This window comes from Tetrao urogallus, assembly GCF_951394365.1.
Source record: "Tetrao urogallus genome assembly, chromosome: 7".
Lineage (NCBI taxonomy): Eukaryota > Metazoa > Chordata > Aves > Galliformes > Phasianidae > Tetrao > Tetrao urogallus.
In genome coordinates this window covers 11860213-11968244 of record NC_136820.1, presented here as the reverse complement: position 1 = coordinate 11968244, position 108032 = coordinate 11860213, and the positions used below count along the sequence as shown (strand labels likewise).

Genomic DNA, 108032 nt, shown 5'->3' with positions numbered 1-108032 from the left:
ACTTCTTGTGGTGCATGGTTTCTGTGATTCTTATTGCTTTCTTTCACTAAGTGACTTAAAACAACACAGAACAGGAAACAGTTTGAATGCATAGAAGTCTACTTCTTGTGGATCAAGAAACCTGTGTTCACTCCAAGATAAATTGCTTCAACATGAATACAGAAGGTTATTCAAATCTTACTGTGATTGAAAAGACTGCAGAAGATTATGATAAACATATATGTGGATTAATTTTTATTTGGCACTAAGGGTGGTTGTTCACTGGTTCCCTTGCCAAGACTGACTTAGCCACAGTTTTTGGAAATCAGCACCCTGACTTCAGTTTGGATTGACATGGTAGGTATTTAAGGAAACAATCTCTTCTTTCCCATGGGAGAACAGGAAAGTGCTGTTTCTGACAGTAGCACCATTGCCTCTGGAGAATGCTGCTCGGATAGGTATTGGGCACCTTCCACAGGCTTTCGCCCATCTTGGCAATCCAAAGGAAAACAAGTGTTCAGTTGCACTCAGCATGAATGCAGCTGAGTGCACAGAGCTGTGGTGGCAGTGGGGAGATGCATCTGCTAAGGCTGGCCTTGGGGCTGAGCTTGTGGTGAAGAACAGGCTGTTTCAACGCTCTGCTGGAACCTTGCCCCTCTCTGTGCACTGCATACTCATCTCTATCTTTTTTTTTTTTTTCAGTCTACCTCTTGACTCTGTCCCTTGCTACTATTTGGGGGAGGGGAGGAGGGAACCTTTACAGGGAATTTCTTGCAGTCCAACCACCAGAGGATTTCTGGATGACACAGTCTGATCACCCAAAGAATCTGTTTTGTTGCACTTGTTTACACTGGATCAAGAGACAAAGTTCCCTTCTAGGTTATGTACCCATCAACAGGCATAAGATATGCCTGTAGCTTTTGTTGTTGAGACACTGCTGGGTTCATAGACCTACCAGAAGCTCTTAAAGCAGGATGCTTTTAGGCTGGAAAGCTGACATTTGCTGATATAACTTCCTCACTTCTCCCAGACTCTTGTGAAACGTGTCTATCACAAAATGCACAGCTTTTGATGATATCGAAACCTACTAGCAGAACTTTGAATGACAGCTGTCTGACAGATACTTTGGCACCTCACTACTGTACCTATGCCAGCAAAAGCATTTTAACTTTCCTTCAGTGTCAGCCTTGTTCTGAAAGCTCCATCTGTCTTTGACTTTGTCAAATATGAGATTCCAGCTGTTTTAAAAATAAACTATGTATGTTCGCTATTTGGATGATGTCATGGCTTTGATAATTGGGTTGTTTTCTTGCCCTTTTTTTTTTTTGCCTTTACTAGTGCAGTGATTTTCTGCCTGGGGAACATCAGGAAGCATTCGGGAGGATGAAAGATGTTATGAGCCCCAGAAAAAAACTATTCACCTTCCCTGGTGTGTAGATGTGCCATCTCTTGATTGTCCCCCACAGAAATGTCCATCCTCTTCAGTCCCAAGAAGAGTGTTGTTGTTCCTTTGAATCAACACAGGTAGATCTTGAGGCTCAGTTTTGCTGAAAATTGAATTTAAAAAGAAGAAAAAAAAAAAGAGAAGAAAATAAGTAACAAACTGATTCATAATGAAAAAAAAGAAAAAGTTGGTGTTTGACCTCTGGGGATTTGAGAAAAGCTAGAGATTGAATAGTGCCTTTGTGAGGTTAAGAACTGGGTAAGTGAGAAGGGGAAATGAAACTTCTACCAAAAAAAAAAAAAAAAAAGAGGAAGGATGGTTCTGAAAAGCTTGAGGAGCACAGTACTGGATGAAGACTGCAGGTTATGTGAGTGTTTTTTCTGTTGCCCTAAAATACTTGCATTTTGCATTGTGTCTACTGCAAGGGACTGGATTCTGTGCTTCTAAAGGGGATTTAGGAATACATCACTATGTGGGATATGAGACAACAGGATGTTGGGTCAAAAATGAATTAATTTCATGGTTTTAATGAAGGAGGGAATGCTGAGTGATGCTCCAGGAAAGAGGACTATGAGCTCATTAGGACAAAAAGGCACAGGGCACAAGGAGGAAAAAGCAGGTGCAAACATTAGTAGAAAGCTTACAAGGGAAGGATCTAATGTGAGCACATTAATTGCTGTCAGAGGAGCTGGCAGATATCAATCATGGCTACATCAGAGCTTAAACAGCAGACCTGCCTGTCTCTCTTCTCTGCTTTCCCACAGTATATGTATTACATACCTTTGTCTAGGAATTTCATGTTCTGCTACAGCTTAAGGAAGTTGCAATAAACGTGACCTAGAGGCTGAGGAAAATAGTGTCAAGTTGCCACATGTTTGGCCTTGTTTAACTTAAGACTGTTTTTCTTAGAGAAATGGAAAGTGAAGGGCTGTTGCGGTGCTGGAGGAGCTATGTGCTAGACTGGCCTCATGCACCCTTTGTGCTAGGGGTGCACACCTGCATTTGGACTTCTTCACCACAGAGATAAGGAAAGCTGCAGTTACGCATCACTGGGCCCGACTGCTGAGCCTAGCCCTGGGCTGGAGCCTTGGAGGTGCTCCTTGTAGTGTGAGAGAGAGAGAGGCCTGCAGGAGGCCAACCTGCCGTTATTTAAGCCCATGGAGCAGGAGAGTGCCCTCTCTGCAGAGTTCTGGGGTATTCTTGAGCAGGCTGTGTGCATCCCTCATGTTCAGGCTGTTTCATTTTCTGACTGCAGCACACGTGCAGGGTCTGTGCCCTTGGCTTACCTTTCTCTCCTTTGCAGATGCATAGGGCTACACTCTCACAGTTCCTGCTGGGAACACGCAGCTTACGGTTTTGGTCCCTGGGCCCAGGACTTGTTTAACTTCATGAAAGCAGGTCAGAAATTCACACTGTTGTCTTTCCCTCCTGGAGAAGGACGATTACTTTTTTTTTTCCAACATGAGACAGTAGCTGGAAAACAGGAAAAGCTGTTCCTTCCTACACACAGCCATTCTAGAGGTTGCTCATTACCTCCAGCTGGCCGTTCTGAAGTTTGTTTCTATTCTGCCTGTTCCTGAGCCCAGAGTCCAGCAGTCTCAGCCAGTCCCCTGTTCAGCACACCAGCCTCTTGCAGGCACACAGTAAGCATGTGCCGTTGTTTGTTGGTAGAAACTGACCGGTATGCAGTGGGTTCCCACCAGCTGGAGTCTGAATCCAAAGGAGAAGCCCATAAAATAGCTTTATGCTCTTTTTGACTGTCACCTTGTATCTGCACTGATTTACTGGGCTAATGACTTTACAATTTATTAACTACCAAACAAGCTCTCATCAGCTGCCAGGCCCAGCCACGGTGCAGCCCCAAGGAGTTTCCTCCCTCATGGGTGAAGTAGCTGCCAAGACAAGCTTTCAACTTTACAGTGAGGCAGAATTTAGATTCTGAAATCTCTGGTACTGTTCTGGCTATGGTGGTGTGAGAGCTGGGCTTTAGAAATACGGAGTAGCCACAGGTACGATACTGCAGCAGCTTGTTTTGTGCTGGCAAAAGCAACTGGGACAGCAGTGTGATAGGAAGGGTTAATAACAGTGAGGCAGAGAGCAACCATTTCCGTTTAGGGTGATGGTACTGGGGATTGAGGAGAGCAGAACTAGAAAAAAAAGTGCAAATGAAACCAAAATCAAAGTGACCCAACATTTCCCAAGAGAGCAGCTCAGAGCACCGCTGTTCTGCAGGTTAGTGATTTTTTATCACATCCTGAACACGGCCTCCAGCGGCTCCTGTTTGTTCCATAGTGCTGAACTGCAGCTTCGTGAAAAGGAGCATATGATAAATGTTTTCAAAAGCAGTTTTATCAGTGGGTGCATGCCTACTGCTCTCAGGTACAGCTTGTGTTTGAGCAGCAGAAGTCTTGCAGAGATTACCCAGTCAGGAAAGCCTTAGCTTTTGAAGCAGAAGAAAGGAAGTAGATAAACAGGCTGCTTTCAATTGAAATGCACTTCTTTGGATCCTGGCTTGAGCTGAGTTAAATTCAAAACGCCCCAGGTGTTGTGGATGTTTTATATTGATCTTTAGATGTTTATAGACCTAGAATAACAGCAGTGCACAAAGCAACCATTTGAAATGACTAAGCTGCAACCTAAGACATTAGCAAAAGCACAGCAGTCCTGCCCTCCTCCCTGTACGAGGGAATTCAGCCAGCAGCATGAACTAACACTGAGGCACAGTGTTAAGCACGGGTGTCCCATGCCAACACTCCCTGCTACAAAGTATACAGGTTGCTTTGGTTGGCCCTTAAACGGTGTTAGTCCTGTTCTGGTGCACAGAGGTACTGCCCTGTAAATCACGCTCAGAACTCCTCTTCCCTGAGACTGTAGAGACATGCCATACGGTTGGAACCCTACAAAGCTATACAACTGCTTAGCAAACCAAGCACCTGCAGAAGAGAGGGAAGTGCACAGAAGGAAAGCAATGAATCAAGTAACCTGTGTTCAGTGTGTGTGTGTTTCCAGGTGCAGAAAAAAGTAGGGGTTGGTGGTGAAGGAAACATCTGCATATTTCTGTGGCTGAGGAAGGGACTGCCAGAAAGACAAAAAATGCCCCAGCAACTGAAGTGGAGCTGGTGTGTGGATGACATAGTAGGCCAAGCAGAGTGGTGGGTCATTTATCTCTGCAGAGCAGAATATCACCAGACCACTAACAGAGTCAGCTGTAAATTCAGTGTGTCTGAAACACGTGTTCTGTTCTTAAATGTTTACACTTGTGCAGGAAGAGCAACAGCAGTCAAGTAGCCTTATGGCATAGAAGGAAGTGCAGCAAGGCTCTAGAAACCTGGAGGAAGAAAACAAAGGTGTAGCCTCAGAGGCACCTAACCCTAACAGAGACAGACTAGGAAATTACATCATCCTTGTTTTTCATAGCCCAATGAGAGTAAATAAACTTCATTCTGCCACAGACAAGCACTGTGTCTCTTGGAGGCTATTTGCTTAGGACTGGCCTTAATACTTAAGCCATTCTTCCTTGTGCACTCAATGAAGAGGAGAGCAGAGATGATTCACAGCAGCACAGTGACTCAGGAACATATGTTACCCTTTTGCTAATTCTTGATGTGCCTCTTCCTCCATCAGCTACCAGGTGGAGTGGGACATCTCAGGGTAGGGCTGGAGTAGATTTGCTTTGCCATGTGGAGCTGCAGCAGCACATACCTCTTAACTCCAGCACGTGCCTTGGCTAGTAACAGAGCTCATGCAATAGCTGGGTGGATGTGAAGAGAGTAAGCTAGGAGCTGTGTATCACTATCTACAATACTATGACCTCAAAGCTTGTAGCTAACTAAAAGCATCAGTTTAAGTTTTGATTTCTTCCCTCCCAACCCTCCCCATAGTACAGTCCTGCAGCACACACAATTACAGAGCACAGTTTTTTTTTTTTTCTTTTTTTTTTTCTGAGATCACTGGGGCTTATACCAAGGTAGACTAGTGCTGATGGCTTCCCTGACATGGGTGTGAATCACAGCTCTGCTGGTATAATAGCTCCTTGTATATCAGAAGTGCTTTGTCCATCTAGCACAATCTACTGTTATTTCTATGTCTGTAAATCACTCTTAACATGAAACTTAATGAGCTGCATACCCATACCCCTTTTTCATGAGCCCCAGCCAAACAAGAGCACAGCACTGCAGCTGTAGCTATTAAGCTATGGTGGCGGCAAAGCACTCCATTAATACCTCATGCTCAGCAGTTTGATGCGTGAGAGCTGAATAATTATGCCCTTGTTACCCTCAAATGAGAGGCGCCACTGCCAGAAACAAGAGTTAACAATTAAAAAACTGTACCAAGTCAAGGACAACATTTATTCATTCATAAAACAAGCCTTTCTGGGCAAGAGAACTGTGAGACAGAAAACAGGCAGACTTACATTAACTAGACTGGTTTCTAATGCTGCATTGTACCCCCTCAGCTAGACCTCCACAGTCACTTCATCTCAGCCGCTTTGAGAAACCAGCAGAGATGCAGCTAAAGCTAAAGCTCTTGGCACTATAAAGCTGCAGTTCCAAGTCTTAGGTTAGCTGTGTAGAGACTACAAAGTGGCTAAGTAACCACTCTTCGCTTACGTACAGATCAGTGGGTGTGGGGATTTCAGAATAGTGGCTGCACTGAGATGTTTGGAAGAAGAATGACAGCCAGTGCAAAGGAAGCGGTTAGAAGGAAGGCTGTAAGGAAGACAGTCAGATGGGTTATTTTGAGCAACACTTTACCTAGTAATTCTCTAAGCAAGTGTAGAGTATATAATAATAAAAAACTTGTAATGCTTACATTGTACAATATTATGACTTCAGTAAGTCTTATGACAAACACAAGTGATGGCTAAAGGGAGTTGTGAAGTAGTCTCCAAACTTGGCACTGCAGATGGCAACATGCTTTTGTGCAGAATATCTAGCAACAGATACCTGACTGGATATGCTTGTTGTGTGTTGTCCTCATCAAGCTGCAAATGAGTTGTGCTACAGAAGAATGTGTTTATGCTGACACCTCCTTGTGAAGCCCTGACTCTCACCTCAGGACGTGCCAACTTCAAAACAGCCCAGGCTGTTTTATTTCTCGTCTTGTTCTAATATTCAGCCAAGAGATAATAGGTCATATGAAATAAATTGAATGAGTGATCAGGACATGCAAGTGGCTCAAAGCAAGTTTTGCTGTGGTGCCTGTGGAGGAGTGGAAATGCGAGCAACCCTGTCAGGCACGCTTTACAGCTATGTGTGCCAACATTTCTGTTCGTGGACCCTGACATTTTTCCAGCATGCATCATTTGCATTTCTTTTGATAATAAGCTTCTCTCATTTAGCCTCCCCAGAGTCTAAGAAATGCACAGGTATTCCCTATTCCTTTCTTCTGCCTCCTCACCTACCCAGAATCAACAGGCCTGTCAACCAAAAGCCAGAGCGTAATACAGAGCACAAAGGTCTTCAAAGCTGCAATACTGCATTATAGGTACAGAGTCATCATGTAGCTGAAGCTTGACTTCATAATGAAAATAAGGAAAACTTAAAGAGATCTCTTGACAGGTTACAAAACAAAAGGAATAGAACCAAAACCTTTACTGTTCCAAACTGCTTAGCTGAAGTATTGCATTGAAACAGAATTCATCTACTACCAGAAATCCACCAAGCTACATTTTAAGAAGTGACTGTAAAAATGATCACTAAAATACTCTGTTCAACTTATAGTCACACTGACAAAAACAGAGGGCAAATGGGCTTCGGCTCCAATGAAAATACAGGTCGGAAGAGAACAGAGTGCTTCGGACCAGATCATTTCAATTACCCGACCGTCTTTGCCCTCTTGTGGGCAAACTTTTCTCCTGCACTTTCTCAGCAGATGCAGACAGCAGTATGTGAACAGCTGCACCGTGTGGGTAAGCACCAACAGAATGCAAAAACATTACTCGACTTCCTTGTGCTCCCTTTAAGCAAGCAAAGAATAGCTGTTCTGAATTCAAAGGGAAGTCAAAACCACAACCCAGCCAAGGAGGTTCCTGCACAGCCACACGAAGGAGGCTGTGCAATAAGGCAGGTGGTCAGCACACAACAGCAATCAGGAGGTGCCTGTGCCACTCACAAAGAAAAGATGCAGATTACCAATCTGTGTTCAGCCCTACTCTGCCATTCTGGTAATTTACAGTAAATTAATTTGGATTGCACTGCTGAGAAAGGAGTTGTCACAGTTCTAGCAGTAACAGGACAAACTGTGGTTATGCTTCTAATTATTAAATCTTAATCAAGTTTCTTAGAACTCGCTCTGTAAATCCACCACTGCAATTCCGCCTTACTACATTTTGCCTTTATTGTATTGTATATTGCACCTAGTTTTCAAATTTAATTTAGTCTATGGTATTAGAGGCCTTTTCCTCTCTTGAACTCGTACATTTACATTCATCTCTGGCAAATTCATCATAGGGAATTTCACATTTAATAAATAATATAAAGAAAAATATAGTACATTACTCCAATTTCAATGTAGAAGATAAAAAAAGTGCAATTCTCCTCCTGGTCCCAAGATGAATAGGCAAGAAGCAACCTGATTATAAAACAAAAAAAGTTACCCTGCCAGAAAGCATGCAAGTTTATTATTTCCTTTTCCATACCCCAGCCACCAACAATCAGACAAACATTTCTAAAGGATCCAGTGACTCCTCCTCAACCTGGTAGCTCAATCACCTGCATTTTTCTATACCAAAAGATAGAATTTGCTCATGACACCTTATGTTTATTTGTGCTCCTTCCTTTAACAAGTTTACCACTTCATTTCTCATCTCCAACTAATCAAGACAGTAGGAAACCAGCACTTGAATTACACTTGTTGCAGTAACTCTTAGGCCATAGTAGGTGTGAAGTCTGTCATTGACTAGCTTGTTTGGACCCTGTGACATGGGACAATACTGACCTTATTGGACCTTTCTTCCTGAAAGCTTCCACTGAAAACATCCAGCTTTGCAGGTTTGCAAGTTAGACACTCTTCCCCAGTAACAGGCAAACACAATGCAAGCTCCTTCCTCCAAACCAGGAACAAAGAATGATGTTATTTCCTGTGGTTTGTTCTGGGAGAACTACATACTGATACCGAATCATTAGCAGTAGAAACAAGAAACTTATTTACTAATATTTTATTTTAAAAATGATTACAAAACATCTTTAAGGACCAGAAAGAACATAATACATTAAAAAGATGACAGATTTAGAATGGAAAAATAATTAAACATTTCACAATTATTTTAATGGAAGTTCAAGGCAACACCGCATACGAAACTATATGCTTTTTTTATTAATATATATAAAACAATTGCATTATCATTCTGATTTAATAATCATTAAAAGGCACTTAAGTTCTCAAAGGTATGAAAGTGATAGTTCTGAACAGTATAAAATTTAATCTAGATATCTCCCGCTGCTTACAGCAATAAAATAAAACAAAGATGAATTTCCATCTGAAAGGCACTACCAGCATATTAATTCATTACAACTTCATACAACCCCTCAAATATCTCACAAAATGTTTCCCTTCAGTGTAGTAAGCTTGGTATTTTTATTGCACAGATTTGAACAGAGTGAGGATTACCACATTGGCCATTATGCAAAAACATCTTGTGCTGAGCTCTTAGCCTTGCATGAAACAGTTCACTGCATTTTAAAGTTGGTGGGTGCAATGGTAGAACCGAACGGTACAGGACCACAACCCTGCCCTGCTGTTTGCAAGCACAGAGTACAAGCTGTAGGGCACAATTCCTTCAAATACTTGAATCCAAAGGGCATTGCTAGCATTATGATTTTAATATGAGCTTAACGCTTTAAAAATTCACACTCTACATAACGTACATGTGGCTTTTCAGAGCAAAAACTCACAGTTCAGCTTTTTAACAGCAAGTCTTCACATGTCCTGGAGAACCCTCTGCACTGATTCTCACAGCACCATAAGCATAAGAGATGCCTGAGAGTCAGTGTGGAGCCTTCAAATATTTTTGGATGTGCTCGACTGGAGAAGGCTTTGAATATGCTGAGCAGGCTCACAGCCCCACTGCCAAGCACAGTGTTGAAGAAGGTGAAGACAGAAGGTGAAGAAGCTTGATGTACCGTGCCGACTGCTCCTCTCCACAGGTTTTACTATCAGTTAAGACTGTACAATTGTGGCTGCTTTGCAATCAGGAAAAGAAATTTAAGATAGTTTCTCATAACTGCCCTCCTGCTAAAGCTCCCACCATTCTCCTGAATAACCCTAATCCACTTCAGTCAAATTCAGCCAACTTCGTTTAGCAATGTAAATAGCTAATTTAAAGAAAGCAGGATTGTTTAATCAGGAACAGGCTGGGAAACTTGCAAATCACTTTGCTGACAGTGCACGAGTGTAGGAGACATACAGCCAGAAAGAGCTCCTGCAAAAACTGATGTTTAATCCAGTGCCATCCTTTGGGATCAGCCTAATGGGAGGAAAGACACTCAAAGCCTACAACTGACACCGGGAGCATGACAGGAGCACATCAGGACAGCAGGAGACCACTCTGCTTGGCTGTGGTAGTAAGGAAGTCTCTCATCCTACCTGGCCTGGAGGATTGCAGAGACACACATCTGCCCTTGTACCCTGGGGAGCTGACAAAGCAAGTTAAGCAGCAGCAGAGAACTGCATAGATACAAACAAGCCTCATTCCCAACTATTTTCCCAACTATTTCTAAACAACAGAAAACCAGCTACACCCTACCCTCAAGCTTAAAAGCCTAGGACTGACAGTACAACCATACAGAAACTGCTTTGTTAACAAACAGCTGTTTTGGTAGCAACAGTTTAGCAATTACCTCAAACTCATAGCCCCTGTGTGGTATTTAACTACTGTACTATATGACAGATGAATGCCAGTTAAACAGAATCTGGGATGGAGCACTACGTATTGTTTTAAAGAATTTCACGTCTCCCATTAGGAAAATCCTATGACAAGGGAAAACAGATCTAACCAGTTTCCAGAAAACTACCTGCTCATTTTCATTAGCTGGTGGCAATGCTTTCATCCCTTTCAGTCAACAGAATTTGGTTCTCAAATCCATACACAGATCAGTCAGTTAGTGAGAGAATGTGTAAACGCTAACTGCTTGGAACAGCTACAAGGAAAATGAGTGTATGTTAAAAAATCCTCACTCTTAACAACCTGAAATACTCCAGGGATGCCAGCGTGTACGTAGCAAGAGAATCCATCAAACTATTCTGCAAAGATTGGCAATATTTCTGTTTCAGAAGGTCTGACACAGGTCGTGGGAGTCAGAACTCAGTTCCAGTCACTTCTGACACCAGATGCTTGTGGCACCTTTTTGTAAAAATAACTTCTGTATTCCAATTTGTCTGTAAAGAATCAGTGGTAGATACCAGATAGGATAGGGAGGCCCAAGGCAGAGAAATGGTTTCATGGATCCCTCTCAGTACCTACATCTCCAATTCAGGAATGCATGCCAATAGCAAATCACTTAGGCAGAGAAAAGTCGATAGAGAAGGTAATCAAAACCCATAACTCTCTTCATATATTTTAAGCTAAGAAAAAAAAAAAAAAAAGAAAAAAAAAAGGAAAGATTATTCCAAGATGAAAATTTTGTCATAGTCCTGCATTGTTAAATAATATCAGCAGCACCTTGTTAATTTTACACTCTATAGCATCAAGATTAAGAAACAACAGAAATCTCAATGTTGAAAAAATTCATAAGAATCTTGGGCAATAAACTAAAAAGGAAACAAATACAAACACACAAAAAACTCACACCAACCTAAAATGCTAATCACCACTGTGAACATATACGCCAAAGTCAGACACTGCGAATTGCAGCAGAGATATTTCTCCCTATGACCAGTTTCCTATTGCCTATTGTAAACAAACACATCTCTAATCTACCCAGTTTTCAGACACAGCTACAATAAGCTCTGTACACCTACACTGAGATCAGGTTAGTGCAAATGGATTCTAATAAATACAAGAAAATAAATGACAGTCCAAATAACATTTCATCTTCAAGGCAAGAAATTCCATACAAGGAAATATGTATTTTACGCATGGCTCTGAAACCAAGACACAGCTTAAACTTGGTGCTTCACACCAGCTGTCAAAATGTTACATTCCCCAAGCAAAATGTAGTGTTAAAGTTAAGGCACAGAGGTTAGGGAGAGAACATCACAAACTCATGTTCATCTGAAAGTAACAGTACTAGGAAAAAAAAGTTGACCTTTTACACCGCTTTCTCTTACACTGGCTTCCTCATCCCTTTCCAAATACAGCCCTCATACACAATTTCTGGAGGGCTTAGTCTCAGCACTGCCACAGCAGGTTACAGGACTATAAACTTGTCAGACAAGAATATTGATAAATGGTGTTAATGCCTGGAAGACGTTACAGATGTCATGAGAACTCAAACAACAACTGTTTTTGCATAATCAGCTTTTTTTTTTCTCACGTGCTCTGGTATTTTTGGAACATCTCTTGGCTTATGGCATGTTGCCCTATTTTTGAGGGCATCCCTTTACATGTCTAGCAATTTTGCTTCTACCTCAGACATCTAAAAAAATGCCTTTTTTCCATTTTATTTATACCCATCAGCACCCAGCCTGATATGTCCATCACTGGTCTGATACATGCTGCATCAGCAGTATGGCCTGTTGCTTTAGGGTACAAGTACTTATTTACCTGCTCACCAGCTGAGCCAGCCAGTCCATAGTGCACTAGAGCAAAGAAAATGACATGGTCCACAACAATTCCAGTAAAGCTACCATTAACTGTGCATAGACAAGTTGTGTATGCGATTAACCTTGCAAATCATATTCACCTGGATAGTACCAGCGTGAAGTAATGTTTTTCCCATTGATGTTCAAATTGCTAATTTAGGGTTACTTTGTGAAAATCCTTATTCTTCAATTTTTCCTCTCACAGCCAGCTTTTCTTTATTCCTGCAAATTTTCTTGGTTTTGAAACAATCTGAAAAAACATTCTGTCATCCAAGTGTGAACACCGATGAGCACGATGTGCAAAGCTCTCTCCTTAATAAACAACTACATTACCCCCTGCATAAAAACTCCTTGCTTTCATTAAACTGATCTCACAGGCAGAACTGAAGAAAGAGATTGAATAGTAAAAACAAAATCCCACACTCTTACATACGGATAAGCATTTTTGTAAGGCTGCAGTTAGATGTCTCTTACATTCACTGTTTGACCAATAAGAATGAATTCTGCTCTTCTAATTTGGAACTTGTAAGAGAAGTGTCTGGTCCAAGTTATATAGGAAATGTCTTCAGAGCATAACTAAGAATTTCTGCATCACATATTTCCCTTTATTAGTCACTTCTACCAAAATCAATCAGCACACTACTGTCCTTCAGTTATTCTATTTGCACTTTTTTTAAAAATGTATGCCACCTAAATAGGTGGCAGGACCAATTGCTTAGAAAATTAAATAAACCACAATGTCAAGATGTCACTACTTGCCTGCAGATCTTTAAATTTTTGTGACAAATAAAACTGATTAGAAGGAAGGGACAGAAGTTATTACCTACAGAGCATTTAAACTTTGTTTTAGCTTGCTCCACTCAAAAAAAAAAAAAACAACTAATTTCAGAAAGTTTAGCTTGGCTTATTCAGTGGCTGATCTTCTGTGGCACCTTGAGTGTGGCCTGGATTTTCAGAGCGTTCTTCAGTGCTTTGTTTCCGACTGCACCAAAGTTCCCATATAAATTCAGCTAAAAATGCCCCACTTGCAAAAAATCCAAACACCTATGAAAGTGAAAGGAATACAGGAATTAAAAATGTACAAACACTGGCAGTATTCTAAGTGTCTGGAGAGATCTGTTAATAATGCTCATATATTAAATCATTAGTTCCATTTAAATTGGCAATGGGTTGGAAGTCATACTGTAGCATATAAAATGTAAAAGGTTTTACAGTTCTCATTCTCTTAACCAGCTGTGGATATTAGAATATTTTCTAAATATTTTTTAAATATTTTTAAAATATTTTCTAAATAGATCTTAATAGTGAAAGTATATTCTTTTTTTTCCCAGTAAAACTAGTGAAGAAGTATAGCATTGATGGTGTAGCAGAACAGTTATACAACAGATGCATGCAGTTTAGAAGGACCAAGCAAAGAAGAGTAACAGATGGAAGGTGAAGAGATAAAGCAGCAGAAGCTCAGCAAGGCCTTGCTGGGTCAGCAAGTAAGGATGACAAGTTTCATTGTTATTCATAGCAGAAGGGTGGTAAGCAGGTTGGTTTTAGCATCTTCTTTCAAGCAAGGAATCAAATGTACGCATTTACACTCATTTTGACTGAATTTAAGCAGCTGTTTTTCCCCAAAGCAATTAGACACTAGTAAGTCTTAAATCACAATTACTTTGTTTTTCCAGTTTAAAAGAAAAAAAAAAAAAAGAAAAAAATGGGGAGCCTTTATATTTCAACCATTAGGTATAAGTACATTAGCAGCAAAACAGAGCACCACACGAAAATGTGCGTATCCAATAGCTCATCCTGCCTATGGAGTGGAAGTATTTTGCTTTCCTTTCTAATCCATTTTTAATTCATTCAAGAATAAAAATCAAAATTTGATCTTTTAAACTCACATATTCACAATTTCGAGGTTATTTTAAAAGAGTGCCAAATAAGTGAGGATCTATGCCACAAAGTCTCTACAGTGCATTGCTCTGAGCCTTTTCATTGTTCCCGGGAGATGCATGCCCTGTTGTTCTATTTCTGTCACTGAGGAAACTGTGATTCTTATCACAGCCTTTACAAGCCAGCATTCTCTACATATGTTTTATAATGCCTGACAAAAGATATGGTTGCTTGCTGACTTTACAACTGGAGGATATTATGGAAATGCAGCTGATCTGCTTTTCAGAGAGGACATTATCAGGGAGCGGTGAGAGAAGGCGGTGTTGTCAATAGTGACAGAGGACAGGGAAGAACACGGAGCCAAGGGAGCAAAATTAAGCGAGGAATGAAGATGCCAGGGAGCTCAAGAGTACACAGAGCTTTCCAGAAGTCCTAAGGAATGCCTGCTTTCCAGCTTGTAGAAGCTCCAAATTAGCTCTCTCTTCCTGAAACAACGTAATGCACCGAAGTCTGTTCCCTGCCCAGCTTCTTGCCTGCAAACTGAGTGAGATTTCAAGAGCAGAGAAATTAAGATACAATTTAAATGTAAAGTAAATGATACAATTATAAGACTTACACAAGCAGCTTTTTCAAAAGCAGACCCAGAGCTGGTTGCAGCAAGCACTATTGAAGCTATTAGAAAGAAGGCACCTATAATTAGCATGGTCCAAAAATTCTGCAAATAAAAGAAATGAATGTTACACAAGCGTAGATATGCTACCTGAAAACAAACAAACAAACATCCTAACAGCAACCAAGTTAATCTGACAATGAATTTACTATTTGAAACACTGAAGTTCGTGGGAGAGTCAGGAAACTGATTTCACTACCAACCAACATCCAATATCATTAACTATTTTTAAAAGTCAACTTTATAAAATCCTTTTTCTTTTTTAATCTTCTTTCAGTATTTCTCTCATTACATTTAACCTTTTTCACAGTCAAATTCAAGCGCAGGTCAGTCATGTTAGCATTATTCCATCTGGGAAACTAGAAACCTGTAAGTGAAGGTGCTCATTCAGATCTCTGACTACACTCCCTTATCTGTACCTTCACATGATATTGTTACTGCTTGCACTGAAAGGACAGTCCAAAAACAACAGCCTTCCTGACTTCACAGGGTGACACTGTGCCAACAGTGCACCTTGTGAAACATAAAAGCATGAGCAGTAACCAGTACAGTCATTATCAGAAAGGAGGTAGGCTACACTCAGTAGAAAAACAGATGCCACAGACAGGCAGATTTCAAGTACCATGCTGGCAGAAAGCCATATCATACATATGAAGGCTGCTCTGAAAGTAATGCCTCCTAATTTATTATGATGGCCCACAAGGTCAGAAGCAGGCAGATGTTGATGGATGGCAGCAAAGGTTGAACCTTCCCAACCAATATCCCATTACGTGTTGTTGCTATGTGACAGATGGCATCAAAGGGGCAGTCTGACAGAATGGTGTCTGACATGGGAGTGCATCTGAAGCAATGGGGTGGAACTGAATTCCACCATGTGGAAAAAACAGCACCCACTGACATCCATTGGCACTTGCTGAATGTTTATGGAGACCAAACAGTAAATGTTGACACAATGAGGTTGTGAATGGTGCATTTCAGCAGTGGTGACAGCAACAGTGGGTCACCTCCACTGGTGCAATTTCTTTTTTTTTTTTTACAAGCACAACATACAGGCTTTTGTTCATCTCTGGTGAAAATGCACAGATGACAGTAGTGACTGTGATGACAAATGGCATTTTCTAGCTGTGAATTTGCTCTATCTCACAGTGTTACTGAACTCTTTGTATCTGTTGTAGTTTCCATGGAAATAAATAGGAGGCATTGCTTTTGGAGTGATCTATTATAACAGTGTAATAGTGGGAGCCTTTATGAAAGACTTTCACACAAGTCTTAATGTCCTGCATGTAGGACAATTTTGAAAAACTGTCAATATTAAGAAGACTCTTAAAGTTGAAAAAGTCAAAGTAATATAACCTCCTTTAATCTACTTTTTAAATGGAAAATAATAGGAGATTCACTCTGCACAGCCTTTTGATTCCACAGCAGTTTTGAAGAGCTTACATTAAATGGTTTATTTAAAACAAATGAAATTCCTTACCATTTTGTTTACTTTATCTTTCCCAAACGTTTCATATGCAATAGTGCAATACACACACAGGATCAGGAGGCTCAAAAGAAAAGCACTGCAGCTTACAAATTCAAAGAAGTACAGCCCATGACAGTTGATACAATCCTCCACAATTTCTTCAAAAATAACAGCCAGAAAAGAGAGGACCTGCAAACAAATAGCATACTTCAATCGTACCAAGTCTCATCAATATCTTCAACAAATGAAAGTCTGAATGCCTCTGATGTCAATATTAATGAAAACAGCTGTAAGAAAACACTGGATCTTAAAAGAACCCCATAAAATTCTGTACTATTTTATTACATGCAGAAATATAGGGATGCAGTTTTGCCTTGATGTTAAAGTCAGGCAGTGAACGACGCTCGGTTAAGCTGAGCACATGCTGCCAAACTCACTTTTTGGTTAGAAAGTAAAGACTCTTGATTTGTGATGCTGTGCAGAAGGCAGCAGGAAGCAAACCAGACAGATGAGAAGCACAAACACTGCTGCTTACCACTTATAGCTGCATTTAATTTTAAATGCACTTCGGTTTGGGGCAGGGGAGAAATCAAACACATTGATCCAGCCAGCTGCCTCTCTTGATCAACTTCAGAGAAAGCGTAGCTTGTATACTTAGAACCCTGTAACAACAGCAGCTCAACTGCAGGAACCAGAAAGTTTAAGCTACGTTTAAGCTACGCTGGACAGTGTTTAATCTGTGCAGAAGCTTATGCCAGCCTTCCTGCAACTGTCCTTTTTTGAGGACGCAGCATGAATTAATTCCCAAACAGCTGTCATGCATCTGCTGCTGGATTTTCTGCTACCTTTTTGTGCAGGAAGGAATATTGCTGTATTTAAATAATCCCTCCTTGTGGCCACTTCTCACTGGCTTTCTTCCTCCTGTAAAGATGACACAGGATATAGATCTGTGCAGTAAGGAGTTCAGCAGATTAGAGCAAAGCAGTGATTAGGAACGAGAGTTGGTCATAAAATCAAGACTGATGTGAGGATGATCGTATTATTAATAACAGCATGTGGGAGGGTGACAGTTCTATGAAAAACACCAAATTCTAGAATTTAGAATTGTCATTTTCCAGATATGGCATGTAAAAGCAGCTGCAGGTGCTTTATCTGCATCTTATTTTGGAAAATAATTATCTGTCCTCGGTTTTGGCTTTCTGACAGCAAAAATAAGAACAGCGACTTAGCACATGAGAACCACACCTTCCACCAACTAAGCCAGACCTCAGAAGGGCACTACAAAACATTGTATTTTGAATACACAATCATGTATGAAGTAAACAGGATCTCAGAAAAGGAAAGAACTGGAGGTGAGAAACTGCATATTACAATCAGGCCTCAGCATACTTCCTTTCCCTCATGCAGCTGCTGGCAAAGGCACATTGCTCAGGAACACACACCTAAATCAGTGGTTACAATGGATGCCCAAGGAATGTATTAAGCTCTGAATTTCCAATTTCTAGAGAGGTTTTTTAAAAAATAATCAAAAGATTACTTACACAGCTTACAATTGTGTCCAATGACTAATTCACATGTTTTGCAAAGTGAGCTAAAATAGGAGGTATGTTTTTGTTTTTCTTCCCCTCTCTTCTGTGATTTAGATTTCCAACCCTTTATATATCACCACTCTTTATATCAGCCATCACTTTCACCGGAAACAAAACAGACCAGAAGGAAAGCAAAAGCCTTTCTGTTAACCTGCCCTCAGAAGACTTCAGTAGCCCAGATAACCGTAACTGAGAAAAAAAAACCCAGCAACCTCTTGGCTGAGTGTACAAGCGAGAGAAAATCACATTCAAAGAGTACTTAAAGGAGTTCCATGTCAAAATAAAAATTAAAATTAAAGGATTGATCAACTGGAGTCTATTATGGGACTTGTCCTTTGCTTTAGTTTCACATTTGTCTTCTCCACACTGCGCCTATGGAGACTTCCAAGCAGTAAGTGGACAGAATATCAACAACTGTTTTCCTCTGAGCTGTCAGCAATGAGTGGAGAGGGCAGCTCAGCTAAACCTGTGGGACAGAGCTTCCTTCACACTGAAGACCAAGGTCACACCTGAAGACACATGCAGTCAGCTTCCACCTTCCCTCCCTCTCCTACAGAAAATAAATATCTTCCTCTGGCCTTTGCCAGCGAGGAAGTTTTTCATCAACAGTGACATTACTGCTACTGCAAGTTTCTGCAGGTGGGTTTAATAAAGAAAAGGCTACAAAGAAATGCTGCAAATATAAAGTAAATCAATGAACTTGCCAGCAGGCAAGCAGCAGTGGTATTCCCAGCACAAACCTTCCAGTTTAGATGAGCACATACGTTAGTTCTGTACTGCTCCAAAGTGAGGGCTACTATAGGAAGCAAACAATTCAGGACAAATAGAAGATTGAGGCTGAATTACAGTTTTCCGTTCTGGTTAAGGTATTTTTTTTGAAGTAAAATAACTGCTAATGAGAAATACTACTGCTTTAGATGAGAACTCATTTCTACCTCAAGCATGGCACAGTAGGCACCATGACATTTAACTTAGTGCTGAATTTGAACCAGTCATGGAGTAATAAACAACAAAACAATCCAGCTGTAGTAAAACAAAACAGTAATCTAGAAACCCACGCAATTAAGATGCCTAGAAAGAAGTTTTCTGCAGGCAATTTCACGGTATTTTATAAAATACTTGATCTTCTTGTTCAGTGGACAAAGAACTGGCTGCAGAATCAAGCCCAGAGAATGGTAGTCAATGACACAATGTCTGAACGGAGATCTGTGACAAGTGGTATCCCCTAGGGGTCACTGCAGGGACTGATGCTCTTTAATACTTCATCAATGACATTGATAGTGTGGTTGAGTGCACCCTCAGCAAGTTTGTGGATGACACCAAGCTGTGGGGTGCAGTCGACAAACCAGAGGGACAGGAGGACAGGATGCCATTCAGAGGGATCTAGAATGGCATTGAGCATTGGGCCCAGGTGAACCTCATGAGGTTCAACAAATCCAAGTGCAAGGTCTTGCACCTGGGTCAAGGCAACCCCTATTACCAATGCAAGATGGGAGACGAAAGGATTGAGTGCAGCTCAGCTGAAAAGGACCCGGGGGTATTGGTGGATGGGAAGCTGGACACGAACCAGCAATGTGCCCCTGCAGTCCAGAAAGCCAGTCATATCCTGGGCTGCATCAAAACAAGTGTGGGCAGCAGGGGGAGGGAGGTGATCCTGCCCCTCTGCTCTGTGCTGGTGAGGCCTCACCTGGAATACTGCACCCAAATGTGGAGTGCTCACTACAGGAGAGACATGGATCATTTTTGTTGCCCTCCTCTGGATGCACTCCAACAGCTCCAAGTAATGGAACACCTGCCCTGTAAGGATAGGCTGAGAGCTGGGGCTGTTCAGCCTGGAGAAGAGGAGACTTCAAAGTGACCTGAGAGCAGCCTTTCAGTACCTAAAGAGGAGCTACAGGAAAGAAGGGGACAGACTCTTTAGATGGGTCTGTGGTAATAGAATGAAGGGAAATGGTTTCATGCTTAAAGAGAGAAGATCTAGGTTAGATATAAGGAAAAAGTCTTCTACAGTGAGGGTGGTGAGGCACAGGAACAGGTTACCCAGTGATGTGATGGAAACTTTCAAGGCCGGGCTGGGTCAGGCCCTGAGCACCCCGACCTAGCTGTGGCGTCCCTGTTCATGGCAGCGGAGCTGGACTAGGTGATCTTTGAAAGTCTCTTAAAAGTCTGAGGGTTCTATTATTCTATTCTGTAACAAAGACGGGTGATTTTTGAAACCAACACCCTATTTAGCAGTCCACCCCAGTGACAATCAGTGTGTAATCCCCAAAATAACAAAGAATCCCTATTTTAACAGACAGCTAATAGATGCTAATATTAGCTAAATCACAGTGATTTCCAAAAATCCTTCCTAAAACATTTCTCTTACTGGAGATACTGAGGATTCCATCCTCAGTAATTTCTGGTGTTTCTTTTAAATACTTTGACCAAGAACTCCAGAACAGTGCATTTTGGTAAATGGAAACAAAAGGAAGGAGAAAATTTGTCAGAAATCAGGAGAGTGAATGATTATAATTCAGTTTTCTTTTTCCTCTCGTTGTAGGACAAGTATAGACCACCAACTGTTTTTGAAACCTATCGAGCAGCTACCCATGATGATTAGGACAGGCCCCTCATAACTTCTCTTTCTCCTACCTGGAAAGCTTTCTAAGCAATGCTTCTGCTCAGGTAACAAATTGAAGACTTTGCTACACTGGTGAAGTTGCACATGTAATATTTCATTCTATTCCATCAGACTACTGATACAAATGATCTGCTTGTTTGGCAGCCACAGCCAGCAGATCTTACTTGATCAATCAATCTCTAGGTGACAAAGTAAAAGCTTACATCCTGTTACATTTATTTAAAGTATTCTCGGACATGATGTTTTTAAAACGCTATTAAGAAAACATTGCTTTTGGCAGCACTTAGTCTTACCTTTACCTTTCTTTTCCTTTTGACTCTGTGTGAGCTAAAGTTTAAAAACAGAATGTCCTCTTTTTCTGCGCAGTGAGCACACGAGAGTGTTGGAAATCACCTATGATTCCTCTGAGCATGAGACATCTGACTGAACAGCCACTTCGCCGGAAAACAGGCACCGACACACTTAGAGTCAGCAGCCAGTCCCACTGCCCCCCTGTGAGTACTTCCCCTCTCTGTTCCTTGCACCGTTACCAGCACCGCCGGACAGACAGCAGCACGAATCGGGCGCCCACGTGCTGAAGGCACTCAGAATATGACAACAAGCAGGCAAAAGGGGAGCCTGCATTTTCCGGTGCGCGCAGGACCGCCCGGTGAGAAGCAGCGTCTCAGCCGTCCGGACGGGTTACCATCACTGTGCGTGGTGCTCTGCAGGAGGCAGGAAAGGCGCTGCCGGGGCGTGCGAGGAGCGGCCAAGTCCACAGCCGTACCCCGAGCTTCAGAGCAGGGTTTCCACCTCCTCTTTCACCCCCGTAGCTCTCTGCAGAAAGCGCTGCCCCTCAGATTCTGAGCCTCGGCACCGAGCAGCACAGCCGTGCTGGCGGCGGCCTTTCGCCTCAGCCGTGACACGACAAAGGAGCGCGCCCCGTTCCGCCCCGCCGCGCCCGGAGGCACTCACCGGCTGGAGGGCTTTGTGCACCAGCCGCCAGCCCCGCAGGTGCCGCAGGGTGCAGCCGCAGCGGCGGCGGAGGGGCGGCTTGGCCCGCGGCTCGGTGGTCTCGTTGTAGACGCCGCCGTTCTCCATGGCCGCGCTGCCGAGCCGGCGAGAAGCGAAAGCAAAAGGGCGGCGGCTGGAGCGGCGCGGCAGGGAACGAGAACGGGAAGGCGGAGGCAGCGCCCCGCCCGCCGACGCTGAAACAAAAGCGCTTCCTGCGAGCCCCTCTGGTGCCGGCATGTGCCGTCCTTTGCACGGGAGCTGGGACGCGTCCCTGTGAACTTTCACCGGACGGCGGTGGGCGCGACCACGGGAGCTCAAGGAGTGTTTGGACGGCGCTCCTAGACGTTGGGTTTGGATTCTGGATAGCGCTGCGTGGAGCCGGGGTCGGACTCGATGGTCTTCGTGGGTCCCTTCCAACTCTGTTCTGTGATTCCAGTGTGCTGCTGTACCTCTGCCCGCACCTAATTTCATAGGCAGCTACAGCTCGTGCTGCCATGAGGAAATGGATGAAGACTTTTGTGTATAAGCAAAAGTGTACCACATTGACTTTAATTAGCGTATTATCCACAGAGCTATTATGGTCCTTCACAGTCAAATTCAGATATACTTTGCTAAGTATGATCTACTGATAGAAAAGCAGCGGTTTGCTTTCTTGGCCTTAGTTCTACTCGTGCTTTGTTTAAGCACAGTCTGTGCTGAGGGAGCCAAGTGAATGGTCACACTGCCCATCTCAGCCCAGCAGTGCAGGACGTGTGTGCAGCACCGAGAGATCAGGCCCCATCTGTGCCTGCTGGGAGCCCGCCGTGCCTGGACAGCTAAGGCAGAGCAGGTAAAGGCACTTGGGGCCTGGACAGCTAAGGCAGAGCAGGTAAAGGCACTTGGGGCGTGCTCTGGGCTACTGTTTGCCAGCAGGCTGTAAATGGCACCACTCCCTGTAGGAAAACACAACCCAGAGGAACAGTGTGGGAGCCCTGGGCTGGGTGGTGCGGGTGCGTTTGTGCCAGTAACAGTGCCTGTTGCAGGAGCTGGCTTTAGAGGCAAGTGAGCCGGCAAACCTTGTGATTCCTCAAGCACAGGAGTTCCCAGTGAAATGAGGAAGGTATTGCTGTGAGTGCACCACAGCTTCTGCCGGGGGTTGGGACGTGTCTAATGCAGTTTTGCATCCCAGGAGTGCAGGGCTGAGCAGGTAGGTGTAGTGAATGATATTTACTGTTATGGATCCAGAGTACTGCTGTGCCTTCATTGCTGGTTTTTACATTAGTAGGGTGTAAGGAAGGCTGTATTACAGAGGCCTTTTCTAAAGGAATTTCCTATTTTGTTTTATTTTGTGTTTATGTTTCAAAATTGGCTGAATGACCACAACATGTCCTATGTAGTGAGACTACTCTTGTCTGAGGGAGACAAGGCTTAAGCAGATAGAAGCAGTTGTGAGTTCTCCTTAATAAGTCTTCAGTACCATCTAAGGATACCTGCAGCTGTTCCCAGTCTTGTTACCCATGCCCTAAGGCAGCCTTACAAAAGGATGAATGCAGATGTTACTGCTGAGGACAACTCTTGAAAGGAGCTGCTTCTCAAGGACCAATAGAGAAACTACACAAAGTTGACTGAAGATAAAATATATTGTAACCTTTTTCTACTTACTGCTGTTTCCTCAGATTTGTTTTTCCTGCTCAGGCCTTCAGCAGGAAGTGTAAAAGCTGGTTTGCCATTTAAATCCTAGATTATTTAGGCTGCTTTCTTTATTTGTAAGGCAACACATGGAAAGCAAAACAACCACAAAGATCCGTAGCAGAGAGGGAATGAAAACCAGACAGCGTAGGACAAAATACCTTAAAAACAGTTGCAGCGTTTTGTTAAAAAATGCAAATGCTGCAGTGCACACAAACTGGAGCTGTTCCTTACCTTTTCACTAGAACTGTCTTTCAAGTACAGCTTTAAAGTTCACTCCCCTTTAAAGAGGGAATGCAGATCAAAACAGTAGTTGTGATACATAATGTCTGTTTAATGTAAACGACTGCAATTAGCCTGCTGTGATGTAATAGAAATCCCATTGCAGATAGGCACCATCAAGAAATCTTACTCAATTTCTTCTCTTTATGCATTGACAGAGTTTTCAAAAATTAAAGTCTGTCTCACTCATGCAACCTCTACCAGAATGGCAAAGGCTGAGCTTAAAGCAGGACACTGCAGCAGAAAGCAGTCCCGGATTTAGGTTGTAAACTGCCACAATGTCTCCACTCAGCCAAGGAGTAGGAGGTTGGTGGGAGCAGATTAGTGATGAGTGACCTACTTTTCTCCCGCATTACATCTTCTCCAAAGATAACCACCACAGTGTCCATAAATCAGTACCTATTAAATGGAGAAACCTACGTCATTAGGGGAGATTACAGCATAGCTTTATAACACGGACATCAGTCCTCACTGCATTGAAAAAATTTACAAAAGAAGTGTGACTGGAGTGACAAAACAGTTGAATAAATTTCAGCCCCTGGGATATGGTGAATACAGGCCAGGTATCATCCCAGTTTTCACGAAGTGAAGCCCCAGTAAACCTTTGGAACTAGCTTCGTTCTGTATTACAGAATTACCGATTAAGCTGAAACATAAATCCTTCACTCCCTTGACCTGACTTCTCACAAATGAATTCTCATTTTCCCATGTTCAGAAATACGATTCTGTCCTTTTATTTTCCTTTGAGGAGAGGAGACTTTCTTTTCAAAAGAGAAAGAAGTATAAGAATAGGAAAGCAATTTAAAAGCCCAAACCACCAAAGGACGCAGGCTCCGTTTCATTTGAAGAGTGGTGAGGCAGATCACCACAGAACAAGTTGGGAAACTCCACAGAAACTCCACAGTCATAGGCATGGCTCCCTCCTGGCTTTGGTTCCCATGCAGGCATCTAACAGCATCCTTTCACACAAGTTCTCTGCATGAGATGATCCGCTAGCCATGGGAATCATAGAGCAAGGTCTGTAACAAGCAGACAAACTCAGACAAGACTTGCACACGTTGCATCTCCTGACTCTTGCTCAGCTCCAAAGGCCCTATGTCTGGGCTCAGTGTTGCAGCTGAACTTCACAAAGCCTGAGCACCATGCTAACTAGCCCCAAGGTGGGATTTTTAAACAGCCGAAGATCAGGAATCGGTATTTCTAACAGCTATTTCTGAATAGCCTTCATGGCACCAAAACAAATAAAATGCTCAACTCTCTCCATGTTTCCCAAATGCTGGGCTAAGATAATTCTTGTTACTGGTTTTCTGCAATGCATCTGCATAAAAAGAATTCTAAAGCCATGAGGTATTTGACAGCCAATGGTTCTACAACTGCAAATTAAGTAGTATTATTTCAAAATACAAGAATCTTGTTTGTTATATTTTAGTTTGATTAAGGGACAGCATACTTTCTCATTATAGGGTTAACCATACTTAATACAATTCATTCAGAATACTGAATAGTGGACTGGCACGTAGGGACCGCTTACCATTAATCGATTGTTCCAACTGCAGAACTTACAATTCTGCCTATGGTGGTGATTCAGCAAAGGTGGCACATGGAGAAATGCATGACCTGCTGATGAATAACTGCATGGAGGGAACTGACCTGGAAGGTGTGGCGGGAGAAGCTTCCCATCAGGGATGCAGGGCATGCATCACCATCAGAACACTGGGAAAGCTCGACAATATATTAGAAGCCATCAAACTAGATGGTTTTTCTTGATTTTAGATGGCCTTTTATTCTTCTTCTGTGGAGGCAGGGACTGGGGAAAACCTTACTAATGACTCATTGGAATTTCACTTCATAAAAAGAAGTTCTAGAAACAAAAAGTCACTTCTGTGTATTTAAAACTTCTAAATATGTTCCTTCCCTAACCACTGCTAGCTGTTTGGTTCTTAAAGATTTTTATTACTATTATTTTTTACAAAAAGGCTAAGAAAGAACTTTCTCTACCTGGCCTTTCTGTTCAACAGCATCAAAGTCGTTAGCCTTCCTACTTCAAGTTTAAGTTCTCTTTAGGCTGCCATCACTATCTACAGCCTGTTTATGCTGGTTGGACAGCTTCAACAACAGCAGATGGAGAAAGTGGAATTTACCAGAAGCAGTGTGCAAAGCAAGGCTTTGTGAAAGGGCTGTTTCCACTTCTTTCAGGCACCAAAGCCACCCATTGGTCAAAACAATGAAAGGATACTTGGAAAGGACACCTCTTCCTTATTCATTATTGTTCACTGGTGCCCTAAACTGTAGGCCTGTGAGATTTGCAATGATCTCAGTTCTACAAGGAATAACAGCACCAGTAACATCAAGTGCATTTCTAATCATTCCTGTATGCCTTTAATACCTTTGGTGTTACTTAGTACAAGGCTCTGGCCTAGCACACAAGAAGAGCAGATGATGATTTTTCATAAAGTAGCATTTCAAAGTGTTTTGCAGTGCGAATACTGCAAAACCACTACACAATAAAGAAGTTACTTTGCACTTTCAGAGCTAAGCCTGTGTAGTTAAGGAACCAGCTACCAATAAAATAAATTCTTTTAGGGGATTTCCTTTCCTCTACATCCTTATATAATTTCTTTTATTAGAGTGGTTGTAATAAACCTGCTCTGCAAATTTTAACCTGAAAATTTGGGGTAAAAGATCACTATTTCCTGGCAGTTCTCACATTTCAGCTGAAAACATGGCAGTCTCTGAAATGTGTATATGACTTCTCAGCTATATAGACACACTAGCTACTGTACCAACTTGAAATTTCTACTTATACACCTGAAATGTAGTTACCAGTCTGTTGGGTTGCAGCCTTTTTCACTGGGAGCGAACCTAAATTGGAATCTAATACGACTAGCATCACATTCAAAATACAGAAGATGTACTCCTTCATCAGGAGCCTTTAGAAGTTTCCTAAATAAGCTGGAGAAAGTAAGGCTTTATTTAAAAAATCCAAAACAAATAACAAAACAAACAAACAAATGAAAAAAACAACCACAAAACCCTAAACTCATTGAAGTTACTTGGTAATTATTAGATTGGGATATACTTTTTACACTTAGTATTCTGTGGCTATCAGTAGGAAAAGCCCACAAGCTTGAAACAGAACAGTGAAGGGATGCTCAGTGTTTGTGTACTGAAAGCTGAAGCCCTGACCTTGGTCAGCTATCTAATACAACACTTGATAATCTTTATGGTCCTTTTCAACCCAGGCCATTCTAACATGCTGGAGTTGTCAGCAGGATTCTTGGTGTGCTTGCAGCAGAACCCACACAAGTCTGAGAAGCAAGTTTTACTGCCAGCAACAAACACAGCAGACTTTTATCCAGTTCCTCCCAGAAACAGTGCTGTAAGGAAGTTTAAATCTCTACCAGTGATACTATTCAGAGAGAGGTACAAGATAAAGTGTAATTTAAGATGTTTTACATCCCATCCTCAAATTTAGCTGTAAACAAAGAACGCCATGGCTTCAATGAAAGTTACTTAAATTTGAATGCAGAGAACACTTTATTAACTGATTACAGTTTTGATGACCAATCTTAAACCATAATTAATATGGGAAACATAGTGGGGAACATTAAGGCTGAGCCATATATATATAGACAAATCTGGATACTGATAATCTGTACATTTAACCTCTGCTTTTTCTTTATACATCTTTTATTCAGTGTCTGAAATTAATCAAAGAAAACAACCAAAAAACTGGCCACTAATTTAAGATCTTAGTCTGGAATGAAATTTTTGCATGGGTTTTTGAATGCAATATAGATCTCGGGGGATTTCAAACAAACAGATTTGCAAACATGTTCCAAATCAAGCATTCAAGTATACTTGGAGTTTGTCATTACAGGTTTGTGCAAGTGATTTTATTTTCCAACAACTAGTAGTAGTTCTCTCCTTTAGAAGTTTACGCTCTACTTAGGAGGGTATTAAAATCAACTAATAAGTTGGGAAATCAATATAAATTAAGTGCCTGTGGTGTGCATCCTGCTCTAAGCAACCTTTATCTGTAAGTGGACATAATTGTCAGTTTCACAGAATTACACTGACTTATCAACAAAATCCAGAAATTTATCTACTATTCTTGCACTGTGAACAGTAGTCCTACATGATGTGATACCATTTTTCACCTGTACAGCTCCCTTTTGTAAAGTTGGGCAACACATGAAAGACAGACAGACAAACTGTTTGTGTTCTGAAACAACGTTTCAGTTCTTTAGTTCCAGTCACTGAAGGAAGAGGCAGAGGCAAGTTTGAATTACCCCAGAAAACTGAATAATTGGTTTTATTTGGTGTCTTCAAGATGCTTCACCTTCTGTGGGAGACGTAGGTGATGTAGGAGAAACCATTTCAGGTTTTCGTGAAATTCTGTCCAATTCTGCCTGAACATCTGTTAAAACTGGCTTCTGACCTACAAAAGAAATGCACATCACTCAGTGATGTTAATGAAACCATTCTGGGAAAGACTTTGTATTTTCAATTCTCAAGAAGCATCTGCAAATCTGCCAAACAAAAAAAGGAAAAGGAAAAAACAACCTGTTATTGCTTCAGGCAAATCCTAGAAACGTTACTCTGTAACCTAAAGCATGCAGTAAATGCCTAAGGCCAAAAATCAGCAGCAAAGGAACAGAAGAAATATAGTCACATCATCTATTTCAGATTTTTCAAAGTAACTTCCATAACTGTATATAAAGCTATGGGCATATGAAGAGTTAATGTAAAGTCTAGAAAATACACTGCTCTGTATCCTGTAAATTCTGAATACTTCTGAATGATTTGCTGTATCAGCTGTATTTTGAAGTAATTCTGAATAGAAATCAGGAGTTTTGCCACAGGCCAGAGTCTGTTCCACAAACTTGGTCAGCTGAAGTTGACACTGCTGCTCGAGGTGCATGCACACCTGCAGGTGGCAAATCCCTCACTCTCCTCACCTGCTTACCTCCCCCATAACTTGGGATAGCACAAACATTTATACACTCGCAATTAAACTTGACCCTAGCTTGCAATACACCTTTTTTTCCTCCTCACCCAAGTCACTCATAACTCTTATTCCCCAGTCTTCCATGCATCTAGCTTTAAAGGAATCACTGTCAGACATTTCGGATGAATACTAAACATGCTGTCAGAAAAAAATACTAAATTGATTGACTGCTGAAGTCACTCAGTCAAAACCTTCATCAAATCAGAGCTACAGCACTGGCAAAAGGAAGTTCAAAAAGTATTAAGAAGTTAAAAAGTATTGAAGTCATTTTAACATCGATGATAAAAATACACATCACTTTGAAATGAAGTCCCAATGTATCTGAATAATATTATTTATGGCATAAGCTGCTCACACAGCTACAAGAGAAGGTTTTCTTTGATTCTCTGAGCCTTAAGAAGGGCAGGCAATACTGAATCACTGTGACAATAAGAAGCCATACCCAACAAAACATGCAGTTAAAAGTAGTAGTGTTCATACTTCTGATAGACTACACTGAATGATGCACAGATCAGTCTGAATTGTAAGCTGATCTTTTTAGCATACCTGACTTTTTTGCTGATGGTGGTAGATTGCTGCCAGTACCTCCTGTGCTGCCACCTCCGGGACTGCCACCAACACCACCAGGGCCACCAGGGGAACCAGTTTTCTTACTCAACAGACTGTTGAAGAAGTTTGCCAGGACTCCCTCACTGGTAGCTCCTGCTGCAAGGAGACAGGAGTGAGTGGTAGGAAAGACAAAAAACATCCAAACATTGTCCAGATAAATAGCAATTCAATATTTTGGTTATGCTAAATAAGCATATTAAAGAAAGGTACTTCCCCAAATTAATTCTTGTTCCTGAAAAGAAAAAGGTACCTTTCATGTTGGGATCAATTTTTTTGGATCCAGCAGGGATAGGTGTAACACTGGCAACATTGGATGTTACAGATCTATTTGGTGTCCTAGGAGATCCTCCAGGAACTCTCGGTGAGGCATCCTGTGGAAAGAAAGAGGAGAAAATTAAAAAGTCTTCCAGAGAATCAAATCATGCACTGTAATTACATGTGAAACTAAGCACCTGCTTCTCAGTTCTACTTCTTTTTTAATAATGTCGTTCCCCTCACAACTGAAATGAGGCAAGATTAAATTTTACGTGGTTTTTCTTTTTTTTCTCCACACTTATGACATTATTACAAATATTTAACTTCAGTGCAACTGAAGCACTGCTGAAGCTTCCCTCCAGGCACCTCAATGAGAAAAATGAAGCTGTTATTTTATAGTTCCTCTGATCACAGTGAAAACTCCACCGATGAGATTGCAGAGGACCTAAAATCAGCTTCTTGGGAAGATAACACCACGTGCCACCAATTCCACCACGTGGAAAGGACTGAAGGCAGTCCAAGGAAAAAAGTGAACAAGAAAGCTCCAAACAAAATAACCCCCCCAAAACATTACTCAGTTCTTCAACGATAACAGATGTTTTTGTAAAATTGCAGTTCATCTAAAAAAAGTTGAAGTAATCTCTAAAAATTTACATGCTCTCTATTAAACTTCTTACTTTCTAGTTATTTTGAATTTAGACATCATAACCCTCACTTAACCATATATATATATTTTTCCCCCAGAGTTTCAATATTCCTAGAATGACAGTGCCAAATTTTGGATATAAAACTCACCAAAGCAATTCAGCTGACATACAGTTTGCTCCCTGGCACACTCTTGGGATGGAAAGGGTAGGCAAGTAACTGCTTAGATGCACTCTAACATTTGAAAAGTAAAGCCACAGCATTTAGCCCTTGCTGCCAATACAAGTTGTCATGCCTAGCTGAGAAGAAGTGTCATCATTTTAGAGCAGTGTAAGAAATAGGCTTTAAACACTACATAGTTTACACAAATAAATTGATCAAAGCTATTTGAACGCGCAGTTAAGAGACAAACAGCCCTCAAATACAGGTGATGGTATTGGAAGTACTTTGTTACTACTAACCACTGGCCTTCCTGCAGCAGTAGGAGGCTGTTTCGCCAATTGAGACTGCAAGAAAGAAAAACAAACAACCAATAAACCCATGTATTATTAGATATTACAAAACTTTTTTTCTTTTCCTGAAGAACCTTGTTAGATGAAACATCAGCTGTTTGTTTTATAAACAGAACATTACCTGCTGCTTCATGAGAAACACTTGGTCATCTTCTGCAACAATTTCTTTCTCATGAACAAACTGCAACACAAAAGAAAAAAAAACAAAACACTAATACCAGGATCTGCAAGAATACAACATAAAGCATAGGATACACAGTATCTGTTCACAGATGCACGCTCTGAGGCATGTTGTTACCTTATCCTGGCCTGAGCTTGGCATTACTTTCAGTGACTTTTGCACTAGCATGAAGTGGCATAAGAAATAGAAACATCTTAGATCCAGGTCTACACAGCAAGTCACCAAAGACAGGCTTTGCCAAAGCAAGCAAAGCAAATACCAAAATTTATAATCTACAGCATATAATCATGCAGAAAGTTTGCCAGTTACATTTCCCTTGGATTCTTGGTACTCAACACATTGCTGCATGTCTTGGTTTCTCCCCCAAAGCTTATAGAAGGACACAGCATTAAGTTTTCTCAGCTGAAATAATCGACACTTGGAAAATGATCACTCCCAAACTCTTAACTTTACTAGAAAGAAAGCAAATATTTCTGTGACTCAATAACTTCTACATATACATGGGGTCCTCTTTGCTGGCATTTTGTTTAATCCCTCCATATTTTCCATACAGTTCAGCCTTTTTTCTTAAACGGTATGAGAGAGGAAAAAAGTTCTGAACATACTGTGTAAGCTGGAGAAGAGCTATACAAAACACCAAGAAAACACTGAGAACAAAATGAAAAGACAAAATAAGCAAAAATAAGTTTATCGTATTCTTGGAAGCAAAGCTCTGAAAGCTAACAGGGAGATAGGCTGCCAAAAGCACTAGCAAAATATATTCCATTTTTAAAACCTCTCATTTTACCTTTCTGACCGGCGGTTTTCTTATGGTGTCTTCAAAACTGTCTTCTGCTTTTAGTGTTTGAAAGTTCTCATGCAAGATGCCAATCTTCTTGTCATTATCCCAACCTGCAGGACTAGAAGGAAGAATCATTTGGCTTCAAATTCCATCATTACTTCAGGTTATTCTTGAACGCAGTTCTCATCTACATGGAACTGAAAGCCCAGAAAGTTGTCATTTCCTTTCTTCTGTGCAAGGGGGTTATTGACCAGTACAGGTAACTACAGACAGGGACTGGTTCACCATAACAGAAAGGAAATGCCTCTTGGTTTATCATTTCTCTTTGAGGAAGTGAGTATTTGTTGTCTGAGCCAACTTCCCTCTCCAAATCCCCCAGCTCAGCAGACTGTTACACTCATCTTTCAAAAACATAGGACAAAAAAGGCTCTGCAGTCCTGTACAAATGTATGTTGTAGTCATATACACACAACAGTGCACGTAACTTACATAAATACTGCATCTTTTTCCACAACAACAGCTGGAACGTTGAAAGGAAACCCATACAACTTCTGGACTATATATTTATAGACTAAATCAATGTTTTTGTTCTCCTTTACCGAGGTGTAAATAAGCGCGGCCCCATCTGAGTACACTTGTTAAAGAAAACTCCATTTTAGAGGTTAGTAAGCAATAGGAAAATGGCCCATTTTTGTTGTTCTAAAGGCTATCTCCTCTGAAACATTTAAGAGGAATACAAAAATCAAATAGGTCAAGCAACTTCCAATGCTATTTTTTGAAATAAGCTATTGAAGAATTTAAGTCTCTCTTCCTGCATATATTTTAGGGCAACTCATCCGTTGGTTTTTGAGTAAAGGCTCTTCTCACGTTCAAAGCCCACAGTACCAATGGCTTCACTATGTTGTCTTCAATTATTATTATTATTTTTTTTTTTTTTTGCTTTCAGCAAGTGAAAACTTTCATGCCATATCCTTATCTCATCATTCTCCCATCCTGCAGGACTACACAGAGATGTGACACAGATACTACAGCATTAACATCAATAGCTCCAAGAATACAAAAGGTCTTTCACTTTCCCAGCTGGGTTTTTAAACTTGGGACCAAGCTCTTACATTACAGAGCGATCTCCTTTGAAAGGAAGGTAAATGAGTTGTGCTCTACGTTAGTACTAAAATGAGTGATTATTATTCTCATACGGTTCAGTATCAAAGGAAGATTATTTACACACAGGATTAATAAAAGCAACAAGGGAAGTTTCAAGTAGTTGTCACTTTGATATTATAAAAATGCCCCAAAACCTAACCAGTTTCTACATAGATGAAATTCAAATTCTGAAAGAGGTAAGTAATCTAACAAGATCTGATTCCCATTCAGTGACGTTCAGAATACAGTACTGAGCTGCATATGGCAATTGCATGGACTAATTCCTACTAATGTTTCATATTCCTTTTCTTCATCTACAGAACTTACTGCAATTATCTGTAACTCCATTTTGAAAAACTAGATCCAAAGGAGGTGCCATCACAGTACTTCAGTAGGATCTCAGGGTTTTGAACTACCTTTCCATCTGTTAATTTTTGTCTCTCCAGTAGTATTTAGACCCCCACTTCCTACAGCACATATTATGATGACACAATGAAGGCACATTATTGGCATCTAAAATCTAGATCTGAGCACACCTAGCTACCTAAATAGCATTTTATACATAGCATAGTGACAATTTACATATGTTGTGCCTACTAATAGGAAAGCCAGGGGATCTTTCCCACATCAATTTTTATTTCCTTTCTTCTCTCATCACCTTACCTGTGGGATTACTGAACCCTGAAGACACCACATATTCAGTCAAAAAGATATGGGCATCTGAAATGATTTCATGCTAAAATGAATTATCTTCTTTTTATTTTAGGGAGCTTGTTGGTTAAGATTTGCTGATTTAGGAACTGATTCTTCAGTATGGAAATGGCAAGGAAAGAAATTCAAAGTAAGGGAACATGCCAGACTCTTGCATATCTGTAATGAATTAATTCAATTCATTTCAATCAATTCAATTAAAAAAATTATTCAACTGAATAAGGAAATATTTAACTCAGCATTGTATGTAGGGAATAACCAAAGCAGACGTCCAGCAACAAAGAAGGAGTTGTGCACAGTTTTGGTAGAGATGCAAATATTCTTTTAAGCTGGTCACAATTAATGCAAAGCTTTGAGTCCTTATCATCTTCATGATGTGTTCAAGGATACACTGTAAGCAAAACCGTCTGATATGTGACTGAATGAAGTCAAAGTGTTCATCTCTGTAGTCATGCTCTTTTTCCAGAACACCGATGGCATCGCACTGTTAAAATAAGCACAGAATTAATGTGCCACTTCCAGCCAGCTGTTGAAATAGCAGTGCTGCTGCACCTCCTTCACAACTCTGAGCCATAGGGGGGCAAAGCAAAAAAACAAAAACCTCCTGAGATTGTTTTGAAACATAATTTTTTTTAATATATATGTATTTTTAAATCTGCATCTTAGCATGCATATGGTAGCATGGGCTGCCTTAAATTGGGAGTTAAAGTGTTTGCCATTTTCCATTCTCTTCCCAACTGCAACCACATTATGCAATAAATCAACATCTCTATTGAACACCAATCCATTGAATACAAGCATTTTCTGCACAGTGCTTTTACAATGCTGTGCTATCACAAGGCATAGTCTTTTCGACTGGCTACTTGGTCACCCTTTGCAAAGGTACGCCAAAGCAAGAAGCGTAGAGATGAGAAGAAAAAAAATAGTGGTTGTGGTGAGGGAAGAATAACGGAGACCCAGGAGGTGAAAACAAACAAACAAACAAACAACAAAATACAGGTGCTTTTCAAATGAGAGAGTCAGCCTTCTCTAGAAGTAACAGCATATGCATCAAAAGGTTTATTCTTTCTCTTTGGGCCAGCAGAGGCTGCAGATGCAGTATGTTTAATGCCAATGAGAACTGAAAAGCCACGGGGGAATAAAACAAAACATGAGAACCACACTACTTTCTCTCTAGACTAAAAGTGTGAGGTATTTAATAGAAATCAAATCAGGTCACAGAAACACCCTAAGAACTGAGCAATGTTAGCAGAGCAGCACTCTACTAGCTAGCACCCTGAAACCTTTTCCTTCACATAAAAAAAAAAAAAAAAAAAAAAGCAGAAGTATTTAAAAATCCAAACCATCGTTTACAGAATAAAGAATGGCTGTGTAAATTAAAGGGAGTTTTAGTTGCTTACTGACTAGCTCACTTCTGAGAGCAAAACCAGGTCTGAGGTATTTCTCAATTCCCTGAAAACTGGTAATACCACAGGAAATACTACATCCAAATTAACATACAAACAGGGCTTCCAGAAGATTCCCAACCTTCAACATAAAACCTATTTATAAGAATTCTTATCCAACGTATTCAGAATGAATTTAGAACCAAGAGTTTCCCACCCCAAATCCACAATTTAAAGCACCCCCTTAATAAAACATACAAAAAACCTAAAATGTGAAACAAACCTTTGTACAAACTACTACTACTGGAATGCCTAAGTTACATGTTAGTGTATCTGCACCCAGGGGTAAAATCACACTGTCATCTTTGTCTTCCTGTAATGAAGTGTTTCTTCTCTGTGGAGAAGCTGGAAAATCCTCGCCTGGTTCTACATATTCCTGGAAGTCTCTTACCACTGAAAATAAAAAAAAAGTTATATGAAAAGATCATCTACTTTAGTATTTCAACATTGATTTCCACTGCCATTGATCTCTAGTACTGCTGACAGTACAGTGCTTCCGTAGGTTGAAAGAACTGAACATGCAGCAAATGCCACCACTCATTTATTTGGCTAGGCAGAAGAACATGGCCAGTTTCAAGTGTCCATGAGGACAGCATTAACCCATTTTGACTTTTAGCACTGTGGAAGAACCACTGGGCAGTTGCTATCATTGCTTGATAAATCTATAGAACCAAGGTCCCCTGCATTGTTCTTGGTGAAATTAGCAAAAATCTGTTAGCATAAACAGCAGCAAGCCTTGTACAGATCATTTAGTTGGTTTGACCTAAAAGTCCCTCACCCACAGTTTTCTGTACCATGAATCTATACTAGTAACAAACAAACAAAAAAATTAGTCAATAACTAGATTATTAAGTAGCAGCATGTTAAACATTTGGCATGACTTTACAACAGATCAGATACTACTTTAAAGTTTAGCAAGGAAGGCAAGTCAGAATCCAACAAGAATTAGAAGGAAATAAAAAAAAGGCAAGGTTATAAGTGTAACTCTTGTCAGTTCTGATGCAAATGCCCAAGCTCTAATTACAAGGTCACTTAATGTGCATCCCACCAGGGATGCAGCATCAGGCATCAGACGTTTGTACCTTTCGCATCAAGTGTCTGATTTCACCCAGCAGAAAAAGGATTCTATCCCAAACCACTTCCATTACTTTTCCACGGGTAGCACTGCCTGAATCAGCCAAAAATCCAGGCAGCAAGATGGTTTAGCAGAATCACAGATGAATCACACACACCAGCACCAGCACTCTAGTACTTTCTCACTGCTTTGTCCTGATTTGCCTTCATCCATCCCTACCTTTTCTAAAATGACTGAAGGCCTGAGTTCCTACCTAGAAAAGCATCGGGTGATTTAACAGAACACGGAGTTATCCAGCATCCAGGATAAAAGTGCATTGGGCTGAAGTTATTCAGCTCTTCTACCCGAAATTCAGAACAAAAAGAAGCATATGTACAGATCATCATCTCTACTTCAGCAGTTGATTGAGGCTCTCATTAAAGCAACGCTGCCCCTTCAGTCTGGTCTGAGAGCCTCCCAGACTGATTATGTTTATAATCCAGAGCTCTCACCAGGATATGCCAGCATCTCAAGGGAAGAAAAAAGATTAATGTACCGTATCAACTCAGAGACGTTGGAATATTTTTTTCTGGATTCTGTAAAATTTTCTATTCTGTTCAGTCAGTCGGTAAAGAAGCAATGCTACCATCTGCACAGTTTTGATAGCAAAGATATTGCATCCCTACTTTCATCCAGTAAAACCATATCCTGAAACAGTTGGTAATTTTAATACACAGCCTTCCCACCAACAAAACAAAACGACCAACGCTCAAAAGCACTCTTCTCCCTCTCTTAATTTTTCACAATAAGAATTTAAGATGACTCCCAGGAATGACACTCCCTTAGCATAATCTTTTAAAAGAAAAGTAAGCTGTTGCCTTACTGCCCATTTAATCACAGCACAGCTACAACTTGGATGTCAAAAAAAAAAAAAAGCAAAAAAAAAAGCTATCCAACAGGTGCTTAAGAACATAATCATTCTAGAGACAAATTTCAGACTTCAATAAATACAGTTGTAATCACAGTATTTGATCACACACAGCCTTCCCAAATGCTTGCTTCCTGTAGTAATTCAGAGAGGTGAAGGGGCAAGGTTCATGATTTAGTACCACAAGTGAAATATGATGGCTGCCCAAAACTAGTAGGTGCTATGACACTAGCAAGCTCAGTCAGATCAAGGAATTCTCCAATAACCTTGTGTTCTGCATATTTAAGTTAAAAAGACATGAAAGTGATAGAGCATATTCATGGAAAAAAAAAAAAAAAAAAAAAAAAACCACACAAAAAAACCCAAACCAAAGCATACATAGCTGCATTTGTGTCAAGAGTAACTCCTCAAGCATAAAGGGCCCAAACATTACTGTGCATGAAATAATCCTGAATGCTTTCAACATTTACGTTTTTGTTAAACAGAGAAAAGACCCAAAATTATCTAGCCTGACTGATTACGGGAAGAAGTAAAAGACTAATGCAGTATAAAAGATGAAAATCCACCTTTAAAATAATTAAATATAAAACAGAAAGCCATTACGTTTTTTTCATTTGATAAATCTTATCTTGTTTCTCCAGGAAATAAGACAATTCAACCTGGAACTCCTGATCTGAAGCCACTTTTACAATAGAGAAAAAGACTGCAAAGGAGAGATTAAGTTGTACAGAAAGCATTAAGCATACTTGACTTAAGAGGAATCCTAAATATCTACAGAATACTCACATTTTTGTTCCATTTCTTTCATTTCTTCAGGAGGAATTTTTAATTTGTCAATGTGTTCTCTTACAACACTTGCCCATTTTTGTAAAGAATCCATTGCAGTCCAAGGCCTGGACATGTCTACTACCAACATAACTAGAGTGTCCTTTAGTGAATTTGACTCCATTGCAAATTTAAGGAGACCCTTGTGATACAGGTCACCATCCAAAATCCGTACATTGCATCTTGTTTGGTCTATAACAAAAGAAAAAACATTTTGAGATTCACTTGCAACAGTCCACTTCATAATAACTATTACATTTTCATTAGGTATATAAAATATAAGTCAAGAAAATTAAAAAACATGTTTTAATCAGTCAGCTTAACACACACACACACACACACACACACACACACACACACACACACCAGCAACTGCAGCTTGCGGAGAGCCTTTGCCCCTCAGAGACACTGAAGTTTGAAGAATTCAGCTTAATGGCCATAACTGAAGATCTTGAACAGAGTACCTGAAGATGAAAACTCAGAGAAAAAATTGAGTATTTTCAATGTTAATCTTCACCATTTGAGAAGGAAAATGGTTCTCTTGAAAGGGGGAGCTTTGAAGGGGAGATGGCAGTCAGCTGAGCAGACGGGCTGAAAAGGGATGGCTGAATTCATTCAATGTGATGTGCATGTATAACTGTATCTTGGCCATCAGAAAACTGAAGCAGAACTGCAAGTTTCTGTCATAAGCTTTAATGATTTAGATGGAGAGTGAACAGGCAAGAAAGTTATTCTTCAGATCTGCAGAAGGACAATCACAGTGCAGACAGGCCATCTTACTGCTTCTTCCACCAAAACAGTGTACTCCTACCCTCAGAAACACTTAACTTCTGAAGTGAATGAAGTGCTAGTAATTCAAAATCAGATAGCATGATATAATTACATTTTGCCTTCAGGTAAATTTTCACAGCTTGATACAGAAGCTCTGAGGAAAACATTCAGAACCAGTTCTTAACTTTGTGATGTCAAGTCATCTTTGAGACCAATAGCCAGAGGTGGAAGTCAAGAAAGGAGGTGATTTCAGAAGGTAGAAGGAACTAACTTCTGTTTCTCCTTCAACCTGCATTTGTTTTCATAGCACGGAGAAGTCATTTTTACCCACGAGTACTTTTGTATTCTTATTCACACTCAGCTGCTTCTAAGCATTGCCTGTAGATAATTCATTACACTTCATCAGCTAGTGGTGAGACCCCACCTGCAGAACTGTGTTCAACCCTGCACCTCAAAATAGGAAGTATCTGGATCAGGTAGAGCACGTGCAGAGGAGGCCACAAGGCTGGAGCATCTCTCCCTACGGAGAGAGGCTGAGAGAGCTGGGGTTGTTCAGCCTGAAGAAGAGAAGGCTGTAGGGAAACCTTATAGTGACATTCCAGTACCTAAAGGGTCCCTACAGGAAAGGCGGGGAGGGACTTTTTATACAGGCATGCAGTGACAGGACAAGGAGGAATGGCTTTAAACCGAAAAAGAGATTTAGGTTACATGTTAGAAAGAAATTCCTCACTCAGAGCGCGATGAGGCAATGGAAGAGGTTGCCCAGAGAAGCTGGGGATGCCCCATCCCTGGAGGTGTTCAAGGCCAGGCTGGATGGGGCTTTGTGCAAACTGGTCTAGTGGGAGGCATCCCTGATCATAGCAGGGGGGTTGGAACTCACTGGTATTTAAAGGTCCCTTCCAACCCAAACTATTCTATAATGCAGTGCATAAACAGGCTACAGCCTCCTTCCCTCACCCTCTCCCCCTCAATTTAAGCATCAGGGTGGAATTAAGCATTCCACAGATAAACAGATATCTATAGTGTGAGTCTTATACACCTTTTCCTCTAGGTTTGACGAGCGCACTTTTGCCTACCACCCATTCAGAATGTTACAAAAGACTGCTTTTCTCCTGGCCTTTTCAGCCTTTTAACTGGCTCCTCTCCTCCTCATGCCTGGTCATTCATGATATATGTAAAGGAGATTAGAATGAGAAACCTCATCATAACAAATTGCCTGTGGACTGAACTGACCTTCTACTGAGAAAGAAAACCATCCCGTTCTCATTCTAAACATCACAATACTGAACCACTACTTTGGTTTAAGATATTGTAAGAAACTTACCATCTCGATCTTCATCATGCACATTTAAATACAAATACTCCATGCCTCTTCCTTTTTTGTATTCCTCGATTCCTTGAATTTTTCCTATTAAGCTAGTTTTACCTGCTCCATCTTCACCTGGAGAGACAGAAATTAGATAACACTCAATATTAAAACTCAGCTACATTTAAAAATCATTTGTGACAAGAAGGAAATGTTCTTTAACAAGATAACTGAGCTCATTAAATTTTCAAAATATAGAGGGCTTTGCCCAACTCATCCATTTGTTTAAAGTGCGTGCTTCATCTTCAAGTCTCATCTCTAATTAGTTATAAAGGCAGTTATGACAGTACCTATCCTTTTTGAATAAAGTTTTCATACGTATTTTACAAGCTAACTTAACACTTTAAACAACTCCAGTCTTTCACTTGTAACCAAAGTCTTTCTGAAGTAGAGGTGCAAGTGAGAGTAAGTTCATCACACATCAGAAGAATGCCACTGACAATTCTCCCCAGTCAAACAGGGCAGAACAGCAGGCTGAATAGGGCAAAACTGTTTTCTTATAATTTTATAAGTTGATTTCTCTGAATCTTTTCTACAGTTCTGAAGAAGCTTTAAAGGAGGTGGAAAACAGAAAACTTTTGTCATACATTCTGACACAGCCTACAGATCCATTGATCCCACTCTTAATACCCACTTATTTCCTCCCCTCCAAAGGGACCTCAGATTGCCAGTGAACCTTACACCATAAGTACACAACTGCTCAACTGCTGCCAAAGACTCATTCTGAAGATCTTCTTAGTACATGTCCTAGAGCTGGAAAACTTCATGCACCATTTTTCAAGTCCGAAAGAGTAACCTAAGGACACCTGGATGTAGATCAGGGGTTTTGCTTCTCTAATTTGATACAGTGATGAGCACATTTGACAGGCTGAGAGCTGGGGCTGTTCAGCCTGGAGAAGAGGAGATTTTAAAGTGACCTGAGAGCAACCTTTCAGTACCTAAAGAGGAGCTACAGGAAAGAAGGGGACAGACTCTTTAGATGGGTCTGTAATGATAGGGCAAGAGGAAATGGTTTCAAGCTTAAAGAGGGGAGATTTAGGTTAGATATAAGGAAAGAGTCTTTTACCATTGGGCGGTGAGGCACAGGAACAGGCTGCCAGTGATGTGGAGGATGCCCTGTCCCTGTTGACTTTCAAGGTGAGGCTGGATCAACCTTGGGCAACCTGATCCAGCTGTGGTGTCCCTGTTCATTGCAGGGGAGTTGGGATAGATGGCCTTTAAAGATCCCTTCCGACTCTAAGGATTCTGATTTCATGACAAGGGTTAGTGAAGATGGAGATTAGTAACTTCCCAGAGCTCACTCACAGGTTACAAAATCAAAATTAATAACAGGTTCCTAGGTACCTTATCCACTTCATGCCAAAAAGAACATTTTTTCAAGTCTCAACAATACAGTGAAAGTGTAAGCACTACATAAAAAAGAAAAAAGTGCAAGGGCAATAATTTTCATTGTTATATATAAGGATGAATTTTCCCTTTAGAGAAACTTGGTCATCATCCTCTAGATGCATACTACACCTAGATATAATAAGACCACAGAAACAGCCACAGAAGACAGCAGAAAAATCATACTGATAGACTGGTGTTGAATTTTCCCAACACAGAATGCCCAAGGTTGCTGTAAGGAAATACTCAGTGTGGAGTTCAGCTTCAGATTTGACAATAGTCTGGAAGCTACCAGAAAGCATAATGCTATTTACTCTAAGTAACCCAAAAAACTGGGTTACTTAGAGTAAAAACTGAAAAGTAAAAACTGAAAAAAATGAAATTATATCAGCTAAACTTTAAATTTGTTTGGAAAATTAGTCTGCGAGGTCCTTAACTTTATGAAGTCTGGGCACACCTAAGAAAACACAATTACAGGTAATTTTAACTAAATGCTGGAAAGCACAGCAAGTTTCTATTCACACAAGTTTTTCCTCTTCTTGTATGAATATTCTCTTAAACAAGAAATTCTGCCTGAAAGGTGAACAGTTGAAGCCTCTTCACCCCAGATGAATGACAGTTCTTCCCTTGCCTTCACCAAAGTACTCCAACTTCTTGAACTCGTCATCTACAAGTAACTGTGGAGATTTTATTGAGCTGCTGCACTGGCAGGGTACGCTGCAAGAAGGTGCTGTTACTATTGCTGAAGTTTTCTACAGGTTTTACCAGACTTAAATTAAAAAGAAAAAAAAAAAAAAAGAAAAAAAGAAAAAAAGAAAAAATCCCATAAAACTCGGTAGCTTTGGTTCCAAACGCTCTAAAGATAAAACAATCCTTATTCCTTTCAAAGAGGATTGCAGTTTGCCACTTCCCAGGTTGCTCACACTAGCTACCTCCAGCTAAGTTCTCTTACATTCTACCTTGTTTCACATAGGTGGTAACAAAGTTTACAACTTGTTTGCATTGGGAAAGCTTAGCACCTTCAGCAAAGTTCATCTGCCAGTTCTCAATAAAACTGCCTGCAACCTGACTAAGAAACACCTGTGGTCACGAAAAGTTCCAACATCGCAAAAGAAACCCTTAATTTCATTAATTAGTCAGGTAAATGAAGAGAATAGTGAGATGTGCAGCTGACACAAAGGAAGCCAAAGGATGCATGAAGAAAAGTATTAGAAAGAACACTGGCAAGTGGCCCAAAACAAGCAACTCATGAACTAAGCAGCGTACAAACACAACTGCTCACAAGAGTGCAAGATGGCCGCATAGCCAGATGTGCCCCAACCCACAGGTGATCCTGGGCTCCCAAAAGATTCATAAGCCAAATTAGAGTCAATGTCTGGAAAAAGCTGTCAGAAAGTAAAAACTGGGACATGGTGTATGACATCAGTACTTCTTCCTCCTTGCCCACACCATTCATTGGAAGTAAGAAAAGATTACCTTTAACAAGAGAGCAAAGTCTTGATGCTCTGTTCTGCCTCTATTTCTTAAGTAATAAGTATTCTTAAGTATGTTGGACTTACCTTTTATAACTGTGATAGCTGCAAATACATTTGATCCCTGCTATTCACCTATTTTTTTCTCATCCTAAAGCCTTCAAAACTCCAAGAAGTCAACCAATTTTGAACATACCCAAGTTACACTGGGAAATAGCAGCAGTATAGTTCTGCTTTCTAATTACTTTTTAGCAAATTCTACCTGCATGCAATGCTAATGTCTAAGGCATCCCAAAACCCAAATCTTCTATTGTAATGCTTTTAGTATATACTGAAGCTTTCCTCCACCAAATGACAAGGAAATGGAAGTCTGTTGGTTATTTTAAGTTTGAGGGGTAACAGACAGCACCATAACACAATTAGTGCAGGTACTGCCAGGCACATACATCAAAGTGTGCATATACTCTTTATTTCTAAATAAGAACACGTGGATACACACACATCTGTAGCATTTGACATTCTGAACCCTAGCATACTTCAGAATATTTTTTGTCACTGTCTCTGGGTAACCCTGAAGTACAGAAAACAGCAGTGGTACTTAGTTTCAAACAAAAGGGACAGGTCCTGTCCCCAAGTCTTAAACTTTACTGCCTGTTCAAGTTACGAAATAAGGTGCTTCATTTTATCTGAAGCTCTACTGAAACACCATGCAAGACAGAGTGCTATCATGCACCTCCAGGATCATCATACCCCTCTTTCTTCCAAAATTTTGAGACAGAAAATCCTTTGGCGGCTTCTTTATTTCAAAAGATAGGATAATAAAATTTCTACATGTAAGCTCACAGAGCAAAACATTCCTGACATGCAATTCTTGCTCTAGAGCTGCAAGGCAGAATAAAACTGAAGACGCACATGTAAGATTTTGCATCCTGCTTTCATAAGTAACCAAAACCCCTCCTTTTCTAAGATAAATCTTAAAGAACTAGAACTCTCCACTACATCAAGCTGCACTTGTACATTAATCATACAGTGAGGAAACAGAAGCAATGCTTCCCAGCAAGCAGTGCTGCACACTAAAGCTGAATACAAACATGAGAGACAATAGATTTAATTTTTCCGGAAGCTGAGCTAGGAAGCAGTCACAGCAATCTGCTTACACAGTATTTCACCATCTTGTTAAGCAAAAGGAGAGCCTTGCATTCAGCTGAACAAAAGCCATCTCACTTCCATACCCATGCTGCTCCTTCACTCCCTGACAAGCCACTCAAGCACTCCTGGCCAGGAGCACCAAGGCAGCATGCTACAAAACCCGGCCCTGCTCCCTGCTGTTGGGTGCTGGCCAGCCCCAAAGCCGGAGGAAATTTAGGTTACAGAACTTCTGTTCCATTAAATATTGATAATTATCAACATCTACTACTCACACTTCCACTTCTCTTCCAGTTTAGGAAACGAAAGCAGAAGCAGATTATCACTTGTCTTAGAACAAGGCAAACATCTATTAAATTCTTACTGCACATAGAACCATCCTGAGTATCATTCATTGTCACCACGACAGACATTAGTTTCCACTTATGTAAATCTTCTCCACTGTAAAATACCAAATGTGTTCACAATATGTGAAATCAACAAAGCAGAATGCAAAATGTTTCTTTTATTGGTACCTCTTCTATGAGGGGCTCTGATTCTTTTCCCCAGCAATAGTTTGAAAAGCTCTGGACTTGCTGAAAAGCTGTGCATGTAAGCATAATGCCAAAGGTTCCCTGATGAAACTTGAAACTGAGTTATCAAGGGCAAAGCAGCTTTCCCAGAATCTCAGTGATCTCTATTCTATGCAGTGCGGAACCTCCCAGCCCTAATCCAGCAGAGTGGAGACACAACAGCCTTCACACTGCAGATAAGGACATGTGCACTATAGCTATTTTCCAGATAAAACACTTCTCTCAAGCACAGGCTAGTAGCTGCCTTTTCCTCATCCTCATATCAATCAGTGACAGAGATTTGCTTACACATACCATACTAATTGAAGAATGCCTTCTGTGGAGCAAGACCAAAATAATCAGGGTAAGCCAAGTTTAGCTTGCTTTCAGAGTGTGGAGGAACAAAATTAATTATGCTGACGAGATTCTTCTCCACAATTCCTCAAAACAATGCGCAAGTTTGCAGTCAGTAGGTCGTATCAAGTCTTGGAATAACTCACCATCAAATTAGACTTCACTTGTTAGACAAAAAGCTTTGTTTTACCCCACTGAAAACGTTTTTCTTCTCACACATCATTTGCTTGGTTTTACAGTGGCACTGAAAAAATCAAACAGCTTTTCTGAGGGGCACAGAAACTGTACTTCTGCATAATAGCAGAATATAAAACAGAGCATAAACAACTGTTCCAGCATCCCTTTGTGAAGTCCTGCAACACGAGAATAGATGGGCTGACCATGGAAACAGGTAGAGCAGTAGCAGTATTACTTATTCCTGCAGTGAATATAAGCAGCACATCTCTAAGGCAAGCACTAAGTCCCTGTACCACAGCAGTAAGCCATCTACTGCATTTTAACCCAGGTTCACTATCAAAAGAGAATAATCCTGCGCTACTATCAAAGGGATGCCTTTATTAGCATTCCTGTCACTAGCCTACCTGGAGAGTACAGAAACACAATTCCTTCCACATTATCACCTTCAAAGCTATTTCTGAGATAGATGCACACATCAGCAACACCACTGGCAAAGCAGAGACAAATTAAATAAACGCAGTTCAAGAATTCCACAGTTTGCCATGCTGTTACGATTAAATATGGCTTACTACACAACTTTCATTTAATTCTGGCCTCTTGGAAAACGAGTTAGAACAAGAAGAACATTCCCAAAAGCACACCTTCATTCTGAAACAGTAACCTAGTTGTTCTGCTGCTACATTATCTCGGTAAACATCCCATCAAAACAACTGATACTTTTAGCACTGTAACTCTGTTGACTGAAAGAGAACATGGCTTGCATTTGGAAGGCTCTTACTGCACAGAATGTGAAAAAGTTCAGATTTGGATTTGAAGAGGAAGAAAAGAAATTATCTGGCAACTCTTGCAAGACTAGAGAATTACAAATCATTTAAGATGAACAAAGGATACAATCAACAAGCAACATTTCATCAGCTGAAATGATGAAATGATCATGGAAATGCTGCCAGGCATTTGAATAGGAAAAAAAAAAAAAAAAAAAAAAAAAAAAAAAAGCATATGGACAACTAAAGTTGTCTTCAATGCTAAAAATTAAGTAAAAAGATTTCATATTATTTTTTGTAGTCTCTGTACAAATCTGCTGTCTCAAAACGTAATGCTGGAGCTCGCTATAGTTCAAGGATCCACTAAAGGAAAGCAACAAGCTGAAACAACTCCTTGGGATATACCCATTCCCTGCAGTAAGTCAACCCAAAACATGCACACGCAGAAAAGCGCACCTGCAAATTAGCTGTATAGGCTGTGGGAACTTCTTCTCAGCACCCTGACAGCCAATAGGCAGGAGCAGAGCTCAAAGATTCAAACAGACAGGTCTGGCCCTGCAAAGCGAGAAAATGTGCACACGAGGCAGCTGAGTGCTGACTGCCCACTCTGCTCAGAGCCTTTATTACAGAGCGGAGTAAAGCACAGAGAAAGCCAAAATACTAATGATTCAACAGCAGTGAAAGTGTGCAACACAAGACATTTACAGTCGGGTTCACGTGTCATTGGATGGTTTGACATCCTGAGAACTGCAGGCAAAGAACTGTGCTATGCTTCAGAGATCGGAATGCACGAAACACAAAGCCTGCTAGAAAGCAGCTATTCAGTTGGTTTGCAAGCTAGGGAGCCTGTTTTCTCATGCATCATGGAATGACTTTGCACATTACTGCTTGAATACATGCTGCAATTTATTGAATAAATGATTAGTTCAGGCCTCTGAATTCAGGCCTTCACACATCCTGTGCTGCTATGGATTCCATCCATAACCCACAGTGGTGACATTTCATTGCACCATCTATCCCACTTGCTAGTTCAGGTTTAATTATTGCAGGAAGGAAAGAACAAGAGGGCTCTCAGTAAGCATCAGCTTTATCATTGCACTCAACAAAAAGCACGAGTCTCTTCTGCTCAGCACCTTTACAGTACAAGAGAGCAGAAGTTTGGGGGGAAAAAAAGAATGAAAAATGCCAACAACAAGAATCATAGAATCATAGAATCATAGAATCACTAAGGTTGGAAAAGACCTAAAAGATCACCCAGTCCAACCGTTCACCTATTCCCAATAGCTCCTACTAAACCATGTCCCTCAACGCAACATCCAGTCTTTCCTTGAACACCCCCAGGGTCGGTGATTCCACCACCTCCCTGGGCAGTCCATTCCAGTGCCTGACCACCCTTTCTGAAAAGTAATACTTCCTCATGTCCAGCCTGAATTTCCCCTGGCGCAGCTTGAAACCATTCCCCCTGGTCCTATCACTAATGACACGAGAGAAGAGGCCGACCCCCAGCTCACTACAACCTCCCTTCAGGAAGTTATAGAGAGCAATAAGGTCTCCCCTGAGCCTCCTCTTCTCCAGGCTGAACATTCCCAGCTCCTTCAGCCTCTCCTCATATGGCCTGTGTTCCAGACCCCTCACCAGCTTCGTTGCCCTTCTTTGAACACGTTCCAGGGCCTCAATATCTTTCTTGCAGTGAGGGGCCCAAAACTGGACACAGTACTCGAGGTGCGGCCAAAAAAAGAGCTACATACTTCCAGCTGTCTTCAAAATAGTACCTAGAATTGGCAGCAAGACAAGCCCAATACCTTAAGAAAACAGGAATGGCATGTTTTCTATTGCTATGATGTGCTAAATGAGATGGCTAAGGCTGCTCTGACAGAACTGCTTAGGGATCAGAGCATATTTGCTGTACAGAATTGTTTAGGAAAGCTTGTATTTCTATCATTAGTTCATACAATCATAGAAGAATGCTTTTGTACTGCATGCAGTGCCAATCAAAGTTTGAACTCTTCACATTAAGACTGAAACAATTCTAGAGAAATGAAACTATAAATTAGTCTGGATTTTGCCAGTTTTGAGTAAAGAATTACCAGCATTATATGCTAATCTTCATTTCACAAAACAGTGCATCATATTCAGAAACTGGCATCTGGTATCCCACTTTTCTTGAGTTATTTCTATGGTGTTTTGAAATGTGTTCTAGGTTCTTAAAAATGAGATGTTAACACAGTTAAAAATAAATGCTGAAATAGCAGAATTAACATGCCAATATTATAACTGCTCTAGCACAAAGTACGTGAAAATGTACTTTACAACTCCTGCTTAAAAGCGTTCTAAGAGCAAAGAAATCAGAAACAGTCATGGCAAGAAGTGATCCTTATGAACAACAAAAAGCCAGTATAAAAACTACTTAAAGGAAGAAAGCTTAAAAACAGAGGAAACAAACAACAACAACAAAAAAAAGGCATCAACTAAAAAGTAGAGCTGCATTTAGGAGGTGTTGAAGAACCACGTGGATGTGGCACTGAGGGACGTGGTCAGTGGGCATGGTGATGGTGGGAGTGGGTTGGTGGTTGGACTAGATGGTCTTAGTGGTCTTTTCCATCCTTAATGGTTCTATGATTTAGTCATCCTACGAGCTCTACATAAAGAAATAAACAGCATCTCTCTATACAAGAGATAAACAAACAGAATAGACAGAATGAGTGTTTGAAACCATTCTACGATGCCCTCAAGCTCTGAAGGAAACAGACTCACACTGCTGATCACTGAAGATTAGCAGTATCCCATACACCACGCTACAAAGAGAGAAAGACAGCGTAATCTTCTTGGCAAGGATCACTACTGGAAGGAAGAAACCTTCCAACTCCACCAAGAACAGCTATCCAATCTAATTTCAAAGGATCACATAAAATGCTCTCAATTACTACGCAATCTTTCTTTAACATCAGCAGAACCTCCAATCTCAAAAGCCTACTCAGTTACATCACGTAACAAGCAACAAATCAGAGGGCAAGAAGTTCTGTAACAGGTTCAGCAGGCAGCCCCATAATCCCCATACAGCATTCTCCTCGCTGGGAAGTTCTAAGGCACCACTCGGAGCAGGAAGGGTCGCAGCCACAGACAGCTCTAGGATGAGAGAAAACACACGGGAGAAAAGCCCTCAAGAAAGGGATGACCACGTGGCTACAAAGAGCCACAGCGCTCCAAGAGACCACGCGACTCCCCCGGGCTTCGGCCACGCTCCCACACGCCGACACGCAGCTCTCGGAGAGAGGAGGGCTGGCCGAGCGGGAAGCAGCAGCGAGCCCGCAGATCCACCCGCCCGCAGGCGTGCAGTTCCTCGCGGCGGTGCGCCCGGGAGGGCCGCGGTGCTCACCCAGCAGCAGGACGCTCTTCCCCGAGGGCAGCTTGGAGCGGGAGCGCGTGGACACCTCGCTGAGGATGCAGGACCTGCGGCGGAGAGAGGCGCGGCTGAGCCGGGGCTGCGGGGCCGCCGCCCAGCGCCCCCCTTCTCTTCTCCTCGCTTCCCTTCCTTCCCGCCCGCAGCGCGGCCCCCGCCTCCCCACCCTCGGGGCCGGCAGCCACCGCCCGGCCGGCCGTGTCGGCCCGCAGCCCGGCGGCGGGGCGGGGCGGGCGATTACCAGAGGTTCTGCCCGTCGTCCTCCTCGCCGCCCGCCCGCAGCTCCGCGCCGGCGTTGTTCGCGGCGCCGGATGCCGAGGAGGAACCGAAGGAACCGGCTCTCCCCACCGCCGCCATCTTCGCCGCCTCCTCCCTTCCCCGCCCCGCCGCCTCCCCGAAACGCGGAGCGGGCGGCGGCGCGGCGGCGGTTGACAGGAACCCGGATGTGGGGAGCCGGGGGCGGAGCGGAGGGAGGCGCGCCGCGCCCCGCTGAGGCCGAGCGGGCGTCCCCGAGCCGGGCGCCGGCGGGGAGCGGCCCGAGGGCCGAGAGGGGCGTGGGGAGCGTGTCCTGCGTGTCCTGCGGGCGCAGATCTGCGGCTGGGAGAGGGAGCCGCGTTCCGCTGCCCGCCCGCTCTCACGGGGATCGGTGTTGCCGGCTGGTAAACGCGCAACGGTGGTTGCGAATGTGCTAAAGCCTATTCAGCGTGATGGGAGCCCTCCTTCCCTCAGCCATTCCCACTTCGAGGCGGCTTTCCCTGTCTCCTTCTGCAGTCGTGGAGGGTTCAGCTGCGTGCCTTTGCACGAGATGGGAGAGGTGTGCAGTCCGAACTCCCGGAGGACTCTCGTACCAACAGGTGGGCACCTGACGCCTCTGGTGATGCTGCGTATCCAATGCCTTCACCAGAAGCCGTCCCTCCCTCCTCTCCGCTTCGTCGCTCTCTCAGGCAGTGCGGAGAATCACAGAATCACAAGGAAGTGCTTGGTCATCGCGCTGTCCTAGCTTAGTCTGGGGGATAAAACAGCGAGGTTGAAGCCTGTATGTTAGAATTGAGCCTTCACCAGCTATGCAGTGTGCTGGCACGCATGTTGCTAACAGGCAAGGCTGCTGTACGGTGAACATTACTCAGCTGCGCTTGTGATGGAGGAGGAAGTTCAGAAAAGCCTGTAGTGAAGATGGAGCAACCATAGAAAAGAATGAAAATCTATAAAACGTTATTTCCTTTCCCCCTCTGTAAGGTAATCTTCTGTCTGGCAGACAGTCATGGGGATGTATGGGAACTGCTGTTCCATGCAGCCTGTACCCAACGGGCACTGTAAACAGGGGCTGCTGGTAATGGAATGGCACCCAGCAAATGTGCAGGCCTCCTTTCCTGCTGCCTTACCTAACCTGTAGTGATTTAGTCAAGCACATTAAATAGAAGGGCTTTCCACACTGCGAAACTGTAAAATTAAACTTACACATTTCAAATGTGCTTTCTTAAAATATTGTGCTGTCAATATATCCACTACAAAACTACTGTACTGTTCTGGTACCTAGGCACCATTATGCTTGCAGGGGTAGATCTGTTGTATGAGGTGTACAACAGTAATGAAGAATTAGGTCCCTCAGTTATGATGACAAATAACTTCATCTGTGCTGTTGATTGTTAGCAACAATTCTAACTTGAAAAAGGGGTGTCCATGGTTTAAGGACCTCTCTGAGGTACCCTGAGGCAGCCAGTCCTGGAGCAACCAGTCATGCTGGCAGCAGGCAAAGGCACTTCCTGGGTGCAGAGGTTGTTGACTGCAGGAGTGGAGTGTTGGCTTCCCCAGTGTTCTGAGCCTTCCCTGTCTCTGACAGGCCTGGATCATTCTGTATTCATCTGCAGGGCTCCTTGTTGGTTGTCAGTCTTCACCTAAAAATTTTTGTCTGAATTAACATTGCATGAAATCCAAGAAGTAATAGTCCAGCTTCTCTGCCTACATGTATTGTCAGTGGCCAAATACTGTAAAATTGGTTGCAAATCTAGAAGGCATTTTGTTCCTGTGGCCTATGGAAATGAATTATTATAGTTCAATTACATTTAAAAGATCCATTTTAGATTGTTGGAGAGATTTTACCTTTAAGGCAAAGCTGTTCTTCTCAGTATTGTTGACCTTGTTGCTGAAACCAAAATCAAAAAGGTCGCAGTGCTCTATACGTGCTGTGGTTCACTGTGCAGAAAGCATCTCTCTGAAGAGGCAGCAGTGGAAAAGCTGAGTAAGTAGAATTTCCGCAAGGTATTTTGTTGCCTTTGGCTACAGTTTATTAAAAGCTACAAAGCTATACTTTGAAAAGAAAGACAAGTGCGATTTGTCGTTATTTGTTGATGTGAATTTGTACTCAGGTAATATTCAGAGAGTGCTCATGAAAACATTAATGATTTTTGAAAGTGATTTTTTTTGGTAGTTTTAGCTGCAGTTCATCTGAAGTGAATCTTGAAAGTGAATCGCTGATTATTTGCTTGTTTACAATGCTCTGTTTTTCTTTCAGGAAACAAAAAATATTGTTTGACTGGGCTGAATAACTGACAGTAGTGTGAATTGTGAAGGGACGACATCAACACAGATTGAATATTCAGGCTGGATGCTGACATTTCTTAAAGTATGCATAATAGTTGTGAAGAACAAGCACGTCTCCAGAGGCTTGCTGGGATGAATCTGTAAGAACTGTTACACTATAACCAGGTAATGTCTTACCTATTCCTGTTTTTCTTTCGACCAAGTGCAGGTTGCATTATCCATTCTCTGATGTTTTTTGTTGGTTGTTGATAGCTGCTTCTGCAGAGATGTGCAGCAATGTGAGCACTGAATTCTGCATTTATTTACTACATATTCATTGCAAGTTTTTAAATATGTGCAGGGCTAAATGTAATTTTACAAAGCAGAGTATTACGGTCTCCTACAAAGGAGACAAAGGAGTTTCCTTTCACAGAGACAGTTTTATTTCTTTAATCTGAAGTGGTTAGCTTCCTGCAGCTAATGTAGCAGAGCATCTTCAATATATGTTTAAGTACACCCCTAAATTTACTCTGAACCAATAGAATTTAAGGTGTGGTATACTTGTCTGATTGGCAAATCATAGAATGGCTTGGGTTGGAAGACACCTTTCAAGATCATTGAGCTCCAACCCCCTGCCATGGGCAGGGCTGCCACCCAACCAGATCAGGCTGCCCAGGGCCCCATCCAACCTGGCCTTGAGCACCTCCAGGGGTGGGGCACCACAGCTTCTCTGGAGTGCTGTGCCAGTGCCTCACTGCTCTCTGAATAAAGAATTTCTGCCAAACATCTAATCTAAATCTTCCCTCTTTTAGTTTAAAGCCATTCTCCCTTGTTCTATCACTAGCAGAACATGTGAAAAATCAGTCCCTCTTATATTTATAAGCTCCCTTCAAGTACTGGAAGGACACAGTGCTATCTCCCCAAGGCCTTCTCTTCTCCAGCCTGGACAAGCCCAGCTCCCTCAACCTTTCTTCATAGGAAAGGTACTCCAGACCTTAATATCCACTGTGTGTGTGCAGAAGGCTAGTGTGCAGGGTCTAAAGGAAAGGAGCTGGATGGCAGGTATGTCGCCCTCAGGGCATGCTCAGCTCTCTGAGGGACATGTGGTATGAGCATGTTTGTTCCTTTGGTTTGAGCAGGATTGTTCCTTCAAGGAAAGAAATATCTCAGTCATATTTTATTCTGGATAAAGACTATTGCACATAAATATATATAATTTCTCAGCCTGGTTTAGAGATGGTCAGCAGCAGCACTTCCTTCTGTATCACTCACAGTTCTGCTCTACCTTCAACTGGCCCTTTACCCAGAGCAGCTGGGCGACTGCTTCTCAAGTAGGTGGTTTGCTTTATGCTGGCTGCTTGATTCTCAGGCAGCATGGCTGCAGGTGAGTTCCTTCCTTCCATAAAGCAAGGAAGTATATTTCTGAGTGATGTCATAGCTAGATTGTGCATGTTGTCTTTAGGTATCTCTGAAGACGTTTGTATTTGCTCTATCTTGAGTGGGAATAAGGTAAGATACGTTCCATTTACTGCAGAATAAGAATGTTCATAGAGACAGTAACCTCACAATAGCTAAAAGTGTAAACTGTACTCTGACTACCTTGCAATAATGAATTCAGACATACTTTTCTAAGTAAAGGCTGCCAGTTGTCATCCCATTGCTCCATTGAGTGCTCTGAGAGTCTTTCACCGTCAGGACTCGGTGCCTGTTCAGTCTTCAGCCTCTGTCTGGTTCCAGCCCTTAGCTGGGATTTCCACAACCGCTCCACGCTGGAAAATCCTTAGCCCTCCTTAGGAGATAATGGGCTCCATTTTAGCTGCCATCAGAGCAAGCATTCCACACCACTTACCTTGGAAAGAAATATTCCAGTTATGTGAGCATTGTATTAAACACTCCGTTTATGTTTTCATCATCTCACTGGCTTAATGACCTCAGACCTAGTACCATTATATCCTACCTCTTTTCAGGAAGCTCTATTTTGTTACTTTCTCCAAGGCAGCTCTATTTTCAGTTTGATATGCCTTCAAAAGCAAAAATTTTGGAATGTATTTCTTTTATTTATGCAAACTTCTGCAATTCCTTCCATTTTTCCCTTTAAAAGCCTAGTCACTGGAGGTCTACAGAGCTCAGAAATATCCATCCACCTATGTTCCTGGGTGATGGGCTGCTATTAAAGCTGAGCAGTGTGTTCTGTGTTGGAGGAAGATACTGTTTTCTGTACTTCTCTTTCTGTGAATCGTGAATGATATCTTCAGTGAAGATGATGTGTCCTTTTCAATAGAACTGCCTGTGAAAGTCCTCATCCTCTGAAATGCATAAAAGGATTACTTTGGTTAATATGAGCACATGGACTGTAATCTGATAACCAACAGAAAAATAGGGCTCAGATAGAAAATAAAAATACTCCATATGGGGAAGAAAATAATACTTGTCTTAGAATTGCCTCACAGTTCTAAGGATTTTTTTTAAAGTTTTTAGTATGATGTGAGGAGTAGCAGTAATAGTTCTCACTTGAAAGCAAAACCCCTCTCCCCCCCCCCCCCAAAAAAAAGAATATTTTCAGTAAGCAGAACTATATTTCCAATTCTTCAGAGTGGAAGGAGGCTGGGGGTTTATTTAAATCCTGAATAAATGTATTAGGTTGTATTGAGGGATGCTATGTCTAAACAGATTAGCAGAATTACACTGAGACTACCAAGAAGATGTATCATCCAGGCACATTTTGATATATATGGTAACACAAAGGAAGAGGGAAAAAAACCGACCACGAATGGAAAAAATCCTGTCTCAGTGGGAGGCGTTTGTAGCCATCTCTGAGAGGAACAGAATGATGGGACAGAGCCATGTGATGGCCCTCTGCATGGCTGGCTAAAAATAAGCAGTGTGCACACTTCATATGCATCTCTCCCTGTAGCGGGTGGGAGGGCTGGAAAATCTACACAGGAGCAGATGCTCCACCCTTGTGCATTTCACAGCACCTGCCAGCTTCTTCTCCCTGCCCTTCTCTGAGGGAAGCTACACTTGAGAGGAAGGCTGTGTTTGGTTCTTAACCCCTGTATGATGGCAGCAAATCTGGGGGCGGAGCTGAGAATTAGTGGATCTTCTAAAATGATGTTATTTATCAGCATTTAATTGTTTTTAAGGGTAATTGATTCAGGCTTTAATGTCAAACATTGCATTCTCAAAAAAACAACACAGCCTCAAACAAGAATATTCTGCGGATTTATTCACGCAGTAAAATAAGACATCTGGTATCGTGTGGCTTATTAAAGTAATTTCTCACATTTTCTCAAGAATCTTGCCAAGATGGAGAAAACCTTCCTTCCTTTCACCCCCACCACTATTTCCCCCCTTTCTTTCCTTTTCCTTCCTCTGGTCAAAGAGTATCTACTGATAGTTGTCCCACTGAATGTTGCTGAGTTTGGTTAATTTTTTTCCCCCACTTGTTTGCAAACAATGTCATTTGCCTATGAGGTGATGAACTGCAGTGAAAACTTGCTGACCCATCACTGTAGGAATACAGTAGAAGTATTTTAGCTACATGCTCTGAAGCAAATATTTTGCCTTTGAACAAACATTTGAAATGCAAGTCAGGAACATTAGGGGTTTATGCATTGGTGGGTGGATTCAGTGACCTTGAGATATGTTGTGAGGTTGATTCTTCTCCTGAGCTAAATCAAGCGAAACCCCTCTGATGGTAGACATATTGTAGCAATGCAAAATAAGCATGAAAGTAGGACTTTCTGCAGGCTGTTTCCTCTTACTCAGTCACTTCTTCAATGTGTGAGGGACACAGACGGCAGGTGCAGTGCCAGTAGGACATCTGTCATGACAGTAGAAAGGGAAGCAGGGAAGGATCGCTCTGGGCATTTGCTCTGCCCAGCAAATGCAGATCTCTGGGTACGTGGACTTATTCCAGGTATGCATTATAGATTTCCAAAGTATATTAATTGTATGATTAATTAATTTATATTAATTAATTATATATATTAAAGGCTATAAGTTGTAGCCATAATAAACATTTTTAAATAAAATTTAGAAATACACATTTTGTAGGCTATGTAGTGGTGAATACATGTAGTCTGCCTGTGGGACATCAATAATTTTTTAACTTGCTTCCATAGTAACAATCATTAATATACAGTCTTGTTATGTGGTTATATTCAAGAACTAAAATGAAATTTATGCAGAAGGTCACCATTTTTTAAAATTCTCTTCTCCATTTTAATTTTTTCAGTATATCCTTTCTTCAAATCCATTCTGTCTTTCATAACCTTTTCTTCTCATCATTCTTATCCGTCTATAAAACACGTGGAAGTCCCTAATTTTCTCATCCACAAAGTCACTGAGCTGGTGACATCCTGGATTTCTCATACCATCTTTGCATTGTGATAAGGTTCTTCCTGTTTCTCTGTGTTTTGGAGCCCTTTTCTGCCCTCAAATCCTCTTAACATTTGTGCAGATTGCCATTGTGCTGCTCTTCCCTTCATGCTTGTGTCGGATGGAGTCTACTGTCCAAGAAATTGCTCTCATTCCCACTCTGAGACCACTGTCCTTCCTAATTTTGAAGGAATCCTTAACTAATAAGAAAGGAAAGCACTCATTCAGATGAGTGCTAGGCTTCCCAGAGCCTCTGTGCAGTACCTGTTAGTGAGAATGACTCACAGTAACAAATCTGCATTGTGGAACAGAGCCAGAGACAGAAAGATGTCCTGGCTAGCATGGCAAAGTGGACTGTATGGGGAAAGATAGACTGTTTTGTGGTGGTGGTGGTGATGTTTTTTTCAAATAACATTTAGAAAAGATAGAACCGTTGTCAGGTGGTGAGCCAGTCTTCATTTCCCATTGCTTTAATTGCATTTCTTCTCTCATTTGACATCTCTTAGGAATGATGTGATGATGATAACACTGTCTGCCATTGCTATACTAAGGTGTTTCTTCCAAAATGATAAGAAGTGATGTCATTCCCATAATAAAATCGTCACTGAGCTTTAGAATTGTTTTGGTGACTCAGAGCAAAGCATTCCAGCAAAGCTGTCAGCTCATACTCAGCAAAGACAATCTTTTCAGTTCATGTGCCAGAGATTAATATAGAAACATGAAGAATTTGAAATATACGAATAAATCAGGATCTGTTCTGTGGAAATTCTGCATTCCAGAGGGACAAATCAGAATAGGGGCAGTGAGGAGGAAGGCAGTGTGATGATCCACAGGACTGGAGAAGTGTGGCACAGGGTGAGGAGTGTAGATATGCCACACGCTGAAATATGGTACAGAAATGATTGAGCTAACTGCCACTGAGCTGCTCCAAAAGTGAATCAGTACAGTGACGATAGCTTGGTGTTGAATGTTGAGGAAAACTGGCTGCCTTGGTGACAGGGCTTATCAGCTTGAGAGGAACGCTGCCTAGTCCCAGGAGCATGCTGGCAGGCTGTCCCAGTCTTCTTGGACTTCTTCACATTGTCTACAGTGCTGTAAAACAGGTGTGCCATAATAGAGTTCAACTTGATCAGCCAGGCAGAATGGATATTAACAGAATGAACGATTTCTTTCTTTCAATATAGCGGTAGTGAGATAAAAGCTCTGTTTAATCTAAGGAACAGTTCTGGTAAAAGATCATGAGTGATACAGTGACTAGGAATGCACTGAGCCTAGAAATCAGAAATAATTTTCTACAAGGGCAGGGGACTGCCATCTGACTGAGTAGCTATTAAAGGGGATTTGGTTCACTTCTGAAAAGGGCTAAGTGTTATGACTGCATGCATTAGAGTGCATCATCGCAGTGGTTCTGGAGTTCGTTCTGTCCCTATGTCCCTGAATTCCACAGTGCTGTTCAAGTGGCAGTCAACAATAAATTCAACCAGATGAAAAGTTGATCTAACCTAGTATCCTGTTTGAATAAGTGGATTCTTATTTTGTAAAATGAGTTAAAATTGTTAGGAGGCCATTGTGCTTGCAGTGATTTTTTTCCATCATGTTCTAGCACTGAAGTCAAGAGTTTCTTGATTCACGTGTGGTTTGTCCTTCACAGTATCTAATGAAAATGAGCTCAGTTTATTATTACAACCAAATATTCATGCCTTCCAATGTTTTTACTGTGAAAGCTAGAGAATAATTGTTCCCAGCTCACCTTTTCCAGGAAATCCATGGTATAATACATCTTTGTTACGTTCCTTCTGAGATATTTTTCTAATTCTACGATAGCTTTTGTGATAATGGAAGGGCCCAAACTGCATATATTATTTATAACGAGGCTGTAGCCTCTTCTTTTTAATAATTCCTAAATTGCTGTTTGCCTTTTTAAGCACTGAAACATTTCTGGGTTTCTTTTCTGGTGATGCTGACTAACACCACATGTATATGCATATAACTGTGTTTTCCCCTCCTCCCTTCTTGTGTTATAGTTATTGACACTGAATGGCCTCTGGCATTTTATCACCATTCAGTATTGAACCATCCTCTGAAATGTTTCACAGCCAGCTTTAGGTTTCCTCAGCCTGAAAATTTTGTGTCATCTGAATTGGTCTTTTTTTTATCTGTCTACTTTTAATTTATGAATGCATTTAAGAGCCCACACCTCTCACAGCGTCAGTGAATCTTGATGCTTTCCTAATGTGAAAATTTCTCTGTGAAGAAAGAAGTACAAGCAATTTAAAATCTGACCTATTACAATTGGTCTCTTCCTTTTTTAGTTCTTCTCAAAATAATTTTTTGCTGTTTTAGTTTCTTTTCTTATTTATTGCATAAGTAGATGCCTTTTAAATTCCTTTTCAGGGTGTAGTTCTGCTTTTCAAAGGACACACAGGGTAATGGGAAAAGAAGACAACAGAAATTCACTAGTATTTGATGATTTAATTATCATATGTTGAGTTTAATGTCTCTAATTAACATTTTTATTTTCATCTCAGTATGAGATTCTGGCACATACAGACAGTTGAGAGTGATTGTCAGGCACGAGTATATAAAAAACTTAATTTATTTGAATGCTGGCATGTAAAGTTCTCTTTGGTTGTCTGGCTACAATCTCCTATTGGCTTAATCCAGTATGCTTACTTATTAAGCTATGAATACCTGCAAATCCTTTAAAGGATTAACTGCATCTGGATGCTAAGCTTTCAAGGCAGTTAAAAATAACTTCAAACTGATGCTACTGACACACTAAAAATTGGACCTACTCTACACTTTACGCTGTGTTTGCTGCTGCTTTGCCAGATGAAATACTGTCTGGAGCTGCTTATAACTTCTAGGGAGCTTTGAGTTGACCAAGTACTCTTGAAACCCTCTCTGCAACTAGCAGTTGCTTTCTGTTACAGCCTGCAGAGAAGCTGTATTTTCTTGCCTCATGAAAAATGCCAGTGGGCAAGGACATACAAGGCAAAAAAAGAAATTCGGTTTTATACCCATGCATGAAACAAAGGTGCCCTGCTCTGTAGGAAAGGCCAGGACTTGCTCAAGGTGATCTAACAAATTACTGCAGTGCAGTCTTTTGTCTATAATGTGACTTTTGCTAGTTGCTATCACTGCCCTCAGATCTGGACCTTTTTCATATTTGTAGTTACTGTCATATTCTAATGCAGTATGAGTGTATTCTGGATGCTGCTAGGTGTTAGGAATGGAGCTAAGCAGACAGAATCCACTAAAGTGGAAGACTTGCAAGGAATGCAGAGTTTCTCTTGGTACTCCAGAGAGTGCATGGCAAAGCGGTACGTTGCAGTGTGTACAGTCTGCCTCTATGTCCTGTTATTCCCATGGATCATCAGGGAGGAGGAGTTGGCCATCGCCTTCTTCACAAATCAGAAATGTTAAACTGTGAAATATATGACTATGGAAACTTTGAGACAAGGCTTTCCAGGAAAGTGTTAGAAGAAAGCAATGTTTGTGCCAGTTCTGTTTCCCTGGGTAGCTGCTTGAGGCCTAGTTTCAGGTCATCAGATATCCTTTTCTTCATCCCCTGGAACCACTGTGAAACAACAGAGACACATAAGCCAAACAGCTCCTCAACTTGACTTGGTATGTATACACCAACAAAATAAAAGGCTGCTTTTCACAGAAGGTGAGATTTCTCTATTTCAAAAATGTTGAACTCAAACTGTTAAAAGTTTTAACTCAGATAGGAGTGGAAGCACCTTTAGTTGCCAAAATGAAATAAGACATGCTCATCTGTGGTGAGAGATAGAACTTGCTCTTGAAAAAATTGCCAGCCTGCTATCTGCTTAAGTTTAAGCATTCCTACCAAAGAGAGAGTGAGTCACGTTCTTAAACCAAGACACTTTCTCCATTGTGCTAACATTAGATCCCTAAGATCTCTTGCCATTACAGTATGGCTCACATCATTGTCTTTTGTCACATATTTTCCCTCTGATGTCTTGTACTGCTACAAGGATCTAGCTCAGACTCAATAAGCAGTATAAACCCATAAAAATTAGTATATGTTTCTTCTTGTCTAAAATACTTCTGGAGACTCAATAAAGTTTGTATTGAGGCAACTTCACACTAAACTGAGTCAGATCATATTCTTTCAACTCCTTCTAGCAGAGTGATATCAACAAAGCTTGGGAGAGTGATAATGAGAATGAGAAGTAATGGTTTCAAGTTGCACCAGAGGAGGTTCAGGTTGGATATGAGGAAGAATTTCTTCTGAGAAAGAGCAGTGAGGCAGTGGCACAGGCTGCCCAGGGAGGTGGAGCAGTCACCAACTCTGGAGGTGTTGAAGAACCGTGTGGATGTGGCACTGAGGGACGTGGTCAGCAGGCATGGGGGGGTGGGTTGGCAGTTGGACTACGTGATCTGAGAGGGCTTTTCCAAACTTAATGAGTCTATGATAACATTTTTAGTCAATTTTTGCTGTCATTGTCTGCCAATGGCCTTTGCCTTCCTGCAGAAGTGCCATGGTAAGCAAATACTTTGCTTGTGGGATTTTGTCAGTGTCTCTTCAGAGTAGCTGCAGAATTGCTACAGTGCTCACTACTGCACTATACAGGCAACAGCTGTCAACAACTGAGCTATCAGGTAGATTGTGTGGTTCTACCTATTTCGATGCCAGTTTTTCTAATTAGGTTTTTGTTCCTTAATACGTATTTTTATTTGAACTTGATTAAATTTTACTCAGTGTGGAGCGAGAAAATTGACTTTTATAGAATGCACTTGCTAATATAATTATTTGGTACTGTAGTATGAATAGAAACACTCATTTCCATGGTTTAAATAAGAAACGCTGTGGAACCCAAGCCTGTCAGACTTCCATCAGAAGCTTACTGGTTCCCTGCCAACTTCCTGCCCATCTGCCTGGCAGGCTGTCTGTCCTCCCAAACACTGCAGCTGCCTCCATGCCAGGGACAGCAGCACTGCCAGGCTGCGGCTGCGTGGCAGGAGGCCAGAGGGACTGCCTCCCACCCAGAGTACCACCCAAAGGGCCCCCAAAGGATGATGTGATGTGCTGTTCTGCACACACAGCCTCCAGGCACGCTGCTGGGCCAAGGAGCTTTCAAATCTGGAAATGTCTTACCTTGTGCCAGCTTCTAGTAGTTTTCTGAGAAATTCTTTTATCAGCGGACATCCCTTTCTCAGTCAGGATGATTTTTGTATTTGAAAGAACAGGATAATTTAATAGTACAGCACAGTGCTAGGGAAATTGGGGCTGTACCTCTTCATGCTTGTATAAAAGCACTAACCATTGCTACACCAGGATTGTAATAAAATGACACAGAACAGTTTTGCTTTCTTTTTTTTCTATTTTTCCTTTAATGGCTTGCTACATTGAAGTGTTAGAAAGTATGCCTTTCTTAAAAGAGCTTGCTCCACAAGTAGATTAATTCCATAGTAGTAGGGCTGGTTGGAGAAGAACTTTCTTCTGCTCCAGATAATATGTGTAGAGTGCTACCAGATGCCATATAAATATAAAAGCCTCTCCATTGTATTGAATCTAAACAATGATATTGAAAGAGACACAAAATTAATGTTGCAAAGCAAGTGTGATAAAGAAAATATTTTTAAAGATCGTTGTCTGGAGGCGATAAATATTTTATAATTACCCTCAAAGAAATGTAATAAAGAATTTTGATTAACATAATATACTAGACCATAAGATAAGTGATGCTTCATATAATTAATCTGTGAAGTAGAAATAATGATACTCCAGTTTGGTAATAATTTACTTCTTGGCTTGTCCTTAGAGTTAGCATATCTCCTTTCCTGAAGTTAGTCATCAGGTAGAATAATGGGTTTGGGATGTAGGTGAATAATCTTTTTGCTTTTACAATGTTATCCACATTAAAGAGCTGAAGAATCAAAGCCTGCCTTCACAGGCTGGGCCAATGGCTAATCCTATATAAGCAATACAGTATGAAGGTTGGAAGCACTGTAATTTGAAAAAGATATTATTAGCCCTTCTGTTTCTCAGCTAATGTAATATGGTGGATTGGAGAGGGCTGACCTTGTTATGCACTTAGCAGATGCTTTCAAACCAAATTCAATTGATTTGTATCTGTGCTATGCCAGCCTTATGTGTATTGGAAACATTGGAGCTATGCTAATAACAAAATCAGAACAAAGTAAAGATAAATCATGCTAGCTGATTCTTACTGAATGAACAAGCTGCTTCTTATCGATCTAGTTCATTTTGCACTCATCAGTATCAAAATGTTGCTAATATGTTTCTCACAAACCTACATGCCTCTAACATTTACAGACTAAAAGTAGTTGTATGGTTGCTCTCTGCCTGCAGACTAAATAATGTAGCAGATTATCATGACAGTTGTATTTTCAGCTACACGCCGGCATAGCTCCAACTGCATAGCTGTTGACTTTGCAAAGATTGAGATACAAACTTAAAGTTAAGCATGGGCGTAAGTGCTTCTTTAGTTTGTCTCTCTCTCTTCTTGCTCTTGATATCATGTACGTACCCATATGTATTTATCCATTCTCAAAGGCAACGTATACAACCTCTCACTAGCCAAAATGTCTATAATCAGATGGACTGCATTTCAGAATAAATACTTCCTAGTGAATCTTCCCCCAGTTTCATGATGTTTGTGATAGATATAAATGAGGTCCTCTTTGTCTGGGCTTTTGTTTTCAGTCCTGCGTGTTTATTGCAGTTATGGATGCCTGCTTTTCATTATGCTTTAAGAAGTTTACAGTAAATATTGCTAGGTGTAATAAAGGTTTTTAAAGTGAATTACATAAGAGCTGTTTTATAGCCTGAGACTAAGTGTCATCTCCTATACAAAGCATAAATGTTGTTGCACAAAGAAAGAAATACTAAAATTATGACTGTAGGCTGTGACTTTAATAAACAGTATAGGTTTGCTTCATACTTAATAAATTAAGAGAAATTACTGAAAGTATAATGTCATATTCCTGTGATATATTTGTCTTCTGCAAAATAGCATTAATTGACAGTAATACTTATTTGGGCATTCATGCCTGACCAAATGAACAAGTGTGTTATTAGGCTGTCTAGAGAGTCATGGATGTATTCATAAATGCTCTAATTATCTTGACAAATCAGAGAACTAATTGGAAATATTAGGAAGGATTAGAATAAAATACAAATTTTAATCATATTTCCTAATTTTTTTTTCCTAAGAAGGCTTGTGGCATGTCCATATGTCTCTTCTGTACGCCTTTATTTTTGTATCTGTACACTTCTAGTATTCACTAGATGTACTGTGGTTCCTCCTGACGTATTGTGTCCTGTAAGGCGAGGGACAACAGAATCAAGAAATAAACATCTGACCATGTCACAAATCCAATTAGCTCTGACAAGGCCAGTAAAGTCAAGTCAGTAAGAAGTCTGGAAGCAGCTTTGTATTTCAGATTGTACTGGAGATGGTAGGACACCAGCTGGACAGAGCAAAACCACTCCAGGCACCTGAATTTTCTGCATCCAAGAGGACCAACTTATAGCCTGGCGAGATCACAAGCACTGTAGCATTTTCAAGTGTCAGATCTCATCTCTTCAGTGTTTCTAAGTAGCATTCCCCTCACTGAATATAAAATGTGTGCTAATGTCATTGCAAGGCAATGCAGTGAAGCAGAAACCATAGCAAACATCACACAGCCTCTCCTTGCTGCCACCACATGTCTGGCAGTACCCTCGTTTTGGTGCAGCAATCTTCCGGCAGAAATTCTGGTGAAATTCTGGCAACTGTCTAATCCCAGAGTCTATGCACGTTAAATGCAGCTTTCCTTATTCTAGCTGTTGTAATTTTGTCACATTTAGTGAAACTGAGCCACTGATCCGCTGTAGTCATTCCTGGCTGAGATTTAAAAACATCAGTGAATTTTTCATCTTGACTGTAGCAGTGTCAGTCTGGTGATACTCCTTTGATGCTGGCCAGATTCCTTTGGATTTTATCTGAGACAAGAATCCATTCCCTGACTTCCTTCATTGTTTCTGCATAGAAGTAAACTACATAGAGCATTTAATTCCTTTATGTAAATCAGTTAATGCTGTATTACACTTGGAAGTTCTGCAGCTTTCTCACTCAAACCTAATTCATAGTCACGTAGCATGCTCAACTAAAATGCTCTTTTCCCATATACAATTGAGTAATGTAACAAATAATGAAGACCCATCAAGTATAATGAAACATTCACTATTATTACTGTTGACTGTTGATATTTGCAGCGCATCATAACCTAGTTTTGCAGTTGCCAGAATAGTCAAACATATGGTTCATCAGCAACAATACGGGCCCTAAAACTGTCACACAGAGCTACTTCAACTTTGGGATGTCAGAAGGGATCTTTCTTTTGGAAGCAGTGTGCTAACCAGGGTTAGCTCACATCTTGCAGCCACTCTGCAGCTGAGTTGCACTGGAAATTTCCCACCATTTTTCTTATATTTCTATTTGATTGAAATTTAAATTACATTCATTTCAGCAATTTTTTTTTCCAAAGGAAGATTTTTCAGACTTAAAATGGGATTTCTGGTCTGGAAATAAGAAACAATACAGCAACGCAGTGATTAGGTTATTATATTAGATTTGGAATAGGAAGCTGAAATTGTTTTCCCTGTGTCCTAATTCTGTGTTTCTTGCCCATAGGGTACATGTTTTGTATGCACTGCATCTTTTGAATGTTTTCCTCTGAGTTTTATTCCCGCATAGAGGCCAAAAAGAGTCAACACCTCCCATATTCTGCAGCACTGTAGTGCCTGATTCCTAATTCCTGGCTAATTATGCTGTTGGTCCCATCTTCCCTGACACTGAGAATTTAACATGGGGTGAAATGGGTACATTTGTTTTAGTGGTCAGGATTGTCTCAGAGGTCTCAAAAAAGAGCAAGGAAAAAAAATCATGCTCAAAATGGCTTCTACAGATAATTAAAAATCAAACATTTTGTCATGCTTTGACATTTTCCTAGTTGCATTGAAACCTGATCTTCTTGCTACAACTTTGGACACAAATAAAATTTAGCAAAAATAAAATTTAGTCTGGATACAGACTGTATGTGCAATGCAGGCATATGCTGACATACGACTTCCATATGTCAGTCCACAGAGATTCCCCAGCTCCTGAGACTGTTTTGTTCTTTAAATAGCTTTCCATCCTTTTAACATTTTGGACCATTTTTCCATTCTCATTATGTTCTTTCTTCCTTCCTTTAACGCCACATTCATTTGAAGTGACTTGGATTTGGCAGAAAGGACTGAGTGGAAGAAGGTAAAACAGTTTTCAGAGATTTCTACTATAGACAAATATATCTGGAACCCAAAAGACTGATGTGAACTGTTGAAATAAAATAAAACTTGCATTAATCTTAATAAGTAAATAAATAATTATATGGACTGAGACTTTAGTCCTGAATTTATTCAGGGTCCTATACAATATTTTACTTGGAAGCTAAATTTAATCCATTTTTGATTATTCATTGTTAATTAATTTACTCAGCAAGTTAAAATCTAATCTGAAAAATATAAAGCCTTTGTATTTAATAGCATATCATCAAATCCCAAAGTTTCATTTTGAACTGGAAGCAGCCTGAGCCTTACTGTCTTACAGAGAGTTTAATCAGAGGACCAGGGGAGCTGCCAACAGTGTGTTTCCTGTTGGTTTTCACGACAAAAAAATGGGTATCTTCATTCATGTGATGTGCAGATGTGCAGTAGGAAAGCACCGAGATGTGAGTTGCACAGAGACCTGCTATTTTAGGCAAAGAATGGATAAACAAACCTTGTATTGTCTCTTCAAAAGATAAATCCACCGAAGCAGTCCAAGATCCTTAGGAAAACTATGTGAATATGAAGTATACTCAGCCTTACATTCTTCAGTTTATAAAAGCTTTGGAAGATAAAAATACTTCACATTAACTTAAATCCCGGAAAACTTTAAAATAAAAGGAAGCACAATGAGAACATACACAAAGGATTACTGCACTATGTCAATGTACAAGAACTGTATTGAACCCATTCTTTGCTTTTTCAACAAATCATAGTGTTAATCAGCAAAATGCTTCGTTTGTACCTTTAAAGAGAAAAAGAACTGCCTGGAATGTCTCAGGAAAGAAACCATCACTTCCTGCTATCTGGAGAAATGCTGAGAATAATAACTATGAAAAACATGCAATTAGTAAGAATTTACATATCTTTTCTGATGTATAGATTTTTTTCTGCTTGGACACATAACAATTTCTCACCAAACACCAGCTTCCTAATGTTTGCAATACAAGGGCATTGAGTGTTGGGCTTCCTGCAGTCCGTATGTTAGCTTATGCTGGCATAGGATGAGTGCTTAAGGCTGGACTGAAGAGCCAATGTTTGCTCCAAGCCTCAGAGTCAACACAGAGCATATTTTCTTTCTACATCTTGAGGTCAAAGTGCTCTGTGATGTGGAAGGGCATAGAGCAGTGCTAGATGTGTTGGACCTAAACACATACGTCAAGCAGACATCTTACTGTGGTGAACAAATCAGTTTGGTTCAGAATCCTTCTGTTGAAATAAAGTCTCTTCTGTCAATTTGAGGCTTGAAGTGGACATCAAACTTTCACCAGCTCTAGGCTAGCCTTCTCTACAGGAAAGTGAAGAACCCAGAATGCAGGGTGATCTCTTCACAGTTTCCCTTCCTTGACCACATTGATTTTTAGAGAATTCTAACTGGATGCACAGATTTCTTCTGGATGACACCAGAAAGGGGAAAAGTTGTGGAATTCTATAAAAATATGTGTTCTTTATCACAGAAAAGTCAGAGAACGTAACACAGTTCAGCTGGTCCCAAGATTTAAATCCATTAATAGAAAAAGACTGTGAAGCTATCATGAAAGACAGGTGGAGAGAAAACATGTAACAGTACCATAAGCAAGCAGAATCAGAGCAGATATATATGAAGTAGAGGAGTTAGGTGATGCCACAGGGGAATTAATTACCGGGTGCTGTATGCTTTGAAGGAAAAAAAATGAGAACATCTTTTCAAAAGGGGAATCACGGAAGTGTATTGAAGCTGTGGTGGCACCAGCTCTCTAACTGCCTCCAATTCCATTGATCTGTTTCCCCATGGTATCCTGGCTCCCAGGAGCTCTGTACCCCCTGCTCCATCACAGCCCCAGCAATGGTGAAGCCCCATCTGCCTCAGCTCATCTCCCAGGCCCTTCATCCACATGGTAAATGTTGCTGGAAAGATGTCCTGCCTCTCCTTGTGTCTGTTGAAGAAGGTGTCGGAAGGCCTTGCTCGAGGTGTTTGTCTTGCACTGCTGCTGTGGCTGCAGGCTGAATCCACCATTCCTCCCTCACAGCACCACCATTGCAAGTTCCAGTGTCAGCAAGGAGCAGAAGCAGAAATAATACCCTGGTGTCTGTCACAGATAGCAGGAGTGAAAAAAGTTAGCTGGCTTCTACCTGCGAGAACATTGGAGCCTGGTGTGGAACAGACCTGCGTGAGGCAGATCCGAGCAGAACATGCTGCTTCCCAGCAGTCCCACAGCTGGGGATGTCTGGTGTGAGGACTTTGCCCCACGAAGTTCCAAAATGTGTAATGGTACTGGGCCAGTTCCCACCTGGCCTAAACCAACATGTGTGAGTGTGCCAGGGGTGTGAAGGACCTCAGCACAGCTTCTTACAGCCATCAAGCCTGCTCCTGTTGCTCCAAGTGAGTTGCTAAAGTAGACACAGCCCATCCTGGTTTGTTACATGCCTGCAGACAGAATAAAAATGGCAAGTCTGCAGTACACCATCATTTTCCAGGTAAATATATTCCATAGTACTCTGAAGGTGCAAATACTGTATTGAAAAAAGATATATTTTATTGGCTTTGATGGACAAATTCAGAAAAAGAGGATTACCAAGCTGAGACTAATAACTGCATTCAATGTACTTACATTTACACACTTTACATTTTAAATAAGAACTCCATCTGCAGGGGGAAATGCAGTCCTGGAACATGCTTTGTTTTATTGCATAGTGCCACCTAGGGGTTGGACGCCTCTAAGGTTTAGAGGGGCAAGAGATACGAAGTCCTATTAGTAGCAGGACAGGTGTTAACCCAATCACCTGTAATTTGGAACTTGGCAAGACAAATAAAATGCTGCCAAGATTTCTATACTGTTGTATATGGCCAAAGAACTGTAGTTTTTACAGTTCCCTTTGGAGCTGGCTCTACTCTTACCTTTCTTTGAAGCCTGGCAGTGATGGAGGATGTTGTAGATCCTGATTTTCTCCCCTGTGAGCCAGGTTTTGCTTGTATGTGATCAGCAGGGATGTTATCTGCTGCTGCAAGGCTGGGGACAGGATTGCAGTCTTACTGGTTTTGAGTATGCAAGGACTTAAAGAAAGCCTTGAATGAACTGTGATTATTTCTTTCCTGAAAAATGAAAACTCCAAAATGGGAGTTTTAAATATATATATATACATATAAAATATAATATATATATATTATATATATATCACATATATATAATATTATATATGTATATATCATATATATATCATAAATATATATATAATTATTTTTAACACACTTTTTATTCTCTCAAAGGACATTTGATCTTATTCTGTATCTTCTTCAGCAGGTGGCGTACCTGCCTTGCTGGAACCAGATGCATGTTCTACTGTCTGCTCACTTGCCGAGATCCTCAGGCAGAATAATGCAAACTGTACATCTGTGTACTCAAGAACTTCTCTCCCTCATCCTTGGAGGAAGGTACTGATGTTATTGCTATATTAATTTTTCAAGAAAAAATATCAACAACATTTTTGATCGCATGACTGTATGCTTGGACTGCACAAAGGGCAGGCCTCTTCATAAGATTTGATTAGTAATAAGAAGGAGGAAAAAAAAAATTATTCATGACAAGTTCCTGTTTTTAAATAATCCATACTGGAGGGAAAAAAAAAAAAAACCAACAAATGGGGGGGGGGGAGAGAGGGGGAAAGGGGGAAACTAGACAAGAAAGGGGATAAACATTTTCATTTTGGAAACATAAGCCACAGACGTGACAAACGATTGCTGTATGTATCCCTCGAGATGCTGTAAGTATCCTGCAGTACATTGACAGCATGAGGGATGAAGTAAACTACATGACTGTCCTCCTGATGTCATGATGGAGAAGAGATGCAAAGCTGGGTACCGGTGCTGCCATACTTCAGGCTGAATGAGCTCTGACAGGACTGTCAAAGCAAAAGTATAGCAGGGAGCAGTAAATTCACAGTGGTGCCTCTCTGTGTCAGTGCAAAACGCTCTGTAACTACCAGGCTGTTTTAGCACTGGCAAAAACACTGTACCCAATCTAAAGAGAGGCTGGAGCCTCTCTCCACATCAGACATTCCTGCTGTTGGTGTGGATTTGGGGCAGCTTTATGGCTTCGGTAAAAGACAGTCAGAATACAGTTATACTGGCAAGCAAAGTGCTTTTACTTTTATAGGCTCTATTGCTTATCAAACATACCAGCATAAATCATTAATAACACTAGTAAATACATACACACATTAGGAGGGCTGGCTGTTACAACTTTATTGGCAGATGTTCTTAACAAAAACATGGGCTGACAGCCTGGGCCAGCAGCTGTTTCTCACAAAAGAAATACAACAAATTCAGAGGCTTGAAATAAAGTATTTGTGTTTAAGGACTGTAGGATTTTCTCACATATATGCATATATGTCCAAAAGAAAGCCTGACAATCCAGGTAAACTGAAGAGGAACTGTAGGTGTTGTCATTAATAGAAGTCATTAAGCACAGGTTGGAGTATTCAGAATTATAAAAAGAAAATCACTGTACTCTTGAAATTCTTCAACTAGTGTTGTCAAAAATGTGTCATTTTACACAGGCTCATAAAAAGCTCTCATGGTTTGAAGGCATTCAGAGCCCCTGGAGTTGTATGCACGTTAAATTCTTTCTAACTCTATCCCTTTGTTAAACAAAGTATCACTTTTCCTTACAAACCTCCCTCTGCATTGTGTCAGAGAGTAGCATTAGGGAAAACAGAGCAGCTGGATGCCTGTGTCAGGAATAGAGCAGCTGGTGAGCTGGTGAGGCTGCACCTTGAATGCTGTGTTCAGTTTTGGGTCCCTCACTGCAAGAAGGACATCAAGGCCCTGGAGTGTGTCCAGAGATGGGCAACAAAGCTGTGAGGGATCTGGAGCACAAGTCTTATGGGGAGCAGCTGAGGGAGCTGGGATTGTTCAGTCTGGAGGAGGTTCAGGAGAGACCTGATCGCTCTTTACAGCTGCCTGAAAGGAGGCTGTGGTGAGGTGGGGGTCGGCCTCTGCTCCCAAGTAACAGCAATAGGATGAGTGGGAACGGCCTCAGGTTGTGGCATTGATGGATGTGGTCAGTGGGCATGGCAGGGATGGGCTGGCACTTGCACTAGCTGATCTTAGTGGTCTGTCCAATGTTAGTGATTCTGTGATTCTGGCAGGAAATTCTTCCACTAAACTGGTTCTGTTGTCCACTCCCCCAAGGATAAATTTCATCCTGAAATCCTTATTGAATGTTCAACAGGCACGTAAGAGGTGGTTTGCTTTAGACTGCCTGCTCTGTCTTAGCAAATGTTGACAGCTGGCAACAATGTCAAAATCATATATGGTAGAATCTAGTGATCAGAATTGGGTATATCTGCACTTATAGTTACGAGCAGTAAAGTGACTCAATGTAAATGAGGAAGGAGGGGAAGTCCTGGAGAACCAGACCCGGATACACAACACAAAAAAGTATTGCTATGTTAACAGACGGCAAAGTCCTAAAGGCAACATCTGACAGGAAGTGCAGTGTGATGGAACTGCGGTGTGATGGTGCCGCACGGGGAGCCCACTGACGGGAACTCACATTCTCAGAAGGGAACCGACGCCAACTGCCCTCGGCAGCCAGGCTCCTCAGGCCCTCTTCCAGGCTGCGGTCAGGACTGCTGAGCCTACAATGGTCCTAGCAAAGTCGAGCGGTTCGATACCGGCTTCTGAAGGGAAAATCCCCTTCCAGCGCGAGATCCCCGCCAGCCCGGCACTCCCAGGCGCCGGGTGAGCCCAGCAACATGGCAGCCCGGGGACGCGGCGAGGCGGCGAGGCGCATGCGCACGGCGCCCCTCCCGGGGGGGAGCGCGGCGGCGTCATGACGTCAGACGCGGTCCCCAGCAACGGCCGCACGTCGGCGGGCGCCGGCAACCCGGAAGCGGCGAGCGAATAGGGACGGAGCGGCGCGGAGGAGACTGGCGGAAAAGTAGTCCCGCAGGCGGCGCGGCACTCGGTGGAGGAGCGGGTGGCGCTCGGCGGAGCAGGAGAGGGCCTCGTCCCGCTTGGCGCGCTCGGATCGCACGGCGACGGCGGCAGAGATGGCGGCGGACAAGGCTGCGGGTGAGCGGGGAGAACGGCCGCGGGCCCGGGCGGAGGGATACGCTCTCGCGCTGGGGCGGTGAGTGCCGGCACGGAAGGCGAGGGGCGTGCTGCTGCCGCGTGTCCTTCCGCCGAGGAAGTAGCGCCCGGCGGGCGGGCGGCCGTGCGACCGGCTGAGCCCGCGGTCTGCCCGCCTCGGTCCCGTCCCCTTCGGCCTGGCCGGAAGGGGCGAGCGGCGGCTGCCGGAGCCGTGTGGGAGGCTCTTCTCCGTCCCAGAAGCGATTATCCCCTGCTTCGGGAAATAAAGTGCTCCGCAGATGTGTGCAGTGAAATGCTCAGTAGCACGGCTTGTGCGGGATGTACAGGGCCTGGGAACGAGAGGGCCTGGGGGCTGCGGCCCATGAAGGTGCAGCTAACAGGTGTGAGGAGAATAGCTGCGGCGCTCCGGGCATCAACCGGCCTGCGAGTGTGGGAGAGGTGCCAGCTGGTGCTGCAGCAGCAGGCCGGCGGGCAGGCCGTCTCCCTTCCCAGGCTGCAATCCTGTGCTCTCCCTGCCTTCCACTCCAACCGCTCTCCCACACATCCTGTTGTCCAGCACGCTGCAGCTGCTCTGGTGGGAACGGCTGCCTGCTTGCACACTGCAGAACAGAAAGCCTCCGTGATGTACATGGTGTTTCTCCTGGACTGTCCCTACGTTGCCAGCCATGGAAATAACGTTACGACCTGCTGCTTTTATTGCTAACTCATCTGCCTTCTCCAGATGAAATTCCAAGCTGGTTTTAAGGGGTTTCCTGGGTTGACCTGTTTGCCCCGCAGTCAAGAGAGCAGGAGTGCTTTCCTCCTCCCAGTTCAAGTGGGTGCTTCCAGCATCTGGCACCGGGCAGCTCTTAGGTAGCTGGTTGGTGAGATGTCTCAGTCATGAAGACCAGCTGAAGTCCTCCTTTAAGCACGAGTGTTAGGATTGCTGTATGTTAGAGGGACATTCAGCTCTTCAACAGGTTTCAAGCATATTTGGGCAAAGGGATTGAAGAGCAGCCAAAGTGATTTTGTTGCAGGAAGGAGCTGTGCTGTCAGCTATTTTAGCTGGACTTTGGGTTTGTTCTTAAGAGCTTCCAGTTCATATTTACAAATTCGCTGTCTCTGGTAATTTGTAGAGTAGATGCAACTCTTCAGTTTACATCCATAAAAGTGACTTTGTAGGAGAAAGAACAGCCCTGCATTGTTTAAAACAGTCCCAGGTTTCATTTTTGTCTTTAAACATATGGTATAGAGGCATAGTGAAGTCTGTAGACCTGCCTTGATGCTTCCCTACGAAATATGCCATGCAGGGTGTAAGTGGCATGTTTCCTAGACAGCTAACAGTCTCTTTCATTGATTGTTTGCTTAACTGAAGACATTACTTTGAGATTCACGAGCACCAAATTGCTTGTTTGATCTGCTTGCAGACAGAGGCAGTACCCAGTACTGTAGCTTTAGCTGGCCCTACACAAAGCTCAACCTGTGTATGTGGGCAGCTCCTGGCCAGGCTGAACATTAGAAATTTCCCGAGGTTTGGATTCTCACATCTCTGCATTGTTGTTCCTTGTGCTGGTGTAATCTTGAAGGCCCGGTGAGCAAGTAAAGCAGATAACTTATCTGTTAGCATGATAGTTGGAGGGAAAATGTATTTATTTCTTCACTGCTGTTAAAAAGGTCCTTGAAAGTCAGTGGGTTCTGTACCATAAATATTAAGGAGTCAGATCTATTATGTGTTTAGCATGAGGAGAGATGCTTCTTGTTCCTTTCCTTTCTCTCTGTGAGAAAACTGTGGCATGTCAAAGCTTTCTGAACTTTTTTGATGCTTGTTTTCTCTCTCATTATGGAAAAGGTTCCACTGCTGAATGCATTATGTGCAGTCAGATTTCATAGTAGGTGTGTGTAGTCCTGTAGCACCCTAAGGGTCCAGCCCTCCCGAGTGCTGGATTGCTGAGTTTTGTCCAAATCACAGCTGTTGCTGTGGTTGAGATTTAGCATCTCAACTTCACGGGCATCCTGATGCAGGATGAAAGCCTCAAGCAACAAATATAGTCTTGCTGAAATGTATGATTGCACAGGATGGTGGTTTTCCCTGCAGGAAGTACAGCCCAGGAACTGGTTAGTGACTCTGTTCTGATCCTGCCATGGATGTTACCCCAGGAATGTCCCTAGGCCTGGTTATTATTGCTGTCCGTCTTCATAAATAAATTTTATGTGTTTGTAGCCAGGGAGTAGCGGATGATTCAGGAATGTTGGTGCTGATGGGGAGTGGGTTTTGTGGTGGAGTTCATAGAGGGGTGTTTTCATTCGTTTGGTGTGAAAACAAAGTTAGCAGAGTTTGCGTTACATCCTTTAATTCTGGGAAGAGAAAGACATTGAATATGCAATGCCCACCGTACCCATTAACATGGCAAAATGTGGGCTCAAGCAAAGCCTCTGTTGTGATAATTAGTTATCTGCAGCAGTGGAAACCATTGCATGTGTGTAATCTTTGTTTCAAAAACACTATATGAGCATAAGAGCTGATGTTTCCAGATACAAGCTGGGCTGGTGCGATGCTGGTTGTTCTGGTTTTGAATTTTCAGTGTATCAAAGAAATTGAAGACAAGCAAAATCTTGTTAGATTACTGTATAAGTGCTCAAACCATCAAAAAACAAAAAGAACCAAAAAAACAACCAAACAAACAAAAAACCAAAAAGCCCTACATGCTGTACTGGTCTTCATCTAGAAGGGAACATAGAGAAAATACTGCAACTGTAGTTATACTGTATTTTTCATGTTGTTCCCTAAAAGCGTCTGTTGCTTGCTGCTCAGGAAGCAGCATATAGGATGCATGGGTTTTAATCCAGTGCAGTGGGATACTTACTCATCTTATGATAGGTGGTCTTCACTATAAGTTTATAAAGTCTATTCCTGCTGTCTGATGCAGCTTTAAAGAGAAATCTAAAACGTATTCATTTTCAGCACAGTAGGGTTGTTGGGTAGCTGGAAATATTGTTGTGTAATAGAGCAACAGTGTTACAGTTACGTGGGAAGCTACTCCTGCTGGCAGGAGGGTCCTGAGAACTGGCACAATGCTTTTTGAGCTGAATTACTTCTGTTGTGTTTACTTTTCTCTCATCCTTTGTCAGACCAAGGTGCTGAGAAGCATGATGGAGCGGGTACTTCAGGGATCACTGATCAGGAGAAGGAGCTGTCGAGCAGTGCATTGCAAGCCTTTCTGGTAAGATGCAGCCAAACCCATACTTCTCATCTACCACATAACTGCTAAACTAGCTTATAGCATTTTTTTTTCTGGTTTTCTTAGCATGGCTGAGAATATATTAGCAAGTTATGATACTAAAATCAATGCTTGCGTTACAAAGCCGGCGTGTACATTTTCGTAGAATCATAGAATTGTATCGTAGAATGGCTTGGGTTGGATGGGACCTCAAGGATCACCAATTTCCAACCTTCCTGCCACGTGCAGAGTTGCCAGCTGCTAGATCAAGTACCAGATCAGGTTGCCCAGGGCTCCATCCAGCCTGGCTTTGAGCACCTCCAGGGACAGGGCATTCACAGCCTCTCTGGGCAGCTTGTTCCAGCACCTCACCACCCTCAGTGAAAAACTTTCCCCAGACATCTAATCTAAATCTCCCCTCTATTACTTTAAATCCATTCCTCCTTGTCCTGTCTACCTCTGTAGAAAGTTAATTTCCCTCATGTTTATGAATTTCCTTTAAATATTGGAAAGCTGCCCCACAGTCTTTTCCAGGCTGAACAAGCCCAGTTCCTTCAGCCTGTCCTCACAGGTGTTCGACAGCCCTCTGATCATCTTCATGGTCCTTCTTTGGGCCCTCCCCTAAAGATCCACATCTTTCCTGTGCTGGGGATCCCAGACCTGGACACAGTACTCCAGATGGGGCCTCACAAGGGCAGAGCAGAGGGGAACAATCACCTTTCTCACCCCATTGGCCATCCCTCTTCTGATGGAACCCAGATACTGTTTTCTGTTACAGTGTTTGTTTGAACAAAGTGTTTAAGAGCACATTTACTCTTGATTCTCAAAATCAGTAGCTATAAAAGCAGTGTGATGAGTTAATTAAAAATGGGCTGGTACTCTGAGTCAACTTTGGAAAAGCCTGATCTCTCTAAAGAATCAATTGCTAAAAGCTAGTAACGTTGTGATAAAGGATTTAAAGGAGCTGTATGAGTCCCTGTGCTTCTATATCTTCTCAGTAATCATCTAATAGAGTTGTGGAAATGTAGCAGGACAACAACATGCAGTATCTTTCCACAAACTCCACAACTCTGCTTTCAAAGCAGAGTGAAATGTCTGGGATGGTTCTATTGAGAGTAGCCACAGAATGGCTGCTTTGTTAGGGAAGCAGAGGATTGGGTTTCTGCTGAAGGACCACAGAATGTTTCTTTGCTGCAGTGCTTTTCTCAAACAGGAGTTCAAGAGAACCGCAGTGGAACAGCGCCTTAGAAAAGGAGTAGAGAGTGGGGAGCGATGGTGGTACTCAGGAGAATGGCTTTAGCTTGTGAAATGTTGATGTGTGGAAATGATTCTACATGTGTAAATGGAAACTGCCCTGATCTGGCAGAGGTGAAGATGATTATTCGTGTAAATGAGTTGAACAGTAGAAAGCAAAGAATGATTTAAGGCTTCACTTAGTTGAGACGGTCTAGAGTTCTTTCATTACTCAATGCTACTAAATTCCTCCTGCACAAACACAGGAAAGACAAAAACTGAAAGAGAAGAGATATTTTGAAGTCCTTAAAATTAATTTTCTTGTTTCTGTGGTCAAAGAAAGGGATTTCTTCATTAAATCACTTTTCAGAGGAGCACTGTACTTTGGCCGTGTTTTTAATTAGTCAGGTGCAGTATTCTTGAATAATTCATTCAGCAGCACAAATTAAGCCTATCTTGGGAAAGTTAGGAAAGGAGTGTAACCCCTCCTTCTGCCAAGCTGTGTTAAGCAGACATCCAGGGGCTAAACTGTAACTCAGTCTCTCAAGATGAAGTGAGAGATGAACATAAAGATGGGCCAGGAATTAGACAAGCAGCTGCTCAATGTACATTTGATGGAGACAGATTATGAAAACTGAGGAAATAAAGAATCTTGAAGCTTGATATGATTGAAACCATCAGAATAACAGTTTTCATAGAAACATGTTTGTAGTAGTTAACTATTCCATTTGTTCTTCCTCCACCAAATTCTTTTTCAATTTCAATTAGGACCTCAACTTTCTGACTTGCTTCTCATACATATCAGTCTGCATAACAAATGAAGTTTTATGTGGAGCTGTTTATCCCTGTTGGCCGGGGAAATCCTACATTGCTTTCTAGACTCAGAGAGAGGAGGAGAATGCCATTAAAAATTGTTGACTTTTTAAAAGATACAAAGTTTAAACTAATCCCTTTCTGATACATGCTGTTTCCAGGCTGGAAATTATGATGCCTGTTTGCAACACTTAAATAACCTTCAAGACATAAACAAAGATGACTACAAAATAACTTTGAATACTGCAGTTGCGGAGTTCTGTAAAAGTAACCAGACCACAACAGACAATTTGAGACAAACCCTGAACCAGCTGAAGAACCAGGTAATGCAATCACTGCATGGAATGTTGATATTTAAGCACTGCTAATGGTAATGGGATCTTCCAATGAAATAGGAAGACAAGGTTTGCCTCTTCCCTTTACTAGCTTATATCTGTTACTGCCCTATCTTTAGGCTAATTAGTACCTGTGGGTTATTTTTCTAAAATAAACATTTGATGCTTTAAAATCAGAAGTATGGAAAGCTTAAGGATAAACAAGATTCTGTTCTGTGTTGTTTGTTTTTTTTTCAGGTTCACTCTGCTGTAGAAGAAATGGATGGTTTAGATGATGTTGAGAACAGTATGCTTTACTACAATCAAGCTGTTATTTTGTATCATCTGCGTCAGTATACTGAAGCTATATCAGTTGGAGAGAAGCTGTACCAGTTTATAGAGCCTTTCGGTGTGTAGGCAGAAGGGTTTTGTTTGTGCAGTAATGAGGCAGAGTAAATGATCTTCCTCTGCTTGTCAGAAAAGTGATTTGTAAATGTACATAATAATAATAAAAAAAGACAGGCTTAGGAATGATGAGTAATCTTTACTTACAAGGACAACATTTGAATTTGGTGGGAAGTGCTTCAGAGACATTTAGTAGATGAGTATAACAAAACCAAAGCAGATATTTGACAACTTTCAAGAGGTGTTTATGAAGCGACAGGGATGAAGTTTGTGTGGGGGGTCCCAACAAATCCCATAAGTGTAATGCTGTTTCTCTCTCAGTTCTCAGAATGCTTATGTGGAGCTTACTCTGTGAAACCAGCCATGCAGAGATGTGTTTGTATGGAATCCTTAAGTTCTGTGAGATTCTGTGTAGGCATTTGGCCCACACTGGATGTTTGGTGCTGATGTTCTTAGACCAGTTCTCAGAATCAATCAATGTGAAGTGCATTTTAAGCTGTCTCTGGCCTTTGCTTTCAAATGACATCAGTATGAAGGAATTACCTCTTTGTGTTAAAATATTCATCTGTGTGATAGGGGTGTCTGCATCTTTGTCTTTTTTCTTATGTCATATTCTGATTTTTCTCACGATGTTTTGTATATGCACTTTTCTTAAATAGTTTTTCTATTTATTTATTTTTTTGTCCTGTGGTTGTGTTTGGATGGATTGGTATCAGAACAGTAAGATCTTTTCTACTTCTTTTATTTGATACAGAAGAGAAGTTTGCCCAGGCTGTGTGCTTCTTGCTTGTGGACTTGTACCTGCTGACTTACCAGGCTGAGAAGGCCTTGCATCTCCTTGCTGTTCTGGAAAAAATGATTTCACAGGGAAACAATAACAGCAAGAATGGGAAAAATGAGGTAAGCTTAAAGTCATACGAATGCAGCTGTCTTTACTAAAGGTATGTTTTTATTAAATCCAAAAGTAGTCTTTTAAAACACTTCAGAATTTAAAAACTGTTAGAATGTCTGTAACTTCAGACAACTGATACATTTTAGCAACCAAATGAATTGTGTACAGTAGCTGTATGTATGTTCTCTCCATTCCACCCTTTTTCTGTCAGGGAACTAAGAAGTGTCTCAAGTCAGAGACTTGCATTAGAAAGTCAGTTGTCTTCAGTGCCAGATATACTTGGTTTTCCTTATGTGATGACTGATGATACTCCATGTGTGAAATGTCATTGTCAGAGAGGAAGTACAGCTAGTGCCACAGTCATCATCCAAGACTGTTTGAGAAATCAAACATTCCTTTAAGTTAGTGCCTGGAAGTATGAGGCAGACTTTCAAATGCAATTTTCAATATATACATTTTGGAAACTACAATAGAATGAGTAGTGGCTTGGAAGTAAAAAGTGGACACTTTTCCAGTTGATGTAACATCACACTTACAATAAAACTTTGAGCATGTAATAGTTCTACTGGAGAAAATACGGAAAAGATAATCACGAGCGTGCAAATTATCTTTCTGGATAAGAGCATTCTTAAAATTGCTCAGTGCTAGAGCAGATTAGAGTAACACTACCTTCATACAGAGCTCTGCACTTTGTAGGCTGATGTGCTCATTCTTTGGTTTTGATTGCAAACCTCAAGTCCCAGTTTTTGTGTGGAACATATGGATGTTTTTGTGGTGTTTTTTTTTTAACATTATTGAATACTGATTTTCTTCCTTAAAAGAGATTATTTTTACCAATCATCTTTTAAATTCAGTTTACAGTTTTCTTCTTACGCTATTAACACTTCTCTTTTGTTCTTTCTTGGTTGTTGTTTTGTTTTGTTTTGTTTTGTTTTGTTTGACAGTCAGGTAATAATACAAATAAAGATTCCTCCAATCAAAAAGCTGAAAGTGGAGCTTTAATAGAAGTTGCTAAATCTAAGATACATCAGGTGGGTGTATGTATGTGATTTATATAAGAATATCCATTCAGTCCTTCTTAAAACTGAGTGCCACCTGCCTCAAACCTAGCTCAGTATAAATTGTGATATTGTCACCTTAAATTTCATTTTGTAGATCAGAAAAATGGATTTAACTGACCTTTTCCTCTTTTAAGATTCATGTCCAGGAGAAACTGACCTAAAAAAATTCCAATTTCAGTCCCCATGTCTTAAAATAATTGTGTTAAATTGCATTTAGTTCTGATAATCTTGCGTCTGTTTGACTGCAAGACAGTTTAAATCACTGAGGTTTTATTTCCCAGTACTGCTCTTTGGGTGAAGAAACAAAATGCTTCACTATCACCTTTCACTTACTGGTGTTGTCAGTTGAACAGGTAAATGTCTGGAATTCACACGTTAAATTAATTTAGTTAATTTGTTGTTTTATGTGCTGATGTTTTGGCATTTGAATGTAGAGCTGTTGAATGTCGGCCATTGAACAAAATGGACATTTGCCTCTTGTAAATATGAACTCTATGAATTTGTTGCTGATACTCTGAATAGAAATTCTTCCTTAGGAGGACTTTTTGATCAGCTTTTTACTACCTATTTTACAATGTAGGAAATTTTATCATAAATCTCTAGGCATGGTCCATCTTGCAAACCTGCACAAGTTACTGTTTCTAATATAACAAATTTAATTTTAAACAGTATAAGGTGAGAGCCTATATCCAGATGAAGTCACTAAAAGCATGCAAAAGGGAGATCAAGTCTGTTATGAATACAGCTGGAAATGTAAGTATTCTTAAAGCTATTGTTTTTGTAATCTAGGTCTGTTCCCTATCTTAAAACTGGATTTGGTAACTTACTTTACAAGGAAAGGTCTTCCTGAGGATGGATGTCTGAAATAGTGCTGTATGCAATCAGTTGGGTTTGTAATCTCTTTTCTCTAAGTGTATTTAATATAGGGCTTTAAATTGCTCAGGAAGTTGCACATTGTTGTTAACAGTATAAAAAAAAAACCAAACAATGAAATGCTGTGTACAGTAAACTGGTTAAATACAGTTTATAATTTGAGCAGTGCAAAGCAAGTTATAGTTGCTAGTTCCCAGAGCATAAATGCTCTGGGAAATAAAATTTTCTGATGTCACTGCTGAGTAAAACCACTTTAGCAAGATTAATTTGGGGGTTTTCAATATTTGGGGGTTTTGTGTGTTGTCTTTTTTCTTTTGTAATTGTTGAAGTTGTTTTGGAGGCTTATCTCTTGCTAGAAAGCAGTTTCTTCTTTTGCATAGGAGTTCTCAACTCAGCATTGTGTCCACCATGCCATGTATGTTCTGCATTAACTGAGGATCAGGTAGCAGGAGGAGAGCACTTGCATTTTGTTGCCAGTCTCAACAGGTGCTGGTTTGATAGAAGTCTTTCTGGGTCATGATGTGTCTTTTGGCAGGCCAGGAGAATCACAGCTCAGGAGGAAGTTGTTGAGCTCCACAGGGAGGGAAGTATGGAGGGGAGTGTATTAGAAGGCAGGTTGGAGAAAGAGCCTCTTAAAGCAAAAGGGAGATCCTCTGTACTTTGCCACTGCTGTGACGGAGCTCTTGAGCATCATATTTGGTTTTGCAGCAGAAACCAAACAAAAAAAACTAGTCTGCATTTCAGGAAAGGTTGAGTATTCGAAGAAATGTTACTTCATGAAATCATTGGAGGCTAAGCCCGTGTATTCTTTAAAATGGCAGCAGGGGCAAGCTGATCTAGCATGAGCAATCATTAAAAAGAAAAAAAAAAGATAATTAACTGTTGTTTTCTTCTTTACAGTCAGCTCCTTCTCTCTTTCTTAAGAGCAATTTTGAATATTTGAGGGGCAATTACCGTAAAGCAGTCAAACTTTTAAACAGTGCAAACATTGCTGAACATCCAGGCTTCATGAAAACAGGTAAAATAAAATAGAAAGCTTTCATCCTGCGAGTACTTATGTATGTGGTACAAACAGGACTACTCATTGATACTAACTTTAAAGACATAAAGGATTACTTAAAGCAGCAGGCCATAAGCATCATGGATTTATATCGAGTACGTGTTCTGCTTTATTGCTGCACTCCTTCAATTAACAATGCTGTGGCTTTCACTGAATGGTCATTTAGACAGCATAGTGACTGAGAAAATGGATTCCTGAAAGTCCTTCTGTGCCATTCATAAAAAGTTTTATTTTCAAATTGCATTTTTTTACACAAGCGACAGTAGAATGTTCACTTAGTTGTCTTCCCAGGTTATGATTAAAATAACATCAGGCTAATTTGTTCAAAAATGTTCTGGTTTTTGGTTGCCTTGATATATTTTTTATTTATTTTTTTTTTTTTTTTAGTGCTATGATTTTATTGGTGATTATTTTTTAAATAGTGGTAACTCGGTAAAGCTTCAGTTATCAGCAGATAAGTCAAACACTTGTTTTTTTTGCCATTGTGTGGAAGAAGCTTCTTCCAGTGTTAGTCTGAACATGATATATTTCTGAAGGAGAGTATGTTTCCTCCTTGAATGGTGAGGTTAACAAGTTTGTTTATTTTATAAAACTGAGGTAGATAATGTCATTAAAGAATTTCCTTTTTACAAGAGCCATCTGTTGGAAAAAGAGAAATGTTTATATACTCTAAATACTATGAAAAATTACAGATAAACTTGCTTCAAGTTGCAGTATGTCAAATTAGCTTTCTACCTGGGTGTCTTGGAACATGGTGCATAAGATCTGAAAGTCTTTGGTCTTTACCCATGGATCACTTTGGGCAAAGTGTCCAGGAGAAACAGAATGATAAACAGAAAGGCAGGTTGTTAAAATACTGGAGGCAGTGATGTAACTTCATTATCCTTGAACATCTTGCTGACCCATGAGAGTGGTGGGAATGTTTTGTCAACTCTGACTTTTTTCAGTTTATAAAAGTAGTCTTTTCTGTTCCCTCAGGTGAATGCTTACGGTGCATGTTTTGGAACAATCTTGGCTGCATCCACTTTGCAATGGGAAAGCACAATTTAGGAATTTTTTACTTCAAAAAAGCCTTACAAGAAAATGATAACGCATGTGCACAGCTAGGAACAGGTAGCTCAGATCCAGGTAAGACTTGTGTTCTATGTCAACTCCGTGACAACTTGTAAGAGATTAAAATAGGTGGTAGAAAAGGGGTGGGCAAATAAAGAAAATAAATCTTGTAGACTTTTAGTAATTACCAGTGAAATTCCTGTTCCGTTTGTTTTGAAATGTGTTCCTATTTTATATACATTATAAAAAGTTTTCTTGTTTTGAGTAGAAACACTCAAGTTTTTTTTCTCTCCGAAATGATTTAATGGTGAAATAATAATTTGTTTGTTTCTTATTTTCTTTAAAAACTAGTTCTTATCACACATTTTGTTATTTTTGCTGTTTCTCCTTGCTTTTGTAGTCCTATTTACTAGTGTTAGGGCAGAAAATGTTTTCTACTTCTTAACAGCAAAGTAGATTTCTTCTGGAATTTCCAAGACTGAAAAAGATGCACGTTCTCATAAATCTGGAATTCAGTGTTATTACATGACACTTAACTCAGGTGACAAAGTACATAAGTGGTTAACATTTAGTTTACTTCAACCTTTATTGCAAACACAGTGAATTTATCTTGAGTATCAGCTTTAGTGAGGGATGAATTTGCTTACAGAAGGAGTTTAGCTGATTTCTATAACGAAAGTCAGTTTTTGTTTTTTGGTTTGGTTGCTATTTAATTTATGGAGGTTTCCCACAGCTCCTTCCTGCTTCTGCTCTTGCCGCCTTACCCTACTATTTGTTCAGCTCTCCCAAGCTGCACATGCAATATGATGTATCCTTTTGTGCAGGTAAGAAATTTTCAGGGAGACCCATGTGTACACTGCTGACTAACAAACGGTATGAGTTGCTCTACAATTGTGGAATTCAGCTCCTGCACATTGGGAGGCCCTTAGCTGCCTTTGAATGCCTGATTGAGGCCGTCCAGGTTTATCACTCGAACCCTCGTCTTTGGCTGAGAATAGCAGAATGTTGCATTGCTGCCAATAAAGGGGTGAGTAGATCTGCACATTCTTTCTGTTGATTGGCATTATGAAATGCCTGTGACCACAGAGAGTAAGAAATAATATATAGCCCAAGTCAAGGTATTTTAAAGGCCTGAGCTTGCAATGCCTCTAGGTCCAGATGAATTCTTCTTATACATGCGTGTGCTTGTGTGTTTAACCTGAAGCTGCAACAGATGGAAGAAAACCAATGTCTGTATATTCTGTAGGAACAGTGCCTTGAGACCCAGGGTTAAATCGACTTTTCTGAGATCATAAACATTTGAGTGGACTGTTATAAAGGTTGCATGAGATAAAACAGACATGTGTAGGTGCATACTATAGCTCTTCTTCAGTAATGCTACAAGACTTTTGCTGGAGAAGTTGGATAAGTACTATTTTTCTGACCCCTAAGACATTCCAACTCATAATCCGAAAGAGTAATCCTGAATTGATTTGAAGCACTTCGGATTTCTCCAGGTCATCTGTTGATTTCTCTTACTCTGTCTTAAGTAATTTTGGAAATAAAAACAAAGATATTATTTGGTGATAAACTTATGCTATTATTAGTGAGGCACCCCTTTCTAATGGGAAGTGATGCACCCTTTCTGTAGAGAATGCTATCTACTTAGTATGTAGATACTAGCACTAATAGTTTAACTTAATGCTGCTGAATATCTTCTAATGCCTGAGCTTCCTACACTCATTTCATATAGGTAGCAAAATCCATATGCATTGATTTATATAAATATGTAAATATAAATCTCACAACTAAATTTTCTCTTTGCATGCACAGAAGAATTAAATTTGTACAAGATCTTTTCCTTGGTACTCAATTTGTACTTGCAAGGATTTCTGTTCCTGGACTGCAGAGATAGCAAGATGAAATTGGAGTCAGTGGCCAGTTTGAGCAGTATCCAAAGAAAGCAAGCCTGGCTGCTTGCAGGTTTGATGTTTGTTTTGAGGTCTGATGAACAAAAACAACTGCAATAGCTTCTGTTACTGCTGCTTTGACAAAGAAAGGTTGTTTTTCTTCTTCAGTTCTTATTTCTGACTGTAATACCTCGGATTTTTGTATTTAATCTCTAGGAATTGTTACAGCTTCTGAGGTGATGCTTATGTTCTAGCTTAAATTTTAACTGAAGTAGTAGGAGAAAACATAATACTATCCTGTAAGCATCCTCTGTCTCTAGCATAGGGCTGTTTTCTAGAGTGTAAGCTGTGATTAAGTATGGCGCTGCTGTTCTAGCAAGCGAATAAGGTTAGCTTTGATGTTTTCGTGAGTATGGTTACTGGATCAGAATGACAAATGTCTTATTTAAAAATAGAGTATAGCACTGTGTCCTGGAACTTCATTGAAATTTGCAAAAACTCTTGAAGAGAACCACTTAGCATCTGATTCAGGAGCTGTGTTCCTGGGATATTTTAAATTATTGATAGCCTTGTAGATGTATAAATAATGAAAGCTCTTTAAATGCTTTTTAATTCTGTCAACTATAAATCCACTTCCCAAATTCAGATATGATGTCATTTTATAGGGCTACTCTGGATTTGGGTAATAAATTCTCTGACTTCCACTGATATCTTTACATGGAATCTTCCTTTTCATGCTGGCAAAACTCTAAACTTCCGTTATTTCCTTACTCCGTTTCTGCTGGAGATTGAAAGGGATGAGACTAGTGTGATCAGTCTAGAAGTTCACGGCCACTGGGAACCTGAATCCCTAATTGCTGAGACTTGTCATTCCTTTGCTAGTGAAGCTTGTGGAAATCTGCCAACAGCAGATGTGTTGCATGCCCATTGGACGTGTTGGCTTCAACCTGTTGATCCCTGTCTATTTAGGATAAACATGTACCATAGAACCATAGGGTATCCTGCGTTGGAAGGGAATTGCAAGGATTATGGAATTCATGTCCTGGCTCCACGCAGCACCACCCAAAACCCAAACCCAATGTCAGAGCGCTGTCCAAAGGCTCCCTGAGCTCCGGCACTCAGGTCCATGCTCACTGCCCTGGGCAGGCTGCTCCATGCCCACCACCCTCTGCCTCAGACCCTGTCCCTAACTCCCAACCTGACCTTCCTCTGACACAGCTCCATGCAGTTACAGTTCACAGGGGTGGGGTACAGTGGTCACTTCTTCTGAACAGGAAACTGCCCCAAAATAGTAAGCCTGTGAAATTGAGATAACATCATTGATTCCCGTGTGTGTGATGACATAATCTGTAATTATGTGATCTCATGCATTTATTTGCACGGTACACCCATTTCCTTTAGAACAAAGGATGGCTCTCATGCATTGGACAGCAACATTCACTCTTTTTCGTCCTGAATTCTGTTTTTCCTCTGTGCCTTTATTTATCGTATCCTATCCAAATCCTTCTAAATACAAAATTCATAAGATTTGCTTGGAATTTGCAGCATTGCTCATTATTTTGGTATCTCACTTTCCAATGCTAGAAAAAAGCAATTCACAATAGCTTTATAGATGAGGTTTTCTTATGCCCCCACTTCACAGGCTCAAAATTGAATTTTCAAGAATTTTAGGTCAGAAATGCACTGATTGCAGTTGTATGTAGGTTGCTCTGAAAGTAATGTCTCCTATTTATTTCCATGGAAGCTACAACAGGTATGAAGAGTACAATATTGTGATGTAACAAAACAAATAGCTACAAAATATTATTCTTTAACATAGCCACTGCCATTAGCTATGCATTTTCATGATGAACTGCATGTCATGCTGGTAAAAAAAAAAAAATAATAATAATAATAATCTGCACCAGTGGAGGTAAACTGCTGTCACCACTGCTGAATTGCACCATCCACCACCTCACTGTGCTCACATCCATTATTTGGTCTCTGTAGACATTTTAGCAATGGACGAATGTGAATGGGCACCGTTTTTTCCACATGGAAGAATTCAGTTCTACCCTTTTGCTTCTGATGCACTTCCATGTCAGGTGCCACTCTGTCAGACTGCCCCTCTGCTGCCATCTGTCACACAGCAACAACATGTAATGGAATACTGCTGGGAAGGTTCAGCATCTACTGCCGTACCACCAGCATCTGCATCTGACGTGGGCCAACATAATAAAGCAGGAGGCATTACTTTTGGAGCAGCCCTCATATATGTATGTTTGATGTTATTCTATAGTTCTGGGTGCTCAGTTTTATAAAGCAGGGTGACTGCAGGAAGAACAGCTTTCTTCACAGTAATTGTCTAATTATCTGTGTCTATCGCACTGATAACAAAGAATATACCACTGATCATCTCTAGTGGAAAACTGCATGGGAGGCTTGCTGAGCATAGATTTTGTGGCAAAGAAAAAATAAAGCTAGGGTTCCATTTACAAGGACAGTGTTTAGGAGTCTGAGAGAGAAAGACAGAAGTGGTGCATTTCCTTGTTAACCGCAAACCAGCTAAAGCCAGCTGATCGTGTCAGGTTCCAGAAAAGTAATTCCACTATATTCACATTTGTTTTAGTATTTTAGTTTATGAGGTACAGGTGGAAGATAGTGTAATTTTTTTCTTTCCATTGCAATTCTTCACTGACTGTACTTAGCAGTTTTGTTGGTAAGTACAGATGGCTTATGGTGGTGGGCTGTGTTGTTGTTGCTAGTGAATATGGTGCAGATAGAAGTCTTGGGACTGATGATTAGCATGCATTGTTTGATCCCCAGAAAACCTGCATGCACAACACTACATTTAACAAGTAAATTTAGTGTAACTTTGCATTCATTGTAGTTCAGCTTTGTGTTCCCCTTAGAACACCTTGAGATCAGTTTTTCAGAGAACATCTTGAATTCTGTGTAAGCAGGGAGAGAAGATGGAAGCTAAAATGACATTTGTGATACTGTTTGGCAGACCATATAATTTATTTTCTTGATAACCTAGCAGTTCTTTTAATATGACTTGATTGTTCCTCTGCTTTCCAAACAAAGGAGAAACTAGGTCAGTGGGCTATCAGACAAGCTGTCAGAAGGGATCTGTGAGAGCACTGTGTGCAGTAAAGTCCCTGTGCAACACAAAGACAATAGGAGGTATCTGATCCTTCATGGTACTTAAACTTAAAACTGTATCCGTACAAACCATTAACATCGACATTGTAGCTGGATGTGAAGACTTCAGTTCTCACTTACCTTGCAAGGCTCTCAACAGTTTAACTGCTTTGGTATTTTAGTCCTCCTTCCTTTTTTCCTTTTTTTTTTTCTTCCCCAGACATCAGAACAAGAGACTAAAGGTCTTCCCAGCAAGAAGGGGATTGTGCAATCTATAGTAGGTCAAGGCTACCACCGCAAAATAGTCCTAGCATCCCAGTCAATACAGAACGTTGTTTATAAGTAAGTATGTTTTCCATGGACCTTTATTTTGTTATCATAACTTTGTTAAGGGTGCATGTTTGTTTACTGAGAGTCTTTTAAGCTGTCATGGAATTCCCATGTTCATTTTGGAATACTCATGTAATTAGAGAGATGTGTTTTAAAATGCCTGAGTCCTACCTAATCATTTGGGTGCCTCCTCTGTAGTGGCCAGCAGAGGGCTTAATTGTGTGCTGTTGTAACTAAGAGAACTATTAAAGCTTGAAATTTACTTACCTATCTGAAACTTGTGTTTCCAGATAGCGAAATCAATCCTCTTTCTCTCATGTTAAAATACGTATTTTTTGTAATCCACTCTATAAAATTGCAGGTAGAATCTAGTTACTCTGACCTGCACCCAGGTCTTTCTGGATCTCTGCTTTTCAAGTTGATAGGATTGGTACTCATCAGCTAACTCTGCATCTCTTCCAGTGACGGGCAGTCCTCAGCAATACCTGTAGCCAGCATGGAGTTTGCAGCCATTTGTCTAAGAAATGCCTTGCTGTTACTTCCAGAAGACCAGCAGGAGCCAAAGCAGGAAAATGGATCTAAACCTAATAATCAGCTGGGGGGAAATACGGAAAACAGTGAAAGCAGTGAAGCATGCAGGTAATCAGAATATTATAATTTTAATTGCCTGTAAACCTTTCTTTTTGTCCAAAGTAGCTCTAGGCTGGCAATCTGTGCCTGCTACCTGTCCTGTTTTGGCCAGCAGAAGAGATAATGTGTATAAACTCTCTTAGCAGTTGGGGTATCCAAGGAAGCAGTTGAGCTGCCTGTTGTTTTAATTGCTGCTATGCTAATTTAAAAACAAAATCCAGAGTTGATTCCTGTCATGAAACCACTTTAATGAATGACAGGAGGCATTCTTTTTTCACTGACCATCTTTTTTTTTTTTTCTTTGCTGCAAATGTTTTGTTTTCCCACACACCCCTGCAGTGCCTATTGATATTTCTCTAATTGTAAGTGAAGTTTCACATTACAGTGATTTTGTGTACGTGCACACGTGTGCCATGTACAATTTAATATACAGATGTCTAGCAGCTTAGCTATAAAGATTTGTCTGTGATAAGATTTGGCATTCATCAGTCCTATATGCCTTTCCTCCCAAGGACAGTCTTTCCTGTCAGGTGATCAAATGATCTATAAATCTGGGCTGCTCCTGTAGGCCCAGGCTGGTGTGTAATTTGTTTACTCAGTTGTTTTTTTTTCATTGGTTGGTGTTTTTGTTTGTCAAGGGTGGACATTGTGAGCTGCCCAGCTTCTCTGGGTGAGCTGTATGCAGCTTTCTGGGATGAAGCTCCTCTGATTTAAGTGAGACTTAAGTTAAGCTTATGGGGCCCAGTAAGAGGCAGCAACGAAGACAAAATGGTGGCCCTTACTCAGCTGAGACCAACTTGCTTGTGTTGTTTCACTTTAGGGGTGAGGAAAGGAAATCATGTCCTGTACAGGGAAGTCCTTTAATACCTTCTGCTTTAAAACCAGAAGCTTCTTCAGTGTGAAAAGTCTCTGATATTTCCATGGCCATTCATCTCTTCAGAATACCCAGGAATGAGGCAGGCTGTTCTTGAATTTGCATGTTGCATTCTGAAAGGCTCTAACAGGATTTGTTCCCTCTGACAAGGGACCCTCTGTGAGAGAGCAGTAAAAGATAGAGGGCATTTGAAGAAAATCACACTAATTGAACAGGGTGATTTTGAAGCAAATCCCACTAATTGAATAGGCTGACTCTTGGGCATTTCCTTTGTTATTCACTGGAAAACTATGAATACTTTCAGTGGTTATGGTATTTTTAAATATTCTATCTGGCAAAGGCATGAGGTATCTGCACTGCAGTGGTGCTGCATACCAGTGGGAAGGTTCTGTGCTTGGTACATGGATGGAACTTAGTTTCAGTTCAGATTTTTTTTGTTATCTCTTTGTAAACTACAGTGTCTCTCTGCCAAGGTGCAGCTGTTAACTTCTCTTCCTGTCTCTTCCTTTGGAAGGAGGTTTTCTTTCCACTTACTGGAGAGTGAAGTTGCCAATGATTTAAAATAGAGTTGAGTTTTTTTGTTTGGTTGGTTGGTTTTTGTTTTTTTGTTTTTTGTTTTTTCATTGGGATGCAGGGCAGTCATTTTAAAGTAATAAAAATAAAGGACAGCTATAAATCTAAAAAGGCTGTAGCACTTTGTAGGTTTTATCACTTATAAAATATATGTGTAATTACTGGGAGGAGCTGTTTTGCTGCTTTTCTTAGTGGCTGAGGGAAAAAAGGCTACAAACAGAGATTTCTGGAGTTTGAACTTCTTATACCACATGGAACTTCAAAAATAGCTCCAGGCTGTGGGAAGTGGCATGGTTTGTTTGGTCTGTCAGTCAGATCCTTCCCAGCAAATGCCCCCATTCTTCTTTGTCAACCAGGGTTAGTTAGGGTAAGAGCATTTGCCTCAATTTTTGCTTAGCTTCATATCCCTCATTTCTAGGCTATTGAGTTTTTTGCAGACTTTTTAAATGGGATGAGTAAATATTGATGCTTATTTTACTGTGAATTTTTGTAGTATTTATAGTCATTTGTAATAATTAATATAATGCTTTTATTCTAGCAATAAAAGTCACGAAGGGGATAAATTCATTGCAGCTCCACCTTCTTCGCCTCTGAAGAAACAGGAATTAGAAAACTTAAGGCAAGTGAAAAACAAAATAGTGACAAATTCATGAGTCAATAACCCCCCTCTTAAGCTGTGCTGTGATTCTGGAGTCGTACGAGCTTTTTTTTTTTTTTTAATGCTATAGCACTTGCAGTGTTGCATTATAACTGTATGTGTAAGGATGACTTCATTCCTATGAGCTCCTTCTCCTCAAGGATTTGAGTAAGAACATCTATAAACCCTCCAGAATTTCAATTGAGATGATAGATTAGTCTGTGTATGATCCTGCTGTAGCAGGCCTGGCATTATTTATTTGGCAAAACAAAAAAATCAAGACCTGTAAATGGCAAGGCTAAAAACCTGACAATGGCTTACACGATTGGTGGAAGAGAAGGAAGTTACAGTATGGTACCTTTACTTCTTAAATCCTTGCTAAGGCTGGTTTGGAACTCAGCTGGCACTATTACATTCTTGCTGGGTTTCAAATAGAGCAGTGCTCACAAAGAAACTGATTCAAAATCTGACTTGTCATAGTTAAAATGACTGTGATATTAAACAAAAATATGCATTTCATTGAAGATAGGTTTAACTAAGATCTACTAAAATAATCCAGTTGGTCACTGTTTGTTTTTTCCTGTGCTACTTCAGATAAGGTAGGATTTCCACAGTCTTGTTTAGAGGGCTTATGTGTGATGGCCTGAGTGTGTGGGGAGATGTGGGTATGTTTGTGGTGTTTTTTTTATCTTCTACTCAGCTCTCATCTGGACACAACCTTTAATAATCTGCACTGTCCATTAGTTTATTCCTTTATTTCCTTCTTTCTATCATGTCCTAAAAGTTTTGCTTTTTTTTTTTTTTTTTTTTTAATTAATTTCCCATTATCACTTTTTCTTATATTACTTAGCTATTCAGGTAATAAGGACTCTAGGAATACTTCACTACCATTATTTAATGAATAATAAGTGTAGGTATTTTGACTCTAAATAGTTTTTCCATGATCAATAATGACAACCTGCTAGAAATACATTGTTTGTTTAACCTCCTATGTTCTTTCTCTCTGTATCAGTTCTGAGTTTGCTTTTCCAAAGGGGCATTTAAGAGAGCAAGGAAGTTTGCACTAAGTATGTTGAAGTTTAAAGACAAATGTGAGGGTGCCAACTTATTACAGCACTAATTAGACAACACAAATCTAAGCTGATGTGCTTGGCTTTGCATTGATTGCGCCTCTGAGCCTTAATTTTCTTAGCATTGTAGTAATGCAAACATCCATTATATCACGTAACATTCACATTTAAGCTGTTGTTTCATGTTATGTGTAATATCTGTACGAGGTGATGGCAAAACAGAAAAATGCCTTTTGGTGGTTAGCTTTTCCACCTGCAACGAATCCACAGTTTGCATACAGTAGCAGGATCACCCTTGTCCTGCCGTTTGACTTCTGCACCACAGAAGAACATAAATAAAATTTGACTGCAATGCTTCTGTGTTCCCAGAGATCTTTAAGCTATTTGTTCAGCAGTCTAAGTGCCCTCCAAGTAGAGTAACTCCCATGTTATCCGAATGAGTACAGTGTTATCTGGGACCTGTTTTCCCCAACAAGATTACTGTATATAAACAATGCTAATTATTACAAGAGGCTGCTAACTTGTTAAAAATTTCTTATAATGCTTGCACCACCTCTTAAACACTTTTGTTGTTTGTTTGGTCGTTTTTTTGTTTTTTCTTTTAAGTTTTCTGTATGGACAAAGCATACACTAATTCCCCACTTAAATGCTTGGGTTAAACATTGTTCCAGCCTAACCACAGGTAACCTATGTTTTGTAATGGCCAGCTCAACCTTTACTTTACTGCACTGTGTGTAGCAAATCTACTTGGGGTTGTTTCAAAGCAATTTAGCAGTAACCTGTGAAGAAACTGAGACCTTCAATATTTATTCTGAAGTGGTTTGAGAGTTATTGGAAACAGAGGGCACTGGATTAAAAACAGTGTACATACTAATCTATAACAGTACTGAGTTGCTCACTGAGGAGCTGAGTGAGGAAGCTGAAATCCTTGTCCGTTTGGGGAAAGTTAAACTACTGCATGTTGGTAAGGATTGTCCTGAGGAATTGGTGTCTGTATACTTCAGTTTCTCCCCTCTGCTAACAGTCACTGGATTGAAAAATCTCCATTGTTTCTTATATTGACATGGGGAACTTAAATATTTAATTTTTTTAACGTAATTTTGTACATCCTAATGAGAGTTTGAAAGACTGATTTTGCTTATAACTGGTTCTTTAAAAATGTCCTCTGTACAAGACCTCAGTGTCACGTGTGTTGTTTGGTAGTTGTGTACAACTCGGTTCAACCGACTTTTCTCATATCGAGCAGTAACTCGATAGTAAGGCTTTAAGGTTAACAAGAAGTTTGAGGACACCAAATGTTGCTAAGACTACATGCTTTGGAAGTAAAAACTCCAGAGTTTCCCTCAGAGTTTATTATCAATTTGGCTCATTCTCTGAGAAGCTTTGCTTCCAGCCTCGAATATGTGTCAGTGCACCAGAACTGCGCAGTGCTGTTGGGGCTTGTGAAGCTGTGGTAGACTGTGATGCTACATTTGGAGACTCTTGTGTATTTTCTTGTAAAAGTGAGGTGGGGAATAACAGACCGTGGTGTAACCTGTCTCCTCACATTGGACAGCTTTGAGTGAACACGAACATGACAACTTACCCCTTCAAAGTTATTAGAAATAAAGGAATAGCTTGATCTGCTTCTTTATCCTGAATAGACTTTAACTGTGGGCCCTTCCCCTAAAGCATGTGATCCCATTTCATCATTTTTTTTCTTTGTTTTGACTCTTCATGAGCCATCTCCAGTCTGTCATTATGTTTTGCTTTATTTTATATTTCCTTGAAGCCTTTGTGCCCCAGTACTGTACACAACATTCCAGGAGCATCAGTAGTAGCACCACCACTAATTTCACAGATAGTGATGTGAGAACCACTATCACTCAGCAGCATTCCTCGTCCTTTGTCCCCACATGCCCCACACTGCCTCACTTTGTCCCCTTAAAGGTTGCTGTGGTCTGGTTGCCCTGGCACAATGCTGGAAGCTTACAATGATCCTCTATAGCTGCTTCACCCCCTTCTTCCTCTCTGCATGGTTCTCTGCCATCGCCTCTGTGGTGGTGCTGATTTTCTCCACTGAGTAAGCATCGTCTGTGTTCCATACTTCATGTTTTAGTTTGTGTTGTCTGCATTGAAACAAAAATAACCAGATGGTATATATCCACCACTGGGCTTAATTAGCCGCTTTAAATTATTTCAGATTACTGATGTTCCCTAAGTGGTTTAGAGATGCCGTTTTTATGCCTTCCTGCTAAGTTGCAAAGGACTGGGTGATCTCTGCCTTGCCTCTGCCCTGCAAAATGAGTTCAGCCAAATGTATCGTTCAGGTTCTATAAACTTGCAGCCAGTGTGGGCTGACAAATCTTGTTGCCTAGACCTACACAAGAGGTTGTTTGACATAATCTGGCGGTTTAAAAAAACATTTTTCTTTTTCCTAGAGCAGAGACGGTTTTATTTAGGGAATGCAGGGGCTCAGTTATGCTGGAAGTCTCCAGAGCTTAAAGACGACCTGCAGAGTTTTGTCAGAATCCTGACTGGGGTGAAAAACTAGTTTGTCTTTTCCCTTGTGGTGCAATTCTTCTGCTCTGATTAGCTGTCAGATCTCCTGAGTGTTCTGTTCGCTTTGGCTGCTTCAACAATGAGTCTGAGTGCGCGAGGACAGCGTTGTGAGGAGGAAAACGTTGATGTTTTCCTCCTCTTTAGATGGCTTTTGCTGAAGAGGTCTTAAAGGGATTTAGATGGGGATGAGTCCTTAGAGCGGAGGAATAGGTTTCCAACCTGATGGGCTTATTGATGTCTGGCTGGAGCGTGCCTTTTGTTCAAGTACAGACTTTCAAAAATAAAAATAGTTTAAAAGTTGTGGTGAGTAGAAGACCTGTATTGACTGAAACGGCAGGAGCAGCAGTGCAAAGCATTTGGCTGGTGGGACAGCATCTCTGCTTGTTTAAAAGTTGTGCTTCCTTGGGGCAGAGAAGAAAGAGGCTGCTTAGAGGCAGGCCATTATTTTGGGATTTCCCCCCCCTGCCCCACAGTCACAACCTTTCAGAAATATTTTAGGTTTGGGACTTGAGTTGGGGAAGCTTTCCTCTCTTTCTTGAAAGCTTTTGTATGTGTTCAGATTTGATGTGACATCTGGGCACGCTAAGAGGAAGTGGGGGGTAGGGAGAAACGCTGGAGAAGTTTCTTTCCCTGCCTGTGCATAATTAAGGAGCATGCCTCCTGGGAACGGGGAATAAAGGCACCCCAGGCCCTGCCGCGAATTACATGACTTACTGCGGGACTCAAAGTGGGCTTGACAGTTGCCAGAAGGGCGGCGGGTTGCAGCCACCTCCAGGCAGCAGGGCTGGCTGATGGGAGCCGGGCAGGAGGGCTGGGAGCAAAACGGGGCCCAGCAGAGAAAGGTCTGTGCCTCAGGACAGGCTGACCCCACCAAGCAGTGTTGTGGCTGAGCCTGAGGAACAGGACCAGCCAGTAGAACAGGAAGCTTGGCAGAATGGAGGCATCCCAATGTGGGACTGTTGCGTGAAGGTGGAGAATGGGAGTAACTTTTTTGCACAGACTGTCAGGTTTTGTGCCCTTTGGAAGCAGGGAAGCCTGTGGCAGCCACAGAATGCCACATCTGAAATCAGACTCCTGGCAGAGGATTACAGCTCTGTGTAACTCAGAACTGGCAGTGCAGAATTTTACTGTCTCCCTGTGTACAGATGTTGTAAAATACAAGAGTGAAATATGTTACAATTTAATTGACCGTGACAATATATCTGTAATTCTAGGTGATTTATAGCATTGTGTGTGCTACAGAAAACTGCTCTCCTTTGGTGAAGGAGGCAGGAGGGCAGAGAAGTGCAAATGAAGATCCAAGGTTTAACAAATAAAACGAGGGTGGGAAAGTTTCTGAGACAAACAGTGCTGTGGTGAGGTCCCTCTGTTATGGAGAACAGTGTTCTGAGAAGTGCAATGAAGCTGTGAGGGGTCTAAAGCACAAGTGTTAAGATGAGTGGCTGAGGGAGCTGGGATCTTTCAGTCTGGAGAAGAGGAGGCTCAGGGGAGACCTGATTGCTTCCTGCAGCTGCCTGAAAGGAGGTGTGGTGAGGTGGGGGTCAGCCTGTTCTCCCAGGTAACAGTGATAGGATGAAAGGGAATGACCTCAAGCTGTGCCAGGGGATGTTCAGGTTGGGCATTAGGAAGAATTTCCAAAAGAGCAGTGATGCAGTGGCACAGGCTGCCCAGGGAGGTGGTGCAGTCACCGTCCCTGGAGGTGCTCAAGAACTGTGTGGATGTGGCACTGAGGGATGTGCTCAGTGGGCATGGTTTGCTGGTTGGATAAAGTGATTTTAGTGCTCTTTCCAACCTTGGTGATTCAGTGATTCTGTGAATGCGCACAGTCTTGCTGGCATACAGTGGTGATTCTTGCATTACACGAGATTACGTGGAACCCAATGCATGCATCTCCTAGTTGAGAGAATGATTGAGGCCACAGATGAAAACCAACTCCTTGACTCCCCACTTTGCTGTAAGGATGATAGATGGCTTGGGATTTATTTCTTCAGCACTTAAAAACTGTCTTTCATTTTTGTGAAATCAGAGTGGAGCTGGACAGTCACTGATAAGCTGAGGTCTTTGTATTTTGTGCTAGTGGATGGTTTATTCCCTTCAGGTACTACTTTTAGAATAAAATGTACTTAGACTCACAAAATCTTGTTCATGTTTTTTTTTTTTTTTTGTTGCTAACTTGCAGGGAATAGTAATGATTATTTTGTTTTTAAGTTTTTTAGGTACATGTAGGAATTCAATAATTCCAAGTATTTTCCCTTGAATGTACAATAATTTCAACTGAGAACTAAGTACTAACGTAATGGTGTCGTATGGCTTTTAAAACGAATATGTAGGTATATATTTGTATATAAGCATTCATTTGACATCTTCATATATGACACAAATAGTTTTTTACTGCTTTTATCATGTACAAATCGAGTCTGAAATGTTGCTGTGTGAAAATGAAAGTAAATCTCTAGAATTACTGAGGTCATCCTAAGAGTGTAGTGATGGACAGCATGCTCTTTGCTCCTGCTTCCAATTCTTTTTGTACTCTGTGTAAGTAATGCTAGCATGTCTTTATCTGGATTTGCTGGACACTTGTTAAAGAAGAAATTTCACAGCTGCATTTGACATCACCGTATATTAACACATTGTCTCCCCCCTTTTCTTTTCTCCTGCAGGTGCTCAATACTTGCCTGTAGCGCTTATGTGGCTCTGGCTCTGGGAGATAACCTTATGGCACTGAATCATGCAGATAAGCTCCTCCAGCAACCGAAGCTGTCAGGGTCTCTGAAGTAAGTCTGACATCATTGTTTCTTCCTCTTTTTTGCTGGAGAGCTCTGAGCTGGAGCTTCTCGGGTCTGTAGTGACAGTATTATGATGATGGTAATAACGGTTCTTGGCAAAATTGGTAATGTATAATGTACAGGTGAGAGCAATCTAACTTGTGCCAGTTTTAAATGCTGGAGGCAGCATATTCTAGAATGTTCTGTATCAATTAGTTTCTATGTCCATCTTCAAACTACTGTAGATGGCTCATCCTTTTGCAGTGATTAAAGCAGGAGTTTAGACAAGTTTGTAAGGTAACGTGTAGTTTTCTGCAGTGCTTTTTTAATGCAAGAAATTCAAGACTACAGTTGTTTGCAAAAATAGAGCCCTGTATCTTGGTGCCAAGAAGCAAAGCCTCTGTGTAGGCTGGAGCACTGAACTGTTCCTCTTAAGTGACACATAGGTTAGTTACATGTAAGAAGTTACTCTTGTTTTAGCAGATCTCACTTGCAGAAGTTTTTTTGAGTGATGCTTTTTAATAATTCATTACAGTCAACTATACAGTTTATTTGAAATGTACATTATACAATCGCATGCTCAACTTTTGTTTCAGAGTAAAGCTTAGTAAATTAACAGTGCTGTGAGTCAACAGGACTCCAAAGCTGCTGAATAGCCAAGCTACTGCTGGCTAGCATCAGGCTTGCTTAGTTCTGTGGTAAAGACTTGTGTTTGGAAAGCTGTTTGTGCCCTATGGACAGACCTGCAGATACGTGGTGTCCTCGGGATCTTACCATGCAAATATCTTAGAGAATTAATTATTACTGAGTGCTTACTTAACACCTCCAATTATAGGTGTCTTGGTATCCAAGGGGTGTTTGTGTAAGTGTTCATTTTTTCCTTCTTGGAAGAAAAGCCGTAGTAGTGTCTGTCCAGAGCGTTGGGCCATGTGTATGAATTGGTTCTCAGAATTCACTGGAGTCAGAATGGAGCATTATGGCAATACTTTACAAGCAAACTAACTTTGTGTATATTTATTAAGTAGTAGCTTTCAGGTGGTTGAGTTAAAGTCTGAATTCAGTTTGTTTTTCATAAGAGTGGCAAATTTTGAGGGTTGCCATGCTGACACGCCTGACTCTTTGCTGTTGTAGGTTTCTTGGGCATTTGTATGCAGCAGAAGCTCTCATCTCTCTTGACCGAATATCTGATGCCATCACTCACTTGAACCCTGAGAACGTCACTGATGTTTCCCTTGGGATCTCCTCAAATGAGCAGGATCAAGGTTAATAAATCCATACTTCATTAGAACCAGTTGTGCTATCAGTTGCCTTTCTGCTGTAACTGTTATGTAAATACAGTGATGATGAAGACACCTCATTTTAAGACCATAACTTGTTTGGGGCTTGTTGGTTGGTTTGCTTGCAGAGCTAATTTTCTTACAGTGCTTTCTGTTGGTAATACTTGTGTTCTGAAGCAGAAAAATATGTCAAGGGCTCACCTGTATGGCTAAGACTGCAGTAGCTTTGATCTCAGTAATGCCTGCAATTTGAACTTCATTGTTCTCATCTGCTAAAGACCAAAATGTTTTCCCCTTCAATGGCAGACCAGAGTAAAAGCGAATTTGTATCTGCTGGTCTGTGACAAATGAATTTTGTAGTGATCTTGGAAAAAGCTGTCAGAAAATGATGTTTTGTGTTTCGGTTTTTTTTCTTTGTAGGGTCTGACAAAGGAGAGAATGAGGCGATGGAGTCTTGTAAGTACCAGCCAGCATATTCAGCAGGGCATGGGAACTTCTGTGGGTGGTTCAGAACAAAAGTCTTAATAAAAGGATAACTTACTTTACTTGCAGCTGGCAAGCAGACCCCCCAGTGTTATCCCAGCTCAGTCACATCTGCACGGACAATGATGCTGTTTAACCTTGGAAGCGCTTACTGCTTGCGGAGTGAATACGACAAAGCTCGAAAGTGTCTCCACCAGGTATGGGAGATGAACCTCAAGTGGCTTTAGGGACAGATGCGCTCCCTACAAAGTGTCATTTAGCTCACAGCAGATCCTGGTGATTTCATAGCTCGTATCTGTTGACTTTGCTCAGATGGTGGCTCCATTCTGCCTTCATGAACTAATCTATATTAGTAATATAAAGGAATTCCAGAGTTCGTTCTCGTGTGAACAGTTCAGTACTGTTTTTTTTTTCCTAGGTTATTTCAAAACAGCAGAATACAAAGGAGCCTTTTCACTTTTCCTAAGGTTTTGTTTAATGGTTTGATAGTTATTGTTGTATTCTAGAAAATAAACTTCTCAAGGGCTTTGGCTCCACGTGCAGGGACTAGTCTGGGGGCTGGTGGGGGCACTTAGCAGAGTTGTGCTGTTCTGAAGGACTTCTGCTCAGGACCCAGCTCAGCTGGAGCACAGGGATGTGCCTTCAAGCCAGCTGAAATCATTGGTGTGCCAGTGCAGTACATCAAGAGTAGGAAGTCAGATATGGTGTTTGTGTAGAAGACAGCATCATTAACTTTGTAGGTGAAAAATATTAGTATATGGAAAACTTATGATGTTCCTTATTAACTTTGTGTTCTGAACTTCAGAGCAGTGGAGGTTACCTTCACCTCTCAGCAAGAAGATGCAGGCTGGCCCAAGAATGACAGACTCACATTGACAGAAGCGTACAGCAGATGGTGCTACTAATTAGAGTGAAGCAATCTAGCAAGGCAGACAATCTTTCAGTCTCTCCTTGCAGGAATAACCCGAATAGAATATATTGGTTTGAAAAATCTTGTGTTATGAAGGATTCCATTTTGTTAGGCAAGGTGGCCAGGGTCTGCTCAGGGGGCACTTTGAGCTCAGCCTTTCTCTTAAGCACTTGTTCTCCCCACCCCTTCTGTTTCGATAAGGCTGCTTCGCTGATCCACCCCAAGGAGATCCCTCCGGAGGCTATCCTGCTGGCCGTCTATCTGGAGTTACAGAATGGTAAACAATTTTATTCTTTTCTTGACATGAAAACAACGTAATACGTAGGCTGCAGTGTTGAATGCAACTTTTGGCATCTTTATCATCTTTCCTTGAAGCTTACACCTAACAGAGGCAAAGCTGTAGAACATATCTGTAACATTTTAAAATGTTCTCAGTCCAGAATTGGGGTTGAGCTGACATCAGAGTTTTGCCAGGATTCTGGCAAACCCTTCAGATGCTGTCTCCATTTTACACTGCCATGGATCTACCTATGGATCCATGCATCTGCACCCTCATGTCTATGCAACAATTGCTTGCAAACACATGGGGTTTTCTTCTGTTTGAGTTAGTTTGTTTTTATGGCTTCATAACAGAAGCCATAATCTTCTTGGTAGAAGGGAGGGGATGTTGGTATTTGGCTGGCAGTTCCTGCTGCTAGGCCTGCACAACCCTTCCTACATGAAGCTGTCTTTCTAACCATACATCTTTTGAACTGAAGTTTCTTTGTGCTTTGTGCAGTAGCCAGCAGTCCTGGAGAGTTTCAGTAGCCTGTAATGGAGTACTCTAGAGAAACTGTCAACTTTGATAGCTCTCTTCCAAATCTGTCCTTCTCATAAAAGCAGTACAAAAAAAGAACATCTATATATAGGAAGCAGAAAAACTTGCAGTTTGTTTGGACTGCTCAGTGCCCTTGGTTCCCTTTTAGGGGATCCCTTCAGGTGTCTCGCATCACAGGGATGCAGGGGACTTGAGCATTTGTGTTCTAAATGGAGAAAGATGTTTCCAAGTTGGAATTTTGGAAGTGTTTCCTTCTGTAACAAAGAAGCACGGAGTGGAAGAGGGTACCAAGTTGGGTTTACCTGTCACATCCTCTTAAGTATAACCTAAAGGGTCTACACTTTGTTCTTAAGTGGCAACAGAAAGGCCCTTCTGAAAATAAAACTTCAATGACAGTGATGTATTGGGTAAGGTGGCAAAATATTCTTTTTAGAACTTCGCTGTTTTTCTCCTACAACTACAGGAGTTTTAACAAAGCTATTTTTTTTCCAGTTATATTGCTGCTTACTTGCTGAGCTATACATAGCAAAAAATGACTCTTCTCTTCAGAACGCACTTCAGAAGGGGCTCTGCACCTTCCAGCTCAGATTTAGCTTGACGTCTTCTGCTCAGCATCAGTAGAATCGAGCACTGTGCTTGTTTCAGATTTACTTCAGTGCTTTTCATGTCTGTGTCAGCTCCTCGCTGAATGTGAATTGTGCTTGTGCCTGGGTCCAGCTGCAGGCCTGACAGGGACCTGACACCACAGCTCAAGAATCGCTGCTCTCACGGCAGAGCTGTTATTGCTGTTTTCAATTGCAGGTAACACTCAGCTGGCGTTGCAGATCATCAAGAGAAACCAGCTTCTCCCTTCAGTGAAAACGCTCTCAGACATGCGGAAGAAGCCCGTTTTCCAGCCGGTCCACTCGCTCCAGCCCATTCAGTTGCCGACTTTCACCGCTGTGCAGAGGAAGTGAGGGTCTGTTGAGCTCGCTGCTGCCCTTCCTGGGAGGGCTGGGGATTTTGTATATTTTTTTAACCTCGGACATCTGCATACCCGGATTGCTGGAGTGTGTTCCTTTATGTAAATTTTTAATAAAATACTTAAATGTCTCCAGTCCTGCCGTCTTGTAGGTAAAGGTTATTTTATAATGGAACAGAGGTTGGGATCCGTTTGAAACATGAATGGCCTTTAATGGGGCAAGTGGTGCAGTTAACTAACTGTGTAATCTCTGCTGTTTGAAGGGATGAGATGGGAGGGCAGTAAATCTGAGGGAAACACTGTTTATCTGAAGTTATGCTGACACAGCAGTTGTGCAGTATGGGTGCAGTGCATTTTCACCTAGAGGGGAACATTTATGGGTATGGCTGTGACAGACAATGAGCACAAAGGGGAATTTGTACCGAGTCCTGCAAGCAGTGTGCCTCTATTTTGATTTCTGTCTTCTTTTTTCCTGCCTTTTCTGCTCAGACCAACATAAGACATCAATAGTAACAAGGACCATTTGCTGACTTATTTATTGTGAACACGGGTAAAGAGCTGAGGCCTTCAACCATAGGCCTTAACCCAGAGGGAAGTGAACCAGGGCTCGGTATGGCATGTAGCTATTTCCCCTGCCCCCTCTCTGCCCAGTTTGTGCTGTTTCAGCTGTTCTGAGACAGCCTGGGAGAGCTGGGATCCCACCTTATCTGTTTCCCGGTGTGCTCACTGCTGGCACTGCACTTTGCCTCTGGCCCCCTCGGGGCATACACACCAGCAAGGAAGGTCACAGAGCCGGGCAGCTGCTGGGGAGGGGGAGCCTGAAAGTCCTGCTCAAAGGAATGTGCATGTGAGCTCACTGCAGTTGGGTACCGGGTGTCCCATGTTTGCCCCCAAGATGTTGAATGGGAAAAGAGCCACAGCTGCTAGAAAAGGCACTGTGTAAGTCTGTTAAAGTGCAGCGTGGCTACATGCTTCTTTCCCTTCATGTTGGGTAAAGGCTGACGCAGTGCAGTAGCACGCTTTGGCACAGCCTCTCCCTTTGGGGAAAGGGCAGCCCTGAGTCTTCCTGAGGCTGTCAGAGTGCTGGATCAACAGGTATGTCACATTTCAGCCAGTTGGTGTAGGAGTGGCACCGACACTGTCCCCAGGTAGGGAGGAGCAGTCCGGGTTTATCAGTATCACCCACTCTGTAAAGAAGAGAGCCCCAGTGCCGATGCATGGTTCGTGTCAAAGTAGATTGACCGATTCAGTACAAAAAGGTCCGAGCCGCTTGCTGTGTGGTCCCACGTCCTGAATGGAGAGGATTCTTCCCGGCCCTTCCCAGCCCCCCAAGGAATGCGGCGCATTCACATGCAAAACCGCAGCGCGACGCCCGCAGGCACGCAGCGCTGCCCCGACTGGGGGTGCGGCCCGCGCCCCCCCCGCTGCCCGCACGGAGCTCTCATCGCAGCGCCCTTCAGCCGCGCTCAGGGACAATGGCTGCGCTTCTGCCCTCGGGGCTGCACCGCCCGGAGCGGCCGCGGGATGCTGCTGCCGTGCTGAGGCCTCCGCACCACGAGGGGTCAGGGCCGGGGGCGGCTCCCAGCCGAGCGGCAGCGCTGGCATGGACGTGAAGAGCGCCCGGCACGGCCCATAGGGGCCCCTGTCACCACCGCAGGAGAAGGACACTGCATCGTGACTTATGCCTCTTCATAGCACCTCGCATTCCTTCTCCCCTTGCAGAGCTGTGCCTTCACGTTCAGGTTTTCAATAGTATCTCAGTAGTATCACAGCAGCATCACCAGCTGCAGACAGGCAGGCTCACAGCCAGGAGAGGGCTTAATGTTTTTTGTTCCCCCTTTTGCATCCTGACGGAAGAGAAGTCTTTACTGATTAATACAGAAAAACACACACACAGATTTGCCATGAAAAACAAAACAAAAACAAAACAAAACAAAAAAAAAAAAACAACTCACATTTATTTGATTAAACAAAAATAAAATAAACTGCATAGGAACATTTTAAAGTCCAGAGAGACACTGACTTTGTTTTAAGGCTGCCAGTAGCTGATACATCATCTCCTTGCTACATCCTTCAGCCTTCCCTATGGACCACAGAGATACATTCAGAAGCCTCCATTAACACAAAAAGTTCTAACGTTTTGCTCACTTATCCTACGTAAAAGTTTGCACATAACCTGTCACGCTTTCCTTCCCTCAGTACTCAACAGCCCCACATCTCAAACGTCACCTTTTGTCCAAGCAGAAATGCGATGCCCTGTTTGGAGCACAGAGGTTCTTGTCACAGCCTGTTTCATTATCCATTAGATATAAAAGCTCTGAGCAGCTCATTAAAAGCCGAGCACTGTCTGTCCTGCTGAGACATTTGTATTATTATGAGGAGAGAAGCATGATTAATCACTAAAGTAGAAGGAAAACAACTGCAGCAGAACAGGAAACTACAAACCCAATTGTCTCAAGATGCCCGACATCCAAAGGCTGACAAAACCATTCCGGATCTTGATAGAAGCCTGCATCGAGGCAACATGTTACACACCGGTAATGAACTTTTCTGAGATGGGGCCGTACTCTGCAGCCAATTAAAGGAGAGAAAACGCGATTTGTCACACACGAGCCTGAAGTGAGCGACCATCTTGTTGCGGGCTTCCCATTTCTACCCAACTAAGGCAGGCGGCACGTGACAGGTGATGCGCAGCACAACAGCTCACATACAGTAAGAACCCCCCACCAACGCCGCTGACTAACCACACCTTACAACCTAGGTAAAAACTTTTCAGTCGGTTTAGAAAAGAAACTAAAAACAAAACCCAGAAACAGACATCTCTCCCTCGGAAGGAAAAACTACTACGTTGTCTGAAAAGGACTCTACAAACCTATAAAAGGACTCTTCTTTTCAATCTAGTCTGGTAGCTCAAAAGGAAGTTACTCAACTACGGCACTACACAGACACTTAACATTCAGTCAGAAAGGCTCTATGAAAAGAGCTTAAAAAATTATCGACCTGAGTTTGTAAGTTGATACAATCATTAATAGAAGGTCTAAGACCATGCAGGTACACAAAGCATTTTTAGAACCATTATTGGTTAAACAATGATGGAAAAGATGCCACTCTGGCTTGCCAACCCGTAAGATCACTTAGAGACATCAATGTACGTTTTCCACCATAACATTTACCAAACCCAACACAGCTCATCAATATTAGGGAGTTTCTGTACCCGCTTCCATCAACCCCACACGTGAGCGGGGGAAAGAAAAGAGATCTTCCAATACAGTGATCTGAAAATGTGCTTCTGCAACTTCACTCCACAGGTAAAGCAAGGGGAATGCTGCACGTCACTATTAAAGTTGCATAAAAACCCAACATTCTGGTTTTCAACTGCCTCTCCTGACAATATCTGAACTTAAATCGCCCTCCAGGAATAGGAACTTGGTTGCTTTGTCATGGTGGAAAAAATCCCATTGTGTCAAGAAAGCTACTTCTATGATCACCAAGTCTAACACAAATCAGTATCATATTCCCTTCAAGCATTTGGTATAGCATTGCATTTGCAGCAATTGTAACATCAGTCTTTCCAAACAGGAACGGGACAACTTGGAGGTGTGCATAAGAGTTTTCTCTTGTAGAGAGAAGACCTATAGGTCTTAAAGACGTAAGAACACTGCAAATGGACAAGGAGTATGTCAGCCAGTAGTGTCATAATACTGAACAGTCTACATCTCCATACTTAGTAGTGAAAACGGAACAAACTCAAGTGTTTCAGGTATCTCAGTCCTGTTTGCCAGAATACACGAACCTTTGGTTTCATTTACAGATTTTCTAGCAAGGGCAGCTTATTATTTCCAGGGGTGGGTAGAAAAACGCCACCAGAAGCAAGAAGTCTTCATACTGTATGCACTATCTGTTTAGATTAAATGCCTGTCCAAAAGGCAGGATGAATTCTTTGCCAAGGCCGATTTCTCAGCTATTTCTCAAACCTGTCTGATGCTAAACTGAGGTAGATGATTAACTTCTGCAAAGCGAGGTAGAATTTCAAGAAAAAGATAGTGGCATCTCTCGTTGTGCATTTTGTACCACGTCGGACTGGGTTTCAAACTCCCAAGAACTTGAAAACCAAAAGGTACAATATTTGCCTAACACAAGTACCAGTGTTCATTTTTATACAGTTCCAAACTGTGTCTAAATATCTCTATTTTTAAATACCTCTTACCTTTTGGCACCGTTTGGCTTACACTCCTTTAAAAAAAAAACAAAAACAAAAACAAAACACTTTGGCACAATTTCTTTTAAACTGGAAACAAAGCAAATTTTATGATCAAAGATATGGCCTGATGAGGCTATCAACCTGCACTCTTCAGAAATGATTTTGGTTTCACTGTAACAAAACAGACCGGGCCCATTTTCCTGCAGTTCCAAGAGAACGCTACACCCAAGCGCCTTGCTCTTTCTTTCCTCACCTTAGTTATGTCTGGCCCCAATACACATCAGTTTTTCAGGCACTGTCCTCCTTTGCTCGCTTTCTTTATAGTTATGGGCTTCCTTTAAGCTACTTAAAAGGTACTACACAAAAGGAGTGAGCTGTTTGAAGGACCTGCATTATCAAGCATTGTATCTGCTTCAGCTCGGTGCTGAAGTTCCTGCTTAACTGCAAAGGAACAAGATTGCTTCACAGGCTGACCCTGGAGCAGCCATACTGACTGCTGATAACATTGTCAAGCAAGTTTACTGAGAGCCACCGGTTTAACCTGGCAAGGTGGAATTTCTTTGGGAGTTCTAGTCAACAGGTCTACCCACATCTCTCCTTTGCCAATGCTAGAGCTAAGAGAAAGAGGCACAAGCTCACCTCGGCCTTCTCCACGCCACCTCCGCTGGTTCACATTACTCCGAACACTTCGGCTTGTTTGGTTTGCAATGCAGCATCAAAGCCTTGCTTTCTTTTTTTCTCCCCACACACTTTCACCATGCATGCTATGATACTGGGGCATCAATCTTAGAACACGCACAGCCCAAGAACACTCACGGAAAAAAAAAGCAAGGTTTGAGTCTCATTAATTAATTATATATTACTTTTTAAAAGCTCCTATGGGGCATCCGCTGTTAGCACTGAACTTGTATATTATTGTTGCTTATTTTCATTGCATATAAAACACTCCATTTTATAAGCTACACTACTGCTTTTCAATGAGACCGAGCGTGCTTAGCACTACGACAAAGACCTGGAATCATCCTGGGTAGCTAAACAGTAGCGTTTTTAAAACAACAAAGCTCCCCGACATGTGAGACCTAATGATTTTGTTTGTAAGCAAACACACTGATTAAGCAGACAGCAACTTAAGAAGTTGCTCCTCTTCCTGAGGGAGCTGGATGGGTGGTTTGTGCAATGGCTCCATACAAAAGAGCAGAGGGCAACTTCGAGGTCACCTTCTACGCAGTGCAGGCTGGAGAGAGGCAAGGATGTTCCTCTGTTCAGCACAAGGCTGAACACACACATAGCCTTTTAAACTTTTTTTCTTAATGCCTGGAAAACAATTCCCTTCTCCCAGCCCCAGAGAAGGGGGGAACCCAACAAGTATTAAAGCAGAACAGCATTTCTAGAATGTTCTAATCACTGACAGCCAGTCAGGTCACGATATTAACAGAGCTGGCATTTTCATTAAGACGTGACAGGATAAATGCAAGAACAATGCAAACTAAATATTAAAGCTTTTTAAACCAATTTTCTTTGGTATCTAGATGTTGCAGGGTATTCATTTTCACAGCCCAAACTTCAAATAATTCTCGGACTGAATAATACAAAACAAACAGGGCCATCTGCCACAAATGTTGGCCAACCCCCAAGGAGGGAGGCATGGACACGAGTAGAACTTGAAGCTGAAGGTAAATTGGGTTTCTCTCATACCCATATGCTGAGTGGCCACACAAGTTTAATGACAGACATCTGTATAAAAGATTATCCTTTTGAAGACTATTTTTAAACCATGCTATCCTAAGATTAAGCCCAGCTGAAACGCACTGCTTTGAAGAGTTTGCTTCCTCGAGGCTTTGGCTGAAAGGCAGCACAGTTACTTCATTTAATTTAGGTGTTTTTCCTTACCCTTCTTTTAAAAGAGGTTTTGCCATCTCATTGAATTGGTCTGTTTCCTTCTGGTCCTTTTAGTTCAAGCCTCCTTTAAGCAAAGGACGTCTGTATGCAACACATCACGATTTCTACAAAACCCAGAAAGTCAAACACTCACTCCTTGGAGGGGGAAAGCAGCAATAAGGAAAGTGCACCTTGTGATTTCTCACAAATCTGTAAAGAACTTTTCAATCTCAGGACACTTTTGTGCATGGCAGCTGGCAGCGGGATGAACCCTTTCCTCCAAGGATGGTTAAGGCCCTTCAGACTTCGATAGTGACCATGCTGATGTACCAGAGATCTTCTCTTGCAAGCAGTAATGTAGATCCCAAAGCATTTCCGAGGCAAAGAATGGATAATCCTTCCATCAATGAGTGACAAAAAAGCCCCTTTCCCAACTTTAACCATTGCCACTAAATGCCTTATCCAGAGGGTAAAGCAACAATTCCAGAAACAATATCTGCACTAACAGCCAAATGGGAACTGGAACAAAACAGAATAAGACTAAATCTTCCGAGGGACTCAAAGTCCTTAGTACGTTAGAGAGGTCTCTATTCTCCCAGGAAGTTTCTGCTCCTCAAAAAAAGCAATTTTTATATCCCTGAAAGGTCTCATTTCCCCCCGCCTCCAAGCTTCTAAGGATCATATTCAGTTATTTTACACAGAATTCTTTGGTACTGCCCTGGAAAAAAAAAAAGAAAGAAAAAAAGAAAAAAAGAAGAAAATTTTCATCTTGATGCAGTTTGCCTTAGGCTGGAACTCGTAGCTTTTCATTCTGATCTGTAGCAAGAACTACACGGAGCCACAGGCTCACCCCACCCTAACAACTAAAGCAGAGCTTCTGGACTTCTCCAGTCCAGCTCTTTGGGGAAGCCAAAAGATGAAAAAAAGTTGCATTTATCACGGATAAAGTTATTGCAATCCTCTAAACACAAGAGACTAAAATTCTCCAAAACTCACCCTGAATCTCCAAAGCTGTGCTTATTTCTAATTTTGGAA

At 41.4% G+C, this 108032-nt stretch overlaps 3 protein-coding genes across 3 annotated transcripts; 1 reads left to right on the top strand and 2 right to left on the bottom strand.

Moving 5' to 3' along the window:
* Nucleotides 1-13060: 13060 nt before the first annotated feature.
* On the bottom strand, nucleotides 13061-21471 carry CMTM6 (CKLF like MARVEL transmembrane domain containing 6; the record flags this gene model as incomplete). Its single annotated transcript, XM_079538064.1, has 4 exons — nucleotides 13061-13210; nucleotides 14661-14759; nucleotides 16192-16368; nucleotides 21346-21471. 4 exons carry the CDS (start codon nucleotides 21469-21471, stop codon nucleotides 13061-13063), a joined length of 552 nt encoding a protein of 183 aa, XP_079394190.1.
* Nucleotides 21472-27662: 6191 nt separating this feature from the next.
* Nucleotides 27663-49178, bottom strand: DYNC1LI1 (dynein cytoplasmic 1 light intermediate chain 1; the record flags this gene model as incomplete). Its single annotated transcript, XM_079538196.1, has 13 exons — nucleotides 27663-27775; nucleotides 28892-29050; nucleotides 29205-29325; nucleotides 30316-30360; nucleotides 30488-30547; nucleotides 31335-31446; nucleotides 31818-31953; nucleotides 33573-33666; nucleotides 34851-35020; nucleotides 37396-37626; nucleotides 39530-39646; nucleotides 48798-48871; nucleotides 49063-49178. 13 exons carry the CDS (start codon nucleotides 49176-49178, stop codon nucleotides 27663-27665), a joined length of 1548 nt encoding a protein of 515 aa, XP_079394322.1.
* Nucleotides 49179-71498: 22320 nt separating this feature from the next.
* On the top strand, nucleotides 71499-100913 carry CNOT10 (CCR4-NOT transcription complex subunit 10; the record flags this gene model as incomplete). Its single annotated transcript, XM_079538486.1, has 19 exons — nucleotides 71499-71640; nucleotides 74201-74337; nucleotides 76542-76703; nucleotides 76953-77103; nucleotides 77854-77999; nucleotides 78936-79022; nucleotides 79722-79805; nucleotides 80826-80943; nucleotides 81964-82113; nucleotides 82863-83065; nucleotides 87271-87392; nucleotides 87843-88019; nucleotides 89996-90076; nucleotides 96366-96479; nucleotides 97602-97732; nucleotides 98168-98203; nucleotides 98300-98427; nucleotides 99342-99417; nucleotides 100759-100913. The coding sequence occupies 19 exons, from the start codon at nucleotides 71499-71501 to the stop codon at nucleotides 100911-100913; spliced, it is 2400 nt and encodes a 799-aa protein (XP_079394612.1).
* Nucleotides 100914-108032: the final 7119 nt, after the last annotated feature.